Source organism: Schistocerca americana, chromosome 7 (assembly GCF_021461395.2).
Source record: "Schistocerca americana isolate TAMUIC-IGC-003095 chromosome 7, iqSchAmer2.1, whole genome shotgun sequence".
Classification (NCBI taxonomy): domain Eukaryota; kingdom Metazoa; phylum Arthropoda; class Insecta; order Orthoptera; family Acrididae; genus Schistocerca; species Schistocerca americana.
In genome coordinates, this window is record NC_060125.1 from 540,638,139 (window position 1) to 540,782,317 (window position 144,179).

At 39.7% G+C, this 144,179-nt stretch overlaps 3 protein-coding genes and 1 long non-coding RNA gene across 9 annotated transcripts; 2 read left to right on the top strand and 2 right to left on the bottom strand.

The window, feature by feature from the left end:
• Positions 1–3,962: 3,962 nt before the first annotated feature.
• On the top strand, positions 3,963–29,858 carry LOC124622356. 2 transcript variants are annotated; one of them, XR_006980624.1, is made up of 3 exons: positions 3,963–4,177; positions 27,826–28,038; positions 28,156–29,858. It is a non-coding gene; the product is annotated as an uncharacterized LOC124622356 (long non-coding RNA). The 2 variants fall into 2 exon arrangements; XR_006980623.1 differs by lacking the exon at positions 27,826–28,038.
• LOC124622353 (phosphomevalonate kinase) lies at positions 20,655–91,091 on the bottom strand. 4 transcript variants are annotated; one of them, XM_047148029.1, is made up of 4 exons: positions 90,652–91,046; positions 58,642–58,847; positions 34,061–34,216; positions 20,655–21,176 (listed from the first exon to the last, which is right to left on the bottom strand). In XM_047148029.1, the coding sequence occupies exons 1-4, from the start codon at positions 90,744–90,746 to the stop codon at positions 21,025–21,027; spliced, it is 609 nt and encodes a 202-aa protein (XP_047003985.1). In that variant the 5' UTR covers positions 90,747–91,046; the 3' UTR covers positions 20,655–21,024. The 4 variants fall into 4 exon arrangements, with proteins under 4 accessions (XP_047003985.1, XP_047003986.1, XP_047003987.1 ...); XM_047148030.1 differs by lacking the exon at positions 90,652–91,046 and adding an exon at positions 65,939–65,964; XM_047148031.1 differs by lacking the exon at positions 90,652–91,046 and adding an exon at positions 65,783–65,823.
• LOC124622352 (6-phosphogluconolactonase-like) lies at positions 56,247–57,069 on the bottom strand. Its single transcript, XM_047148028.1, is given in 2 exon segments — positions 56,247–56,671; positions 56,673–57,069. Coding segments are annotated over 2 exon segments (726 nt in total). The 5' UTR covers positions 57,000–57,069; the 3' UTR covers positions 56,247–56,272.
• Positions 90,686–106,305, top strand: LOC124622354 (vacuolar protein-sorting-associated protein 25). Of its 2 annotated transcripts, none has more exons than XM_047148033.1 (3): positions 90,686–90,919; positions 98,574–98,696; positions 105,575–106,305. In XM_047148033.1, the coding sequence occupies exons 2-3, from the start codon at positions 98,587–98,589 to the stop codon at positions 106,005–106,007; spliced, it is 543 nt and encodes a 180-aa protein (XP_047003989.1). In that variant the 5' UTR covers positions 90,686–90,919; positions 98,574–98,586; the 3' UTR covers positions 106,008–106,305. The 2 variants fall into 2 exon arrangements, with proteins under 2 accessions (XP_047003989.1, XP_047003990.1); XM_047148034.1 differs by lacking the exon at positions 90,686–90,919 and adding an exon at positions 91,021–91,412.
• Positions 106,306–144,179: the final 37,874 nt, after the last annotated feature.

The window sequence follows — 144,179 nt, forward strand, 5'->3', positions numbered from 1 at the left end:
ACAGATCCGGAGACCTTGCTGGCCAGGGTAGTTGACTTACACCTTCTAGAGCACGTTGGGTGGCACGGGATACATGCGGACGTGCATTGTCCTGTTGGAACAGCAAGTTCCCTTGCCGGTCTAGGAATGGTAGAACGATGGGTTCGATGACGGTTTGGATGTACCGTGCACTATTCAGTGTCCCCTCGACGATCACCAGTGGTGTACGGCCAGTGTAGGAGATCGCTCCCCACACCATGATGCCGGGTGTTGGCCCTGTGTGCCTCGGTCGTATGCAGTCCTGATTGTGGCGCTCACCTGCACGGCGCCAAACACGCATACGACCATCATTGGCACCAAGGCAGAAGCGACTCTCATCGCTGAAGACGACACGTCTCCATTCGTCCCTCCATTCACGCCTGTCGCGACACCACTGGAGGCGGGCTGCACGATGTTGGGGCGTGAGCGGAAGACGGCCTAACGGTGTGCGGGACCGTAGCCCAGCTTCATGGAGACGGTTGCGAATGGTCCTCGCCGATACCCCAGGAGCAACAGTGTCCCTAATTTGCTGGGAAGTGGCGGTGCGGTCCCCTACGGCACTGCGTAGGATCCTACGGTCTTGGCGTGCATCCGTGCGTCGCTGCGGTCCGGTCCCAGGTCGACGGGCACGTGCACCTTCCGCCGACCACTGGCGACAACATCGATGTACTGTGGAGACCTCACGCCCCACGTGTTGAGCAATTCGGCGGTACGTCCACCCGGCCTCCCGCATGCCCACTATACGCCCTCGCTCAAAGTCCGTCAACTGCACATACGGTTCACGTCCACGCTGTCGCGGCATGCTACCAGTGTTAAAGACTGCGATGGAGCTCCGTATACCACGGCAAACTGGCTGACACTGACGGCGGCGGTGCACAAATGCTGCGCAGCTAGCGCCATTCGACGGCCAACACCGCGGTTCCTGGTGTGTCCGCTGTGCCATGCGTGTGATCATTGCTTGTACAGCCCTCTCGCAGTGTCCGGAGCAAGTATGGTGGGTCTGACACACCGGTGTCAATGTGTTCTTTTTTCCATTTCCAGGAGTGTATTTTAGAAAAGTAGCGTTCTGCACCAAGTCTGTCCATGGGTTTCTCAGGGTGAGGTAACGGATAAGTGTCAACAACTAGACTTGAAGTTAACACAAATGGCCGGGCAGATTGGCCGCACGTTTAGAGGCGCCATGTCACGGATTGCACGGCCCCTCCCGCCAGAGGTTCGACTCCATCCCCGGGTATGGGTGTGTATGTAGTTTTTGGCATAAGTCAGTTTAAGTTAGTTTAAGTAGTGTGTATGTCTAGGGACCGATGATCTGAGCAGTTTCATCCCTAAAGAATTCACACACATTTGAACATTTTTGAACACAAATGTGAATGAGACCAGAAGGCTTAGGCAACAAAATGAGAGGACTTGCCCATTGATTAGCTTGAATGGGAGCAATTAGACCACTATCTTGCAAGTCTTTCCATTGAGTGGCCACTTTGTCTCTTGAAGCATTTGGGACAGGGTGGGTCCCGGAACAACTTATGCTTTCAATGTGACATGCACTACAAAATTATTAGCTTTTCCCATTCCTTATGAAAGTAGTTTAGGAAATTCTTTAAGCAAGCTAGCGACACTGTTCTTTTGGTGCAAACGCTGATATGGAAAGTACATTCTCATAGATGATAAGTCCAAACAAATCAAAGGCATCTAAACCGAGAATGTTCCCAGTGTCTCTCGATTTCAACACAGTGAAATTCGATGTCCTAGTGTGAGATTTGTAAGTGACATGCAAACTACACTGTCCACACACTGGAATTTCCTGTCCGTTGTAAGCAATGAGGCGCTTGCTAGATTTAGCCTAACTGTTCATACGTGGCATCATTAAGCAAAGTTACTGCGGTGCCTGGGTCTAACTGAAAGTTCACATGATGCCCAGCAATTGGTAGTGAGACAAATAGTTTGTTAGAACGTCATTGCGCAGCACTAGGGCGAGAAGGAGGCACAAGTTTATTCTTACTTTTATCAGAATTTGTTTTCGGTTTGGAAAACACAACGTTCACTGCGGGTGCATGAGCCTCTTTTTTTCTGAGAGTGGGCAAAATTGGCGTTTTCGTACCGTTGCAGTCAAACTGCAGGGACGTGGCCTTTTTTCCCTCACGTGCAACACGCTGCATTACGTGATGGGCAACCCTGTCTTTTGTGGCGAGCAAAACATTTAGAGCAAGATTTCACTAAGTTCACAGGTCTGCTTATCTGTCTATGTGGCTGTCAGCGGTATATGCTCTAGTTGTTGTGGCTGCTGGGGGCGGTCACAAACAAGGAGCGACTCGATCCGACAAGTCGGGTCCTGATCAAACTTATCGGCCGTTATGGCACGCAAATCATATTGCTCTAAGATTTGCAACTTTTCTGGAAGTGAGGGATCAGAGTACTTCAGAATCTGTTCCCGATTCTACTATCTGGGACACAGAATGTTATTGCATACCTAATCATTAAATAACTGTAGAAGTTGCCACAACTACAATTAAATTTACACTTCCTAGTCATGCCAGTTAATTCTGTACATCACTGATGGTACATCTGTTCCGGCTTTTCCTGCAAGCGAAAAAACTGATGTCTGGCTGCAGCTACTTGGATTACTTGGTCATAGCTGAGCCTTCAGGAGACGCAGCTGGGAATAATTTTGGTATAAACGTGAACACTGGGGACCCCGTGATCGAATGAAAGTTTTGTAGCTTTACAGTACCACGAACTCGATGAACTTCACAATATGCTTGGAATTGTGTCAGGCATTCACGCCATTCCTCTTCTATGTCATTAAATTGCCAGAATGTTGGTATGCTGATCGGCGGCACTTGTTGGGCTGGTCGGTTGGGCGATGCAGCTTGTTGGTTGGTTGGTTGGTTGGTTTGGGGAAGGAGACCAGACAGCGTGGTCATCGGTCTCATCGGATTAGGGAAGGATGGGGAAGGAAGTCGGCCATGCCCTTTCAGAGGAACCATCCCGGCATTTGCCTGGACTGATTTAGGGAAATCACGGAAAACCTAAATCAGGATGGCCGGACGCGGGATTGAACCGTCGTCCTTCCGAATGCGAGTCCAGTGTCTAACCACTGCGCCACCACGCTCGGTGATGCAGCTTGTGCAGTGAGCAGTTGTTGTACTGTTGTCAGCAAGGTAGCAATTTGTTAGTTCTGAAACTGAAAAGCTTGTGATAGATCTATCATATTGGCCATCTGCAGCTGTGGCGTGGGGGCAGAGGGTGGAGGGGGTGTGGTAGCCATGGTTTACACAAATATGTTATAGCAAAAAGCAAGCAAAGCCTCTGAAAAGAGAAATTTGATTAGGTCTGCGGACCCACTCCTGGAATACATACAAGACCACAAAATCACATTATCAAATAGAAGCAAGCTAAAACACAAGAGAAGCAAGCAAAATCTGAACTGAATTATACTCATCACCAGTTCTGTCATTTCGTTGTCACTGGAGGCTTGTCATGGGAAGCAAGGAAAGAATGTTTGGTGGATGGTATCCACATTCTATAAAATAACAGCACGCAGGTATCGACAGGGTTCTTTATTCATAATAATAAGAGATTACATATCTTTGAGCTAGTTGTTGTGGTACAAGCGCTTTTGTAATAGTCCACGTTAGCCTCACTGCTGGTGAAGTACAAGTCCTGCTGTACACACAACTCTGGTCGCTATGTGCTGCCTGAGACTGAGACTCTACTTACACCTGCGACTGCAAATGACTGGGCTGTGACTGATGACTCGACACGATGACTCACTGAATAACTGACTGGGCTCTCCGGTCTGCGGCGGCGATCTAAATACTGGCGGTCGGGACGGCGTTGGCGGCGGGTTGTTAACGAGTCTGTTGTTGCCCTCTCTCCTGACAGGCTCGCTTGCTATAGTGCCTACTGTGGATCTTGTCACAGCCTCTTTGTCAATCGGAGTGCTGGCGACAGCTTTCGCCAGCACACTAGGAATATTTTGTTTTAAATTATTACTAACTTATTGATCTAAACTTGCAACTACACTGAGTCTGTTAAATGATATTTATCAAAACCCGAATATACTTACATAAAGAAAGTGTATCTTGCAGTTTACAAATTTATACTTGGCAAATTGGCCAGCTATTTTTGATAAACACATTACTTGGAAGTCATACACATGGTAAGAATACTTTTTGTTCTTTATTTTGACTGTGATTAACTGATACGTAATATGTACTACTGTTTTATGGAAATTTGCAAACTACTTCGGAATTCTTAATGAAATTATGTCCATGACCACACAAAATTTTAAAGCATTATTTTCGTTATTTTTCTATGAATGTGAGTTAATTTTGTTACAGACTTTTAATTGCTGTTTCTTAAAATTTGTAAATTCTGATTGAAAATGATTTTGCAAATCATATAAATACTACCAGTTTTCATACAGCAGAGAGTCAGTTTGTTACCAATTATCAGCAGCACAGCATGTAGAACTTTGCTTGCAAATTTTTCTCTGCCAAATATCTAGCGTGTGACTAAAGTAATTTTGTGGTAAATCTGCACCAGGAATTTATTTTGTAAATTACATGATTAGTTTTGCATGCACAGCAACACAGCTCAAGAACTCAGGAGTATTTGCAGGGAAGCTACTTCTCAAGAATAAAGATCTACAAGTTATGTAAATGTCACAAACATTTTGGTGACAATATTTCATCTCTAAATTAATGAGCAGTTCTGCATTTTTCAGTTCAGTCAATTTGTTGAGACAGTTGCATCTCAGCTGGTGGAGGCCCATTCTTTAAATTCTTGTGGTTCACTTTGTCATTGTGGCTGTGAAACTTGGTATAACGTTTGACATAAACTTTCAACTTTTATAAGACTGAAAATATTTCATTTATTAGCAATCCGTATTACACACATCCAAAACCACACTGACTTCTTCATTGTCAGCAGTTCCATTTTAATATTTTAATGTGGTGGAGGAGATCAGATGTGTATAAGTGTGTACACGTGTTAATTCATGTTGAGTTTCGGGTACAATAATTGGTTGCAAAAAGTGCTGTACCTGACTTTGGATATGGACAGACCCAGCTGGCAAAAAGTGTACACAGAAAAGAGTGAACCATCGCCAGACCATGAATTTTTGTCATGTGAGTACATTTATTGATTGTCTTTTCTTTCTCTGGTTTCAGTGATTAAAGAATTTGATAGTAGGAAGTGATTTCACTGTCCATACCTTATAGTTAGTTAGAGAATACTGCGTGTGACATTTCTGAAGGAATTTATTAGTGAAAGAGTTTTTGCGTGATTTTTTTTGATAACGAGTTTCACCAATATGTGTGAAAGTAATTTAGACCAAATATGCGTGATGACCATATATGGATGTCAGCTACACACATCGCCTCCAACATTAAATTTTCCAGAGCAGAATCAGGGATATACAGCCAGCAGTTTATCATCACTATTTCAAAGTTATCAGCAGATAGGATAGCCAGTTAATTTAATTGAACAGCTGGTTCAAATGGCTCTGAGCACTATGGGACTTAACTTCTGAGGTCATCAGTCTCCTAGAACTTAGGACTGTAGCGCCTAGAACCGCTCGGCCACCCCAGCCACCAATTGAACAGCTCTCTCAGCTACTAGATATTAAATTATCAGAATAAAATAGAAAAATGTATAATAATTTTAAAAATGTTTGTAAAAATATGGACCAAAAATTTAAAACAGTAGATGTAATGTGCAAAAAAATAAAATAATAGCCTAAAGTGAATTAAGTAGGTTACTGTTGCAGCAAATAAAATATTAGATGCTACTAATGAACTACTACATGTTGTAGAGTTGGAGTTCGATTGTCTGAAGAAATTCATACATGTTGAATTAAAATCGGTTAATGATCGAAAATATTGTCATTGACGAGTTAAGTAGGAGAAAATCCGATTTCAAAACAATTCAAAACTATACTGTACTAATTATACTTAGGAAAAATTAAATTCCGTGCTTGTTACAGACAAACTGCTTCCATTAACAATAGAGTTTACACAGTTGCTCAAAATCTTCAAACAGTCAACTCCAGTGTAGGCGGTTTGGAAACAAATATGTTTAGTAGCACTTATGGTAGCGGCAGCATGTTTGTAAATAATTGTAATAGTGTTACACTGAGTGTTTTCTCACGAGATTTTAAATTGCATCCCATGGATTTTATATACCAGCGCAAGAACAGCTTCACATCTAGTATGCCAGAAACGCTTAAAATTAGAGTAGTGAAGTGTTTTCTGGATGGAGAAGCTTTCCATTGGCCTAAAAAGCATGTCATCTCAGAAATTACTTTTGCCAATTTTGAAAGATTATTTTTAACAAATTTTGGTCAGTAAATAAACAGGCCAGACTTTAGATACAATTTCTAAATGGTAGGAGATGTCATGAAAGAAATATGATGATGTGCAAATTTTGTGGAAGACCGCTTAGGACATTAGTGCACCTTGAAAGGCCATTACATTAGCTCATACATACTGACGCACTGAAATGGAGCTTGCCTTACTGTGTACAATGGGGTCTGGTCTGTGGGCCAGACGATTTGGTAGAAGAATTTCTTAAATATTTTGACAAACTGGATTGTTCCTAGAAAAATAATGACAGATGACAGGTCAAATAACAGCCACAGTCATAGAGTGCACCAATTTCAACGTGTGTGTGTGGGTGTGTGGGTGGGTGGATAGGGGGGGGGGGGGTCCTGTCAACACCATAAAAACAATAGGCACAATAATAATAATAATAATAATTGAGGATATAACAGTTATAATAACCATTACACTCAGAATGGGAATAATGATAATATTAGTAATAAACACAAAAATAATGAGAGTAATAATAGGGAGAGGAGAAATGACAACAGATCAAGCAAGAATAGTAGTAACAGTCAGGAAAACAGATAACCACCTCACTGGATGCCTGTCGGTTTGAGGTGAGAAGAACTGCTAGAAACTGGGCTAAGAGGAGAAGAGCTAGATGTAGTTCAGATTACAGATACTGCAGCAGACACAGTAGTGATTACTGGGTAAACACAGTCAATTCAGGGAATGAATTTTGGGACTGCACGCTACAAGAGATGAGCAAAGATGACAGAATAGTAGGAAATCAGTTTGAGCTGACTAGTCTTCTTGATGATCAGTGTGTCTTTAAAAATGATGTTGTATGTAATGATTTTGATAAATATGGTTTAGCCAGTTTGTTGTATGATGATGTAGTGTCAGTCTTATCTGAGGTAGATGTGGCAGAAGCTGATAATCTTGTACCAAAGAGAATGATAACTTGATAACTGATTCTGCCTGTATGTCTGCCGGCACAAATACAAGTGATATTGATGATGATTTAGCTGTAAAGAGTTTCGAAGTAGAATGAGATGTTCATATTGATGATAGTAATAATATTGATTATTTTGATGATGATTTTAGTAGATGTGATAATACTACGTATGTTGTTGCTGATCCATTCCTCTGTGATGAATTAGATGGTATGATTTTTGTAGAAATGTTGGATGATGAAGTAAGTTGAAAGATTATATAACTTGATGATGATACTTTGATGTTAGTTGAGAAGGTGCCTGAGAGTCAACTAATCCCCATTAATGTCAGTGAGACCTTACACAGCTGCAGTAATAAAAATGAGAAAATTAGGCAGACCAGTGACAACACGCTTGAAGTTTTGAACAGATCAAATTATGCTGAAGTTAATTGTAATACTGTTTGTGATACATATTTTAATTTCGCTACCAAATGTAAACACACACAAACATCTTCTAATACTTTAGATACAGGCAGTCAGATTCTTTCGCTTAGTCAACACACATACACATTTGAGAGTGATTTGTCAGTTTTAGAAGATACACACTTAAGTTGTAAGTTGTCACTGAGAGTGATACAACCTACAGCAGCTAGTGAACTACAGCTGAACACTGATTTAAATTTTAAGGAGATTGAAGCTGATTTACTAGCAGAAGATGAAAATATTGATAAGCATAAGATACCTGGTAGCCCATAGATTGGGACTTCTATTGTTACTTGGAAAAGGATTTGTTTAGTAGCTACTGGTAGTCCTGTTCGTGTTTTTTATTTCTGTTAAGTTCAGAGATAGATGGAACAACATTGAATGTTATACAGGATTTCCTATCGCCAATATTAGAATTAAAGGAGCCACAGGAAAATTTAGTAAACTGATTAGTAGACAAGCTTTAATTTCATTCAGTTGATAATTTTACTTTTGAACAAGGTCGTCTAGTGGTAGCTGGTCTGAATGAACACATTTTGTTAGTGAAGGACTGGATAGTTAAAGCCAGTTTCAGTTTTGACTGGGAAAATTATGAATCAATTAAGTGGTGTTGAAGTTTTTGATGATAGAAATTACATTGAGCAGGATGATGAGTTTTATAACAACCATTTGTTTTATGACAGCTTTTCACATTTAGTTCCAGATAAAATAAACACAGCAGATAATTTGAGTATCACAAAAAAGAGATGATTTAGACAAAGATTTGTGGAATTACTGTGAAATCTTTAGTGAGAAGTCAGGTAGAGTGACAGACTATATGTGTAGACTGAAACTGACACAACATGATCCTTTTTTCATCAAATCCTGTGATGTTGCCATTTGAAAAAGAAAAATAGTCAAAGAGAATTACAGAAATGGAGGATAGTAGAAAGGAGCTGTGGACAGTGTAACAATCCACTGGTTATAGCTGCAAAAGTCACTACAGAACTGAAAGTCGCACCCGTCAACTCTCAGCACCAAACTGTGCAGCAATTTAAGAAAGTCATTGGCTTGGACGAGTCTTGTTTCACACTGTTTCCAACTTCTGGCTCGGTTTACGTCCAAGTAGTGAAACATGGTAGGCGTTCAGTGATGATTTAGGCAGCAACATTGTGGAACTCCATGAGACTCATAGTTACTTTGCAAAGTCGCATAACTGCCAAGGAGTGTGTGACCATTTTGATTGATCAGGTCAGTCCCATGGTACATTTGTTTGTCCCCAAACAGTGATGCCATATACTGAGACGACAGAACCCCTGTTTGATATACAGGATTGGTTTTTTGATCATGAGCAGGAATTGTAGCATCTCCCCTGACTACCATAGTTACCAGGTGTAATTGATATTGAGTCGTCGTGGTCTGCTTTGGAGAGGAGGGTGCGTAATCGCTATCCACCTCCATCACTGTTACCCGAACGTGCAACTATTTTGCAGATTTGGTATAAGATTCCCTTGAAAACTATACAGCACCCGTGTCTATAGATTCCAAGGCATCTGGAATTTATTTTGAATGTCAGCTGCTTTCCTACCACCTGTCAGGCATGGTAATATGTTGTGTTTTTATTGTTTTCATATTTCTGTCCTCCCACTGTATATAAGGCCGAATATGGATCGACTGACAGGGTTAGATTCGCTTTAGATTCACAGAAATGTTAGTGTTAAGACCTACCCCATAATTGAGAGGTGCGCCATAGTGAGAAATTAATGCGCCGCATTGACATGTAAGACAATCTTTCGATCGTTGTTGTTCTTTAATTTAAGTATCATAAATTTCTAAAGTTTATGTCCAGCACTTTGTATTCAGATATTAAAGATAGACTGTTTATTTTCAAATTAAAAATGTTATTACTAAAAATGATGCACTTTTTTCGATTTACACAACGGGCGTAAATTTCATAATCTGGTTATTGGTAACGCAAAGCATCATTAGCAGTTTAGTTAAGTAGGAATATACAACAACTTCAGATCACTGGAAAATTTTTTCACCTCTCTCCACTGGAGTCCGTCCTGGATCAGCCCCTGAACTCACTCAAGGGGCTTCATCAAAATATCAGCTAACTGACTCTTTTCATTTCATGTTGCAACATAATTCCGCAACTCAGAAATCTTTCATGAACTCTACTGTTATTAAATTCTGTGCCTCTATCACATCTACATTTTTAACAGACTGTCCTTTGGTTTGAGTTTCATTTAAAAATGGTTTACGCACATTGCACACTCTGTTTTTGTGCTTCAGAAAGAAAATTCGAAGAAATTTACTGAAATCGTCTTTAAAACATACATAATATCGAACACCAATATTCTGTGCCCTTTGATCCACTGGCATCTGCGTGGATTAATACGCTAGTAACGGTGGAGTGGTTTGCTCGTTGTTTCAATGGCATTCTATGCACCTTTCCTAATGCACGACCATCACAGAATTCACCCTTACAAGCTCCTACATTGATCCCGAGTTTCTTCAAGATGTTCTTCACGTGTTGGTTCTTTTGAAGTCCATATCTTTCGTGGCACAATGTAATATTTCGTGAAGATGCCACACGATTACTCTTTTCTGGGCTAACAACACACATACTCAACACATACAGCTAATTTTGAACACAGCCTGTAATGACGATGTCGTCACTGGTTTTTTCCTAAATCCTAACACTTTTTCAGTCGAACTTCATACACTGAGGTGGTAAAAGTCACGGGTATCTCCGAGCAGCTCGATGGGGCGTGGACTCAATAAGTGGTTGAAAGTCCCCTGCAGAAATATTGAGCCAATGCTGACTCTATTGCTATCCCTAATTGTGAAAGTGTTGCTGGTGTAGGATTTTGTGCACGATCTGAGAATGTTCTTCAAACGAGTTGCGAACAGTTGTGTCCCTGTGACATTGCACATTGTAGCACCCAGTTCATTTCGCGTAAACATAGCCTGCATCGTTATAGAGCCACCACCAGCTTACACAGTGCCTTGTTGACAACAAGGGTCCATGGCTTCATGGCGTCTGTGCCACATTCGAACCCTACCATCAGCTATTACCAGCTGAAATCGAGACTCATCTTACCAGACCACGGTTTTCCAGACGTCAAGGGTCCAACCGATATGGTCACGAGACCAGGAGAGGCAAAAAAATGTTCAAATGTGCGTGAAATCTTATGGGACTTCACTGCTAAGGTCATCAGTCCCTAAGCTTACACACTACTTAACCTAAATTATCCTAAGCACACACACACACACACACACACACACACACACACACACACACACACACACACACACACACACACACACCCATGCCCGAGCGAGGACTCGAACCTCCGCCGGGACCAGCCACACAGTCCATGACTGCAATGTAACATTTATTTCTTATGTTGTGTGAATGTATCTCCCCCCTTACTGTGAAGTTACTCTGGTTTTCTTTGATGTCTATCAGACAGTGGTATATGAATATTTCAGAGAGAGTCATTATTTTCAGCTCCCTGAATACTGGTCTGCATGATTCATTGTCGGGTAAGTCCTTTATACCCCTAACTGCCCTCTTCTGCCACTTAAAAACTGAGCCCCTGAAGAGTTCCCCCAAAGTATTATGCCATAGACCAGGTGCGACTGGGAAAAAGCATAGTATGCCTGTAACATTTGGCTCTTACTGAGACAAGTCCTAAGTTTGCGCAGTAAAAAAATTACTCTGGACAGTTTCTTGCACAGTTGTTGCGTATGTTCGCCCCAGTTCAAATTTGGGTCTAAATACATTTCTAGCAGTTTGACAGATGTGGTTACCGTCCCTTCTGGTTTCAACTTACTCAAATGAAAATATATTGCCTCTGTTTTATTGTCATTTAAGACCAATTTATTGCTTTGCAACTATGTGGTGTTTTCTACCATGTCTGTATTTTTGTCCTGTAAAGTTTCCAGATTTCCATCTGATGTTATTAAGGTGATGTCGTCAGCATATAGAATTGCTTTGTCTGGCAACTTATGTAGGAGGTCATTGGTATACACTAGAAAGAGAAATGGACGAATTACTGACCCTTGAATAACTCCGGTTTCAATTTTGAGTATGTCTGATAGTTGGTTCTCAATTATGACCATTTGTTGTCTGTTATCAAGGTACGATTCTATTAGCGATAACTGTGAGCCCTTTATTCCGTATAGTTTTAACTTAGGAAATAAGATCTCATGGGAAATAATGTCGAAAGCCTTACTGAGGTCTAAGAGTGTAATACAAGTAATTAAATGTAGCTCGAAATTGGTAACAATCTCGCTGATGATATTGTCTACGGCTTTAATGGTTGATTTACCTGTCCTAAATCCAAATGGAGCATTGTTAAATAAATTGTTCGTTTCAAAGTACTTCAATAGTTGTGTTTTCATGCAATATTCAATGACTTTGATAAAATAGGGGCAATCGAAACTGGTCTGTAGTTATTTGGACAGTCTCTGTCTCCTTTCTTGTGGATTGGAACCGTGATAGTCATTTCTAAACAATCTGGAAAGATTCCCTCCTCAAGGATGCAATTTATGAGATAAGTTAACGTTGACAATATTGTCTGGGATTTGTTTCAATATAGCATAAGAGAAACCGTAATAATCCTCGGTTTTGGAGTTATTCAATTTTGCAATTATTTTAGACACATCCCTATGGGTGACTTGTTTCCAACTAAAATTTAATTCCCTAGTTCTATCTGCTATATAGTTGCTCACTCCATGTTTATGTGTTAACTCGAGATTGTCAGTGGGAGTAACGCCAAATCTCACCGCACTGTCCTAACGGACACGTTCATCGTACGTCCTACATTGATTTCTGCGGTTATTTCACGCACTGTTGCTTGTCTGTTCGCACTGACAACTCTACAGAAATACTGCTGCTCTATCATTAAGTGAAGGCAGTTGGCCACTGCGTTGTCCGTAATGATAGGTGAAGCCTGAATTTTGGTATTCTTGGCACACTCTTGACACTCTGCATCGCGGAATACTGAATTCCCAAACGATTTCTGAAACTGAATGTCCCATTTGTCTAGTTCCAAGTTGCGTTCTGCATTCAAAGTCTGTTAATTCCTGTCGTGCGGCTGTAATCACCTCGAAAACCTTTTCACATTCACCTGAGTACAAACAACAGCTCTGCCAAAGCACTACCTTGTACCTTGCGTACACGATACTACCGCCAGCTGTATAAGTCACCTCAGTGTATTGTAGCTGTTCTGGCTGAGGACAAATTGGCACTTGCATGGGGCCCATATAAAACATTTTGTCTATTTCGATGTTCAATGTTCTTTGACTAAATGCATTAACGGTACGTCAATATAATTATATTGACTACTCTATGACAAAATCTGTATGTTATATATGTAAAAAGGGACACTAAAAATTTCCGATCTATAATTTATCTTCATCAGAAAATTCAGAGGCTTCAGCTTTCAGGAATTCTGTTAATTTCATGTTATTGTCATGTCATATGTATATGACCACTGGAGTGGAGTGCAGTTACGAAGGCGGGTTGCGTCGTGCGTCTGCGCAGAGAGGGAGGGAAGATACGTTGCGACGCTGCCAGTTTCCTTCCGTCAGTTCACGGACTTCACGCACTGAGACAGCTGACGACGCGCTAGCATAAACAGTGTTCCACAGTGAACTTTAAGAACTGCATTCTTAGTAACGAGAATCCTTACGCACGCACACACACACACACACACACACACACACACACACACACACACACACACACACACACAAGTTTAATTAATGTTGAACTCAATGACAACATTCCTAATCGTATAAAATATCGAGATAAATAATTTCTCTACATTAAGTTCTATGTGGTTGAAGACGACAGACTCTGAAAGTAAAACAGCTGTAATGAAAACATAAAAAACAGGAAAATCACTGCATGTGGTAACAAGGTATACATGCAAAACTTTATGCTGTTTGTAAAAACTTTCTTAAAAACTCTAATTTAAGTAAGTAATAACGAATATTTTTCTTTCGTATAACAGAATGCCAATGAAAGCCCAGCAATGATGCTGAAACCTCAACGATACGTCTCTGGGTGATAGCACAAAAACAAACAATTGTGTTTTGCGCGATGAGGACCCCTTCCAAAAGACCAATTTATTTATAAATCAAACACAGACGGAAGAGCTTCAACCTCAATACACACACTATTTTGTCAATCGTGATGTAGCTTCATTCTTTCTTTAAATGCTGTCAATGTCTAATGTTCCTGTCTTATGAACTACAACGATTTGTTTCGTTAATGAAACAAATTATTGCATTGCTTACATTAGGCAACCACAGTGATCGAATAATCTAAAGCATTTTCAAGTTTTAGTAATTTGTGACCATAAGGATATCAGATGTGTTACTACAAGCTAATTTTCTTTCATTGTTCAACCTGCTACTGCGTTATAGTATGTGTTCTTAACTGAACGAAATACGTCTTATGAAGAAAATGGCATGGTTACGAGGTCAAAGATGAAACTTGAGCCACTAATAATTTTTTTATGTTGCTGCAGGCACAGTCACACATATAGTCATAAGTAGCAGTAACTGGTACTTACATACGTCACAGCAAGAAATCAACACCATCTTCTTTGCTGTCTCACGTAGATGAATCAGATTCAGCAATATTTATGACGAATGGTTCCGTAACGGTGTCCCAGTTGAGATGCTGTTTATTGCCTCATGTGTAAGTCTCTCAACATCTGCAATTTTGAATATATTATTCTTTTCTGCAATATAAGCTTTCACCTGAGCTCGATTGGGTTGTACTTTCGCAGCTCAACACAAGTTTAACTGATTTAGGGCACTTGTTACCAAACCTGTAGTGTCTGCATCATTTTTTTGCAATTCTGCATATGCTGCCTTCTATTCACTTGATTCCTAAGGCAAGAGCACAGATTACCAATAATAATGTTTCAAGTTCATATGAACAGCATCAGAGATACGCCATTCCCATTTCCCACAATTATCAGGCCCTTCAAATTTATCAATATTCACTTTATGATTTCCATTTCTAGCCATGTTTTTACTGTATAACTCGTTTGAGAAATTCTCTAGCATCTTTAGTGATTACCTTGAAATTGCATTCCCTCTTAAAACACAAGTAATAAAAGGCACAACTCGGAAAGCAAAGACATGGATAACAATAGGTATGAAAATATCAACAGCAAGGAAAAGAGAATTACTCTGATAAAGGAGAAAAAATAACATACCCCCACTTCTGAATAGCTACCTTCAGAAATACTTTCACACCTACAAAGAGTAATATGCCAGGCACAAAAGAAGCCAATGATAAGTTCGTAACAGCGTCAGCAAATAAAATAAAATCCAAGCAGTATGGAAGTTAATAAAAAGGAAGCAAATAAAGTGTTCCTTAAAATGGAAAATATCACTCTGAACCATGAGGACAAGGGTGTAATTGATCCCAAACACAACCCAAATCTTTTCAGGTGTTACTACACAGATATCACAAATAATTTAATGGTCAGTGGCAAAACAGATACTGGAAAGAGAAAGAAAGGCAAAGTGCACTCATGTTCCTCTTTCAACTATGTTTGTGGAACAACTCCAGGTGAAACCATATGTGCTGCACCAACTCTTAAGAAAATGGCATCAGGAAATGATAGCGTTCCTGATTGTGTCGTAAAGCAATGTATTACCAACACTTCACTGCCTCTTGCAGATATAGTCAATTCATCTTTTCTGATGGGCACATTTCCAGACTGTTTAAAAATTGCTAAAGTGGTCCCTATTCATAAAAAAAGGAGACAAATCAAATGTAGAAAACTATAGACCACTTTCCTTATTATCAGGTTTTAGTAAAATCATAGAATAAGTAATGTATAATAGGTTACTGAAATTTGTAGAGAAGAACAAAATTGTCACTGATAATTAGCATGGATTCAGGAAAAATATATCAACAAGTGGTGCTATCTACAATTTTGTGCACCATGCTCTACAAACAATGGGCAAAAAATAAAGTGCCACTTAGGTTAAGCCTTTTACATACTGGGCCACAACATACTGCTGGACAAATGCCAAGTATATGACATTAGAGGTACTGCACTAAAGTGGTTCACATTGTACTTGAAGAACAGGAAGCAGAAAATACAGACAAGACATGAACTAAAGAAAAATACTAGGATATGTTTCTCAGATGCAGAAATTTGAAGAAAAAGAGAGAGGCCCTCAGGGATCCAGTCTTGGACCAATCCTCTTTCTCCCGTATATAAAGAATTTGGACCTAAACACTGAGTCACAAACAAATACTTTTTTTTGCAGATGACACAAGCATCCTTATTACAGGGAACACCCCAAGTCAGTTACAAGTAGCTTTAAATAAACCTACAGCACAGCTAAACAGATGGTTTGAGGGGAATTAACTACTGATAAACACCCCTAAATTTCTGTTTAAAAGGTGATGCATGCAACACCAGTGTGTCAATAAACTCCAACCAACTTTCATCTTCTCTGGAAACAAAGCTTTCCAGCATATAACTTCAAATGGCATACACATACAAACAAAATAAATGAAACACCAAAAAAGTATGTTATAGCATATGATTAATCTCCATTAAAGCGATTTTTAGCACTGTCCAAATCGCCTACTTTGCTCAGTTCCATAGCATCCTACAGTGTGAAATTAAATTCTGGGGTAATACACCACCTAGTTCACTTATTTTCCTAATCCAGAAAAGAACTGTAAAAGCAATGCAACATGCTGAACAAACATTCTTGCAAACCCTCTTTCAAAAGTTGTCAATCCTCCCACTTCCAGCCTACATCACTTCCACAATAAACAGTGGTATACAAATTTACAATAGTCTTCCACATAAGATAAAACTCATATCATCATACACATACTTTTGTAAAACCCTAAGGGAATTCGTACTAGATCATTGCTATTGGTTCTATTCAGTAGCAGAATTTTTAGAATGTTTGAGATACAAGAGACTTGAAAGAAGAACTTTTGTGGATAAAGCTAAAAATTATGTATCTGCTGGAATAATATTGTATTTTTACTGTGCTGTGTTACTGTTTTGTTTTGTGTTTGTTCTGTGTTCCACAATCTGGAAAAATCCATTACTTTTTTAATTATTTTACATCCTGATATATTTGAGGTACATACATTACACCATAGAGTTTGGACAAAAGTTCATTAATTTAAACATTGTTATATTTAGTATTATTATTTGCTAGAATCATTTGTATGATATTCATGTAAGCATATTTTACAACAGAGAAAAATTCTTAAAATATGCATTTTACATAATTTTCTTTTGTTAAGTGTTATATGTTTAACATATAATACAATGCAGTTCAATATACCTCATGCAACTTAGCACTTTTGCACTGTCATTTTTCAGTACTTGTATGTACATATTTACCAGGAGACAGCTTCTTGGCATCAGCTGTGCAGTATATTTACAAATTCAGTTTCCAAGATACTGTGATACTGAGTAAAATTAGTTTTCCAGAGAATATAAAGTTACAGATTTTTAAAAGATATGGTTTGTTAATGGCCTTGAAGTAACTTGCCACCCTCTTACACAGCTGTGATCATGAGTGATATACATCTTTCTTGTACAGGGTGTTATACCAATGATTGCTATGTTCATCATTATTTTACTTTGTATGGTATTCATGTACAGTTTTATTTTGTATAAATACATTTTCCTTTTTTAGTATGCACCTTTTTTACATACATGAGAACCTCAAATATATAGAAACATGGTAGGACTAGGATCCCAAGTACTTTCAAGAACGGTTTACACGATGTTCAGCTGTTTGCATTTTTCATTATCCTCATAATGATTTTTATTTTGCGTCATACGGAAGTGTGTGGCGACTGTTTTTTGAAGGTTTACCACTAGCTTATTCCTCACAAACTACTCTGAAATCTTTTCCATTTGCGTCTTTGGCATACAGATTACGAGCCCTTTCGTTTTCACCTTCAACAAATATACTGGTATCGTCTGCAAATAGAACTGGTTCAGAGTGTTGAACATGTAGGGGCAAGTCATTTATGAAAACTAAGAAGAGAGAGGGACATAAAACTGAGACTTGGGGTACACCAAGGGTTAATGTGGAAGGTTTCCAGTGATAAGCTTGGAGTTTCAGGTGTTTTTTTTTTTTTTTTTTTTTTTTTCCCTTCTTCATATGTTTGACCTCTCTTATCTGAGAGCGATTTTCTAAGTAGGATTTCAGTCATGTACTTGGAAGATCTCTTACACTAGAACACTCTAACTTTCTCAGAATAATTTCATGATCTATTAGATCAAAGGCTTTGGTTAAATCAAGGAGAACCCCTGAAACATTTCTGCGATCATCCCCAGCATATAAAATACGATTTGCGAGGGTGAAAGTGGCTGTTTCAGTACTGTGCTGTGGCCTGAAGCCATGTTGACATCCTGTTGTTAAAAAAGTTGGTTGACTGTGACAGAACTAATTTTTCAATGCTTTTTAAAAAGCCTGACGACACAGATCTATAGTTGACCATCTTCTACTGAGGACCGTTTTGTAACTTTTCCAGTTTTTAAGTGCTGCAGGAAGATACCACTTGATAGTGGATAATTGCAGATGTCTAGCAGGGATGTGTGTGTACATTCTGCTGATATTTTTATGATATAGTCTGGCATATTATCAACTCGAGCTGAACATTTATTTTTTAATGACTTAATAGTGTGTAACAGTTCTTCCCTGCTTATTGGTCAAAGGAACACTGGCGTAACTCAATCTTCACAAAAAATTTAAAAAAAATTGTATTTTGTTCAGTTAGATGTGGGCTGTTATTAAGTCTAAAGAACACAGTTACATTTACAAACAGCAAATATTCTCACAATACAGCTTCATTTAGCAACTAAAACTAGCTTCGGAGGTACTATATGTGAAACAATCATATTTTTAAAAAAATATCAAGTAATAACACTTTAAAACAATGATTTGTAAGCATCCAAAATTCTCAAAAATACCCTACTTCTCACGTAATCACACAATGAAATTACAGAATGATTGTTTGCAACAATGATAGACCTACTGCGCTCAACAATTTTAAAAGAGCACAAATAAGTTAAAGCCTACAACTGACGATAACATTAAGAGTTTTTCACGACACTTGCGAATGTTAGAATTTTTGCAATACATCACAATTCAAATGTGTTTTGATACAATCAGTGGAAGATTATGCAGAACTGATGAGAACAGTAAAATATGTATTTCAAATCGGCACACAAATCTTGCACACGCTGTCTTACACAAAAGTAAATTCAGAAGTTGGCTTTTATATATAAACAAATGTGCAAATTGCACAGATTTTTCATTTATTAGTCTCTGTGCCAACGTCCACAATGGCATGCCAAAGTAGAACATTGCAGCTTGAATTTAACAAAATCCCTAAAATGTGCAGCACCAACAAAGCATGTTTCTGCCTTTTGCAGCCAACAATACACAAAAACTATGTATGTACGGGTGATCAAAAAGTCAGTATAAATCTGAAAACTGAATAAATCACAGAATAATGTAGATAGAGAGGTACAAATTGACACACATGCTTGGAATGACATGGGGTTTTATTAGAACCAAAAAAATACAAAAGTTCGAAAAATTTCCGACAGATGGCACTTCATCTGATCAGAATAGCAATAATTAGCATAACAAAATAAGACAAAGCAAAGATGATGTTCTTTACAGGAAATGCCCAATATGTCCACCATCATTCCTCAACAATAGCTGTAGTCGAGGAAAATGTTGTGAATAGCACTGTAAAGCATGTCCGGAGTTATGGTGAGGCATTGGCGTCGGATGTTGTCTTTCAGTATCCCTATAGATGTTGGTCGATCACGATACACTTGCGACTTCAGATAACCCCAAAGCCAATAATCGCACGGACTGAGGTCTGGGGACATGGGAGGCCAAGCATGACGAAAGTGGCGGCTGAGCACACGATCACCACCAAACGACACGTGCAAGAGATCTTTCATGTGTCTAGCAATATGGGGTGGAGCGCCATCCTGCATAAACATCGTACATTCCAGCAGGTGTTTATCAGCCAGGCTCCGGACGATGCGATTCTGTAACATATCGGCGTACCTCTCACCCGTCACAGTAGCAGTTACAAAACCAGAATCACGCATTTCCTCGAAGAAAAAAGGCCCTATAACAGTAGATGTGGTAAATCCAACTCATACCGTGACTTTCTCGTCGTGCAATGGACTTTCCATGACAGTTTTAGGATTTTTGGTAGCCCAAATTCTGCAGTTGTGGGCGCTGACAGACCCTTGGAGCGTGAAACGAGCTTCGTTGGTCCACAACACGTTACTCAACCAATCATCATCTTCCCCCATCTTTTGAAATGCCCGCACAGCAAATGCCCTCCACTTCACTAAATCGCCAGGTAACATTTCATGATGCCGATGGATTTTGTACGAATAGCATCGGAAGGTACACCTCAGTGGTGTATGGAATGCCGGTGTGATGTGCGACTGCACGAGCTCTGACTTCCCCGTGCATAGACGAACCCGCTACAGTCTCCATTTCTTCCTGAACTGTCTCAGCAGCATTACACCTTGTGCTCGGTCAGCCACTATGGGGTCTATCGTCTAAACAACCCGTGGCTTCAAACTTCGAAATCATTCTCGCCACAGCTGCATTTGTCAACGGACCTTGACCCGTTCGAATCCCCTTCCTATGGCGATAGGATTGTAACGCTGAACTAGCACATTCCCCATTCTGATAATACAGCTTGACTAAAAGCGTATTACTTTGTGTCATGGTGCTCAAAACTAGAACAACCAACTGTCCACCACATAAAATAACATTCAGAATTTTCTAATTATGATAGGACATACTATTTGACAACCGAAAACATCAAAATCACTAAAAAAAATTTTGAAACATTTTATTAAAATCTTTTTTGCACAGTTCAAACAGTACATTTTAACACTATACACTTTATTACAAAAAATGTTTTTCCAGTGCCTTGCATAAATACTACCAAGAATTTATGGAATGTCTGCCTAAAAAACCTAAAATTTCAAATGTACCGCAATCTTATACCTGCACAATGCTACCGCTGATGCATCAAATGATCAAACGAATTTACAACCAGTATCTTTAACAATGGTCACACTACATCATTTTATGCCCGACATGCTCTAATGAATCATCTGATACACTGGACTGATGGAGGTTTTAGGCAAAAGACAAGATGAATAGCTGAACACTTATTCTATAATTTGCGCCAGAAGGTTGTCATCGAGTCGCTGAAGTTGCAGAGTTTACCCACTGCACGATGTTCTGTAAAATAGCTTCTATTTCTTCTGTGCCTTTACCATTATTGGAAATTGTCCAGTTCCAATCAGTAATGGAATCAAGGCCACACTCAGATACAGCATCATCAATACCTGTCACATGAAATGAAGCACATCACTTATAGTTAATCTGTATGGATAATGGGATAAAATCTGTAATATCTAATGATTTTAATCTTTAATGTCATGGGAATTTTACAACAGAACTTTCACATTGTACATATAAAATGAGAACAAGCGACCACTCACCTGCACCGGTACTCTGAAAAACGGTAACTTCACTATTTAAATAGGACAAAAGCTTGAAAGATAGTGCAATTATTAGTTATTCGATTGAGTCCATGTGCCATTTATTATTCCACTGGAGGGAACTAGTTGCCTGCCGCTTTTGTATGCTAACAATCACTCATTTATATAAGCACAAACTAGATGTTTTTGTCTAATGGCTCGTAGAGTTATAAACAGAAGATAAGGAGTAAACACTAAAATAAATAAATAAAATAAATAACAATAACTTACAGTTTAAATTCAATGACAAAATAATATATATTACAGAAAATTAAAGCAAATTGTTGTATGTTATAAAACAAGAAAGTGGAAAAGGTAGCCAAGTACAACAACATACAAATCACAGGTGGAGGTAGAATAATAGCAAGTCCTCATGAATTAGCAAGTTTTGTACATGATTATTTCTCTGGTATTTCAGAGAAGCTCCAGCAACATCTTCTTAAAACACATGTAGCACCCACAATGATTTACACATCACAATGATTTGTTTCCCTCAAATGAGAAAGACAGTACAATGATCAAAAAAGTTAGGAGTCAGCAGGCATAGATAAGGCTCCCGTCTCTGTTCCGAAGGCATGCGTACTTGTACACACCATACAAGCACCATCAATTAACACAATGAATGAGTCCCTTAATTCAGGTGTTTTCCCAGAGTACCAAATGCATGCATGATTGGTGCCCTTACTGAAGTAAGGTAACATGGAAAGTACAGAAAACTACAGGCCAATTTCACTGCAGCCTTCATTCTCAAAAGTAACTTAAGCTATCATCAAAGAGAGATTACTAAGGTACATGAGTAAATACAGCCTCTTCAGTGAAGCAAAATTTGATTCCCGAAATGGGAGATGTACAATACTGGTCATTGCAGAGTTCACAAAAGTGTTACTTGAAGCTTCTGATAGGGATGATTGTGTTACAGGCATTTTCTTAGACTTGTTCATGACTTCTGACACTGTTGTCCATAAAATATTATCGAGCAAGCCATAGGCACTACGTCCATAAAATATTATTGAGCAAGCCATAGGCACTACGTATAAGAGGAATGCAAATGTCTGGTTTCAGTCTTACCTGGAAAACAGGGCGCAAATGGTGGACATAATTCACTTGTCTGATGATGATAAATTTTTAGTAAAACAATTGTTAGACAAATGAAACTATACGGTTCCAGAGGCCTTTTCAAGTCTCAAACATCTATGGTGTACACATGCAGACTGAAGCGAAGAATGAAAATTTCTACCTAGGTCAGGATTTGAACCTGCGTCTCCTGCTCCTTTCAGTTGTGCACAACCAGTGTGCCAGGGTGGCGGAGTGTTAGCACATCTGCATAGTGAGCAGGACACCTGGGTTCGATTCCTGGCCTTGGTACAAAATTTTATTTGTCGCTTCAGTCTGCATATATGAGATGCCTCTTGTAAGAGTTGTTATGTGCATTTTCTCTGGTGTTTCAGTAGATATTTTCAATTTTGTTTTTGCATTGTGTAGCTGGAGTCAGCACTGGACATTCCATTTCAGAAACTGTTAGGAAATTCCATATTCCTAGATCCACAGTGTCAAGAGTGTGCTGAGATTACCAAATTTCAAGCATTAGCTCTCACCACGGACAACACAGAGGATGACAACAATCATTTAACAACTGAGAGCAGCAGCATTTGTGTAGAGTTGTAAGTGCTAATGGACAAGCAACATTGAGTAAATAAATGCAGAAATCAATTTGAGACATACTATGAATGTATGTGCAGTTAAATTTGGCACTAATGGACTATGGCAGCAGACAACCGATGTGAGTGCCTTCGCTCTTGCAGTGCCTCTCCTGGGCTTGTGACCATACTGGCCGGACCTTAGACGACTGGAAGACTGTGGCCTGTTTAAATGTGTTGGTAAGAGCTGATGGTAGGGTTTGAGTGTAGTGCAGACTCCATGAGCCATGGATCCAAGTTGTCAACAAGGCACTGTGCAAGCTGGTGGTAGATCCATAATGGTGTGGGCTGTGTTTACATGGAATAGATGGATCCTCCAATGGATCCAACTGAACCAATCATTGACTGGAAATGGTTATATTAGACTACTTGGAGACCATTTGAAGCTATTCATGGACTTCATTTTCCCAAACAACAATGGAATTTTTATGGATAACAACGCACCATGTCACTGGGGCACAACTGTTCATGATTGGTTTGAAGAACATTTTAGACAATTAGAGTGAATGATTTCACCACCCAGATCACCCATCAAGAATCCCACTGTACATTTATGGACATTATTGAGAGGTCAGTTCGTGCACAAATTCCTACGCTGGCAACATTTTCACAATTATGGACAACTATAGACGCAGGATGGCTCAATATCTCTGCTGGGGATTTCCAACAACTTGTTGAGTTCATGCCATGTCACGTTGCTGCGCTACGCTGGGCAAAAGGTGGTCTGACACAATCTACATCTACATCTACATCTACATCTACATTGATACTCCGCAAGCCACCCAACGGTGTGTGGCGGAGGGCACTTTACGTGCCACTGTCATTACCTCCCTTTCCTGATCCAGTCGCGTATGGTTCGCGGGAATAACGACTGTCTGAAAGCCTCCGTGAGCGCTCTAACCTCTCTAATTTTACATTCGTGATCTCCTCGGGAGGTATAAGTAGGGGGAAGCAATATATTCGATACCTCATCCAGAAACGCACCCTCTCGAAACCTGGCGAGCAAGCTACACCGCGATGCAGAGCGCCTCTCTTGCAGAGTCTGCCACTTGAGTTTATTAAACATCTCCGTAATGCTATCACGGTTACCAAATAACCCTGTGACGAAACGCGCCGCTCTTCTTTGGATCTTCTCCATCTCCTCCGTCAGACCGATCTGGTACGGATCCCACACTGATGAGCAATACTCAAGTATAGGTCGAACGAGTGTTTTGTAAGCCACCTCCTTTGTTGATGGACTACATTTTCTAAGCACTCTCCCAATGAATCTCAACCTGGTACCCGCCTTACCAACAATTAATTTTATATGATCATTCCACTTCAAATCGTTCCGCACGCATACTCCCAGATATTTTACAGAAGTAACTGCTACCAGTGTTTGTTCCGCTATCATATAATCATACAATAAAGGATCCTTCTTTCTATGTATTCGCAATACATTACATTTGTCTATGTTAAGGGTCAGTTGCCACTCCCTGCACCAAGTGCCTATCCGCTGCAGATCTTCCTGCATTTCGCTACAATTTTCTAATGTTGCAACTTCTCTGTATACTACAGCATCATCCGCGAAAAGCCGCATGGAACTTCCGACACAATATGTGGAGGTATCCCAAGACTTTTGTCACCTCTGTGTATACAGGGTGTTACAAAAAGGTATGGCCAAACTTTCAGGAAACATTCCTCACACACAAATAAAGAAAAGATGTTATGTGGACATGTGTCCGGAAACGATTAATTTCCATGTTAGAGCTCATTTCAGTTTCGTCAGTATGTACTGAACTTCCTCGATTCACCGCCAGTTGGCCCAATTGAAGGAAGGTAATGTTGACTTCGGTGCTTGTGTTGACATGCGACTCATTGCTCTACAGGCCTAGCATCAAGCACATCAGTACGTAGCATCAACAGGTTAGTGTTCATCACGAACGTGGTTTTGCAGTTAGTGCAAATGTATACAAATGCGGAGTTGGCAGATGCCCATTTGATGTATGGATTAGCACGGGGCAATAGCCGTGGCACGGTGGGTTTGTACCGAGACAGATTTCCAGAACAAAGGTGTCCCGACAGGAAGACGTTCGAAGCAATTGATAGGTGTCTTAGGGAGCACGGAACATTCCAGCCTATGACTCGCGATTGGGGAATACCTAGAACGATGAGGACAACTGCAATGGACGAGGCAATTCTTCGTGCAGTTGACGATAACCCTAATGTCAGCATCAGAGAAGTTGCTGCTCTACAAGGTAACGTTGACCACATCACTGTATGGAGAGTGCTACGGGAGAACCAGTTGTTTCCGTACCATGTACAGCGTGTGCAGGCACTATCAGCAGCTGATTGGCCCCCACGGGTACACTTCTGCGAATGGTTCATCCAACAATGTGCCAATCCTCATTTCAGTGCAAATGTTCTCTTTACGGATGATGCTTCATTCCAACGTGATCAAATGGTAAATTTTCACAATCAACATGTGTGGGCTGACGAGAATCTCCATGCAATTGTGTAATCACGTCATCAACACAGATTTTCTACGAACGTTTGGGCAGGCTTGTTGGTCATGTCTTGATTGGGCCCCATGTTCTTCCACCTACGCTCAATGGAGCACGTTATCACGATTTCCTACGGGATACTCTACCTGTGCTGCTAGAACATGTGCCTTTACAAGTATGACACAACATGTGGTTCATGCACGATGGAGCTCCTGCACATTTCAGTCGAAGTGTTCGTACGCTTCTCAACGACACATTCGATGACCAATGGATTGGTAGAGGCGGACCAATTCCATGGCCTCCACGCTCTCCTGACCTCAACCCTCTTGACTTTCATTTATGGGGGCATTTGAAAGCTCTTGTCTACGCAACCCCGGTACCAAATGTAGAGACTCTTCGTGCTCATATTGTGGACGGCTGTGATACAATATGCCATTCTCCCGGGCTGCATCAGCGTATCAGGGATTCCATGCGACAGAGGGTGGATGCATGTATCCTCGCTAACGGAGAACATTTTGAACATTTCCTGTAACAAAGTGTTTGAAGTCATGCTGGTATGTTCTGTTGCTGTGTGTTTCCATTCCATGATTAATGTGATTTGAAGAGAAGTAATAAAATGAGCTCTAACATGGAAAGTAAGCGTTTCTGGACACATGTCCACATAACATATTTTCTTTCTTTGTGTGTGAGGAATGTTTCCTGAAAGTTTGGCCGTACCTTTTTGTAACACCCTGTATAAATGACTTTCCAGGTAAGGTAAGACATGGACCAAAAGTTCTCTTTGTCAATGACACCAGCATCATAGCCACTCATAAAACATCAGAACTTGTATTACAGAGAGCAAATGAAATCCTTAAGTATGTTTATTATTGGGCAGTATGTAATACATTAGTGTTGAACATATACAAAGCAAACAGTATGTACTTCACCACTTCACCATAAAGAAGGGAAGAAACTCTGTCACTTTAAGCAAAGATAATAAATCTAAATATCGTGTAGCAAACACAAAGTTTTTAGGAATGAACATTGATTGTCAGCTAACATGGAATGAACATACAAAGATATACAAACAATATACAAACATACAAAGGGGATGTCAGCAGATGTTATGGTCTTAGGGTGTTAGCATCAGTTTGTAACAACCACTGTATTGTGGTGACATACTATGCCTGCATACACTCAAGTCTTCTCTTTGGAATTCTTTTCTGGCGATCAAAGGCAGCTACATGGCCTCAGTTTTCAACTGCAGAAAGGGGCCATAAGAATAATAAGTGAAGTAGCAATCTGACTCACTCTAAAGAGCTATTTAAAAAGTTGGGCATCCTTACTGCATGGCCGAACTGTTCTAGGCGCTACAGTCTGGAACCGCGCAACTGCTACGGTCGCAGGTTCGAATCCTGCCTTTCCTCTTGCAGCGCCTCTCCTGGGCTTGTGACCATACTGGCCGGACCTTAGACGATGTGTGTGATGTCCTTAGGTTAGTTAGGTTTAAGTAGTTCTAAGTGCTAGTGGACTGATGACCTTAGAAACTAAGTCCCATGGTGCTCAGAGCCATTTGAACCATTTTGTGGTTCATATCAGGGAAAATATTACTCAATACTGCACTAACAGTTTTATACATAATCATGGAACAAGAGCCAGTTTGGAATTACATTTACTGAGAAAAAAAACCTCAAAACAGCATATTATATTGGGGATAAATTGTAAAATAAATTATCAATGGAAATGAAAAAGATTACTAAACTACATCTGTTTAAAAAGATAGCTAAAACATTCTTCATAAGTAATGCATATTAAACAATCGAAGATTACTTAGATGACAGAGTAGTGGATAGTAATGAAAGGGTAAACAACAGCACCTTGCTGCATTTCAATACATATCCTGTTGTAGAGCATGCTCTACAACATGACATTCGTGACCTCGGCATTTGTTTCACCACACGCACCATCTGGCTTTCCCCCCAGACACCAGTTTCACAGAACTCTGCAGGTGGGAACTAGCACTACATGTCCTTTGTTCTCACCACCCAACTGGCCTTGATCTACATTAACTCCTTCTGTCTCCGCATTTTTTTCACTATAACTACTGTTTGCTTCACTCCATTTTAGTTTTCTACATCTTTAATTGTCTTTCCCATCTATTTTTCATCCTCCCCCCCCCCCCCCCTCCCACCTCTGTTGCTTACAATGCACTTAGCTCTTCAATCTTATTAATTCATGCATGATGTACGCAGTAATCTCTGTCTGCATATTATCCTGTCTTCCACCTTTCAGCTCTCAGGTTTCCAAATCTCGACCAATGCAGCTGACAATCAGTCTTTCCTGCCTGGCCTGCGGTTCTGGGAGACTTTCCTGAAATCTACTCCTTTTCCTAGACCTCTCCAGTCCTTTTCCTTCACCCTTCTTCCTTACCCTTCAACCCTTCTGCCTAAAGAAGGAGCCATTGGCTCTGAAAGTTTGCCAATGTGCGTGTTCTGCCGCCACTTGGTGAGTAGATTTTTTTATCTATCCAATTAAATAATTTTATGATTATGGTTTACTGCTTTCACAAGGAAATCATGTGTCAAGATGGAAAATGCATGATAGTAATGTCTGTTGGTTTAGTTTTTCAGGTGGGAAGTGACACATAGTTGGTTATGGACGGAATGGTGTCTGGAATTGATGTAAGAAACACAGCAGGATCTTCACTGAGCTTGTCCGCTATTGATATTCAATGATACCGAGGCCGTGTCTAATGGCAACACCTTCCCTGGCATCCTGTTAAGAGGCAGTGGGGTCATGGTATGAGGCTTTAAAGTGCTGTACATGGACTGGCTCATTGTCTTGTCGTTTCCAGTGCATGCAAGAGGTAGCAAGTCTTGTGTGACAGCAGAGGAGCTGTTTCCCTGTGAAACTGATGCCGTGGGTTTGGCACAGTGTTACCATGGACAGAAGTTTGGAGGCAGCATTTATAGCAGATGTTCACAAGATCACCTGCAGGTGGAGTGTAGTTCAAATTATGTCTGGAATTTAATCTGCGCACTGACATGAAAGTGTTATGCTTGCTGCAGAAGCTAATTCTCCACCGAGATTATGAGTTGTGTCTGCACTGTTGAATTGATAATTTCTTGGATTTCACAGTATTGCTTATGGATTTTCATCATAGCAAAAGAAAGGAGAATACAAATGAATAAACAGTCACATTTACAGTTTGATATGCAAACGCTTGACGGTTGGTGTTAATGTATGCCACCAATTAATGTTGTTTACTAATCTGACGATGTTTGAAAGCACTGTGTTCAAGTCTATTTTGTGAGTTGTATATTGTGTGGTCAGGTATTACCCTGATTCCACTTAACTCTTATGTTTGTATTAAACATATCTTTGATGTTGTCAATATACCGACAGCTGATAATTTGTTATGCAAAGATACATAAATTCTATGTTTGAAGTATAAAAACAGAAGTTGATCTTTTTCACAACAGGAGCAGTTGCCTTTTTAAAGGTAGATGTTTTTCTCATAAAAATCATATATTAAGTGATCTAGAAGTAATTACCACAATTGTCAGTGTGAGTACATTAGTTCCAGTTATAATTTGTTGTTTTTATATGTTACAGAAGTAAACTTGTAGTGACTGCTTCTCTTTGTTTATGAGTACGTTGACTCAGTCCATACCACTGGATGTTCTCCTTCATGATGGGATTTACAGAACATGATGTGTGGGTGAGTGACTTTTAGAATGCTCTGAATTTCATTCTGAACTGTGAATTACTAAAACAGAATACATTCTTAGGAAAAAAATAAGAGCAGGTATGGAATCCTGATGAACATCTTTTGGCAAAACGAACTTCACATATAGTCACAACAAGCAGACTTCACCAGAATTGAAAGTAACATATTTGAAGCAGGGAAATGTGCTATGACCATTATTATTCACAAAATATATTAAGGAACCAATAGCTCTATGTTACAGATAATTCAATTCTGTATCATAAAACTACATCACTAGTATCCTGTTCTGAAACGGACAACCTGGATATGAACAAAACTAGAAGGTGACCCTCAAAACAAGGAAATGTAGTGTAATGTAAGAAAAGACTTTATACTGTCTGCTTAAAGAATGTGAAAAGACTTTATACAATCTGATTATAGAATAGTTAAAAATAAGTAATACTAGTCATATCCATCAAACAGTTAGGGGTAATCACCCAGAGCAATTTAAGATGAGTCAATCATATACAAATAGTTGTGAAGGCAGGCCCCAGTATAAGATTCACTGGAGAATCCTGTAACATGTCAATAAAAGAAATTGCTTAAAAAATATAAATCTTTGTGAGTCTTGATTATTACTCATTTGTCTAAGTCACTTATCGAGTTGAAGATCCAGAAGACTCAAAGAAGAGCTGTGTATTTTATCACAAGTTTCTTTATTAAGTGAGAGAGCACCGCAGAAATGTGCAAAGTATTGCATTAGGAGATGCTACAAGAATAATGTTACATTACATTACATTAATACTTGTACCACAGATCATGAATATGACAATTTGTAATGATGTGGAATGTGTCAGTTTAACATATGGTAAGTTTTCTTGACACTTTTTTATCAGTTACTACATCATATCTAAAAATGTATCTATTGAGTAGAAGGAGTTTTCATTCAACAATTCTTTTAATTTGTTTTTAAAAGCTGGTTGGATATCTGTCAGACTTTTAATGCTATTTGACAAATGACCAAAGATTTTTGTGGCAGCATAATTCATCCCTTTCTGTGCCAAAGGCAGGTTTCATCCAGAACAATGAAGAGCGTCCTTTTTTGTAATGTTGCTATGCACTTTGCTATTATTTTTGAACTGGGATAGAGTATTAATAATAAATTTCATAACTGGATATACGTACTGTGAAGATGTCATGAATATCAAAAGTTCCTTAAAGAAATATCTGCAAGGCGATCTTGGGTGGGCTCCAGCTATTATTCTGATTACATGCTTTTGTGCAATGAATACTTTTTCTCTTAATACGATTCCATATGAAAGCAATGAATGAAAATGGGCATAGGAGGCCAACTTACTAATATGTTTACCACCAAAATTTGCAATAACACTAATAGCATAAGTAGCTAAACCTAAACATTTCAGCAGACCATCAATGTGTTTCTTCCACTTAAATTTCCCATCAGTGCACACACCCAGAAATTTTGAATATCCTGCCTTAGCAACATACTTCTGTCCAAAGTCTATATTTATCAATGGTGGTGTGCCATTTACCATATACGAGGGCAGTTCAATAAGTAATGCAACACATTTTTTTTCTCGGCCAATTTTGGTTGAAAAAACCGGAAATTTCTTGAGGAATATTTTCAAACATTCCCGCTTCGTCTCGTATAGTTTCATTGACTTCCGACAGGTGGCAGCGCTGTACGGAGCTGTTAAAATGGCGTCTGTAACGGATGTGCGTTGCAAACAACGGGCAGTGATCGAGTTTCTTTTGGCAGAAAACCAGGGCATCTCAGATATTCATAGGCGCTTGCAGAATGTCTACGGTGATCTGGCAGTGGACAAAAACACGGTGAGTCGTTGGGCAAAGCGTGTGTCATCATCGCCGTAAGGTCAAGCAAGACTGTCTGATCTCCTGCGTGCGGGCCGGCCGTGCACAGCTGTGACTCCTGCAATGGCGGAGCGTGCGAACACACTCGTTCGAGATGATCGACGGATCACCATCAAACAACTCAGTGCTCAACTTGACATCTCTGTTGGTAGTGCTGTCACAATTGTTCACCAGTTGGGATATTCAAAGGTTTGTTCCCGCTGGGTCCCTCGTTGTCTAACCGAACACCATAAAGAGCAAAGGAGAACCATCTGTGCGGAATTGCTTGCTCGTCATGTGGCTGAGGGTGACAATTTCTTGTCAAAGATTGTTACAGGCGATGAAACATGGGTTCATCACTTCGAACCTGAAACAAAACGGCAATCAATGGAGTGGCGCCACACCCACTCCCCTACCAAGAAAAAGTTTAAAGCCATACCCTCAGCCGGTAAAGTCATGGTTACAGTCTTCTGGGACGCTGAAGGGGTTATTCTGTTCGATGTCCTTCCCCATGGTCAAACGATCAACTCTGAAGTGTATTGTGCTACTCTTCAGAAATTGAAGAAACGACTTCAGCGTGTTCGTAGGCACAAAAATCTGAACGAACTTCTCCTTCTTCATGACAACGCAAGACCTCACACAAGTCTTCGCACCCGAGAGGAGCTCACAAAACTTCAATGGACTGTTCTTCCTCATGCACCCTACAGCCCCGATCTCGCACCGTCGGATTTCCATATGTATGGCCCAATGAAGGACGCAATCCATGGGAGGCACTACGCGGATGATGAAGAAGTTATTGATGCAGTACGACGTTGGCGCCGACATCGACCAGTGGAATGGTACTGTGCAGGCATACAGGCCCTCATTTCAAGGTGGCGTAAGGCCGTAGCATTGAATGGAGATTACGTTGAAAAATAGTGTTGTGTAGCTAAAAGATTGGGGAATAACCTGGTGTATTTCAATGCTGCATAAAACAACCCTGTTTCAGAAAAAAATGTGTTGCATTACTTACTGAACTGCCCTCGTAGAACTGTATGTACCGTGTTTTCTCAAAATTTAGCGAGAGTCCATTTGCAGAGAACCACTTAATAATTTTCTGAAAGGGGTTATTTACAATTTCCTCAGCTAATTCTTGTTTGTTGGGTGTGATTACTATACTTGTATCATTGGCAAATAGAACTAGACTGCATCTTCATGAATACAAAATGACAAGTCATTAATATATATTTAGAACAATAAGGGACCCGAGACTGGACCATGTGGGATACCTCTCCAGTTAGAGGACTCTGCCGATTTTTGCAGACTATCTGTACTGCTAATTTCAACCTTCTTCCAGTTAAAGATGAACTGAACCATTTGTGCATTATCCATTTCATATCACAACACTTCAGCTTATCTAGAAGAATTTCATGATCCACACAGTCAAAAGCCTTGTGCATTAAGAGAAAGGCTTGTCCTGAAACTTAAGTACTACACTGAAACATAACCGCTAGGACTTTACTGCTTCTTTAAAGTTTGTTACCAGCAGTTTCTCACTCATACAACTGAAAAGCTGGTATCATGTCAACAACACTCCTAAGCAAAGCCAAATATCGGCAATACCAGTAATACTATACTTTGGGAACTGCGATCATGAAATAAATGTACACAATGTATTCGTTCTACCTCAAGTAGACACTGTAACTGGTAGGAATGTTTAAAAACATTCTATTCTCTTAATATTACTAAAATTCTAGTACCACCATTGTTGATAATACATTTAAATCAGAGGTAATTGGAAAGTATTAAAATCAGTAAAATATAGTTATAATTGTTATTGATGATACATAATTTAAAACTAAAGTAATTCAAAAAGACAAAGAACAAAATCCAATCAATATACGAGTGTAACTGTGTAATTACAAACCATTATCCTGTCTGGCACACTTACTTTTGAAAAGATTGTTTCACTGAAATGAAGTACATTTATATTAAACTTAGGAAACATGATAGGAAGAATTTATATTCTATTTATATGAAGAAATCCACTAAAATATAATATGTATTGTTGTATTTACATATCTATTTTCATTGTGAATGAGACTGTTCTGTAACAAAATTCAAACATTATGTAATATCATTTTATTGTTTGACTTATGCAATGGTATTTAATGTAATGTTATCTCCCAAAATTTTCTGTTTTTTGTAATCAAGTCACTGTAGCAAAATGTACATAAGACCAACGTGGAACTACTGTTGTTAGCCCAGTTTTGTTTGAAGTATCAACACAGCACCTGTGTCAATCAGTTTCGTAAACATTTAATCGATTCTTATAGGCCCACGCTGTGGCAACTTTTCACAGACATACCTTGAAATAAAGAAGATGGCAACTCAATACTATGTGTGGCATGAATTAATGTCAGCATTACTACCCACTTGGTGGGTGTTTGTAAGAACAGGACTTCTGTTTATTCTTGTTTTATACAGCAACAGCAGCAAGATCAACTCCTTGAAGCAGATAACACAGGTTAAGTATTTGATCCCAGCTGAAAAACTTTTTATGGGAAATTTCTCAACTCAAAAAACATATTACTTCTTCCAATAAACATCTTGCGCTAATGACCAAACAATCTGAATTTCTCTTGTTTTAATAATGGAAATTCAGATTTATGCCTGGATATGTTGCTGTATGTATTCTGGGTGTACACTGTCTGACGGCTTGTGAAGTGCAGATGTTCTGATACAAATGAAGCATTGGGAATTTCTAATTTATTTTAAAAGTACTGCATAACACATACATGTCCTTGAAGTGTTTTAATGCATAGAGATCTGGATCCTTGCTGATTTTCTAGTTTTACTGACTGATGAAACAGCAGCAATAACATAAAAAGATGGGCGCTGATGACCACGCTGTTTAGCGCCCGAAAACCTCAAACCACACACAACATAAAAAGAGCATTCTGATACCTGGCGTGTACATCCACCCACGCTGTTTCCGGACTGCATCATCAGCAACAACTCTTACAGTGTGAACCACAGAGGGCCCACCACAATTATCCAAGAACCATTTCAGATCAGACAGTCTCCTGGTATCACTCACAATCCACACACTGAATTGGGTGCCTGAAAAGTAAGAGCATTTACTGTTATGAAAGTAAAGATTCTTGTGAACAAACAGAAGTATACTTTTTACTTGAAAGATCTTTATGCCAGTTGAAGATAGAACCCCAAAGAAGATGTTGAATTTCATATGCTATTTACATAAACAAAAATTAGCAGATGTTTGTTTTATTATTTCCTCTGTACTACGTATATCAACATTGAAAGTTACATTTGGACATGTCTGAGAACCACTATTTTGGGGCATGGCAACAATATTACAATCCAGAATTATTTATAAATATTAATAAAAGATAAAAATCAAACAACGGAAAATCTGGGTTGGAATGTAACAATATTATGAAAAGGAAAGTTGCTACTCACCATATAGCGGAGATGCTGAGTTGCAGATAGCCACAACAAAAAGACTATAACAAATAAAGCTTTTGAACAGTAAGGCCTTTCTAAAAAATAGATGACACACACACACACACACACACACACACACGCACACACAAAACTGCCTGTTGTGTGTGTGAGTAGCATTTACGTGTGTGTGTGTGTGTGTGTGTGTGTGTGTGTGTGTGTGTGTGTGAGAGAGAGAGAGAGAGAGAGAGAGAGAGAGAGAGAGGGGGGGGGGTCTATTTTTGATGAAGGCCTTACTGGGTGAAAGCTTTATTTGTGACAGTCTTTTTGTTGTGCCTGTCTGCCACTCAGCATCTCCGCTATATGGTGAGTAGCAACTTTCCTTTTCATAGCATTGTTAGTAAAATGTAATACAGTTGAAAGCTCCAAACAAATATGTGAATAAGATTAAGGAGCTCCTGCTGGTAGCAGGTATACAAATCAGATTGGTACATTTCTATGAAATATTTAATTACAGTTGTATACATTTCACGTATCTGAAATGTACGATAAGCAATATCTTCTTGGCTGCTAAAAGTCTCCAGCCCTGATACAGTCTCCACTTTACCACCACGAACTAGAGCCACGGTAACACAACCATTACCATGTGCACTAGCATCAGCATTAGTAAGTGTAAAATTCAGCATGCATCCACAAAACGTTGAAAGACCATGAAGAATAACTTGCACACCTACTCCGCTCTTCGTAGTAACAGATATATTATCAATAGCTTAATAAACGGTAAGGTGCGAATGCCTTCTTCTCCTAAAATAAAGTGGCATAACTAGTCTGTGTAAATGCTGCTGCACGTGCGGTGCTCAACGACTGACGCCATCTTACCAGAAATGTCACTTATATAGCTGCCAGTTATCAAACCGCAACCTCCGGCCGCCAGTAGTGAGCCGAGTCCCTTATCTACTGTTCTATATGGTGAGTAGCAACTTTCCTTTTCATAACATTGTTAATGAAAGGTAATACAGCTAAAAGCTCCAAACACAGATGTGAATAAGAGTAAGGAGCTCCTGCTGATAGCAGGTATACAAATCAGATTGGGACATTTCTATGAAATATTTAACCACGGTTCTTTGCAGGTATGTTCAATGGTGCAAATATTTAGGAAGTCACACAGTATGAAGCAAAGTGTCATGTATCCTAATAAGTAAAAAAACCTGCAGATTACACTGCAGTGCTCTCCTTGGCTCATGATCATATTGGTTGGACCCCAGGTGACTGGAAAACTGTGGTCTGGCCAGGTGAGTTCAGATTTCGGTTAGTAAGAACTGATGGTAGGGTTTGAGTGTAGCGCAGACTGCACAAAGCCATGGACTCAAGTTGTCAGCAAGTCACTGTGCAGGCTGGTGGTAGCTCTGTAATGGTTTGCCCTGTGTTGACATGGAATGGAGGGGTCCTCTGGTCCATCTCAACTGATAACTGACTGGAAATGATTCTGTTCGGTCGCAGCCATTCATGGACTTCATGTTCCCAAACAATGATGGAATTTATATGGATGAAAATGTGCCATGTCATCATGCCACTATTGTTAACATTTGATCTGAAGAACATTCTAGACAATTCGAGTGATTGTATGTCCATCCTTCTGATTGGTGATTTGAGGGATTTCAGCCGTTCACTTATTAATAAAATGGAACATCTACAGCTGTCCTTGTGGTGTCATTTATTATATGGCTACTAGCTTCAGTGCTTCAGTGCACTATTTTCAGCCTGTAACTGACACCAAGGGGGTTAACTCCAATTGTATACATGATTCATTAGTGGCCAGCATCTATGAACAGGTTTCTGCAGATTACCTGTAACAATGATGTTGTGTCTCCAATATCAATTACCAACTACTGAGTTGGTAGCTGATGGTTGGAGACACAACATCATTGTTACAGTAGTCTGTGAAAACCAGTTCATAGTTAACCCCCTTGGTGTCAGTTATGGAATGAAGATAGTACAGTGAAGCACCAAAACTGGTAGTCATATAATAAATAACGTCATAAGGACAGCTGTAGGTGTTCCATTGTATTACATCTGAGAAAATGCTTTGGCCACTGTGAAGTAATGGGTGAGTTGTGGCACTCTGAAAATACTCTAAGTTTGGAATTGGTGTGGTCGCACAGGCCTCTCAGCAAGCCAGGGCTCGTCAGCAACCACGTGGTGCCGAACGGTAGCCGGACCAAAAGGGGTAGCCCCAGCGCTTAGTCCAGGCCTACCCCGTGGCTGGGAATTCCATGCTGACGCTGTGTCAAGGACTGCGCTTTGTGTCAATGAAGGAGATTTGTATGCCAGGAGTGCCAAAGATGGCAGACTTTGTGAAACCATGATGGCAGACATTTAACAGTTCATGTAGAAATTAATAATAGCCAGAGGAATCATGATACCTTAAAAAGAAACATGTACATTACCATTTTTTGCACTGCGATTCTGACAATATCTTTAGTACTTTAAAGTTGAGTATCTGATTGTAAATTATACAAGTAACACCCAGCAACGAGTTTACAAAATCTAAATCGTTAATCCGATTTTGTCGATCAACATGTCTTTAGAAAGCCATTAGTATAAACCTAAATTGCTATGAATTACAGGCATGTAACTTGAATAGTACAAGAGTTATTGGAGGTCAAAGTAGCCAATTACTATTGATCACGTTAGCCGTAAGTACTCCATGGTTACACGAAAAAACAGTAGCAGCATGCTTATAAATATATTTATTCGTCTATGTCTTTGTTTATATCTGATATATACTATTGAGGAAGAAATTGGTCAAATATTTACTGTGGTTTAGAAAGCACAGAGACATTAGGCTACTGGCCTACTTTTGTTGGTATTTCTGTGATATATGTTTACTTAATTTGTTTATGTATTTAATAATGTGTATTACAGTGTGGTCCAGCTGTAGGAATATTTATTTAATTTCAAGTTATTTAAATGTAAACCCAGTAATTTGTATGTGTTTCAATGTGTATGTGAGTGTGCGTTGGCTTGGAGACATGGCGGGAGCGCTTTAATATGGTAGGTGACTACCGAAGTCAATGGAAAGATTGTATGGAAGTGGGGGAGGAGTATCGGGTGAGAGGACATGGGAGAGTGCTGGATGGGAAGGCGTGACGGACTGTTGCAGGAAATACTTGGAGAGTGTTGAGCAGTTTGCGCACGGTCGCGGGAGAGAGAGAGAAACAGAGAAATATTTTGTAGTGACGACTTGTGCACGTGTACGATTTCCGTGGCTTCTGCAGTGAAGACATGTATGCATTTAGAAGTGAATATCTTGTGAGCTATGTTGTTGCTCATAACTAATCATGTGAAGTAGGAATCTATTGTTTCCCTTTATTCAACTTATATTTTATTTAATTGCTGGACCATCAACGCCAATAAGTGTTTTACAGTAATAAATGGCATTCTTAAAGGTACTTCTGCTATCGTACTCATCATTTAAAATTGCTAAAATAGTACCTGCAGATTTTATTTAATTGCAGTCTTTCATTTATAAATTTCTATGTTACATTCAAAATTTGCAATCCGAGGGATAGGAACCTTCAACCATTCGATCCATGTGTGTATTCATATTGTATGCTTTGGACTCGGCAGTATTTGGCTTGTAATGCGGCAACTATCTATCCCAGCCCCTAGACAATGAAACCAGCCAAAGCTTTTAATATTTCAACTCTGAGTCTGAGAGTACATAGTTGAGGGCCACCATTATTTTTTTTGAAAGCCCGCACCACCCAGATCACCTACATGAATCCCATCAAACTTTTGTGAGACATAATCGGATGGTCAGTTTGTGCACAAAATCATGCACCGGCAACACTTTCACAATTATAGGTGGCTACAGAGGCCACATGGTTCAATATTTTTGCAGGGTACTTCAATGACTTGTTGAGCCTATGCCACCTTGAGCTGCTGCACTACGCCAGGTCCTACATGATATTAGGGGGTACCCTATGATGTTTGTCACCTCAGTGCAGTAAATAATGAATGTGAGAAGAGGGAATATCTAGGATGCAGTAATACAGTACTAAAAGAAAATGGAATGTTCATCAGTGACTCAAAGACCGTATGTAATGCTCTCATAGAACAATTTAATAAGGCATACAGGGAAGAAATGGATCGTTCAAGACAAGGAGTAAACTCAACTAAAACAGGAGGAGTGTAACAGAATATGAGGTTCTGAAAATTATCTCACAGCTAAAGTCAGAATTAGTGCTTGTGACAAGGACCATACTGGAAGTTTTAAAAATCATCGAGATACTACTAGTGTATAAAAAGGGAGCAACCACTGACAAAGGACTACAAGCCAATTTCATTCATCTCATTGCTTCACAAGTTACTTGAAAGGAATAGTTCTTGACCAAATGAAATCTTTCATTTCGAAATATAATCTAGTAAACAATTCACAGCATGGACTACAAAAAGGGTGATCCACAATAACAACAGTCGAAACTTTTTTCTATGGAGCACCGAATACACGGTGTAAGGGAACCAAGGTGACTACAGCTTTTTTAAATTTGTCTAACGTCTTTGTTTACGTGAACCATTCAGAGATTTTATGCAAACTAGAAACTTATGGAATAAGAGTAGTAGCATTAGATTTCTTAAATTTATTATCTCTAGAATAGAAGACAATGTGCCAAAATGTGTTATAAAAATGAAAGCAAGACCCTAACAGTGAAATCATAGCACAAAATTCTCAGTTGTGGAGTCCCACAGGTATATAGTCTTGGATTATTTCTGTTTCATATATGATAATATACAGTCACAAAACTCTTAAGTGAACTATGCTGATGATATGCGCTTCATTAGGTAGTGCTGTAATGAGTCAAAAGCAATGCGAAACAATAAAGAGAACTTTGGTTCGATCACAGAATATATCATGAATAAATTTTCACTGAATAAAAATAAATTGAAGTTTTTGTTAAATTACAATAAATTTGAACTGGAATACATGATGAATAATTGTACTCAGATGAAACATTTGATAAGCATAAATTTCTTGACAATGTGATGGATGAGCATCTTACACAAAAGGAGCATATCAGCTACACCTGCAAAATGACTAGCTACTATGTTTACATATCGAAATATCTCACATTTTCAAGAACTACTCCTGTCTCATAACGAAGCTATGCACATGAATAGGGTAATCTGGCTTTAGAAGAGAGCAGGTGCAATGCCTGTTAATCCAAGTAAACATCAATCCTATGGTGACTCTTTGTATGTTCTTATGCAATTATATTCTTAAAAGAGAATGTAGAAAATAGCATAATGAATAAAAACATTCATGTAGAAGAATGGAAAGACTGGTAGAAGCTGACCTCAGGGAACATGAGTCTGGGTTCTCGAAAAATGTAGAAACATGTGGGGCAATACTGAGCTTACAACATATCTAACAAGACACATTTAAAAAAGAAAAAAACCTATGTTTATAGGATGTGTACATTTAGAGGAAGTTTTTGACTATGTTGACTGGAGTACAGTCTTTGAAATTCTGAAGGTAGCAAGGATAAAATACAAGGAGTTTAAGGTTACCTACAACATGTACAAATACAAGACTGCTACTGCAGGAGTCCAAGGAAGTGAAAGAGAGTGAGGCAGGGTTATCCCAAGTGTTATTCAAACTCCACATCGAGCAAGGTGCGAAGGAAACCAAGAAGAACTCCAGAGAGAAATTAAAAGTTCAGGGAGAAGAAACAGAAACTATGAGGCTTGCTGATAACACTGTACTTCTGTCTGAGATGGCTAAGGGCTCCGAAGAGAAGTTTTATAGAGTGGGCAGTGTCTTGAAAAGATAATGTGAACATCAACAAATGTAAAACACTGGTACTGGAATGTAGTCTAATTAAATCAGGTGATACTGGGCGAACTGCATTACGAAATGAGACACTAAAAGAAGTATATGTGTTTTGCTGCTATAACAGAAAAATAACTGATGATGGCTCTAGTGGATAGGATATACTATACAGACACGGTAGCAAGAAATGCATTTCTATAAAAGAGAAATATGTTAATATCAAATACGAATTTAAATTTTAGGGAGTCTTTTCCTGAAAGGTATTTATCTGGAGAATGGGTCTTTTATGAAAATGAAAATTAATGTGAATAAAACAGCTCAGACAAGAAGAGAACAGAAAAAGAATTCTTATGTTTAGATGAGCAGATCAGGTAACTAATTAAGAGCTACTGAATCGAACTGTGGAGAAGAGAGATTTATGGCAGAAATTGACTAAAAGAAGTGGTCAGTCAATAGGATATGCCACAAGAAACGAACAATTTGGCAATGTAGGGAACTGTGGAGGATAAAACTTACGTAGGGAGACTCATGCTGGCCTAAAATAAACAGGTTCATATGGACGAAAACCGCAGTAGTTATGCAAAGATGAAGAGGCTTGCACAGGATAGCATGGAGAGCTACATCAAACCAGTCTTCACAGTGAAGACCACAACAATAACAATTACATATACATTACATCTAATTACATTTAATACTTCAGCATCAGGAAACTATACTAACACAAAATAAATAAGGGAGCTCACATTATGCCATCACATTTCATTAAAACTGATCAATGTAGGAGTTGTTGTTGTTGTGGTCTTCAGTCCTGAGACTGGTTTGATGCAGCTCTCCATGCTATTCTATCCTGTGCAAGCTCCTTCATCTCCCAGTACCTACTGCAACCTACATCCCTCTGAATCTGCTTAGTGTATTGACCTCTTGGTCTCCCTCTACGATTTTTACCCTCCACACTGCCCTCCAATGCTAAATTTGTGATCCCTTGATGTCTCAGGACATGTCCTACCAACCGATCCCTTCTTCTAGTAAAGTTGTGCCACAAACTTCTCTTCTCCCCAATCCTATTCAATACCTCCTGATTAGTTACGTGATCTACCCACCTAATCTTCAACATTCTCCTGTAGCACCACATTTCGAAAGCTTCTGTTCTCTTCTTGTCCAAACTATTTATCGTCCATGTTTCACTTCCATACATAGCTACACTCCATACAAATACTTTCAGAAACGACTTCCTGACACTTAAATCTATACTCGTTATCAACAAATTTCTCTTCTTCAGAAACGCTTTCCTTGCCATTGCCAGTCTACATTTTATATCCTCTCTACTTCGACCATCATCAGTTATTTTGCTCCCCAAATAGCAAAACTCCTTTACTACTTTAAGCGTCTCATTTCCTAATCTAATTCTCTCAGCATCACCTGACTTAATTTGACTACATTCCATTATCCTTGTTTTGCTCTTGTCGATGTTCATCTTATATCCTCCTTTCAAGACACTGTCCATTCCGTTCAGCTGCTCTTCCAAGTCCTTTGCTGTCTCTGGCAGAATTACAATGTCATCGGCGAACCTCAAAGTTTTTATTTCTTCTCCCTGGATTTTAAAACCTACTCCAAATTTTTCTTTTGTTTCCTTTACTGCTTGCTCAATATACGGATTGAAAAACATCGGGGCTGCTTCCCTTTCATGCCCCTCGACTCTTATAACTGCCATCTGGTTTCTGTGCAAATTGTGAATAGCCTTTAGAATTTGAAAGAGAATATTCCAGTCAACATTGTCAAAAGCTTTCTCTAACAAGGGGAGGTCGCCAATTGTGAAATTCAGATTCGATTCATACTGCGCATAATAAAAGCTCATGGCCAGAGGTGTAATGTGGCCAAGCACCAAGATGCACTTCTCAGCCGTTGTCGAGAAAATCGACAGTTAAAAGAAACCGTTGCTGCGAAATACTCGCTAGGCTAAATAACTTTCTACAGCGTCGTGGCGCAGCGGTAAGCGCTCGGGTTCGTAATCCGAAGGTCGCCGGATTGAATCTCGCGCCATGCAATTTTCTTTTTTATTATTTGTTTTTTTGTAATTCAAATGTATATATACACACACACACATATACATATACACTCGCACATAATTAACAATTAGTGACCACCATTTGTCTTCTCCGATTTTTGCCCATATGATACGATATGCGTGGTATGCATCAAACCTGACGAACGATAGAACAATTTTTCAGAATGTCAATCAGGTGTGTTTCCCAACAGATAATTTAAAAAACAATTATTCTTGTAAAAACACATCGTTTATCAGGTGTGCTCGATGTCGTGCTGTTTTCTGCTTTCCATGTTTCTATGATAACTATCACTCTGGTTCGTGCGATACTCCAGCTACTTCTGATCACTAATTGTTAATTATGTGCGAGTGTATACCGAACTTATCAATAAATTGTATCCACTTGAATATTATTTGTGATATTGTATTTTATTTCAAGTTTTATTTTTTCACGTAGGAAAAATATATCTAAAAACAAAGATGATGTGACTTACCAAATGAAAGTGCTGGCAGGTCGACAGACACACAAAATTCTATGTTTGTGTGTCTGTCGACCTGCCAGCACTTTCTATGTTTGTGTGTCTGTCGACCTGCCAGCACTTTCATTTGGTAAGTCACATCATCTGTATGTGTGGATGGATATCTGCGTGTGTGCTAGTGTATACCTGTCCTTTTTTCCCCCTAAGGTAAGTCTTTCCGCTCCCGGGATTGGAATGACTCCTTACCCTCTCCCTTAGAACCCACTTCCTTTCGTCTTCCCCCTCTCCTTCCCTCTTTCCTGATGAGGCAACAGTTTGTTGCGAAAGCTTGAATTTTGTGTGTATGTTTGTGTTTGTTTGTGTATCTATCGACCTGCCAGCGCTTTTGTTCGGTAAGTCACCTCATCTTTGTTTTTATATATAATTTTTCCTACGTGGAATGTTTCCTTCCATTATATATATATATATATATATATATATATATATAGAGAGAGAGAGAGAGAGAGAGAGAGAGAGAGAGAGAGGGAAACATTCCACATGGGAAAAATCTGAAGGGAAGGAGAGGGAAAGACGAAAGGATGTCGGTTTTAAGGGAGAGGGTAAGGAGTCATTCCAATCCCGGGAGCGGAAAGACTTACCTTAGGGGGAAAAAAGGACAGGTATACACTCGCACACACACTCATATCCATCCGCACATACACAGACACAAGCAGACATTTGTAAAGGCAAAGAGTTTGGGCAGAGATGTCAGTCGAGGTGGAAGTGCAGAGGCAAAGATGTTGTTGAATGACAGGTGAGGTATGAGTGGCGGCAACTTGAAATTAGCGGAGATTGAGGCCTGGTGGATAACGGGAAGAGAGGATATATTGAAGAGCAAGTTCCCATCTCCGGAGTTCGGATAGGTTGGTGTTAGTGGGAAGTATCCGGATAACCCGGACGGTGTAACACTGTGCCAAGATGTGCTGGCCGTGCACCAAGGCATGTTTAGCCACAGGGTGATCCTCATTACCAAAAAACACTGTCTGCCTGTGCCCATTCATGCGAATGGACAGTTTGTTGCTGGTCATTCCCACATAGAATGCGTCACAGTGTAGGCAGGTCAGTTGGTAAATCATGTGGGTGCTTTCATACGTGGCTCTGCCTTTGATTGTGTACACCTTCCGGGTTACAGGACTGGAGTAGGTGGTGGTGGGAGGGTGCATGGGACAGGTTTTACACCGGGGGCGGTTACAAGGGTAGGAGCCAGAGGGTAGGGAAGGTGGTTTGGGGATTTCATAGGGATGAACTAAGAGGTTACGAAGGTTAGGTGGACGGCGGAAAGACACTCTTGGTGGAGTGGGGAGGATTTCATGAAGGATGGATCTCATTTCAGGGCAGGATTTGAGGAAGTCGTATCCCTGCTGGAGAGCCACATTCAGAGTCTGATCCAGTCCCGGAATGTATATATATAATTCCCGGCAATCAGTTGCAACATTATATATATATATGTGTGTGTGTGTGTGTGTGTGTGTGTGTGTGTGTGTGTGTGTGTGTGTGTGTGTGTGTGTGTGTATATATACATTTGAATTACAAAAAAAAACAAATAATAAAAAGAAGTTGCATGGCGCGAGATTCGATCCGGCGACCTTCAGATTACGAACCCGAGCGCTCACCGCTGCACCACGACGCTGTAGAAAACTATTAATCGTAGAGAGTATCTCACCACAACGGTTTCTTTTAACTGTCGATTTTCTCGACAATGGCTGAGAAGTGCATCTTGGTGCTTTGCCACATTACACTTCTGGCCATGAGCTTTTATTATGCACAGTATGAATCGAATCTGAATTTCACAATTGCCGGCCTCCCCTTGTAAGTCTACAAATGCTAGAAACGTAGGTTTGCCTTTCCTTAATCTTTCTTCTAAGATAAGTCGTAAGGTCAGTATTGCCTCACGTGTTCCAACATTTCTACGGAATCCAAACTGATCTTCCCCGAGGTCGGCTTCTACCAGTTTTTCCATTCGTCTGTAAATAATTCATGTTAGTATTTTGCAGCTGTGACTTATTAAACCGATAGTTCAGTAATTTTCACATCTGTCAACACCTGCTTTCTTTGGGATTGGAATTATTATATTCTTCTTGAAGTCTGAGGGTATTTCGCCTGTCTCGTACATCTTGCTCACCAGATGGTAGAGTTTTGTCAGGACTGGCTCTCCCAAGGCCGTCAGTAGTTCTAATGGAATGTTGTTTACTCCCGCGGCCTTGTTTCGACTCAGGTCTTTCAGTGCTCTGTCAAACTCTTCACGCAGTATTGTATCTCCCGTTTCATCTTCACCTACATCCTCTTCCATTTCCATAATATTGTCCTCAAGTACATCGCCCTTGTGTAGACCCTCTATATACTCCTTCCACCTTTCTGCTTTCCCCTCTTTGCTTAGAACTGGGTTTCCATCTGAGCTCTTGATATTCATACAAGTGGGTCTCTTTCCTCCAAAGGTCTCTCTAATTTTCCTGCAGGCTGTATCTATCTTACCCCTAGTGAGATGGGCCTCCACATCCTTACATTTGTCCTCTAGCCATGCCTGCTTAGCCATTTTGCACTTCCTGTCTATCTCATTTTTGAGATGTTTGTATTCCTTTTTGCCTGCTTCATTTACTCCATATTTATATTTTCTCCTTTCATCAATTAAATTCAATATTTCTTCTGTTACCCAAGGATTTCTACTAGCCCTCGTCTTTTTACCTGCTTGATCCTCTGCTGCCTTTACTACTTCATCCCTCAGAGCTACCCATTCGTCTTCTACTGTATTTCTTTCCTCCATTCACGTCAATTGTTTCCTTATGCTCTCCCTGAAACTCTCTACAACCTCTGGTTTAGTCACTTTATCCAGGTCCCATCTCCTTAAATTCCCACCTTTTTGCAATTTCTTAAGTTTTAATCTACAGTTCATAACCAATAGATTGTGGTCAGAGTCCACATCTGCCCCTGGAAATGTCCTACAATTTAAAACCTGGTTCCTAAATCTCTGTCTTACCATTACGTAAACTATCTGATACCTTCTAGTATCTCCAGGCTTCTTCCATGTATACAGCCTTCTTTCATGATTCTTGAACGAAGTGTTAGCTATGATTAAGTTATGCTCTGTGCAAAATTCTACCAGGCGGCTTCCTCTTTTATTTCTTCCCCCCAATCCATATCCACCTACTATGTTTCCTTCTCTCCCTTTTCCTACTATTGAGTTATAGTCACCCATAACTATTAAATTTTCGTCTCCCTTCACTACCTGAAGAATTTCTTTTATCTCATCATACATTTCATCAATTTCTTCGTCATCCGCACAGCTATTTGGCATATAAACTTGTACTACTGTAGTAGGTGTGGACTTCGTGTCAATCTTGGCCACAATAATGCGTTCACTATGCTGTTTGTAGTAGCTTACCCACACTTCTATTTTTTTATTCATTATTAAACCTACTCCTGCATTACCCATTTTTGATTTTGTATTTATAATCCTGTATTCACCTGACCAGAAGTCTTGTTCCTCCTGCCACCGAACTTCACTAATTCCCACTATATATAATTTTAACCTATCCATTTCCCTTTTTAAATTTTCTAACCTACCGGCCCGATTAAGGGATCTGACATTCCACGCTCCGATCCGTAGAATGCCAGTTTTCTTTCTCCTGATAACGACGCCCTCTTGAGTAGTCCCTGCCCGGAGATCCGAATGGGGGACTATTTTACCCAAGAGGACGCCATCATCATTTAACCATACAGTAAAGCTGCAGGCCCTCGGGAAAAATTACGGCCGTAGTTTCCCCTTGCATACAGCTGTTCGCAGTACCAGCACAGCAAGGCCATTTTGGTTAGTGTTGCAAGGCCAGATCAGTCAGTCATCCAGACTGTTGCCTCTGCAACTACTGAAAAGGCTGCTGCCCCTCTTCAGGAACCACACGTTTGTCTGGCCTCTCAACAGATACCCCTCCGTTGTGGTTGCACCTACGGTACGACTATCTGTATCGTTGAGGCACGCAAGCCTCCCCACCAACAGCAAGGTCCATGGCTATTGGGGGCAGGAATGTAATTCTGTAGGAGTAGTGGCGAAGAACAGTGGAAATAATTGAGGCAGATGTGTTGGCTCTTATCATTTCTGCCATGAAGGCATCTACCACTAAGTGAATATGCTTTGTACATGCACAAATCAGTCTTGTTTCTATTGTGTCCAACCTTGTACATGACATATTTTGGCAGAGTGCACATATGCAGGTGTAGTAAGGAGCTTATCTACAATAACTGAGTTCACTGATCTGATAAAACTTGTCTCAGCCTCAGAGCACATTCCAACATAAAAAACCAACTGTAAACAAATAAGCCACAATGAATAGTTCCTGAGTAACAGAATCCATCTTATTTATTTTATTCATGGTAGTATATCAACGAAGGAAGAACAACCTTTGCAATATCATATATTAGCTGAAATGTAATTACCATCAGCGTTTTACACTGACAAAATTAGCAGCTTTGGTGTAAAGAACAGCACACAATTAACAGGTAAACAATACATGATTTGTACACAAGATCGGCAAATACCTGGAGATATACATTTGATATTAATGGATGAACTATCTGCAGACTTGGAGATGAAATCCTCCACTTTACAGAGTTAAATACATACTAATTTTGATCTGTAGCTTCCCATTCATTGTTCATGATTACTGGATTCTCTTCAATTTGATTTGCTGTCAGATCCCCCTTCCCTCTAGTTACTTCTGTCTAGATTTCTACATACAGATTGTATAAGAAACTTCCAGGCAGATTAAAATTGTGTGTCGGACCGAGACTCGAACTCTGGACCTCTGTCTTTTGCGGGCAAGTGCTCTTGCCCATGAAAGGCAAAGGTTCTGAGTTCAAGTCTCAGTCCAGCACACAGTTTTAATCTGCGAGGAAGTTTCATATCACCGCACACTCCGCTGCAGAGTGAAAATTTCATTCTGGAAACATCCCCCAGGCTGTGGCTAAGCCATGTTTCTACAAAATCTTTTCTTCCTGGAGTGCTAGTCTAACAAGATTCACAGGAAAACTTCTGTGAAGTTAGGAGACAAGGTACTGGCGGAAGTAAAGCTGTGAGGACAGGTCATGAGTTGTGCTTGGGTAGCTCCAGCAATTGCCAGTGAAAGGCAAAAGTCTTGAGTTCGAGTCTTGGACCAGCACACAGTTTTAATCTGCCAGGAAGTTTCATATCGGCACATACTCCACTGCAGACTGAAAATTTCATTCTGCAGATCATGTAACATAATATGAGAATGTTTAACACGATGTGACAATTGCAAGCCTGTGCAATAGGCAAGCCTGAGCAATAGAAAACTTTTGCTGAGCCTCTGTTGTGAACAACTCTTCTGTATTCTGCTGGACAGGAATGTGATTTGTAGATCATGTTAAACTGTACGTCTCCCAATATTTGGTAGGGTAAGCAAGTTTAAAGGTCGGATAAAGGTAAGGACTTATCACCTCCAATGACACCCTGGCTAATAAAGCACAGAGATGTTCAAAAAAACTTTCAAGTTGAGGAAAAATTTACCTTGCTTGTAAAACAATGGAAAATCCAGGGTTCACTGCAACAATATTATGAAAATGATAGTTGCTACTCACTATATAGCGGAGGTGCTGAGTCGCAGATAGGCTCAACAAAAAGACTGTTGCAAAGTGAACTTTCAGCCAGCAAGGCCTTCATCGAAAATGGACAAAACACACACACACACACACACACACACACACACACACACACACACACAAATGCAGCGCACAAAAACATGACCGCAGCCTCTGACAGCTGAAGTCAGACTTTGTTTTTCTGTCGTGCCTATCTACAACTCAGCATCTCTACTATATGGAGTGTAACAACTATCTTTTCATAATATTGTTACTTTGAGACCTCCAAAACATTTACACACATAAGAAGAACAGACATAGCAGTTAGGATCAATAGGCTCAGCTCAACATTGCAGTCAAAGGAAACACTTCTCATAAATAACATACTATGCTTCTCCTATGACCTTAAAGCAAATGTTGTGGTTTAGCTACAATAAAAAACTATCCTTCCCAAACATCTGTGATATATAAAATGTGGGCACCTGCCTTTCTTGTGAAATGCCCTTCCAGTTGAGACATCTGAGGACGTTGAGAGAGTGACTGGGGGTCTCAACCTACAGGATCTTCTCTCCTCTCAATTCTGTCCCAGCTCCCAGCCAATTACTCTTTCTTTTTTTTTTAATACATATTCTTAATGTGTGTCTGAAAATGCAATTTCTTAGACTTATGAGGCATGGACATTTGTCATCATATTTACTCACTGCCAAAATACAAAGTAGTCTTCAGCAAACCACCAGAAAAAAGTGCACTGAAAATTCTCTTACAGTCTAATATATGTGGCAAATGTTTGCCTACTATAGGGTTTTCATTTATATCCTTGATACATTCCTTTTTGGTGAACTGCATTACTGAACCATATGTGAAAAGTGTAAAGAAGTACTGTAAGAAATGAATTGAGTTGTTAAATTTTCTTAAACAAACACTAAATGTTTCCATACTGGGGAAGGTTGTGACACCAATTGGAACTAACCTAGACTTCAGGTTGCACTACAGATAAGTCTGTCACCACAATCATGATTTCAAAGGAGATGGGGGAGGAAATACTACACTCTTGCCAAAAGTTTCATATTGTACCTCCCTTCCTCTTCACAATAAATTACTAAATAACTTACGATCTATACATAGCATATTCATCTGCCAACTTCACAATATGTGACACTTCATCACAACCAATCACACACACATTTTGAAGAGATACTAAATGTAGTGCATGTCAGTCTTGCTGTTTGCTTAGTGTTTTCTCAGTTTTAATTCTAAACCGGAGATATTACCATATTCTATTGCACTCTAGCAAGACATTTGCAAACTGAGCCCTACATTAGATAGTCTTGCCAATGTCAGGAACAAAATCTATTCAAAACACTTTCAAAAAATTACTACCAAACATTAATTTAGTAGAGCCTTCGGGAGATCCATAGAAGCTGTACTTTGTAGGAGCGCCCACAAACCCCTATTACAAAGAGCTAAGCAGCATTTCTAGGTGCAGCCTTAAGACTAGCTACTACCTATTTGAAAAACATCACTCAATATCAACAGTTCCAAAAAAAGCCTGTGTCCATTCATGCGAATGGACAGTTTGTTGCTGGTCATTCCCACATAGAAAGCTTCACAGTGTAGGCAGGTCAGTTGGTAAATCACGTGGGTGCTTTCACACGTGGCTCTGCCTTTGATCGTGTACACCTTCCGGGTTACAGGACTGGAGTATGTGGTGGTGGGAGGGTGCATGGGACAGGTTTTACATCGGGGGCGGTTACAAGGGTAGGAGCCAGAGGGTAGGGAAGGTGGTCTGGGGATTTCATAGGGATGAACTAAGAGGTTACGCAGGTTAGGTGGATGGCGGAAAGACACTCTTGGTGGACTGAGGAGGATTTCATGAAGGATGGATCTCATTTCAGGGCAGGATTTGAGGAAGTCGTATCCCTGCTGGAGAGCCACATTCAGAGTCTGATCCAGTCCCGGAAAGTATCCTGTCACACGTGGGGCACTCTTGGGGTTCTTCTGTGCGAGGTTCTGGGTTTGAGGAGATGAGGAAGTGGCTCTGGTTATTTGCTTCTGTACCAGGTCGGGAGGGTAGTTGCGGGATGCGAAAGCTGTTTTCAGGTTGTTTGTGTAATGGTTCAGGGATTCCGGACTGGAGCACATGCCTTTGCCACGAAGACCTAGGCTGTAGGGAAGGGACCGTTTGATGTGGAATGGGTGGCAGCTGTCATAATGGAGGTACTGTTGCTTGTTGGTGGGTTTGATGTGGACGGACGTGTGAAGCTGGCCATTGGACAGGCGGAGGTCAACGTCAAGGAAAGTGGCATGGGATTTTGAGTAGGACCAGGTGAATCTGATTGAACCAAAGGAGTTGAGGTTGGAGAGGAAATTCTGGAGTTCTTCTTCACTGTGAGTCCAGATCATGAAGATGTCATCAATAAATCTGTACCAAACTTTGGGTTGGCAGGCCTGGGTAACCAAGAAGGCTTCCTATAAGCAACCCATGAATAGGTTGGCGTACGAGGGGGCCATCCTGGTGCCCATGGCTGTTCCCTTTAATTGTTGGTATGTCTGGCCTTCGAAAGTGAAGAAGTTGTGGGCCAGGATGAAGCTGGCTAAGGTAATGAGGAAAGACGTTTTTGGTAGGGTGGCAGGTGATCGGCGTGAAAGGAAGTGCTCCATCGCAGCGAGGCCCTGGACGTGCGGAATATCTGTGTATAAGGAAGTGGCATCAATGGTTACAAGGATGGTTTTCGGGGGTAACAGACTGGGTAGGGATTCCAGGCGTTCAAGAAAGTGGTTGGTGTCTTTGATGAAATGTGGGAGACTGCATGTGATGGGTTGAAGGTGTTGATCTACGTAGGCAGAGATACGTTCTGTGGGGGCTTGGTAGCCAGCTACAATGGGACGGCCGGGATGACTGGGTTTGTGAGTTTTAGGAAGAAGGTAGAAGGTAGGGGTGCGGGGTGTAGGTGGGGTCAGGAGGTTGATGGAGTCAGGTGAAAGGTTTTGTAGGGTGTCTAAGGCTCTGGGGATTCCTTGAAGCTCCGCCTGGACATCAGGAATGGGATTACCTTGGCAAACTTTGTATGTAGTGTTATCCGAAAGCAGACGCAGTCCCTCAGCCACATACTCCCGACGATCAAGTACCACGGTTGTGGAACCCTTGTCCGCCGGAAGAATGACGATGGATCGGTCAGCCTTCAGATCACGGATAGCCTGGGCTTCAGCAGTGGTGATGTTGGGAGTAGGATTAAGGTTTTTTAAGAAGGACTGAGAGGCAAGGCTGGAAGTCAGAAATTCCTGGAAAGTTTGGAGAGGGTGGTTTTGAGGAAGAGGAGGTGGGTCTCGCTGTGACGGAGGACGGAACTGTTCCAGGCAGGGTTCAATTTGGATAGTGTCTTGGGGAGTTGGACCATTAGAAGTAGGATTAGGATCGTTTTTCTTCGTGGCAAAGTGATATTTCCAGCAGAGAGTACGGGTGTAGGAAAGTAAATCTTTGACAAGGGCTGTTTGGTTGAATCTGGGAGTGGGGCTGAAGGTGAGGCCTTTGGATAGGACAGAGGTTTCAGACTGGGAGAGAGGTTTGGAGGAAAGGTTAACTTCTGAATCAGGGTGTTGTGGTTCCAGGTTGTGTGGATTGGAATTTTGAGGTTTTGGGGGGAGTGGAGCTGGAAGTGGGAGATTGAGTAGATGGGAGAGACTGGGTCTGTGTGCAATGAGAGGAGATTGAGGTTTGCTGGAAAGGTTGTGAAGTGTGAGTTGCCTTTCCGGAGGTGGGAAACCAGGAGATTGGATAGTTTTTTGAGGTGGAGGGTGGCATGCTGTTCTAATTTGCGATTGGCCTGTAGGAGGATGCTCTGAACAGCCGGTGTGGATGTGGGAGAGGAAAGATTGAGGACTTTTATTAAGGATAGGAGTTGACGGGTGTGTTCATTGGCTGAGTTGATGTGTAGGTGAAGGATTAGGTGGGTGAGGGCAATGGATTGTTCCGTTTGGAACTGGTATAGGGACTGATGGAAAGAAGGATTACAGCCAGAGATGGGAACTTTAAGTGTGAGGCCTTTGGGGGTAATGCCAAATGTCAGACAAGCCTGGGAAAATAAAATATGGGAGTGTAATCTGGCTAGGGCGAAGGCATGTTTGCGGAGGGAATGTAAATAAAACTTAATGGGGTCGTTGTGGGGATGTTGTGAGGGTCACATGGCATTAGAAGGTGGAAAGTGTAACAAGAGGCTGAAATGAAAATGAAAATAAAAATATATGGCGAGAGATAAGGTGAACTAGAAGGCAACTGGAGATCTGGTGTGAAAAAAGGCGAAAGGGTGTTGGTTATAGCTGGGCTATGTTGATCCTGTGGTGAACTTGGGTTGGTAGACAACGATGTGCACAAAGGTTATATGGTTGTGTTGCCGCCAAAACACGTTAAAGGGTGGAGCAATTCGGGAAAATTTAGAAAAAACTGCGTGCAAATGTAATGGGTGACAGGATACTTTCCGGGACTGGATCAGACTCTGAATGTGGCTCTCCAGCAGGGATACGACTTCCTCAAATCCTGCCCTGAAATGAGATCCATCCTTCATGAAATCCTCCCCACTCCACCAAGAGGGTCTTTCCGCCGTCTACCTAACCTTCGTAACCTCTTAGTTCATCCCTATGAAATCCCCAAACCACCTTCCTTACCCTCTGGCTCCTACCCTTGTAACCGCCCCCAATGTAAAACCTGTCCCATGCACCCTCCCACCACCACCTACTCCAGTCCTGTAACCCGGAAGGTGTACATGATCAAAGGCAGAGCCACGTGTGAAAGCACCCACGTGATTTACCAACTGACCTGCCTACACTGTGAAGCTTTCTATGTGGGAATGACCAGCAACAAACTGTCCATTCGCATGAATGGACACAGGCAGACAGTGTTTGTTGGTAATGAGGATCACCCTGTGGCTACACATGCCTTGGTGCACGGCCAGCACATCTTGGCACAGTGTTACACCGTCCGGGTTATCTGGATACTTCCCACTAACACCAACCTGTCAGAACTCCGGAGATGGGAACTTGCCCTTCAGTATATCCTCTCTTCTCGTTATCCGCCAGGCCTCAATCTCCGCTAATTTCAATTTGCCGCCGCTCATACCTCACCTGTCTTTCAACAACATCTTTGCCTCTTTACTTCCGCCCGACTGACAACTCTGCCCAAACTCTTTGCCATTACAAATGTCTGCTTGTGTCTGTGTATGTGCGGATGGATATGTGTGTGTGTGTGTGTGTGTGTGTGTGTGTGTGTGTGTGTGTGTGTGCGCGCGCGAGTGTATACCTGTCCTTTTTTCCCCCTAAGGTAAGTCTTTCCGCTCCCGGGATTGGAATGACTCCTTACCCTCTCCCTTAAAACCCACATCCTTTCGTCTTTCCCTCTCCTTCCTTCTTTTCTGATGAGGCAACAGTTTGTTGCGAAAGCTTGAATATCGTGTGTATGTTTATGTTTGTTTGTGTGTCTATCGACCTGCCAGCACTTTCGTTCGGTAAGTCACATCATCTGTGTTTATATATAAAAACAAAGATGAGGCGACTTACCGAACAAAAACGCTGGCAGGTCGATAGACACACAAACAAACACAAACATACACACAAAATTCAAGCTTTCGCAACAAATTGTTGCCTCATCAGGAAAGAGGGAAGGAGAGGGGAAGACGAAAGGAAGTGGGTTTTAAAGGAGAGGGTAAGGAGTCATTCCAGTCCCGGGAGCGGAAAGACTTACCTTAGGGGGAAAAAAGGACAGGTATACACTCGCACACACGCACATATCCATCCACACATACAGACACAAGCAGACATATTTAGTCTGAGACATATTTGGTCTTTAAATATGTCTGCTTGTGTCTGTATGTGTGGATGGATATGTGCGTGTGTGCGAGTGTATACCTGTCCTTTTTTCCCCCTAAGGTAAGTCTTTCCGCTCCCGGGATTGGAATGACTCCTTACCCTCTCCTTTAAAACCCACTTCCTTTCGTCTTCCCCTCTCCTTCCCTCTTTCCTGATGAGGCAACAATTTGTTGCGAAAGCTTGAATTTTGTGTGTATGTTTGTGTTTGTTTGTGTGTCTATCGACCTGCCAGCGTTTTTGTTCGGTAAGTCGCCTCATCTTTGTTTTTATATATAATTTTTCCCACGTGGAATGTTTCCTTCCATTATATTGACATCTGTGTTTATATATATATACTCTCACAGAAAAACAACAGGTAAAATAACTCTTAATATCAAACCATTCACAATCTATATGAACAGCTACTTAATATCAAACTCCAAGTTTTGTCAACAGAGAGAGAGAGAGAGAACAAAGTGAAATGGCACAGAGATCACATAACAGATAATTATACAACACATTGTGGTAACAGAGACTGAAAAAAAAAAAAAGTATTCCAATACTCTCTGAAATGGATAGTACATGAGATTTTTCTACAACTCAGGCCAGTTCCTTCCAGCAACAGGAATGATATGCAAACTTCATTGTGGAAATTTTAAAATAAATGCTTGCCGTTTATGTGATGATAACCGAGCAAGTTGACTATGAAAGCAACTACACAACTACATCATATTGTTTACTTTACTTTACACACTGAAAAGTTCCCCTTCCCTCGACAAAGTAATCTCATGCTTACTGACCTTATTTGCTTCCTGCTTTGTGTTACCATACAGACAAATTTTACACACAGACACATACAAAAGCTGTACAAAAAGAAAAAGCACAGAAATGTTATACCTGATATTATCTAGATAATATTTCTAATTATTTATGTCACAGTCTTTCAATACATGTAGATCTTTGTTTGTTAGAGACAATCCATGAGTCGTGGATAATGTATTAATGCTGTTAAACAGAACAAAACAGCACCATTTCCTTCATTAGACGACAAAGAACAAAACTGAAAATCTACACTTGCATACGAAGATAACAAATTTATAAAAAGCTGAGGAAATGCATTATTACAAAAAGGAACATTAACTTGTAGGACATTTCTACCGTCAATCAGACTGAAAAATTGAAATACTTTTAATATAACAAGCTGATTTATATAAATTCTTAAATGTACGTCTGAACTTTCATGCTGCCTGCTGATATGGTATAAAGTGTTCTTAAAGCATTCCAGTAACCCTGGAAGCAGTTGTCTTATCATGGCCACAAAGCTGGTCTCTCAAAAAAACCACACACACACACACACACACACACACACACACACACACACACACAGAAAAGTACAATTAACACGTTGGTAAAAAGTAAGAATGGAGATATCGTATAAAACACAGTAATGTGTCAAAATGTTACTCCTTTACTAAAGTTATAAATGCTACTTCTTATGTAACTATCACAGGTATTGAGATAAGTGTGCCCTCATGTATTTCAAGGATTTCCCCAAATGACATTCAACAATATGCTAAATTTCTGACTGTTTTTGGATGTCAATGCAATTTCACATATTTCTCTGAAATGAAACAAAACTTAATAGAACAGACTTCTACAGTAAGCACTTACCACATACCTCCTCCTCCCGCAAGCTGTGAGTAATAGCTTATATGTCAATAGGCAAAAATTGCACCAGTCTCTCAACACTATTAAAAAAATTCTGCACGACATGTTTCAGTTGCATTTCTTTGTCATATCAGTTCATCCTTTGGTTTATCTCATTTTATAAAATAGGTGATGTGAGCAAATTGAGTACACCACGAGTACCAGGGTGTACCATCATTGTTAAGTCACATATCCGTTATATGTGCAGCAGCACTGTTATCAAGAATCCAGTAAAGCTTCCCATCTGTTGGCTTCACTCTAGCAGCTGGCAGAGGCTCTTCGTCTTTCAGGACACGCTTGACAATGTCTGCTTTGCCAGCACCAGTAAGAGCAAAAATGCAGCACTCTGCATTGTTCACCACAGGAAATGTTAAAGTAATTCTTGAGGCTGGTGGTTTAGGTGAATTAGTTATGGGTGCCACCCACACTGAGGTTTCCTCCAGAAGTCTGTGATCAGGAAAAAGTGAGCATGTGTGCCCATCTGGTCCCATTCCAAGCAACAACAAATGAAACCTAGGTAGTGAATCTGGAGGAAAATGCACTGCCATTTTTTGAATGTAGTCTTTTGCTGCTTCCTCAGCTGTGTTTTAAGTGTGGATCGATTTTGATGAACTGCTCCTCGGTAAGAGGTACGGTCCCAATTAGAGAACTCTTGTAAACCCCATAAGTTGAATCCGCGCTCTCAACAGGCACAACCCTCTCGTCACAAAAAAATAGTCTCCACTTCGCCCAATCTGTTTCAATTTTCGGGAGACCAACCGTAAGGAATTTTGTAAGAGATCCACCTGACAATCCAACTTTGAAAACATCGTCTCGCTGTATCGCCGTTCTGGCAATGTCTTGAATTAATTCACAGAGTGTTTTGATTACTTCTTCTTCACTTGGGACTATTTTTACTTCTTTCGGTGACATTTTAATAATCACGCAACTTTAAGTACACTTCATCAACTTTCACAGACAAATCTGCAACACTTCACTGACGTTAGAATTCAAATGTTGGTGTAGGCTCCACAATGGGACACTGTTTCTGCATATGATACTATCTTGAAAATATTGTCTACTCAGAAGAACTATTGCTATCATTTGTTAATACAATATCTGCATTCACTTCACATCACCCATGCTGTATGATGACCTAGTCTCACCACACCTACATTAACATGAAAATCAACGTAAAACGTTCCATGCGCATCCTGAACAGTGCGCCACAGGTAGATGTGGCAGAACAACATTGTTGTCTGATGTGTCACATGATACATTGCCTATTGCTACTGTGGGAAAAGAGGGGGGGGAGGGGGGCTTCAAATGGCTCTAAGTACTATGGGACTTAACATCTGAGGTCATCAGTCCCCTAGACTTAGAACAACTTAAACCTAACTAACCTAAGGACATCACACACACCCATGCCCGAGACAGGATTTGAACCTGTGACCTTTGCTGCAGCACGGTTCTGGACTGAAGCGCCTAGAACCGCTCGGCCACAGCGGCCGGAACTATTGTGCAGTGACCAATCAGCCGCCTCATGTGCATGTGAGTCTAACCCTACATTTGACACTGCTTAAAGCACATAAGGTAGTTCCTCAGGGAATTTAATAATCAAATATTTCTAGTGTTACCTGCCTGAATTTTTCACTCTGCAGTGGAATGTATGTTCCCATAAAACTTTTCCATACATTAAAACTGAGTGTTTTATTGAAACTTCAACTAAGATCCTTGCTGGGCACAGTTTTTAGTACTGATCCAGCACACAGTTTATATCTGATGTGAAGTTTCATTTCTGGTGGGTTGTCACCATATATTGTGACAAAATATGGAATTAAAAATGATGCAGTTTTTTTTTTAAATGATTTCTTCCATAATAAGTACAAATGATATTTTGTGAGAATTATGTACTTATTTTCATTACAGAGAAACTGAAATGTAAATTAAGTTAAACACTGATTTTATACTGATTCAGGCAGCACACTTAGAGATATCACTTGGTAAATTCTTTTTCATTAAATTATAATGATAGCTTTGGAAAATAATGCAAATAGTTTTGGACAATAATGCCCACATCTTTATACAAAATATCCAGTTTGAGCAACTCATGCAGTATTTAAAAACCAAGAACCAATGCCACACAGACATATCTGAACAACTGGAAGAAGTTTTGAGTGTTTATCCAGGGATAACACACAAGCCTGATTTAACATAGAATTCAGATGAACAGCTCGCACCTATGAGCTAATTTTATTTAGTTTATTTACAATTTCTGCCAACAACACATTTGTTAACCCCATACTATTAATTGCACTGGAAACAACTACTGAGAGTATGGAGGTCTTTTTCTAAAAATCGTCTGACAACCATTGTTATTTGACTGGTGTGTGTTGCTCACGCAACTTCTCACATGGCTACAGCCAAAGTAGTAATGCAGCCTTTATATGGGGAAAAGAAATAAAAAAAACATAGAAGATATTTCTCATACAGCCTTAACCAGGAAGACAGTGTGACAGAAGAGCCCATGACAATAGGTATTATATATACTTATTTTTACAACAGAATTTCTTACCGTTGGACATTTCTATTGCACGCTGACAGAAGTAGCCTGGGTCTTTGGCCCTGACTGACTCTCCCCAACGTATCATTTCTAGCCGATAATTTTCTTTGTATGCACCTGTACCAAGCAGCTGATCAAAATCGAGACCCTTACTTTCAGCCCAATATTTTTTTATTGGTGCTGACAACCGCAGTACCACAGCATCATTAGGCTTCAGCCTAAAAAGGAAAGTTGTTTAAATTTAATCCTTACTACTATCTATAGCATTCTGTAACTAAGAAGGTGGTAGTGTCGGGGAGGGGGGGGGGGGGGGAGGAGAAGAAGAAGAAGAAGAAGAAGAAGAAGAAGAAGAAGAAGAAGAAAAACTTAGTATTATATTTCAGTGTCATTTTTTCTTTCACCTTTTCATTTCAGTTTTAAAAAATCTTAATGTATCTGCATTCTCAATACTTTATTTTAAATATGGAGCAGCACATTCCTTTTACAGCTGCATTTCATTATTTCAGTGTGAATGCACTGCCTTTTTTTTGTCATCTCTTTAAGCACGTACAGAACTATTATAGAAGTACCGTCAGTTGACATACTGATGATTTCCTTTAGGCCACTGCTGGTAACCAGTGCAAGCACCGTTTATAACATACGCAGCAGCTGTAAAAGTTTGAAGCGAGTCACTTAGTGCTGGTAAAGTGTCAAAAGTTCTTTGGAATCATGCTATCTTCGTGCTTCCACAACAGCTGGAGGATGTTTGACAGATAAGACACACTGTGAACATAATGAACGAGGTGGTTGCAAATGTGCTCACTGGGTTAAACTCTGTGCAGTCTGTAGTTACTCATGTATCTTGACTATACAGATAAGAAGTTAAAAGCATTACTTCACTGAAGGAGCCCAACCAACAGAAAAGATACTAATCATTTACTGGCCCAGTCAACTTTGGCAATTATTTTTGTATTTGAGAAGTGTCAGGCGGCATAATCGTTGGAGCCCATGTTAAACTGTAGGTCCTCTTATAAATGGTTGAGTAAGTTGATTCAAACATCAGAGGGAGGCGAGGGCATACCAGCTCCAATAGCACTGCTGTGTTTACACCAACCTTCAGGTTAAGGTTGCACCTATTTGCTTTACTATGGAAGAACATAATATGCAGGTGGAATCAAATGGAAATAGACCAAAACTGCCTTTCATGTGGATTAATGGTATCTAGAGGATGTCACAATAACAATCCTTCAAGTGTAATGTAGCCCCTGCCACACTGATCTTCCAGTAGTAGTTTCACACTGAGATTAACATGTTTAATCAAGATTTTTTATAGGTTAAATAAGAGCAGTGCACACATAAATTCAAGTTTTATTCTAGCGAATAATTATAGCTAACATAGCATAATTTAAACACTCCAATCATGTTTCCTTACAAAGTAAATTATTGTTTTTTTCTGTATTTTTTTATATGAATATATGCTACTTATTATAATATGTACTAAATGTGCAAATCACTTTTGTTGAAATCTTTTGTTGCTAGGTCTAGATAATTACTGTTCCTGATGGAGAACTATTGGAGACAGGGAGAGGTACATTTCCCTTTATTCAGTTTTTAATTGGCTCTTCTTCTTGAATTCTTGACAGAGAGACAGAATAACTTCTCATTTCTACAATCACAGTACACTGTCTCACAAATTCCAAGGCATTACAGGTGTCTAGGAAAATCACAATGGCTTAAAATAATGTTCATTAAACTGGAATGCTTCTTTGGCTGCATTTGGTTTTGTGGAACCAAGGTTCCAGTGGCACCCTGTCTTGAGCTTCTGCATGTTAACTGCCTTTTAAATCCTTTACTGTGTAGATTTCTACTTGCCAAAAGAGATGAATGTGGGATTTAATGAAGTTATTAAATTCTGAGTAGGGTAATATTATCTTTAAAAACATTGTTCCCTACACAAGTGTATCAATTTCTTCATTGTATCTGATTCCATAATGTGCTTTCAGACAAGTTATTTCTATGATTTTCCCTTTTCGATTACAGTGAACGCACTGATCTATTATTTTGATGATGTAATAACGTACATATTCTGCAGTAATTTGTCATTATATGCTTTAATATAGACATACAATCAGTGATCAAAATTTTATTTGGATCCATGTCCATACTGCACTTCTGTGCTTCTAAAATTGTGATGCATTGTGTGATAAAAGTAAGATCCCTTTTGGTAACCTTCTAATCGTAAACAGAAAAAGGTAACCTAATACGAGGGCAGTTCAATAAGTAATGCAAGACATTTTTTTTCTCGGCCAATTTTGGTTGAAAAAACCGGAAATTTCTTGTGGAATATTTTCAAACATTCCCGCTTCGTCTCGTATAGTTTCATTGCCTTCCGACAGGTGGCAGCGCTGTACGGAGCTGTTAAAATGGCGTCTGTAACGGATGTGGGTTGCAAACAACGGGCAGTGATCGAGTTTCTTTTGGCGGAAAACCAGGGCATCTCAGATATTCATAGGCGCTTGCAGAATGTCTACGGTGATCTGGCAGTGGACAAAAACACGGTGAGTCGTTGGGCAAAGCGTGTGTCATCATCGCCGCAAGGTCAAGCAAGACTGTCTGATCTCCTGCGTGCGGGCCGGCCGTGCACAGCTGTGATTCCTGCAATGGCGGAGCGTGCGAACACACTCGTTCGAGATGATCGATGGATCACCATCAAACAACTCAGTGCTCAACTTGACATCTCTGTTGGTAGTGCTGTCACAATTGTTCACCAGTTGGGATATTCAAAGGTTTGTTCCCGCTGGGTCCCTCGTTGTCTAACCGAACACCATAAAGAGCAAGGGAGAACCATCTGTGCGGAATTGCTTGCTCGTCATGTGGCTGAGGGTGACAATTTCTTGTCAAAGATTGTTACAGGCGATGAAACATGGGTTCATCACTTCGAACCTGAAACAAAACGGCAATCAATGGAGTGGCGGCACACCCACTCCCCTACCAAGAAAAAGTTTAAAGCCATACCCTCAGCCGGTAAAGTCATGGTTACAGTCTTCTGGGACGCTGAAGGGGTTATTCTGTTCGATGTCCTTCCCCATGGTCAAACGATCAACTCTGAAGTGTATTGTGCTACTCTTCAGAAATTGAAGAAACGACTTCAGCGTGTTCGTAGGCACAAAAATCTGAACGAACTTCTCCTTCTTCATGACAACGCAAGACCTCACACAAGTCTTCGCACCTCACACAAGTCTTCGCACCCGAGAGGAGCTCACAAAACTTCAGTGGACTGTTCTTCCTCATGCACCCTACAGCTCCAATCTCGCACCGTCGGATTTCCATATGTTTGGCCCAATGAAGGACGCAATCCGTGGGAGGCACTACGCGGATGATGAAGAAGTTATTGATGCAGTATGACGTTGGCTCCGACATCGACCCGTGGAATGGTACCGTGCAGGCATACAGGCCCTCATTTCAAGGTGGCGTAAGGCCGTAGCATTGAATGGAGATTACGTTGAAAAATAGTGTTGTGTAGCTAAAAGATTGGGGAATAACCTCGTGTATTTCAATGGTGAATAAAACAACCCCTGTTTCAGAAAAAAATGTGTTGCATTACTTATTGAACTGCCCTCGTACAATTGCTTAGAGTTCACTTAGACTATTGGTGCAGACAAAATTATAAACCAGCTCTGTATTGTGCATCTGTCCATACTTTCTTGAATGAATACTGACAAGTCCCCTGTTTGCAGCAACAATTAAATCTGCGGATAGAGTGTATGTAATGATGGAACATGCATTCACATATATGAGCCAATTTTATGATAAAATTTTCATTTTGACAGTCCATGACTTGTGACTATCGTCACTAATTTTTTTTCCTGTTATGGGGTGGGATAGAGACATGTATTTCCAACCCCCTGGAAGGTAAGCTGCAATGGTGGCTTCAGTACTGACAAAAATGTAAAAGGCAACTGCCAAGTGAAACAGCAGCTGCATATGTGAAGGAAAGTTTCGTTTTTCGCCACAGTGGCACAAGTAATATTCAGACTTGTTTAGTGCGGCACTTATGACATGATAATTAAGCAGCATTCATAATCTATATTACTAAACAGTAGACCCAGTTCACAGCACCCAGACACAGTTGCAGGTTGCCTATGTACAACTTAAAGGGGCAACAAAATTTTGATTTTCGATATTTACATAATTATTGACTGAATTAAACATTTAAAATGCTGTCAGGAACTACTCATTACAAGGCATAATCTTATGTTAAAGGCTTAATGCAATAACAAAAGTATTACAGTTGGATCTGCTTATGTCTTATGGCAGAATGGCTTACTGAATGCAAATACGCAGACTATACTCACTCAGTATTTGAGAATGAGAGCACTTCATGACTTGCAAAATAGTTTACACATAATTTAAACCTCTACAAAACCTTTTCATGCCAACAACCTTAAAAAAATTATGAAAGGTGGAATATTTATTGCTTACTATGAGAGGGAGTCAACTGAAAACCTTAAATATTTTTCTATGAACGAAACTGGAACACAAAATCAAACAATGAAAAGTTCATGTTGGAATATCAATAATATTACGAAAAGGATAAATTGCTACTCACTTCAAAGTGACACATTAAATTACATATGTGCACAATGAAAAGTCAGTTACACATTTAGGTTTCGGCCCAGTCTTCTTCCGAAAAGAAAAAAACACATTCACACAAGCAAGTACACCTCATGCACACAAGACCACTATCTCCAGCCACAATACAATTGTGCTGTGTCGCAAAGCTGCAATATGGAATGGAAAGGGGGAGGATAGCAGGGTACAGATGGTGGGAAAGAAGTCAGCACAGCCTGACGGAGTGTCGAGGGGGCTAGATGGTAGTGGAACAAGGCCAGGTGCAGTGTCGTGAGGTTGTGGGGAGGGAGGGAGGGAGGAAGAGGGGAATGGGAACCAGAACGAAAGAGGAGCAGAGAAGATGAAAAGGCAGGTGGTGCATTGGCAGAGGGAGGTGCACAATAAGGGTGAGGGACTATGAACTGGTAGGAGGTGATATGACAGAGAGAATGTAAACTTTTGGGTGGAGGGTGTGGGAACATTAGCTTGCCATAGGCTGAAGCCAGAACGACTTTTGGAGCAGAGAAAGTGTTGCTAGTATAATTCCCATCTGCATAGTTCAGAAAAGCAGATTGTGGAGGGGAGGATCTGGATGAGCGGGTTGTGAAGCACCCATTAAAATCAAGTGTGTTATGTTCCACTGCATGTTGTGTGCCACCGGGGGACCACTTTGCTGTTGGCCATTCGTCCTGGTGAACAGCTGGTTGCCAGTCATACCAACACAAAAAAGCTGTGCAATGATTGCAGCAGAGCTGGTATATGACATGGCTGCTTTCACAGGTGGCCTGATCTCTGATGTCGCAGGATAAGCCTATGACAAGACTGGAACTGGAAGTGTTGGGTGGGTGAATTGTGTAGGGCTTGCACATGATTCTTCCATGGGGATATGCTCCATGTGGCAAAGGGTTGGGAATGGGAGTGGCATAGGGATGGACTAGGATGTTTTGGAGGTTGGGTGGGCAATGGAACACCATTTTAGTGGGGTGGGAAGGCTCTTGGTTAGGATGTCCCTCATTTCAGGGAATGATGATAGACAATCAAAGCTGCTGGTGGGAGGATTGGAGGTGTGTAGGGATATTGCACAGGAAATCTGTTTGTGGACTAGGTCTGAGGAATAGCGCCTGCCTGTGAAGGATTTTGAGGCTTTCAGTATACTGGTCAAGAGAGTTCTTGTCACTGCAGAGATGCTGTCCCCAGGTGTCCAGGCTGTGTGGGAGGGATATTTTGGTGTGGAATGGGTGGCAGCTGTCAAAATGCTAGTACTGTTGCTGGTTGATGCGTTTAATATGGAAAAAGATGGGAGGTGGTCCATGTTCACGAAGGGTTGAAGAGGACCAGGTGAAGCAGTTGGGTGAGAAGGTGTTAAGGTTGTGAAAGAATAAGGATAGGGTGTCTTGGTCCTGAGTCAATGCCTCATCCAACCCAGAAGCATCAGCAAAATCTTCCCTGCAGATAGCTGTGTCCAGAATTTCTTGTGTTTTGGTGATAAGGTGGTGGTGGTGGTTGTTGGGATGTTTAAGGGGGACTATTGGTGATAAGGGATTGCGTCAATCCTTGCCAGCTATCTTTGTTTTAGGTTGGTGGTAATGTGCTCAGCTTTTGTCTCCTGTTATGATTTTCACAAAAAACAAACATCTTCTGTTACAAAGCACTGCAAAACTTCTTTACAGACATCAACGTTTCACTCTTTCAGTTCTGGAGTGAGCTGCCATTGCAAAGAATTTGCAGAAACTTTGCAAAACTTAAGTGCTGAGCCTTTACTAACATTCAGATCTGCAGTTATTTCATCCATCGACGTATGGTGATTTTCCATCACAATGGCTTCAACTGCTGCAGTAGACTCTGGTGTCACAATGTGGTATGCCTGACACGAACAATGAGCACCTGTTATAGAAGTCACGCAATTTTCAAGATTTCTACTCTACCCATACACTTGCTGCAGTGATAGACATACATCACCATACTGGACCTTCACTAACCAATGAATTTCAATAGGTTTCGTACCTTCAAAAGTCAGAAAAGAGATATGACGCAACTCTGTTCTTTCTTGGTGCTCCTCAGAAGCGAGGCAGGCATTTTGAACTGGTATTATAGCAGTGTTCTGCTTGTCTGTAGTAAGCTGCCCGTTGTAGGGTTTTTCTTACATCCTTGGGTACACTACTGCCGACTTACAGAACAATGGCACAAAATGTCAATTTTTAATTACACTTTTAAGGTTTTCATTTGACTCCCCCTCATAAATTTTTGCTGTTTACACAGTAAAACTGCCACATCAGGCATGATGTTTTAATTTATTACTTATTTACTTCTAATTCTATTTGCAACACAATTCGCAGACAGTATCCACATATACCACTGAATGTACCTGCAAAATTATATTAGTGTATGACACATAGTTCAGGGGACATGGCATCATTAACACATATGCATGAAAAACTAGCTTTTGCTTAAAACAAAGCACAAATTACTCACACAATACTCAGTCACTGAATGATAGCACATAGAGATTTTCAATAAACTTTAAACACTGTTTCAAGCCCTTTCGAAACATTTTCTCACTTACATGCTTAATGCAAATGTTTGACACATTAACTTATTTGTGAAGTAATGAGAAGTCTGAAGCTGTTTTATACATGGGAGTTTTATTTTTTAAAGAACTGGGGGTTTGCTGGTGAACACTAGAGAAGCAATGAGTGACATCCACACCCCAGGCTCTCACCAGCTGAACATGATGTACCAAGTATGGTGCTGGCATATGCAGCTCATTACGTTTTTCTGAGTGGTTAGTCATGATGATGCCATTAATAAAATTACAATACATTTTCACTGCAAACGCATGCAAACTGTTTCCAACTTCACTGTAGAATGCAACTCCCGTTGACCCAAAAGTAGCACTTCAAATCACAGTGATGCACAAAAATGCCCCACTAATGCTCTGGATCATCATGGTTCCCTGAAAGCACAGTCAACAGTGAAGTATGATAAATTTGCACTGAGAGCACATTTATAATGAATACCAACATACAGACAGAGGCTAAACTGAGTTCCTAAGCAGAGAGTGCTGAGTATTCCAGAATATGCAAACATCACAAATGTAAGAAATTTCAAGTTCCTTTCAGAAATGATAAATACTAAATAACATATAATTATATCAAAGCTTCACAATCATCATGCAAGTCTTCAGTTTCCTTGTATGAGAAGCCCCTATGTTGAGCTGTACCTAACGACTGCAACAGGGTTTCATACAGAAAACATGGATGATATCCCTACATTTTTAGCTTCTTGATGAAGGGTCATAATCCTCGACTTCGTATGTGATTGTCCAGCAAGTATCGAAGGCTATGAGGAGGCCCAAAGTAGTGATTTAGTAACTTTTCTGGCAGTCTCAATTTCTGCAAGAGTAAAAATCCTTAGCAACTCTCCTGGGCTTTATCTCACTGGGTGGTGCTCAGTATTACAGCACTCTTGGTCCTTCCACTGGGCATCCAGGGTCTGTATGCGAGCCAGCTGTCTTGCTTCTTTGATCCTGGTGTTTCACATAGTCATCCTGAGCATCATCCCAGTGAAATGGGAACAGCATATCTACTGTCGTTTCAGTATCACAACTATGGAACAGAATGAACAGTGTGAATCCTGTAGTGTCTCACTTCACTGTGTTATATGCATGTCACAATGGACAGCACTGTACTACACTCTCTCAATTCAAAATTAATGTACATTGAAAGCATATCTGCCAACATCTTATCAAAGTGTTCTGTGAGGCTATTCATTTGTGGATGGTAGGCAGTTGCCATCCTGTGGGTGATGTTACAACCTGAGATTACCTCTGATACCAGTCCCAACTGCAAAACTTTTCCACAATCAGAGACCACCACACAGAATGCTTCATGCTTCCAAATGATGTCTTCCACAAGGAGCCTTTACAGTTCATAGAACTTCGACAGTCGGCACAGCTTAGTGACAGTAGAAAGCACGAAGTAGTCAGTGCAGACTATGATCCATCAATTCCAACTTCTGGAACCTCTGCAAGAGAATTATGCCAATTCAGTAGAATGGTGCTGCTGCAAAGCAAATTGGTACCAGATGCTTCTTCTAGGGTTCTACAGTTCATTGTAAACCTTGGCCTCTTCAACAATTGTCCATCAGCTTATCACAATTCACCACTTGAGCTTTCCTTCCCCTACAGCCGTTTTTCTACATGTCCTACATTGCTCCATCCAGCCATCTGGTTCAAGGTCAACCTCATCCTCTTTAACCCTCCTGGATTTCTATCACATGTTCTTTTAAACAATGGAAAGTCCAGGATGGAATAATGGAAATTTTTATATCCTTTTAGTTACTTCCACAGCACTCATCCTTGCCACTTGCCCCACCCATCTCAATCTGGATGATTTCACCATTCTTCTAATTGGTGGAGCTTCATATATAGTGTATAGCTCATGATTGCATTTCCTCCTGCTTCTCTTCCTTCACAGTTTGGGCCAATGATTCTTCAAAGTACCTTTCTCTCAAAGGCTTCTAGCATTCCAATATCTCTTGTCGTTAACAACTAAGTTTCCCCGGCATATGTAAACAATGGTCTTTCAAGTGTTTCATATATTGTTAATTTAGTGATACAAGTGAAGGGTCTTCAGAAAATAATTTTAATCTCTGTTTAACTTCATAAGAGGTGCCATTTGAGTGAGTGACTCTTGATCCCATCCATTTAAACTGCTCTACTCTCTCAAATGTATAATTACCCAATGGTACTGAGGGAGCATGATTTCGCTACATGATTTCCCCACACCCACATATTAAGTTTTCTGTTTGTTGATATTCAGTTCCATATTCCCATTGGCATGCTCAAGTGTGATGAATGTCTTTCCACTGTCTTCCAAGTTCTTGCAACTGCAATTGTTACCTATGTCACTGGTATAAACTAGTATCTGCACTGGTTTATAAAAGACCATTGCACTGCATACAAGGTTTGTATCACACATGACATTCTCCAAGGTATCATGCCAAAAATTTTTTTTTGCCTTATACCATTGAGTATGAGTAATGGATTAGACCCCATTCTTTCCATTCTTATACTAGTCTGTACCTCATTCATTGACAATCTCATAAACCTTATCAATTTTCCACAGTTCCTAGTTCAGCTGGCATGGTACAGTACACTGATTCGTAGTTGATGAAAGGATGATGCAGGCCAATCTTGAATTTAATTTTCTTTTCTAGAATTTCCCATACAGTGAAGATCTGCTGCACTGTTTATTTCTCTGGGAGAAATCCTCATTGGTATGAGCCACTCTCTCTAAACAATTGGGAGGAGATGGTCAGACAGTATGTTGGAGAATATTTTGTAATCCAAGTTTAGCAGTGTAATTCGTCGATAGTTGTCACACAGTCCAATATATCTCCTTTCTTGTAAATAGGGCATATAATCCTTCTCTCCCTTGCTGGGATATTTTCTCCTCAATCTATACTGAAATGACCACTTTCAGGACAATCTGGTTCAAATTCATTGTCACCTTGTTTGAACAGTTCTGCTGGAATATTATCTGCACCTGGTAACCTATTGATCTTCAGTTTCTTGAAAGCAATTCTTATCTCCTCCAGAGACTGTGGGCCAGTATTTTTGTTCGAGTCATTTATTCCTTGTACCTCTATTGGCTTCTATCCTGTTGTTCAACAACCAGTCTGGTATGACAATAGAAGATAGCAAAACAAAAGCTGAAGTCTTAAATTTCGCATTTACGTCACGGTTCATTCAAAAAGATCATACAGACATACCACTGTTTGACCACTGGTCAGACTTTAGTATGGAGGACATAGAAATAGGCATTCCTGGCACTAAGAAGCAATTGAAAGAGATGGAAGCAAATAAGTCTCCAAGTCTAGATGGTACTCCAATTTGGTTTTAACAGAGTACTCTGCAGCACTGGCCCCTTACCTAGCTTGTATTTATTGTGAGTCTCTCACCCAGCACAAAGTCCCAAGCAACTGGGGGAAAAAAAAACATGGTGACTCCTGTACATAAGAAACGTAAAAGAACAGATCCCCAAAATTAGAGACCCATATCCTTAACATTAGTAGGCTGCAGAACTCTTGAACATATTCTAAGTTTGAATACAATAAATTTCTTTAAGACAGAAAAACTCCTGTCAACAAATCAGCACAGATTTAGAAAGCATCATTTTTGTAAACTCAGTTTGCCCTTTTCTTCCACAAAATCCTGTGAACCATGGATGAAGGGGAATAGGCAAATTCCATGTTCATAAATTTCCAGAAAGTGCTTGACACGGTGCCCCACTGCAGACTGTTAATTAAAGTCCAAGCAGACAGAATAGGTCCCATATAGGAGTGGTTTGAAGACTTCTTCAATAATAGAATCAGCATTGCTATTCTTCTCTATACAGGGTGTTACAAAAAGGTACGGCCAAACTTTTAGGAAACATTCCTCACACACAAAGAAAGAAAATATGTTATGTGGACATGTGTCCGGAAACGCTTACTTTCCATGTTAGAGCTCATTTTTTTACTTCTCTTCAAATCACATTAATCATGGAATGGAAACACACAGCAACAGAACGTACCAGCGTGACTTCAAACACTTTGTTACAGGAAATGTTCAAAATGTCCTCCGTCAGCGAGGATACATGCATCCACCTTCCGTCGCATGGAAACCCTGATGCGCTGATGCAGCCCTGGAGAATGGCGTATTGTATCACAGCCGTTCACAATATGAGCACGAAGAGTCTCTACATTTGGTACCGGGGTTGCGTAGACAAGAGCTTTCAAATGCCCCTATAAATGAAAGTCAAGAGGGTTGAGGTCAGGAGAGCGTGGAGGTCACCGAATCTGTTGTTGAGAAGAATACGAATACTTCGTCTGAAATGTGCAGGAGCTTCATCGTACATGAACCACATGTTGTGTCATACTTGTAAAGACACATGTTCTAGCAGCACAGGTAGAGTACCCTGTAGGAAATCATGATAACGTGCTCCATTGAGCGTAGGTGGAAGAAACTAAAATGAGCTCTAACATGGAAATTAAGTGTTTCCGGACACATGTCCACATAACATCTTTTCTTTATTTGTGTGTGAGGAATGTTTCCTGAAAGTTTGGCCGTACCTTTTTGTAACACCCTGTATACATAAATGGATCTAACAGGCAGATTGAACAGCAAACTGCAAATGTTTGCTGATGATGATCATGTAGTATACAGCAAAATGCTGCTGTTTAGTAATTACAGAAGAATATAGGATGACTTAGATAGAATTTCTATTTGGTGTGATGAACAGCAGCTTGCTCTAAATGTAGAAAAATGTAAGTTAATGCAGAGGAGTAAAGAAAACAATATTGTAATGTTCAAATACAGTGTGAGTTGTGTGCTTGATGAGGTCACATTGATTAAATATCTAGACGTAGTGTTGCAAAGCAATATGCATGAAGCCTTCAGTGACTACCATAGCAGAATATTGTCAAATGATCTTTCACAAAACCCAAAGAAATTCTGGTCATATGCAAACACTATTAGTGGCATCAAAGTTACTGTCCAGTCTTCCAGTGAATGAGACAAGGACTGAAATTGACAGCAGCAATGCAAAAGCTGAAATGCTTCACTCTGTTTTTGAATGTTCTTTTACAAAGGAAAATCTAGGAAATTTGCCCCTATTTAATCGTTGTAGCACTGAAAAGATGAGTGAATTTGGTATTAGTGTCGATGGTGTTGAGAAACAGCTGAAATTGTTAAAATAGAACAAAGCTGCAGACACCAATGGAGTCCCTATCAGATCCTATATTGAATTTGCAGCTGAGTTAGACCCTCTTCTAACTATAATCTATTGTAGATCCTTTGAACAAAAACTGTGCCCAGCAGTCGGAAGAAAGCACAGGTAACACCTGCCTACAAGAAGGGTAGTAGAAGTGATCCACAAAACTACTATCCAATATCCTTGACATCGATTTGTTGTAGAATCTTAAAACATATTCTGAGCTCAAACATAATGAGGGATCTCGAATAGGATGGCCTCCTCCATGCCAACCAGCATGGATTCCAAAAACATCGATCACGTGAAACCCAATTTGCACTTTTCTCACATGACAAACTGGAATCTTCATATCCAGGTAGTCGGGTAGATAGAGTATTACTTGATTTCTGAAAAGCATTTGACTCACTAGCAAATTTACACTTATAATCAAAAATTTGATCGTATGGGGTATCAAGTGAAATTTGTGACTGGCTTTTAATAGACACTGTCAGACATAAAAGTATCTTCGGGTGAGCCCCAGGGAAATGTAGTGAGACACTTGCTGTTGAAGCTGTATGTTAATGACCTTTTGGACAATATTAATAGTAACCTCAGACCTTCTGCTGATGATACAGTTATCTATAATGAAGTACTGCCTGAAAGAAGCTGCATAAATATTCACTCGGATCTTGATAGGATTTCAAAGTGTTGCAAATACTGGCTACTGGCTTTAAATGTTCAGAAATGTAAAATTCTGCACTTCACAAAACGAAAAAAAAACAACATAGCATTCTATGACTACAATATCAATGAGTCACTGTTGGAATTGGCCAACTCCTACAAATACCTGGGCATAAAAATTTGTATGGATATGAAATGGAATGATCACACGGGCAAATACCTGGGTGTAACATTTTGTATGGATACGAAATGGAATGATCACATGGGCTCTATTCTGGGTAATGCAGATGATAGAGTTCAGCTTTTTGGTAGCATACTGGGGAAGTGCGATCAGTCTATAAATGAGATTGCTTACAAATAACTTGTGCGACCCATTCTAGAACACTGCTGAAGTGTGTGGGACCCTTACCACATGGAACTAATATGGGATATTAAACACTGACAGAGAAGGGCAGCACAAAAATTAATGGATTTGTTTGCCCTGTGGGAGAGTGTTTCAGTGATGCTGAAGAAACTGAAATGGTAGACTCTTGAAGATAGACATAAACTATCCCAAGAAAGTCTACTAACAAAGTTTCAAGAAACAGTTTTAAATGATGATTCTAGAAATATATTACAACCACTTACATATGACTTGCATAGGGTTTGTGAAGACAAGATTAGAATAACTAAAGTGTGCACAGAGAAGTTCAATCATGCTTCCTACTCTCTATATGTGAATGGAACAGGAAGAAACCCTAATAACTGATACAATCGGATGTACCCTGTGCAATGCATGTCAAAGTGGTTTACAGAGCATGGACGTAAATGAAGTGGAACAAGCACATATGGATGGTATGGAAAGCGAATGGTCAACTTCCGTTCACTGGGAGACTTTAAGGAAAAGTGTAGCTCATCTAAACAGCAGACCATGTACAGAACAGTTGTGTGACCCATTCTTGAGTACTGAAAGTGCTTGGGATTCACAACAGGTTGGATTAAACAAAGATGTCAAAGTAATTAATAAGCATGCTGCTAGATCTGATCAACACGCAAGTGTTATGGAAATGCTTTGTCAATTCAAATGGGAAACCCTGGAGCAAAGAAGACATTCTTTTTGTGAAACGTTATTGAGAAAATTTAGAGAACAGGCAATTGCAGATCTCTTGGTATTATTCTGGAGTTGAGGAGTTTATCAAACGTTGGTGCCACCTCACACAGATCTCTTCCCCTAACTTATGGTTTGTCCTCTTTCACCCTTTACAAAGCTTGTTTTTCCACTGAACTGTTTCCAAGCAGCTTTTACCTTCCTACACAATTCCCTTGCCTCATTCAATTACTCAGAAACTATAATACTCTAATGTTTGCTTTTATCTACTCTCTCTTTTTTCATTGATGGATCCTTTTAGTCCTCCTTTTTCTTTACAAACTCTCATTCACGCTCTTCTGCAATTTGACTGTAACATTTTTCTGTATACCACATTCTTTTCTTCTGTTGCAATCTCATAATCAGTATCACACTATGGACATCTTATGTGCCTTGGTTCGTTGCTGACATCTCCGCTGTATTCTTTATCTTTTTTGTGAGATCTTCTCCTCATACTGCTTTGTAACTACAGATGATTTTAGAGCTCTCACATTATATTTCTGTTTTTTGGTTTGAGGTCCTTTAGATGCACTGGAGAGTCTAACTCTCACTTGTGCCCATACCAAAAAATGGTCAATGTCTCCATTTGGGCCTCTGAGGCTCCTTAAGTCCAGGAGTTCTAACTTGTGCTTTGCATTAATCAACACATGATCAATCAGGTTAGCAATGTTCCCATTTGGTGACTTGTGTTGGTTCAAATATCTGTGGTCTTCACACTTGAGGATTTAGATCATCAGTGACTATTTTTACATTGTAGACTGGGCAGTAATCATGTGTTCCTTCCTTGAGTTCATAAAACAAGTCCTTTTCTTTTTTCCTCAGTTGGAGCATGGGCATTGATTATTAAATAATTGAAAATTTTCACTTTCATCCAGTGTTGAGAGCCTAGCACTGGTACAAGTGAACCCAATCACAAGGCGCTTAAGCCCATACCGAGCTCATACTTATCCACACTAAAACTGAAGGAGGAGGAGGAGGAGATTAGTGTTTACTGTCCCGTCGACAATGATGTCATTAGAGATGAAGCACAAGCTCAGATTAGGGAAGGCTGGAGAAGGAAAGCGGCCATGCCCTTTTGAAGCAACCATCTTGGCATTTGAATCAAACGATTTAGGGAAAGCACAGAAAATCTAAATCAGGATAATTGGATGTGGATTTGAACCATCGTCCTCCAAAATGTGAGTCCAGTGTGCTAACTACTGTGCTACCCCACTTGGTTGCACTAAAACTATAGAACATACTAGCTCCTCGCTTTCCTAGGATTCCACTTTTGTTTCACCTTACTTCCTGTAGAGCTATGATACTCCATTTCAGTTTCATTATTTCACCTAGTTGCTCTGTCAGGCTCCCTGGGCGATACAGAGGATTCACATTCCAGATTACATTAGATAAATCTGATTTGCACTTTATATTTCTACTCTTTCTCCCATGACTGTTTGTCCATTATCACTAACCTTTCCCTGTAATTTTTTGTCACAACTGATTGGTTCACCTTCAATTTGTTGAAGTTCCGTGACATGAGTTCTTTCTATGGAGCAGGTTGTCAGGCATATGTCCAACTCCTTCCAGAGGACGGGTAGTTTTTAATCAGGGTTTTCTTTCCTTTGTCTTTGGGAAGCCAACCAGACATACTACAAGCCACCACATCTTCACCAGAGTCCCGATAGTCCTCACTTTTCAGGGTTCCTGCTGGGTCTTCACAGCTACCAGAATGGTCCTGGGGTACACATAGTCTCCACCGTACATCACCCCATCAGTCACATCCCTACTTTGGGCTGCTGCCCATTTACCATGATGTGGGCGAGGGTTTGGACTTATGGGAGACCCCAGATGTAATTTCAGTAAGTGCTTCTGTCACTGCCATCGCTTACAGTGGTTAACATAATGCCTAATGGATCAGTACAGACCTGGACAGTAATGCCTTTGTCTGATTCTATCTAGTGTCTTCACAAATTCCATGTGACAAGATGTCAGAGTATCATGGGAATATTTCAGAATATCTGGCTGTAGATGAGGTGGGATGACGAACAACCATTTATGAACCATTGGATTATAGTTCCTCATATACAATGTTCACTTTATTAATTGGAATTCTTCTTTTGTTGGTTCCTCATCCTTAAAGGCTTCTATGGTCTTCAGCAATGCTGGATCTGTTCAGTAGCAATGTGATTTAATGAAGTAATGACTGAGATTTTGTCCACACTGCTGTCTTCTGCCACAGGATGCCTTGAAAGGCAGTCTGCAACCTGTTTTTGTGTATCACTGTGACCTTGCATTCCTGAAGCCTAAGTGCCATTGTCGGCAGTCAACCTGATGGATCCTTCAGACTAGTCAGTAAGCATAGAGAATGTTGGTCTGTCAGAATGGTGAGAGGGTTAACCAAGTTTCATCCCACTGGATAACAATAAATGAAGCCGGAACATGTTGATGGCCCAAACAACTGCAAGCCACTCATTTTAGGTAGTACTGTAGTTCATCTCGGACTTGGACAGTACTCTACAAATATAAGTTAGCACCTTTTCAGCACCTTCCTGAATTTGTAATAGAACTACACCCATCCCATAACCACTAGTGTTGGTACGAAGTTCTGTCTTGGCATCCTTGTCTCGCAACACTAAAGACTGGAGATGGTGTTAGGACCTTCTTAAGAGCAAAAAAAAGTCTCTCTTTGCACCTGGTTCCAGGAAAATTTGGCATCTCCCTGTAGTAGTTCTTGCAAGGGACCATGCCTTGGTACAGAAGTCCTTTATGAATCACTGATAATATTAGCACATTCCAAGAAAACTTCTCACATCACAAATGTGCTGAGAGTCAGAAAATCTCCGACTGCTCTTATTTTCACTGGATTGTGATGGACACCACTGCCAGTCACTAGGTGCTCAAACATTTTTATTTCTCTGGCAACAAAGAGGTTCTTTTTCGAATTGAAGTTGAGATAGCCAGGCAGAACACACGTCAACATGGTTATAAGGTGGCTTAGATGTTCTCCAAATGTTTTTGAAAAATGACAATGTCATCAAGACCTCCATTTAAGGTGCCAAAACAAGTTGTTCATTGTACATTCAATGGCGGCTTGAGCATTACATAGTCCAAATTGAATAACTCTGAACTCATGCGTAGCTTTCCTGAAGGAGCTCTATAAGCAGTTATCACATAAATAGGCAGTGTATTAAAAAGGATTTCAGTGCAATGTTCTCACGACACTGTTCTGCTGTAAATTGCAGTCAGAGTTTGTAGGGAGTGTACTAGCAGTTCTTTGAGTTAGGTTAGTCCTGGAAATAAGGCTGGGTACCAAAAATCAAGCAGAGTTGTGTGTTTCCCGTTTCTTGTGCTGCTTCTGCTTGCCTCTGATACTGCTGATGATGTACACACACCAGGTAGTGAAAGGTCTTAAACTGCTAAAAGACTGTGGAGGGACCAATATTGACGAAGGGTCTTGGGTGACAGTACTGATGAAAGGTCAGCAACAGATGAAGTTTCTGAAATTGCTGTTGATGAAGGCACGAAGATAGTTGTATGTTTAATGGTTGCTTTTTGAGACGGAAAAATCACTGTTGCTGCACCTAAAGTTTGTGACAATGTTTCTATCAGTTCTTCCACTGTTTGCACAGGTATAGTTGGGCCCTCTACATTTGCCATTGCAGGCAGGAGAATTGGAATTCTGGTGACTTTAAATGCTGATAAAATGGCTTTTATTATTTTGGCACATACGATTTCTTTACCTCTGTTACTCCTATGCACACCATGCTTTGTAAAGTGTTCACTTACACAGCTGTCAACAGGTATGAACATTGCATTAGGAAATGATTTACAAAATTTTTGTAAGCATCTGCATTTATTAGTCACCTGGACATTAACTTTCAGGAATAATTTCCATTGCCAAAAAACTGGATATACAGTGCAAGATTATATTCAGTTCGTAAAAATGAACCAAAACCAAGAATTCCAACTGGTACTGGGCAGAAGTGTGTTATAAAGAGTATGATGTACAAAACTTTTAGGAAAGTATGTTGATCAAGACAAACTGAAAGATCATGTAAGAAATCTCTCACAGAGACTCAGTTTGAGAGCTTTTCTCTGAAATACACTCCTCAGAAGGTGCTAGAATGGCTCACTTTGGTTACTTCTAATCCCTTATAGCTTATAAAATAGTTTTCTGAGGTGAAACTAAGAGTCTTTTAAATGAAATTTTTACATTACAGAAAAAAGGTATTTGAATCTTATCACATAGGGCTATTTAAAAAGTTGTGTATGACTACAGTACACTCCCCATACACATACAAATGTGAGTTGATGACAAGGGCTTATCTTGCAGGCCTGCAAACTAAAAGCGATTACCATAGTTATAACACTCGCAACTGTGGGTCCCTCCATCTACAGCAAGCAACAACAACTCATCTTCAGAGACAAGTGAGCCACTTTTGTGCTATTGTTTATCATGCATGCCCAACACACATAACGAGGATGGAGAAGGAAATGACTTTTAGAGCAGAGCTAAAAACATTTGTCATTGAGTGTTTCTAGAGTGTAAGTGAATATGTTACCTTACAGAAATACCAGGTCCTCATTTATTGTTGAGGACTTCTTAATTTGTTAATAGATGTAGCACCTATGCCGTGTGTGTCTTTGCAAAAGAATGTTGCTGCTGTTGGTATCCTGTTTTCTCTATTTCAGACTCCTCAGAAATAGGAATCTGTTATAAGAACAGTTGTAATGGGTATAGTATTGGCAGGTGTGTGTGTGTGTGTGTGTGTGTGTGTGTGTGTGTGTGTGTGTGTAATTTTATGAAGTGGTTCATGTTTTAGTTACATCACTGATTATACTTCTTGTGCATGACATACACTTCTTGTAAGCTAGATACATATCTTTTCTTTGCAAGTCATGTACTGAGCAAGGTGGCTAAGTTAGTTTTAATGTATTGGATTCACATATGGGAGGAGTGGGGTTAGTGCCCCATCTGGCCATCCTGACTTGGGTTTTCATGGTTTTCCCAGGTTGCTATACTCTTACTGAAATGACCTTGTGACTGATGTTTCAGTGAGCCGAGTGGTAGAGAGCAGCTGCCACCCAGTGGTAGTTCTTTCTTGAGTGCCACATGCTTGCTGTGTTCTTTGTTATGTAGGTACATGCAGCACCTTGTGAAGTGTGGCTGTCTACAAGTTGGCAACACTGCTGCCCCGCCTCCCCACACCATTGCTCTGTCAGTTACCACAGGGTAATTTTAATTCATCACAAGGTGAATGCTACACAATTTTCAGAATTTTAGTTCTTTTCTAGTTTTCTATATAATTAAATAGTTAATTAAAAAAGAAAAACAAAACAAAAAACAGAAGATATACTTAATATGTACGTTTATGCACATTTTTATAAAGTTCATATTTTACAGTTTGCCTCTTATACATTTCACAAATTACACATTTACATGTTTGAAAATAATGACCTAAAGAACCAAATAATTATTTGTTTTACTTGTACAAACAGGAAAATTCATTGTTTTATTTCTATTACCTACTTATTTCTAAATTCCATGTTTGTGTTACTTGTAGTATTGTTGTTATTCTGTCATCTGCTACTACGACTGTTGATATTTTTAAAAATATTGACATACTACCCTATAAAAGTAACTATACTGCTGGTTTTAGAGCTGCATATTTAAGTATTGACTTATTATTAGATATTCTGTTCATCAACAAGTTAACAGTCTGCTTATCCCCCTTAGAGCAAGAATTGAAAGGAAAATGATGCACCCTCACACTTGGCAATAACCACTTTGCTAACAATGGTAACTCCTTGTAAGTGGCACAATTAAAGGTGTCCCATGGGTCCGTCTTTTGCTTTTGTCACATATCGGATTTGTCCAGAACACTTCATGTCGACTTCCCTGTTTTTACATTTCTGCCAACGCCAGTGGCCTAGCAGTTGTAGTATCCAAACTACATGGTGAAGCTAAACGTTGCAGTTTCTGTTGGTATCACCGATCACGTCAGCATTCCCTCTCACACGTCTCTGTGCACTGCAAAGACCAATCTTCAGTCTATGGCAATATCCCAGAAAATTGGTGCACAGACTGAGCCTTATGGGCATCCTTTTGTGTTCCTGCTACCCACTGCATCAACCTATCTTTGCAGTAGTTGAGTAAGCTATTGTTAAGACTGTTGGTGTCTGCATATATAGATTCGTGAACAAGGCAGGCCACCAGAGATTATTGAAAGCATGTGCTATACCTATTGCTACTGCTTATTTTTCATGTATGTCCTGTATTATTTCCAGTACCTGGTTAACTACATTGTTTATTGAGATTTTTGGCCTAAAACCATAATCATGCGGACTAAGGTCAGATAGCGTCATGTGTGACCATAGACGGTTGCACAGGAGACCCTCCTGCACCTTAGCCAAAGTGTTCGAGAGCCAGATGGGCCTGTAATTCTTTGGGTCTGCTGGGCCCCGATCCTCTGATTTTTTTATGATTACTGCATTCACTGTTTTCCACATGGCAGTGCTTCATTCAGTGCTCTGTTACAAAGGGGCTGACATGTGCAACAGTATTTTTAATGTTTTCTGGATGTATGCCATCTGGACTGCGAGTCTTCTTATTCTTTGTTTTATTGGTAACACTACCTCTTCCTGGGCAAGTGGGACAGTAATGGAGCCATTTGTGTAGGTGTCCTCCATTTGTCATCATAAGTCTGTGTGATGTTGCTGGTCATTCGCTTTTTCATCATCAGGAATTGTATTCAGCAAGTTCTCTGCTGAACACCTCCAGCCCCTTGAAGTAGTGCCATCCATGTGCCTAAAAGCTGACTGTACTGTCAGCATCTTTACCTTACCTATTAGAAGTGTAAACGGTTTTGTAGCTGAAATTTGAAAAAATTGTTCCAGTGATCTTGTCTGGTCTTGCATAATTTGTTTTTTCTTTTTGCTTCGCATCACGGTATAGTTCCAATCTTACACCCCCCTCTCTTGTGCCTGTTTTTGCTTTTTGGAAATGTTTCCTTTTGTCTCTAGCATCTGCCCTTCGTTTTGTTAACTTAGTGAACCAGGGGAGTTTCTGTTTCAGTGCATGGTCGGTCTTTGGGATAGTTAATTGTTGTGCTTTTTGAAGCAGATCTGTCAGAATATCAGCTTTATAGTCTATGCTACCACTGACAGTATGGAGGGAAAATTCTTCAACCACATCCCTAATTATTGCCAGTCAGCCTTGCTTAGAAGAAAATGTTGTTTTTGTGGATGTGAAGTTTGTGTGTTCGTGTTTGTGTATGTTTGGTTTGGTTTTCTTTTGCTTTAAGGCGCAAAAACAACTGGGGTCACTTGCGCCCAAGTCAAAACTATAGAACATGAAGACAGAGAGGACAGACAGACAGACAGGAGCAAACGGCTATACATCAGTTTTAATTAACATAAGAGAAGACAGCTAAAAACAGGGACATGGAGAAAGGGCTAAAAAAGACACCATACAGAAACAGAGGTCCAAAACTAAAAATTAAATGGCCTTCGCCATATTGCTTTGCTGGATAAAAAGTAAAACGTGGTCGACAGCCTGCACATCATTTGTGAAAATGGCCAATAACTCAGACAGCAAACCGAAGCGAGAATGTAAACAGTTAAAAAATGGGCATTCCATCAGCAAGTGGCGGACAGTTAAAACTTGGGTGCAATGTGTATGAAGTGGTGGAATAGCGCCACTTATCAAATGACGATGGCTGCAAAAGGCTCTATGTCATATGAATACTGTGCACACATGGATATGATAATCCAAAATTCTTATCCATGCATAGCTTCAGCTGTGGTTACATGTCCAGAACAAACCTGTGTTACTTTTCTGACTGTGTAATTTATGCTCACTATTACAATTTCAGCCTTCGCATTTTAGGACCTGGTAACTGTTATGAGATGTTTGGGAAGGCCTGGAAGTCCCGTGCAATGCATATATGGCTCTTGGAGACATATTGTATCTGCCTGTACTTCATTCACAAGTCTGCGCAGTTCCACTCCAACCAAAGTGCTCCTATTGCAGTTTAGTTGTAAGATCGTCACAGTGGGGGGTTTCTAGTACAGGCATAGCACTTACGTGTTGTCTCTTTAGCATCATAATAAATGTGCCCATTTGCCCTGATAAAGACCTTATAAACTTTGTCTATGTTCAAACCTTCACCTCTTTATGCACACGCTTGTCCTAAGAGTCTGCAGAGCTGGCAGATTCTCCATCCTAAGTATCATTTTGTTGGTATGCTCTGTTGTAGGGAAACAGCTGGCAGGTTCTCGGTCCTAAGTACAATTCCATGGTACATTTCCCTTATCCTCCAAATAATCTGTTTTGCTCCTCCTTTGTTCTCCAGAGCTTTCCACACTTTACTTCTACGTACACTATCATACACTTTTTCATTGTCCAGGAAGATCTATTCCATATTCATAGTGTTGTTCCTGCAGCTGTCTTACAGCAAAAATTAGATCCACCATGGACCTTCCTGTTCCGAAGCCATGTTGCTCTTCTCTCTTTCTTCCTTCTAATTTTGTCCAAATTCGTGCTTCCAAAATTTTCTCAAAAGTCTTTGCACAATGACTCATCAATGTAATCCCCCAATAGTTCTTGCATTCTTTTTTATTTCCCTTCTTAAAGACTGGGACAATTATTCCATTCTTCCAGTCTTCTGGGATCATCTTCTGTCTTCACACAATTTTCATTACTTGATATAGCCATTGTATCCCTACCTCTCCTGCTGCTCTCACCATCTCTACACTTAGCTCATCCAGAACTGGTGACTTCCCTCCCTTCATCTTCCTCAATGTCTCTTCCACTGTAACTGTTAATTAGTGGGAAAAAAAATTAAGGAGGCAGATGGCAAAACAAGAGGGGAATTGTGCGAGCTTCGTTCATCACATCACCCCCTCATTGGATTGACCAGATAAGATATTGCTAATAACTAAATGGGCAATTCAGTGACCACAATCGGGTTTAACAATGTACACACAAAAAAATTGTTACATAAGAAATCTTATAAAAACTACAGTACATATGTTTTTTTCAAATTTATACTTATGTGAACTGGCCATATAAAAATCCCCATACAAAATAATTACATACAGATCACAACAACTGAAGTTACGAAACAATTACCGATTTTGCCCTGTAATGAAAGGTACTAACTAATAACAGTCAAAATAAATTAGAAAATCAATTACATACATAAAACTAAGAACAAAATTAGATCTGATGTTATATTCTTCAAAACTGAGGGCCAACCTTTCTCTTTTTTGAAAATTTGGATTATATTCACGTATGTTAATGGTAAATAGTTAAAAGTGAAAAAATGAATTTAAGGAGGCAGATGGCAAAACAAGAGGGGCATTCAAATTATCCCAGTTTGCTTCATCAAAAGCAGTCTGGAAAATTTCCCTATTTTCTAACCTACTTATGCATAATCTACCCACCAATCGGCAGCACAAAACAAACACACACACACACACACACAAACACACACACACACACAAAAGACTGTTGTGGTTGGCAAGCTTTCGGAGCCAGTGGCTCCTCCTTCAGGCAGAAGGGTTGAAGTGTTCTGCCACCACTTGGGGAGTAGATTTTTTATCCATCTAATTAAATAATTTTATCAATAATTGATTGTTTTCGCTGTTATCTACTTATGCATAAGTTACTCTCAAAATTGCTGTAATCAATTCATTATGATTGTGTTGTTTGGGGTTTCTGGGTGTGTCCTGTGAAACATCCTGAGATTTGTCTTCCTCTATTGTTTGTGTACACTGGGAATTGCATATGGATGAAGTATTTTTAACTGTATTATTAGGTAGATTGTTTGAGTTTAACATTCTACTTCCAATATCTCTGTTTTTTGAATACTGTTTGCCTATTTCAAAGTTATTTGGCAATTGAGTCTTTTCTTTGTGGCTATTTTCACTGTGCGTCCATGCCGTGTGTGCTGCTACCATATGTAAAACGTATGGGCTTTATGTAAGGCCTGCATTTACTAGAATCATGTTCTGAATGTAATTTTAATGCTGTGTTTTGACCTAGTGAACTGTCAACAGGTGTCGTACCTTTTCATGTTTCTTGTACTGGTGTGTCAATATGTATAACTGTTCCTTATTTTTCAGTGCTGTGAAATGAATATGTATTGGTCTCAGTGAGGTGCCCTATGTATCCTTTTGTGTTTGTTTTCTGACTGTTTTGTTACATTGCCCACTACATTGGTAGAAAATGTCCTCTTCCAGCTCTTCCTCTTGTAGCAGAAGTTTGGTCTGGAAGATCGTCCACTGGATCATTTTGTGTTTTATCTGCCTTCCTATGAGGTACTCAACGGCTCCCTGCACACACCTCATCTATGTAATCAGTGATGTTAAAATATCTTTGCCATAATTATGTCAGTTTGCAGTAATGTAAGTGTGTTTGTTTCTAGCTTTGTTAATTGTGCAATACCCACATGTTGTTGCTAAGGGCACACCACCAATCTCTCATTTTAGTTGATGGTTTCTTATGTTTTCACTTGCATGTATTGTTTCTTTGCACATCTACATCCACCTGTAAGGAGGGCTTCAGTGTCTGACCATTGTACTTGTGCTCCTTGTTAGTGAATGTTGTCAATAACGTCATATTCGATGTGCTCTAATTGCCTGTCCTACAATTTCTTGTAGATAGGGCAGTCAGGTCCCCCTGCCATATCACAGGTCCTGTTCCTGTAATTTCATGGTATACATCCAACTGTGGCTTCCTCTCAGCATTCTAACTTCTTGTGGCTGGCTTTGCACATTTTTCACATACAGGTTCTTTATTGCAACATTTTGGTGAGTGACCTAGTGCCCAGCAGCTGAAACATTTCTGAACTGCCACACAATCTTTGATGTGTAAAGAGTAGAACTCAACATTAACTTTTTCCCTTTGCAGCAGAAAAAACAAACCCTTGAAGTGACTTCCAGGATGTTATTAACTGCTCATTTACATTGTGAGCCCGTTTTGAACTTCATTTTGACTTCCTGGTAGAACTCCTCCTTAGAGATGTGCTCACTTAAACTGATGTCATATAGTTACTCCAGGAAGTCCTGATCAGTTCCTGAGTAGTTCCAACTTGATACACTGCGAGGTGAGGTCAGAATTTCCTCGGTTCTTCATATCTAGTATCTTTTAGTTGTGCTGTCTTTTCTACAATTTTCCTTTTATCTGCTTGTGTTTCTGTTTCTAAGATGACTGTGTTTGTTGTGGATCTGACTGCTTTTATTTTTACTTTGTCTTGTGTGGGATTGATTGGCATCGTGATTGTTTTCCAATTTGAAGAAAAGAACACTCAACTGTTTTGATTCAGATTGCCGTATGCGTTCTCCTACTCTGCTCTTCAGCTTTGAAGCTGAGCCAGCGGCCGCAACTGTGGCAAAGGACAGTGGAGTTGACTTACTTTCTGTTCTTAATCTTTGACTTTCTGATTTGAGATCAGTTATTTCTGATTCCAGATGGTGCATTCGTTCTAGCGCATCTGGTGCATTGCCATTAGTTAATTCTTTATGTAACTGATATTTATTTATTTATTTCCCTCATTCTGCTCTTCTAATTTTGCTCGAGTGATGACAAGTGTCCAAATTTTGTTTCTCCCTGTTGCTGGTATAACTGTTAAGGTTCTTTTATGCCTCAGTTCATTTTGAAGCTCCATAAGAATATCGTCAAGTATGGTGATCTTTTCTACAGTCGATGCAGCCGAAGATGTTACCAACGATGCCGTTTCACAAAGGTACTTCATTTTATAGCCCGTTTTTCTACCGCTTAGTGTGCTGTCATTTTGTTTTCCTTCTGAAATAATGTTGATTACTAGTTTTGGTGATCACTGTCGCTACATGGACTAGTGGTGGCTGCCACCAGCAGAGAGCGAGTAGTTTTCTCCAGTACCCATGATTTCACATGGATATGGAGACAGTGCAATCAGATAGGCACAAAGAGCGCATCCCAAATTCTTCACAGCATGAGGTATTCGGAGCAAAAATCACTTCTATTTTTCTAAAATATAGTCAGTTTCTGGTCTCTTTGGCTGTAGGCTAAAAACAGAAAAAACAGGGCAAATTGTCACATGCCAGTTGAATGATGTTCCTCAGTCCTGATTCTACTTTGCTTGGTGCCACCCACATACAGACACCATTGTTGCTGACACGTCTGCTGTTTCTGCTATCGCTGATGTCACATGCCACCTCCACTGCTGAAGCTGATGTCTCAGGTGGCCGGTGGTGTGTCAGCTGATACCATTGCTGCTGATGTAAGCCACGCTGACATTTTGCAAACCGACACTGTGCATCACAACCCAGGCAACTGAGTAACAACTGTTACACACATATAAAATCACGAAGAGTATTTACACACCTTTAACAATCACAGTATCAACTGCACAGACTGCACTCACTGACAGTGGCATCAATGGCACTATGTGCACTCGCAAACAAAGCACAGAGCGGACGTCAATGCACCACTGACACGGTGGCCATTGTGTATGTGTGTGTGTGTGTGTGTGTGTGTGTGTGTGTGTGTGTGTGTGTGTAAGTTTCTGGTACGTCCTATACGCTTATGTTGTGCCGAATGGTCAAAGGGTGAATAAATAAATAAATAAACATTTGAAACTATCTAAATGCTATCTCTGGTGGTATACTTTTCAGTTATGAATTAATGGCTTAAAACAGCACCAATACTCGTTAATATTGAAATCAATATTTCACTGAATAAGTGAGTCTACATGAAAATTCAAGGAAAATTTGTCACGCACAGCAAAATCAGTGTAAAGAATGTCAGAGTTGTACCATGCAGAAAACTATACAACATCTTATTTAAAAAAGTTATACATTTTATGCTTGGAGGTATGGTGATTGCTATTACCACTACACAGTTATGGAAAGTGGTTAATAATTTTGAAATTTCAAACTTGTCCAGTGACTGGTTGAATAAAACTATATTGAATGAAACCTATAGCCTGCAGCAGCAACTTGCAATTTCAGAATGACTGAAAGGTCTTATTGAGACCAAAATGAACTTAAAAATACGCAGGTGGGCTTGACCACATCACTAGATTAAAATCAAACTTTCAGTATAAGCCAAACATCCAAAATAGCACAGCACTCCATACACAACAAACCAGACTGCCCGTTTACATCAGAAGTTAGGAGATGAAAAAAATTTAAATTAGAAAATATAAAACTTGAACAATGTTTTTTATTCTATAAGTGACTACAATGACCATTCACTTTTTGATGTTATGTATATATTAAGCCAAAACTGAAAATACCCTCTTTCACTCATTATCATTTTCATTATGTTTATATATTTAACAGCTGTTGTCTGATGATCATCTAATAGTTTATTCACCTTGGAACATTTTACATTTCATTCGTGTAAATATTTACATATAATGCTATCAAAACATGAGGTGCATAAAACGTTATGATATTTACATCAATGACACATCATTACATATAGCATGAAAATTATATATGCAGGAACCTTTTACCCAACAATTTGTTTCAACTTAGTATGACAGTAATTTGTCAGAACTTTTACGTCACTAAGTCTGATTCCTCATACTCTTTTATGGAGTAGTATGCTTTCGCCCTAAACCACTCCTCTAAACCAATTTCAAATATACTGTAGTAAACAGAATGGGCATATTTTGGAAGTCTATTGAAAAATCTGGTACCTAGATATTTGTAGCTGTTGTAGCTTAGCTGACCTACTGTTGGGCGTAGCAATTAATTATCTGGTTCTTGGGTTGTGTTCATGTACAGACATCTTAAGGTTAAAATTATTTAAATTCTCTCTGATACTTAGAAGGCTGCTTTACATATAGAGTCCACGGACTGTCATAATACTGAACTCTTTCTAGTTATCTTCAGAAGATTCTCTCTTACTTCCTTCCTTTTTTTCTGAGCACAATTTTTCTGTGTAGCTCGCCCAACTGAGTTTCTGATTTATGTAGAAACCTAACAGTTTAATTATTTTGTAATCTTCATTGGAGACACTTAAAGTGAAAACAATGTCTTTAGTATTACTATTAATTTGCAAACAATTTGCCTGTTATCAATTATTGCATCAACCTGTATGATTAGTGTTATCTCATCTGCATACAACATGGGAAGAATGATGGTAAATCATTGTGTGTACATTGAACAAGAATGGAGCCAGTACCCAGCCCTGTGGAATGCCTTTCGTAACAGGTAATGAGCCTGATCTTTGGTTGTTTATAGCTGCCATCTGCCCTCTGTTGCTTAGGTATGACTCAATAAGGTGAAGAGCATACTCTCAAACTCTGTAGTACCGGAGCTTTTTGATAAGTATACTATGAGTAGGTATTAAAATCCATGGAGAAGAAATAAAAACTTCGAGGTTCGCTGATGACATTGTAATTCTGTCAGAGACAGCAAAGGACTTGGAAGAACAGTTGAACGGAATGGACAGTGTCTTGAAAGGAGGATATAAGATGAACTTCAACAAAAGGAAAACGAGGATAATGGAATGTAGTCGAATTAAGTTGGGTGATGCTGAGGGAATTAGATTAGGAAATGAGACACTTAAAGTAGTAGAGGAGTTTTGCTATTTGGGGAAGTAGAGAGGATATAAAATGTAGACTGGCAACGGCAAGGAAAGCATTTCTGATGAAGAGAAATTTATTAACATCAAGTATAGATTTAAGTGTTAGGAAGTTGTTTCTGAAAGTATTTGTATGGAGTGTAGCCATGTATGGAAGTGAAACATGGACAATAAACAGTTTGGACAAGAAGAGAATAGAAGCCTTCAAAATGTGGTTCTACAGAAGAATGCTGAAGATTAGATGGGTAGATCACATAACTAATGAGGTGGTATTGAATAGAATTGGGGAGAAGAGGAGTTTGTGGCACAACTTGACAAGAAGAAGGGACCGGTTGGTAGGAAATATTCTGAGGCATCAAGGGATCACAAATTTAGCATTGGAGGGCAGCGAGGAGGGTAAAAATCGTAGAGGGAGACCAAGAGATGAATACAATAAGCAGATTCAGAAGTATGTAGGTTGCTGTAAGTACTGGGAGACGAAGAAGCTTGCACAGGATAGAGTAGCATGAGAGCTGCATCAAACCAGTCTCAGGACTGAAGACCACAACAACAACAACAACAACAACTATGAGTGACAGTATCAAAAGCTTCTGGCAAATCCAGAAGTGTTGCACCAGTTGTTTTCTTACTCTCAAAGGAATCATACACTTTTGTGATGATGGTCTCAACAGCTTTGACAGTGCAGAAAAGATCTGAAACCATCCTGTGCGGAGCTAAGCACATTATTTTGCTCGAAGTGCAGGTTCAACTGTTGGTGCATACAATATTCTATAATTTTTTACATGAGTCGTATGAATGAGATCGGACAATAATTATCAGGGGATGTTGATGTAAAACTATTACTGAATTAAAGTGCGTGGAAAACAATTTGCTGATTAGAGAATACAAGAGTACAGGCATATGAGGAACAGACTATGAATATGTAATAATACAGGCATGTGCACAACACATATAAATTTCTATATTTAGTTTATTTAGTTTCAAGTTCCATGGATCATTTGCATTATTTATTGTAATAATGTGTAACGAGTCATTTTACATTCACATTATACATTAATAGCAAAACTTAAACCACTGCCAAAAAAGGAAATCTGGAAGGCATTTCAAATTATGGGCCAAAAGCCCTACTGTCTGTATTTTCAAAAATTTTAGAAAATGTTTTTATACGAGATTGTCTGATTTCCTAAATAAACATAAAACTCTCTCTCGCTCACAGCGTGGTTTCAGGAAAGGCTATACAACTAAGAGTGCAATACTTGAATTTCTTAAAGAAATCTATGCTAAACCGGATAAGAGCAATTTTCTGACAGGCAAATGCCTTGATTTATCCAAAGCTTTCGACATCATTGACCATAATAATCTACTGCAAAAGCTTGACCACTTAGGAATTAGAGGTATATCCAATGAGTGACTCAGGACATACCTATGTGGACGCAAGTAGGTGGTTGAAGTGCAATATACTGACCGTAACAAAATCAGCTACTACTACTTAGGTTATGAAAACGTGAAATATGGCGTCCCTCAAGGATCAGTATTAGAATCCATTCTGCTTCTCCTCTATATCAATGACCTTATACTGCCAAACTACCCTCCAACCCTTATTAGTGGGAAAACAAGAAAAACTAAGAGACTCTGCTATCCAAACAATGAACAGCATAGAACAGAAGTTCAGCTATAACAAGCTTATTATAAACAAAGAAAAGACAGTAAGCCTAACACTGAACTTCTACAATCCAAAAAGAAGGCACCAGCCAAATATACAAACAGAACTAAGGGGCAGAGTTCTTGAAAGTACTGACAGCACAAAATTTCTGTGTCTCTGGCTCCACAACAACACAAAATGGGAGATACGCACTGAATATTTGCAAAGAAAACTAAGAAAAACCTGATACATAATGGGGATCTTAAAAAGTTGTTGCAGCAAAGACAGCCTGTTAAATGTACACTACTTCTATGTACTGTCTGTAATTAAGTATGGCATAATCTTCTGGGTAATGTAACAACAAAGGAAATCATGCAGAGCCATATTTAAAAAAAAAAAGTTAATTCTTCCTCTTCCTTGCATTTTTATCTACGAAATGACAGTTTTTGTAAAACGATATATTGATAGACACCCACATATCTTATTAAAAATGAAGATAAACATGCATACAATAAAGACAAAAATCTGATCTTCATACGAAGCAGATGAGAACATCACTAGTACTAGTACAAAAATTTACAACGATCCACCAGACCAATAAGTAAACTCAGTAGTTTTAAGGCTGAACTAAAGGCATATTTAATTGATCATTGCTTTTAAGTCTGACAGAGTACCGTGCTTAGAAACCAAACAACCAAAATAAATATGCATTATGAATATTCTACTTTGTGTGTTGTCTCTAATGTTTATTGGATGTATGATTCTTTGCTAAATTACTTAAATATCTAGACCCTAGGACTGCATACAAACAGTATTTTATGTTGTAAAGTCTTAACCATGACAAATATCCTTGTACATGTTCTATACATGTAGGATTCGAATGACTCAATAAATAAATATATCTGGATCACTTTCTTTTTTATCTTACATGTGCTATTTTATGTGTGTACTTGTATCTTCTATTTTCATTATACAGTATTCACATAGAATTTACTTGTACATTTGCACAACAACAAAGCAAATATGCTATTGAAAAGACAAGGCACATTTTCTATATAGTTGTCCAGGTTAACAACCTTTGAACCACACAATCTTACCGAGGTCTGACTGAACGGTTGTGCAGCTTTTTTCAACATTCGTTCATTACTGAAAAGTGCAACATATGCAAAACGTTAAGATTGTTGACTCCATTTTACCCTTTTATCCCTTTAGACTCCTAGTATTTTACACAAGGTATTTCGTGTAGTTTGTGACCATTAAATTCCACTTCTGTTGTTACCGTCGTAAGATCGCAACAAATCGTGGTCTATTGTGATTTCATTTCTAAAATGCGCAAATGAATTTTCCATTCCAGAGCGCGGCTTGCCGTTCTATAAGTATACCTGAATTATTCATAACCCAAGGCATAGAGTCTAAAACAGTGATCATCATAGCTGTTAAAGGCGTTTTCCAGCCATTGACAGGCGATTTCAGAATTATACAAAAGCAGCAGCAAGTTTGCATTGTCGAAGTGTGTTTATTTTGTTCGTTACGCTGACGGCGATTCTTGCAGTTACACATAAACATTATACACGATACGGATCAAGTCGTAAGCAAATGTCACCACAAATACCAGACAGCTTTCTTTTATTGCCACCCGGCGACTTACGTCAGTATAAAAACTTCTCAATTACAGTATTTATCTTACCTTTGTAGTAGATTTTCGACTATGTAATCTTTACCAGACTTCCGTTTTCCGCTAAACAGCAATACACATCGGGGATTTGACATACTATCAGCCATGGTACACACTGTGTTGTCTTGTGGGTGTTGTCATTCACAAATCACAAGTGTTGAACGCGTCGACCGGGACCCGTCGGTGAATCATTCTCGAAGTGTAGAAGTGAAAGATACATGGGCGACGTTTGGCGGTGAAATTCATACGGGTGCTATAGACAACTGAACATAATATTTTTGTAAGTCCTATAATATGGATTTGTCAGCTAAATGAAGTTAACAAAATATAATCTCCGTGTACTGTATTTTAAGATGGAGACGTAACGTACAAATGAGGTTAAAACTTATTAGAATAGAGTGCTGTCACATATTTGAGTAATTATTAGTGTAGTCGCGTACATTGTTTTGGCGTAGAGAAGTAACTCCAACGGTAGGCCTACTGACGGATTACCTCATTCCATGTAGCTTTATTTTTTAATAAAAAGTCTTTCGGACAGGTTGCCCTCTGATTTCGCCCGTTATTGTACTGCGTATACAATGTCACAAAAATAATTGCTCGAGGTTTTCTGTGGCTGCAGTCGGTATGGAACAGCTCTTATTTTCGACTGTTTATTATTATTGACACTGATCGTACAAATTCCGTAACAGGGAAATGGCGATATGATTGGTGTCGCGAGGAATTTTGAGCAAGAACCTAGCCTTCATCGAGAAATAATTGGGAACGACATAAGGGTATGCTCATTATTGGAATCATTGTATAGCAGTTTACTATTAGTTCTTACTGTAAACTGTTAGAAAACGCTGCTGCTGGTAATCTTCAGAATCATCCAAGGCCAACCGAGGTAGTTTCTCAGCTACTGTGAAGTATGCAATAAGTAACCATTATTCAGAGGAGCAAAAGAACATATGGGAAACTATCGCAAAATCTCTCGTCTTCCATCACTTTCAAAAATTTTTGAAAAGGTTGTGATAATGCAAATTCAAAATTCCATACAAAAATAAAAAAAAAAATCAGTATGGGTTTTAAAAAGGCAAAAGCATAGTATCTGCTGTGAGCCAGTTTGTAGACAAAATTAGCTCCACTCCAGCCAACTCCCTGCATGACACAAAATCTTTTGCATGACCAATTGAAGGTCTGTGATATTGTGAATACTGCTTGCTATATACAACTTCTGAGGGAGGAAAGTAACCTTCAGAATGGAAAACCATTACACAAGGAGTAGGCTAAAGTTAGGGTAACTGAACCAGTTTTTACATTTTGACTTTTTGTATTTTAATATTTAACAAGAATTACATGTTTAGCACATAACTGCTTTGGTTTCTATTCAAGGAATGTTTGGAAAAAAATATTAAGAGTATAATCTAAATATCATCAAAAGCAGAGGCCAAAATGTAACATACTTGCAAGTGGCCCACTTAACCCTCTGCTGGAAGTTAACTGACACACGTAGCAGTCTTAACGGAATCACAGATGACACAAGTATAGTTACAGCCAGCAAAACTTCCACTGACGTAGAATTAAATGCCAACGAAGCACTTGCAAATGTTCTGAACTGGTTCACAGCAAATTCTCTAGCAATAAACCTCAGTAAAACAAATCACATGCACTTCCAATTCAGATACATAAGCCCAGAAGGAATTGACATTGCACGCGAGAGCCAACAGTTACAGAGCGTTCAGTGCACTAAGTTCCTAGGCGTTCACATAGATAACCGGCTCAACTGGGAATTCCATACAGCAAACACCAATAAAGGTTAGCTCAGGAGAAATTTGCCATCTGAATAATCTCCAAAATTGGAGACATCAGCATATCAAAGTCTGCATATTTTGACTACTTTCATTCAGTGATGTGCTATGGAATAATCTTTTGGGGCAACTCACCACTTTCAAAAAAAATTTTTGTAAGCCAGAAAAAAGTAGTCCGAATTAGGCCTGTATGTAGTGTTCCTCCAAGAACCTGATGTCGCAATCTTTTTAAACATACCTCACATCATCTCCTCTCACTCATGGCTTTCACACTTCTCAATTCCTCTGAATAGGAAACAAATGATGCATATCATCATTATAACACAAGACGGAAAGGTGATATGCACTGTGAATAGAGAAATCTCTCTCTGGTACAAAAAGGGGTAAAGTACACAAGTACAAAAACCTTTAACACACTCCCGTGTAATATAAAGTGTCTAAAATAAATAAAACGCTATTTAAATAAAAAAAAGAAAAAGAAAAAAGAAAAGCTTAAGGAATTCCTACTGGAAAAATGTTTCTACTCTTTAGATGAATTCTTCAGCAGAGATACATAATTTGAGTAGTAATTCATATTCCTTTATTTGTCATTGTCTCTGTATTGTTTTTTTATCACTATTGTATTTTTGTATTGCATTGTTTATTATCTCTGTTATATTATTGTATTGTACCAGTTTTGAATCATTCATCTACTTTGTGTAATATACCAGTATGTATTGTATTGTATGGTATCCATATTGTATCTTCTTTGACTCGTTCCACATCCATGTGTAATCACGCCATACTGGATATATGGAATATGTATCTCAAATAAATAAAATAAACTGTCATTAAAATGTATACATTTAGAAATGAAATACACGTCCAAATAGCCAATGACTACAACCTATGTAATAAATTGTAATGACACAAACAATAAATTGTAGAATCACAACACACTGGCACGTAAGTAGTGTGTGCAGTGTGGTTTGTAAGGCTACAAGAGAAACACAGGAAAGAAGAGAAAGGACAGACAGACATTGGGTATAGTGATGCATTAGAAAATAGTAACAAAGGAAAACAGCACTGGGTTAGGATCGAAGAAAAGCTGTCCAGCAAACATCAAACAATGGAAAATCCAGGATGGAATGTAACAATATTATGAAAAGGAAAGATGCTACTCACCATATAGGGGAGATGCAGAGTTGCGGACAGGCACAACAAAAAGACTTTCACAAATACAGCTTTCAGCCAGTAATGCCTTCATCAAAATTAGAACACACACAACTGCAGTCTCAGGCAGCTGAGGCCTCAGTTGCCTGTGACTGCAGAGTTGTGTGTGTCAGTTGCATTTGTGTGAGTGTGTATGTTTGTGTCTGTCTTCTAATTTTGATGAAGGCCTTACTGGCTGAAAGCTGTATTTGTGACAGTCTTTTTGTTGTGCCTATCTGCAACTCAGCATCTCCAGTATATGGTGAGTAGCAACTTACCTTTTCATAATATTGTTACATTCCACCCTGGATTTTCCAATGTTTGATTTTTGGATGCAGAAGTAATATAGCCAGAAACTGTTCTCTTCCACTTTTGTGAAAATTTTTAAACATTCATTTGAGGGCCTAAAATTGATGTTGTCAGTTTCTATTATTAAGTATTTTCTATGTCTCATTTCATCTTTCATGGTATTTGGAGTATGGAAAACAACCCTCATTCGCCAGGTTATTCATACATCAACTATGTAACTTCTGATTGATTTCTATTAGTGTCATTAAACTTAATGTATTTTTTTCTACAAAGTATTTCTTACATTTGCTTTTTTAGTGGTTCTAGACACATGTACTAATTAACTGCTGATGTTTACCAGACATCACAAGCAGAAATGAATAGCCGTAAAGGTCAGCATATTATTTAGTTGAATGACTGAAAAAATGTAACTGAGATAAGAACTGCTACAGATAAATAATGAGGCAAAAGATCTGATGTATGTCAAATAATGAGCTGTGAGTAGAGTTGATGGTTTGGTATTTTTCAGAAGTACATAGAACCTCCAAAGTAAAAACACTTTCACCAGGTTTTTGGTTTTTTGAATTGCTCAGTTTATTTTTAGAAGTTATAATAATCATAGAAGTGACATGTGCAGACTGCCTCAGCCACAGAGGGACTAGTGTAGTGTGTGTGCGCCATGTTGTAATATTGTAAATATGGATTCAGGGGGTTGTAAAAATGATTAATCATACTGAGTTAAGGGGGTTTGAAAAGGTGAAAGGTTGGTTGCTGAGAAAAGAGACAATTTAAGGTGTAGCAAACTTTCATTCTTTTGCCTCTCTATCTTTTCTTCATAACTTTCTACTACTATTCTTGTCTTTCAACCTACATCATGGGTGCCTAGTAAAAAGTGATCACTTGTTTCTCACTCACACATTTCAACAGAAAATATTTCATATTGTCTCTGGAAAAAATCATTGTTTGGCAGGGGCAGGAAAAAATGTTATACAAGCAGCACAATGTGCAGTAAATCTTATTACTGTAATTTCATTTAAGTTGTGAAATTCATGGAAATGAGAAATGTTCGTTTGTATCTGCTGTGGAAATTGTCACATGCAGTGAAATCATTTTCACTGAAATTTTATTTTCATTTAAAGGATCTGTTTTTTTAAATCTCACTCCAGTGATAGTCCAACTTTTTTTAAAGTTTGGTGGCCAAAAACTTTCAAGCACAGCAGGTCAGGAGTGCCAGCCACTGTTCTAAGGCATGAAAACACGACCACTAATCCTCTTATTGTGTGATAAATGGTACTTAAGGAATACTCGGAAGCAGTAAACAAAACTTTTAGTAGCTTCTCACATGGAAAAAAGGTTCACATATCCAAGTACTGTGTAGTAGTTATTAAAAATAGTATTTTTTCATCAATATATATTGACATGGTGATACAGCTTGCAATATAAATTCTTAATATTGACTTACTTGACTTATTTTCTGTTGTTCCTGTCAGATCACAGGGTAGCATCTTCCATCTGGTTCTTTTGGCAGCCAAACATTTCACTTCATTCCATGTTTTACCAGCTTTCAGAGCTTCTTCTTCCAACGTTCTTTTCCATGTCTTTTTCGGGCGGCCACGCCTACATGTTCCTAGTGGATTTCAATCCAGTGCTGCCTTTTCAACAGCTCCTTGTTGTTTGTGTATTGTGTAACCAATCCACCTCCATTTTCTTTCCTTTATTTGTTTACGGATTGGTCGCTGGTTTGTCATCTCCGATAATTCGTCATTTGATATAACATTTGGCCACCTCTCATTTATAATTTGCCGAAGACACCGGTTTATGAAGACTTTCAGGTGGTTTACATTCATGTTTGTTACCTTCCATGTTTTGCAACTATACAGGAGGACTGATTTTACGTTGCTACTGAACAAGTGCAGATTGGTTCGTCTCGAGATGTTCTTATTACGCCAGACAGGGTACAGCTGTACAAAGGCTCCATTTGCCTTTCATATCCGACTCTTTACATCCTCCTCGGCTCCTCCATCTTTACAGATAGTACTTCCTAGATATACAAAGGAGTCTACTTGTTCCAATTCCTTTCCATACACTGTTAGCTTTGCTTGTTTTTCAGATCGCATTCTCATTTCCTTAGTTTTCTGAACATTTATTGTAAGTCCTGCAATTTCTGCTTCCTCTTTCAGTCTTTCCAACTTTTCTTCCATGTCACGCAATCTTTGTGAGATCAGAGAGATATTGTCAGCAAAGTCAAGGTCTTCAAGCCAGTCTTGCATTCCCCACTGAATACCTCTTCTCCTACCATCTACAACACTTTTTATTATGCTGACCAGTACCAACAAGAACAAGGTAGGTAATGGAATGCATCCCTGCCTCACCCCAGCATTTGCTTGGATAGATTCAGTAAGTTTCATATCCATCATACATGGCTTTAATAATATTTATTATCTTTGATGGTATTCCATATTCTTCCAAGGTATGCCACATAACTCTCCTATTAAGAGAGTCAAATGCCTTTTCAAAATCAATAAATGTAAGGTAGAGTGTGTTCTGCCATTCTGCACTCTGCTCAAGTATTATCCGCAGTGTGCTGATGAGATTGACACAACTTCTGTGCTCTCTAAACCCAGCTTGCTCTTTTCTCAATCGTGCCTCGACTGAGTCCTGGGTGCGATTTAGCATCAATCTACAGAGTACTTTACTTGGTTCAGATAGGAGGGTGATGCCTCGCCAGTTATTACAGTTGGTAGTAACCCCTTTCTTTGGCAACTTAATAATCACCCCTTCTTTCCAATCCTTTGGTGTTTTCTCTTCTGACCATATCTTCTCAAACAATGGATGCAGTACGGTGGTGTCAGTGTCTGATTTTAGCACCTCAGGTGCAATATTATCCATTCCTGGAGCCTTCCCGTCCTTTATCTGTTTGAGAGCTATTTTAATTTCAGTCTTAGATGGTGTGTTTATATTGATTCTATCACTGGCATCTGGAAATTTTCATTGCCTCTCCCTGTCTTCAGGTTACTCTCTCTGTTTAAGACTTCAGAAAAATGTTCTCTCCATCTTCTAAGTTGGTCTTCTCTGTTGTCAACAGACGGCCCTCCTTGATTTTCACAGGTCTGTTCTTGTTGAAACCTTTTTTGGACAACATTCTAGTGATGCAGTACAGTTCTTTTGCATCATCCCTTGCTGCTGCTGTCTCTGCTCTCAGAGCTTGCTCATCCATCCACTTTCTCTTATCATTCCTCACACTCCTCTTTGGGAGTCAGTAGCGGCATACTCAGCTTGCATTCGAGTTTTCTGCTGTCTTGTTTTACTCATATTTAATTTTGCCTTAATCTCCTTGCTACAGCCGATCAAATTCCATGTACGCTCGGACATCCAATCTTCTTTCAAATGGTTTTTAAAGCCCAGGGCCTGTTTGCTCACATTGCAGTAGACGTCCTTAATCTGCATCCATGTATCAACAACACTATTTTCATCATTTTCCTGTGTTTCTTGGAGTGCCTCTTCGCAGTTCCTTAGCTCAATACAGAAAGCTTCTTGTTTTGCTGTTATTCTAAGTTTTCCCGCATCATATTTTTTGTTCCGTTGTTCAAACTTTCTATTTGTAGCCATGATTTTTAGTCTAAAATTTGCAACAATAAAGTGGTGATCAGTACCAATATCAGCCCCACATTTATTTCTCACGTTCATCAGTGACCTTCTAAATTTTTTGCTTAGCGCTGTATGATCAATTTGGTTTTCTGTTCTGTGATCAGGGAATATCCATGTAACCTTATAGCAATTCTTGTGTGGGAATAATGTACCTCCAATCACCAAATCGTGACTGGCACATAAATTTGAAGTTTCAGACAAACATTCGAAATGTCACAGTCATCCAGTGTTACGCTCCTACAGAAACCTCAGATACTGAACAGAAAAAGTGTTTTACCTCTCCTTAAGTGACATCTTGATTGTCATGGGAAACCTAAATGCAAAAGTTAGAAAGAACAATGAGGGCCTAGAGCATGTAAAGAGTCCATGGTATCAGAGAAATCAATGAAAATAAGGATATGTTTTCAAATTCTTAATATAGTAAGAAATTAAGCTGCTGATAGGTATCTGGTTGTGCAATGGTTGCTGTATTTCCAGAACAACACAGGGATAAAAAAAAAATTTTTCCTTCCAAAAATGTGGTTGATAATTCAGTAATTTACAGATTTATTTTTGGGAAATCTGTTGGCCCTTATGTCTGTTAAGCATTGACAAGAAATTGCTGAGTAAGTAGAATAAAGATATGAGATACTGAGAAATCCATTTCATTGTAACTAAATAACATAAAAATATGCTCTCCAAATGGGAATCACATAATGGCATTGGCTGTCAATTTTCTCCTGGACTGAGGCAATGTGTTCTTCCCCATCTTAATTTTTGATTTGAATTAATTAACTTTCAAGGTGCAGAACTTCAATATTTTCTGTGCGTCTCATTATTTTGTTTCCCTCTGCAAAGAGGTAGATTCTGAAGCAGAAAATTTTATTCAGAGTGCTTGAAAATGCTTAAGATCCTTTGTAGTCCAGTCCTACAGAATTTTGCAGTGCATAAGTTCATTTCTACCTGGATTTAGTAATTTCCAGCTTCTGCTTCTGCCTATTATAATTACTATTTTAACTGATTTTATTTCTGTACTTTTAGGAGGGTTGCTGAGATGTCAATTGAAAATCCCAATATTGAGTTTCCATGGCAGTTTCACTTCCCACCATTCTTCACATTGCAACCACATGCAGAGACAAGAGCAAAGCAGATAGCAGCATGGAGGTTTGAAGATACTGATACGTATTCCTGCATTGTAAAAATGTTGACTTAGAGAATAAATTATCTATTTTTAATATATTCGTCATGTGCAAGATGGGGAATAGCTGACGCTGTCATTGCCTAAAGGCAATGTGTGAAATTTGAAATATGTCTCATCCAATTTTATACATTGTTGAGTATTTTAAGGCGTACCTGTAAGTTATTCTTTGTTCACTTCTCTCTTCCTTTGAATACCAATAGAATAAAGAAATCATCTTAGAAGAATAGGTAATGGAAAAGAAATCCAGTTCCATCACATGAAGCTGGAAATTTGAATTTAATGTCAGAGGAGTCCTGTGAATAATGAATTGACAGGTGTAAAGAATTAAGATGTGAAAGGAAAGCTCTGTGTCTTGAAGCCTTTTGTGGCGACATACTCATATAAAAACATCACAGTAGTCAAGCTGTATTAAATTCAGTATAATTCTTAAGCTTCCACCACCACCACCACCACAAAAACAACATCAATAACACCTTCATCATTAGGAATAAAACTACCCTAGCATCTGGGTCCAGAAATTTACAGAGGTGGACTGAATTTTGACACGAAATATCACCATGAATCACCTTGACCCAGTGGGGTGTGCACAGCAACAACACAAAAATTGTTGAGGGAGACTGAAGTTTGACCACAGTAAGAAACTTGAAAAGGATGTAGGTTGCAGTAGAAATGCAGACAACCTGGGGAGGATGAGTGGGGGTGGGGGGTGCAGGTTCCTGCAAAATGCAAGAAAATCTTGTTTCATCCTGTAGTACTGGATTTAGTTGCTTAGTTGTGACTTTTGCTTTCCATATTTTATTTTGTATATCTTGAACGCCCTTACATCTGGTGGTAGAGTAAGGTCCAACTACTTGTAAGAGATTGTATTTAAGGGAAAAAAAAGCCTTTTCAGTTCGTAAGTTGCCTACAGCTTCTATGGATATAAACTGCAGTTTTCAAATGTACTCCACTCTTTATATTCCTCTACTAATTTTCTAAACAAGTTAGTTATGTTTTTTTCATGTTTGATGTGAATTGCTTGAAAACAATAGGCTTCAAATACTCCTATTCCATTTTTGTGGAAACACACTTTGATATTTTCTCCTCTTGTGTCTTAGAGTCTTTTCAGTATGTATTTTGATCAATGTAGCAGTGATGGAATAACACTGTCTCAGTCTCTTGTTAATTGTAAACTTTTCAGTTAGGTAGTTACATGTTTTGATTGTACTTTTATTATCCTTGCACAGCTCTGTCACGGACTTGGTACAAACTGCGGAAAGATTTTTTTTTCCTCTTCCCATATGTTTTTAATTGACACACTGTCATAAACCTTTTTAAATGAATTAATATTATGTGCAGCTCCTTTTTGCATGCTATTACTTTTCTGCTCGTTGTTCTGTAAGAATATATTGCCTGTGCATTGTTTATTAGTCCTAAACCCACTTGTTCTTCCACATCTTCTACCTGTGGTCTAGTCTTTCTTTTATGGTTTGTTTGAGCATCATACCAGATGAGGGAATATCACTTATTCTCCTATAATTATTACAGTCTTCTTAGTTATTGGAATCCCATTGAAATCTTAGTTGCAGTGAGACTGATATGTAGTGCAACCGGAGGTCTTCTTGGATGTCTTCTTGGTTAGGTATAGGCACTGCACTGCACAGAATACTTAACGATTTGGCTGCTGTGTTATAGGGGCTTAATTTGATGTTCAACAACAGGTGGTTGAAGGTGTAAATTTTTCTAGAGGCATGGTATGCCCTCTGTAGTTTGATTTTCCTTTGTTCAAGAGCTACTGTTTCAGTGAAATCATTTGAGATCCATTTCAAAGGTACTTTACAGTTTTGGCTGTCTTGATATCCTTGGTATAATTGAGTCTCACCATTCTAGGAGCATCTTTACAATTTGTAATGAATTCAGTCTATGTGATGTTGATCAATAAAGCTGTTTCACTGTTGTTAAATGTCATACTTGGATTTGCATAGAAACCTGTTGCAGGTCCTTTGCCAGGTAAGGTCAGGTCATCAGCAAACACCTGTGACACAGAATCTTTAGATTTTCTGCTTTGTTTCCCATCATTAGTACATGGTTTGTTGGTAAAGGTATGGTCTATTCTGTGCTGGTTTTTCTTTTTTTTTCCCATGGCACTGTTACATAATATACATGAAATATCCTCTCCTTGCCTGACCTTTGTATTAATTGGGAAACTCTTGGAGAGTTGTCCAATGTACTTTACTTTGGATTTGGTGTTGGACAGGGTACAGTGCACCAATCTACTGAGGTTTTCATTGAGTCCTAGTTCTCTTAGTATTCCAAAAGGAGTGGTTCTATCTGTGCAGTCATATGGCTTTTGGAATTCTAAGATAGCTACCCCACTGTCTGGTTTGTTTCTTGCTGTATTGGAGGATGATCTTGAGATTTTCTATTTGTTCAATAAATGATATTGATGCTCTGAAACCTGCTTGATATTTCCCTAACTCACTGTCCAGCTGTTGCGCTACTGTCTTTTGAGGATCATGGAAAAGAATTGTATGTGATTGCAAGGAGTGAATTCCTCTGTAAGCTTACTTTTTATTTCCGTAGTGACCAACTTGGACCATGTAATGACTTCACTTCCTCTTCTTTCCCTGTTGTCATTTTTTATTTTTCCAGTATGCCCTCATGTTCTGTAAGATCATTATTTATTTATTTACCATGGGTTCCAAATAATTTGCCCATCAGGTGTCACATCCTTTTTTTGTTTTGGTTATATAGTTTTTTATGAAGGATGATGATGATGATGATGATGATGATGATGATGATTATGATTGGCTTGTGGGGCACTCAAGTGCACGGTCATCAGCGCCCACACGACGTCCCAATCTGTACACAGTCCAATTTTAGCCACATTCACAAATGATGATGATACTTATGAAGGAGAATAATTTAATAATTGTTCCACTTTTTGGGTTTTTTTTCTGTTGCAAATAATTTTTAAATAATTTTGTTGTTTTTCAATAAAGTGATTAAAGAAGTGGAAAAGTTATGCAAAAGGTGCACACTTTAAATTGTTGTGGATGTGCATATATGGAGGAGGGAGAGGAAGGGGTTGTATTTACTGTGTATTACATGTTGGTGCCTCTGTGATTACCTGTGTCATCAGTATATAGATGTTCAGATAAATGAACTGGAAAGGTAGTGTTAGTTACATTCAACACTTGGAACTGATAACAGTTGTTCTACAGAACAATGATAATATGCTTGCACATACGCATCATTGCTGGAGTTTGTTTGTCACTGTGCTGACACATCTGTGTGTGTATTGTGTTATCAGTATATCTGCTGTGTTTTGGTATTTTCTGATCTACAGTCATGTCAGACCTTACAGACCTCCACTGGAGATAAAACCAATGCCAGTTTAGTTGGTGTAACTGTGTTAAATCATAAGTTTATTATGTGTATGTGCAATTGCTGTCTCTAGTACCACGATGGCATACAGAAGCTATGGGGATACTTAACTGCTAATGCTCTTGCTCTTGTCGAGAGTGGCAGTAGGGAATAAATGAAAGTGTTACATTTAAGGACACTGCCATGGCAGTTATTGCTAAACTTAATACACGGATGGGAAATGTAGTGTCAGTATATACTTTTACAACTGTATCAGAGGAAAATTAAACCAAATAAACTAACAAACTGACAAATTGTAAGACAGAATTGCTGACTAGTCAAAAAGTGTATCACTCTTGAGAGATACGTATAAAAGTGATAAACTTCCTACCTTGCGCTACTAACATTTCTTTCCTTTGGGAGGGGAGAGGAATAAGTTGGAGAAGGCGAAAAGAAAGGGCCATTCAGTAAGCCACAGGATGAGAGGGACTGACCTGTAGTGTGGATGAGAGTGGACAAAGATGAGTGGGGAGGCATCAGTGAGAGGTGGTCAGGGAGGGTACATTGGCAGGTAATGTGGCAGCTACAGTCCAGAAAATGTGATGACAGTGTGGGGAGTAAAGGTAGATTAGGGAGAAGAGTGATGAATAGTATAAATAGAAATGAGAACAAATAAAAATAAAATTTCAGCAGACCCTTGTCTCATTACTTGTAGATCCCTTTCATTCTGAGGTCTGAGTGGCCCCTTCCTTTTTAACCTTCCCCGAACTATCATTCTCCCCTCCCTGAGGAAGTAATTATTAGTTCTGGAAGTTAGAAAGTGTCTTATCAGCAGTACCACACATTTGACCTCTTTAAAGGTGGCTGCAATTCTATCTCATAATGTACTCCTTTTACACTATTACAGAGCTGGTGGAAGGGGAAAGTGAAGTGCTAATAACACAACTGGAGGAGAAAAGGAAAGGATGAAAAGAGTACTTTGACAAACTGCTAAACATGAAAAATAGTGATAGTAGGGAATAGGAGTGCAATGGGGGGGACCTGGACTTGAAAAGAGAAAGATATTAATGTTAGAAGTGGAACTAGCAGTTTAAGAATGAAAATATGAGACGCAGTTGGATAGATCAAATACACGTAAAAGTGATAAAAGCATGTGGATCTACTGGGCTACAGTGGTTACATAGATTGATAAGGTGCATATGGACTCAGAGATGTGTGCCTGAAGAAAGGGAAAAGGGAATTATAGTTCCAGTGTTCAAGAAGGGAGACAGATAATGAAGACATGCAATAGTGACCACAGAGAAAGTTTGGGGACCTTGGGAAGAGAGAGAGAGGGGGGGGGGGGGAGGGTTGGAAAACAAACAATTGGAATTCTTCAAGCAATGTATGACGAAATCTTCAAATGTGTTCAGATCCAAGTTGAATCAGGATTGAGTCAAGGAAGTATATTGTCGCCATTATTATTTGTAATGGTGATAGATGAACTCATGACAGAGAGCAACAAAGCTCGTAGAGGAAGGGAGATGAAATTATAATTATCTGCCAATGGCACATTTGTGGGAGAACCAATAGCGGAATTGTACCAGAGCAACTAGACATCTTAAATGAAAAAATTTGAGAAATATGGGATGAAATGCAGTGTGGAGAAAAATAACATTATGGTGGTAACCAGAGCAGCTAGAGAAAGTAAAGGGCAAATTAGCATGAAAGGATAGGGTATTGAAATTGTGGACAGCATTAAATATTTAAGTAGTGTGATAATGAAGAATGCAAAGATGGGACACAGAAATCAACAAAAGAGGACAACCAAGCAATACATTTTGTTAGTGTGTGAGGGGCTTAATATGGGGAAGGGAGATGCCAATGAAGTGTAAGGAAATGCTGTGCAATAAGCACCTTATATCCCATTGACATATGAGTTAAAGACATGGACAGTGCAACAAGACAGAAGAGTAGCATCCAAGACAGTGAAATGAAATTCTTAAGAAATATGTTATGGAAAATGAGGAGAGACAGTGTGAGAAGTGTAGATGTTAGGAAGGAAAGGGAGAAGAAGAAGAATTGAATGATAGAGAGAAAGAAAGATGGAAGAATACCAAAATGAATGATATAATGTCCAAGTTTGAGGGCAAGAGGGATAAGTGGAGCAATAGGTATTGACTCAATCAAGACCATGTTAAGAAGAAGGAATCTGGACTGGAAGAAAACAGTTGTAGAAGAAGAATGATGGAAAGGTGGAGGAAGTGGAGAAGCACCATAAGTGCCCCAATGTGGCTTGATGATGAAGAAATGAAGCAAAGAATTTTTCTAATTTACAGTCGGTACATATGGGCAGAAAAAGAAGTTAAGTGTACTATCCAGTTTTCCTCCCACTTGTAATGCATGGTAAAGTTTTTATATGGTTTTGGTTGCTGTTTTGTTGTTTTCGGTGGGTTATATAATCACACTGAAAGGAAATGTAACTAATTAATGTGATATGTGAAACAGGAGGTGGTCATATTTGTTCAACAACATTGCTAATTCACCACTAGGGATTGTATCTTCAAAGATGATAATGGTGTCACTGTAAGTTTCCATGATTGGTTTGATAAATGTAGGATGTGGAATAATGTATTTCCCAAAACTCTATAAGCACTATTCCTACTTTTTGGAACTGTCAATTCCTTTTCTTAAGAAAAAAGGTATAGATTGGAAATGGTTGAGATGGAGTAAGTTGCTTCAATGTCAAGTTGAGTGGAACTCACCTGTTGCAAGGATGGGGGAGAGATGGAGATGCTAGCCTCAGGATATATTAGATTAGGTGCTCTTTCAGTCAATAAGATATGTATTTTATGGCCAAAATCCTGGTTTAGCTTTCAGATTTCTGAATGTTAGTATTTCTAATTAAACATACTAAATTTTGTTAACCGGTGAGTTGTGCCTTATTTTGCACAATGAGACAAACTTCTAAGAAAAATGAGCTAAATTGAGTGTCTTAATAAGTTTTTTGTGTTCGACTCCATTTTAATTCATTGTGTTGGATCCTGAGGAATTTTAGGCTCAGTGTTTAAGTTAAGAGTATTTCCCATAATATGAGTCCTTGTGAGCGTAAAATTAAAACTGCTAGCCTGTTCAGAATACATCTGAATAGTGTTTAATACTATGGCCTTTGATTAATATGCTACTACTGTCAGCGAGCATTATAGTTTTTATATCTCCTTGTAAGACATTGTCAGCACATTTGTGTAGGTTAAGAATAAGAGTGGACACAATACTGATCTTCACAGGTCTCACATACCATGTTCCTGCAGTCTGAGGTTAGTTTCATTCCTGTGACATCGTCTAACAAAATTATTCACTGTTTTCTTTTATGCAGTCAAGCTACTTTTCATAATTTACATGACTTCTCCTAAAATTAACATAAAAATAGTAATGGGATTGAAGTTGGTATAAAGTGTGTTGTTTTTTCGTTTAATACTTTGTCAGAGAACTGAAAAGAAATATTTCTTTACATCAGGTCACTTGTACTTGAATGGTACGGAGCGACGCGGCAAAGTAAAGTAGACGTGCGTGAAGCAGGGCGGGGTCCACCATTTGCGAATGCCACCATCAACCGACGGTTTCCCGAAGAGGGCATAACAGCTGTAATGGAAGAACTGGCTCGCACTGGTCATGCGGAACGTCTCGACAAGCAGGGCTATACCTGGGCTGTGCATTGTGGCCGCACTATAGATGAGTGGGCAGATTGCCTTCTGTCTTGGGCACGTGATAACGGCATGAGTGGTACAGTATGTACGTTATACGAACTAACGCATGGAGATGATACTGTCAGTTGTGATTTCCATGGTTTGGATGAAGACACACTGGTTCGCTCAGTTCTTCGCCTGCAGCAACGTGGTAATGCTGAATTTATGGATTTTGATGATAACAGAGGAGTGAAATTTTTCTGATTGAAATTTTTAGGGTGATATTTTGTGATTGAGCAATGTTTTATTATTTTTGCAGATTTTAATTTCTAATTTTGAAAGAAAGTTTGTTTCACAAATAATGTTAATAGATTTCTGTAACAGATGAGCTTTAATGTGGTGATGATTGCTTTATGCGGAACAAGGCAATGTATTGTTCTCTGTTTTCCCATATTTGCAGGACTATTGAAGGTTTTGTGCTTTATGAAAAAGTTACCAGTATGTTGTGCCTTTTTGCCGAGCCTCTGTAAATAAAGTGAAATATATGAATGTACAAGCATCATCTGTGTAACTTTTCTGGTTGCTGTGCTTGAAACTGGTATTTATGTTTCTAGCCATTGCGAGCATTACATATCTTAACAATAACATTGGTATGGGTAGCATTTTAGTATTCATTAAAGCTAGTACCAGTTGTCTTGTTGAGCTTCTTTGTTTGAGAATGAGTAATTAATTGTTTACTCGACACTGGAGCCATATGTGACTTGGATAATGTCTGTTAGAATAAACTATGTCACTGAATGCTGCTTCTGAGCACTGATACAGTATTCGTACTAATAAATACAACTGAAAACAAACTTGTCAACAAGGCACTTATGTATATTATGTAAGGAATTCTTGACTGTTTCGGATCTGCTTTGACTTGGTATCAAACATATAGCACACACATAGTAGGCCCCCTTCCCTTCCTGTTGTTCAACTTGTCCTCGTCCTTCAGTTTTTGTTGGCCAGAACTAATACCTCCACTTGTTGCATTCCCCTCTGGAGCTATCAGTAGTAGCTTGACAAATAATAGTGTGCACTGTAATGGTTATGAGATTGTATTTTTATAAATTCGTTTCTCTCTCGACCCCCCCCCCCCCCCCCACCTCTCTCTCTCTCTCTCTCTCTCTCTCTCTCTCTCTCTCTCTCTCTCTCTCTCTCTCTCTCTCTGTGTGTGTGTGTGTGTGTGTGTGTGTGTGTGTGTGTGTGTGTGTTTTCCATTCATGCATCAATTTTATATAACTATGTTTCCATGTTTTCCTCTTGGTCCATCTTTTATATATCAGATGCAAAGATACAGGTGTCCATTTTTAGCACAGGCTCCCTAACCAAAAGCTCCAATTAAGTAATCAGGCCCATCTAAAAACAGTACTTACTAAACATATCTAAAAACACAGATGATGTGACTTACCGAACGAAAGTGCTGGCAGGTCAATAGACACACAAACAAACATACACATGAAATTCAAGCTTTCGCAACAAACTGTTGCCTCATCAGGAAAGAGGGAAGGAGAGGGAAAGACGAAAGGATGTGGGTTTTAAGGGAGGGGGTAAGGAGTCATTCCAATCCCGGGAGCGGAAAGACTTACCTTAGGGGGAAACAAGGGGTATACACTCACGCACACACACACATATCCATCAAGCTACTTGTGTGTGCGAGTTTATACCCCTTTTTTCCCCCCTAAGGTAAGTCTTTCCGCTCCCGGGATTGGAATGACTCCTTACCCTCTCCCTTAAAACCCACATCCTTTCGTCTTTCCCTCTCCTTCCCTCTTTCCTGATGAGGCAACAGTTTGTTGCGAAAGCTTGAATTTCATGTGTATGTTTGTGTTTGTTTGTGTGTCTATCGACCTGCCAGCACTTTCGTTCGGTAAGTCACATCATCTGTGTTTTTAGATATATTTTTCCCACGTGGAATGTTTCCCTCTATTATATTCGTACTTACTAAACATACATATATCTCACAACAAACAGATTAAATCAGAATCATTGAACAAATAAGATTGTGTACTTTGCAGTAGTCTTGATTTTTCCCTGAGATATCTATGAACAATTATGAATTTTGATTGTCAGTTGTGGTGGAATCATATCCTGTTCACTAAACTAATTACAATATTTATATGAATATATATATTTATCCTATGTTGACATGAAAGTGACATTATTCCAATTCTTGCATATATTTTCCTTATGTTCCATGGAGTAATTTACTACATATTGATATTATGGAATTTATCTTCAGAGCACACTGGACTCGCAGTCGGGAGGACGACGGTTCAATCCTGTCTCCAGCCATCCTGATTTAGGTTTTCCGTGATTTCCCTAAATCCTTTAGGCAAATGCCGGGATGGTTCCTTTGAAAGGGCACTGCCGATTTCCTTCCCCATCCTTCCCTAACCCGAGCTTGCACTCCGTCTCTAATGACCTCGTTGTCGACGGGACGTTAAACAACACTAACCTAACCTAACCTAACCTATCTTCAGAGTTGGGGACTGCAAGTCTTGTGGGCAGATCATTTCACAGGCAAATGATCTGCGAACTGCACTATCAAAGCACAACTCATGACCAACTGTAAAAGCCTTACTTCTGTCAGCATCCCTGTTCTACTTTGCAAGCTTCACAGAAGTTCCCCTGTGTAAACCATTAAATTTCAGGCATGCAGCTACATAAATTCTATTTCTTCTGATATTTCAGTTGTGTATCTTTGTCATCTTCAGGGTGAGCCGACATTGTAGAGAAGAAATAGAATTTACGTGCCTATATACCGAATATTTAATGGATCAGTCATTGCCCTGCAAACATGAAGATGCTCCTGCACACCTCACAGTGCTTACTCTCCCAGAACAAAGAATATTGTGATGAAATGGTTAGTCACAGCAAAAGACAGGCTGTTCCAATTCGGCTCTGTGGAGTGCCCATCAGCTCACTTGTGGGCAGACACATGTAGTATAGGGTACCTGCCTGGCAGACTTAGTGCAGTGTCCACACTTTGTACTGCACATGCATGAAGCATTTGGTCCCCCTGTCAGAGGGCACTCGACCAAGCTACTTGCTCACATAGGCAACACGCTGGCAGCCTAACTGCCCTGGTCTCAGCTATTTGCTCACCCCTGCCTCCAGGCCAATGTTCTGCTTGCAAATCCCAGTCCATACAGAGTTTTAAACTGCCAGGAAGTTACGCGCTAGTTAGTTTGTTAACAAATGGTGAATGACCTGAGGGTGCATATTTGTTGAATTTTGAGGTGTGCAAATTTGTACAGTACTGGGAAGAACGTCACCCCAAACATAGCTGTGGAAGTGCTGACAGTACTTGAAGATTAGTTGTTTGATTGCATGAATATAAACGTGATGTGTACCCGTAGATAATCCTGTTGGGATTTCAGAAGCAACGTTCTGTGCCACACAGTTACATGCAAGAAAAGCTGAAAAAAAAGTTAAGCCAGTGGACACGTCATGGGATGAAACTGATGTAAATTATCACCACCATGGCTTGGAATTATCTGTGCGGAAGTTTCATCAGAAATGAACATTTGGAAAAAGTGTCCATTGCAATAACATTACTAAGTTTAAATATTAACAGGACTGGTTTGAAAGTGAGTTTTATAACAAAGCAGTGTATTATTGGTTCATTATCGAACCTAGTACTGCCAAAGCTATTTGCAGCTGGTTGTCTTAGGCAGATACCAATTTAAACATCTTCTGTAGGTGTGCCATCCACGGACTCATTGTATAACACTGATAAGCTGTAGTTGATGGTTGTCCTTTTAGAATGCTGAATTTTTTATGTTAATTTCATTCAGTGTTCTCACTGGTTCCAATTTAGTCCATAATTATAAATGTAGAAGGAAGACAACTTTTGAGTGAGTGTTTCTAACACCAAATGGGCTGTGATCTCGAATCCATAATTATTATACCCAGGTGTTCTGCCTGAATACACTCCCCATGTGCTCAGCCTGGTTACGCTCGGTCATTTTTATACAGCCTAAGCATTTCTCTCAGTCCTCAATTTGTTGTTCTGAGAACAAAAAATTGCTTTCCGAGGAACAACACGTCTTGGTATGAATTTCCTGTGATTTTATAGAAATGCACTACATGAGCAGTTGTCAACTAAATTTAAATTGTACTGCTATTCTATATCGAATGAGGAGTTGAATTTGTTCTAATCAGTGGTTTCACATGACTAATGTAACTGGAGGGCCACACATGAATTCAAAATATCTACGCATAATAAAATTACTTCAAAATTTGTATGGAACCCAAACAATTTTAATACAGAATATAACTACAAATGTAATAAAATAGTTTAAAATAACATTAGTACACCTATATATGACAGACAACATTATTGATGCAGTCAACCTTGTGTGTTACTCATTGTGCTGCTTAAAAGCATCAAAAATCTTTTACAGAGTTAAGAAGCATCTGCCAGCCTCAGCACTAATCATAGTCATTGTTGAGACAATTATATGTGATTGTAGGCTTTCCTGCATATTCCATGATAAAATCTTCTTAGGTGATCAGCCGAGTGGTGACATTGTATTGTTGCAATGTTTCAATGAGTTTCGTACCCATCATCTTCAGGTGAATTGTCAGGATGCCTTGTTCTGCAAATCTATACAACTACTGATGTCTTCTGTGGGCAGGCCGATCATGTGCCTCTGGAAGAGGATGGTGCACCAATGGTGAGGGAAATCAGCTTGGCCCTGGTACAGGCATTGAGTCCCAATGTTTGTCCATTCTGTCTGTGGATGCTGCTGCCTTCAGAGTGGGGCATTCCTGTCATATTTTTGCAATTGCGGAATCCCACATTGTGCTGAGTTGTAATCTATCCTGCTTTATTATATTGTTGTGTAGACCTATTTCTTACACCTCTGTGATGTTTGAGTCCCAAAACCTGTTGGCACTGTTCAGCTTTTTCGTTTGTTCAGAATCATAGGTGTATTCCTCATTCATTCTGTGCTTTGCCACCATGAAGTTCCTTACGTGTTCTGCATGGTACTGTGATATGCATTGTTGTGTCTGTCGGATGTACAGCATCTCACATTCACACTCAATATTTTAAGTGCCCAGTGCCTAAAGTCCTAACTGGTCTTTGCTCAAACTCAGCACGTCCTTAATTTCCTGTGTTGTGTGGAAAGGTCTTTATTTGATGCTTTTCAATTATTCTCATGAACTTGGCTGTCGGCGAGCCCCGATGCGGAAGAATGCATCACATTTGGCTTCTTCTTCTTCTTCTTCTTGGTTGTCCACCCTGCTCTTATCAGTTTATAAGGCACATCTAATTTGTTTCTCATAACCATTTTTATAGAAAGTTTCCCTCAGATGCTACGACTGATCCAGCAGGTTCTGCCTGTCGCAGATGGACCTGACACTATGTACCAAGTTGCATTGCACTGGATGGTGGCAATGCTGAGCATTAAGGTAAAGGTCCATGTGCATCTCCTTCATAAAGACTGAGTGCAGACCAGACTGCTCTTGATCAAAATGTCCAAGAAAGATAGGCGTCCATTCTCTTCTTTCTCCATGATGAATCTGATGCGGTCATGTATACCACTGAGATGATGTAGGAACTCGTGTAGGTTTTCTCTGCCATGTGGCCACATCAAGAAGGTGTCATCTACATGTCTACAGAATGCATTTGATTTTAGGTGGGCAGTATTCAGTGCTGCATCCTCGAAGTGCACCATGAATAAATTGGCCATACCCAGAGCTAATGGAGAAACCTTGGCAACTGCATTTATTTTCTCATAGGATTCTCTACCACATTTGAAATAGTTGATGGTTAGTACGTGTTGAAAGAGTTTTCTGTGTCCTTGTCAAAGAGTCCCTCGAGTAGAAGGAAGGATCATCAAGTGATACCCGGATGAAAAGCGATGTGACTTCAAAGCTGACTAGTAGGCTCTTCTTGTCCAAGATTAATCCTTGGAGTGTTTCCACAAATTCAATGGAGTTGATGTAGTGTTAGCAGTGACTGACGAGAGGTTTTAGCAACTGTGATAAATGTTTGGCTACCCTGTTTGCTGGCGAGTTTATGGTGTTCAATACAGGCTGCAAGAGTACTCCCTCCTTTTGTATTTTCAGGAGACCATATAGTCGTGGTGGTGCCAGTGCCCTGAGGTAAAGCCTTCTGATGATGTCTGTGCCCATTCCTGAGCTGCAGAGTAGGTTGATGGTCTTAACATGTCATAGATGTTGTTGCATCATTAAGGACATGCTTGGCTCAACCAAAGACCAGCTTGGACAACAGACGTTGAGTGTTTACAGTATTGAGTGTGAATATGGGATGAAGTATACTGACAGATGCAGTGATGCATCTCAAGCACTGTACAAAACATATCAGAAATGTTCGAGTAGGGCAGAAAGACAAGTGCACATTGGTAGAGCTTAGCATGAATGAAGAACACATCTTCGATTTTGAACAAATGAAGAAGCTATGCAGTGTCAATGAATTCTGGGACTCAGTTGTCAGAGGCAGTAGAAATAAGTCTGCACAATAGCCTAATAAACTGGGATAGGAGATTTCAACTCAGCAGAGCGTGGCAAACTCAGCAGAGCGTGACATGTTGCAATAGTGAAAATGCGACAGGATGCTCCATTCTGAAGTAGCGGTATCCGCAGCCAGAACAGACAAACATCAGGACTCAATGTCTCTCCAGGGCTAAACCATGCTCCCCCACCACCAGCACAGCACCTTCTTCCAGAGGCACCTACGGAAGAGCTCAGCTGTCCAGCGGTTATATAAATATACAGAACACGGCATCGCAACACTTTTTCTGAAGAAGATGGGTACAAGACTCACTGAAATGTTCTGACAAGTCAATGCAACCACCCAGATGATCATTTGAGAAGATTTTATCAGTGGTGACTATTGTCAAAATTTTGTGTTCTCTCAAAATGTTGATTCCAGGTCATTTCACTTGTGAACTAAAAATGTTAGTGTTACTCATGAAACAAAAGTCCTACTTCAGTTTTTAGACTTTGCTTCTCTGAAAATTAATATAATGCTATTGGCTGTGCGATCATTTCAACAGGGAATCATTTTTCATATTTCTCAAAGCCCTCAGCATGAAAAAATGATAGTATAGTTGAAAATTACAAATGGAAAAAAAATCTTTCCTATATTCGATATGCTATTGCATAACATGCATCTGTTACTTTGACAGTTCTGTTTATATAATCCTTTTGACTTCTTCATTTCAAAGTCTGCTCTGGCAATGTTTATCCAATATCCTGTACTTCGCATACATTTTTTATCTTTCTGTTTGAATGCATGTGTGATAATTATTGGTACATATTTTAGTTTTTGCAGCATCATTGCTCTTTATCTGCGGCTGTAGTATAGTGCATCCATAGTTCTATGAAATACTGTGTGCCAAAATACAAATACAGGATCACCAAACCTTAGCTAAATGGCTTGGTTAATTGTTGACTGTTCGTGTGACAATTCAGTTCTTTGAAACAATGGAAAATACAGGATGAAATGTTGTTGTCGTCATCGTCTTCAGTCCAGAGACTGATTTGGTGCAGCTCTCCGTGCTACTCTATCCTGTGCAAGCCTCTATCTCCAAATAATGCTGCAACCTGCATCCTTCTGAATCTGCTTAGTGTATTCATCTCTTGGTCTACTTCTACAATTTTTATCCCTCCACACTTCCCTCCTGTACTAAATTGGTGTTCCTTTGATGTATGAGAACATGTCCTCCTTCTAGTCAAGTTGTGCCACAAATTCTTCTTCTATACCCAATTCTATTAAGTATCTCCTCATTAGTTACATGATGTACCCATCTTATCTTCAGCATTCTTCTGTAGCACCACATTTTGAAAGCTTCTATTCTCTTCTTGTCTAAACTATTTATTGTCCCTGTGTCGCTTCCATACACAGCTACACTCCATACAAATACCTTCAGAAAAGATTTCCTGACACTGAAATCTTTACTCGATGTTAACAGATTTCTCTTTTTCAGAAACACTTTCCTCGCCACAGCCAGTCTACATTTTACATCCTGTCTTCTTTGACCATCATCAGTTATTTTGCTCCCCAAATAGCAAAACTTGTTTACTACTTTAAATTTCTCATTTCTTAATCTAATTCCCTCAGCGTCACCTGGTTTAATTCTACTACATTACATTATCCTCATTTTGCTTTTGTCGATGTTCATCTTACATCCTCCCTACAAGACACTGGCTATTCCATTCAGCAGCTCTTCCAGGTCCTTTGCTGTCTCTGACAGAATTACAATTTTGTCAGCAAACCTCAAAGTTTTTATTTCTTCTCCATAAATTTTAATTCCTACTCCAAATTTTTCTTTTGTTTTCTTTACTACAATGAATAATATTGGGGATGGGCTACAACCCTGTCTCACTCCCTTCCCAACCACTGCTTCCCTTTCATGCCCCTCGACTCTTATAACTGCCATCTGGTTTCTGTACAAATTGTAAATAGCCTTTCGCTCCCTGTATTTTACACCTGCCACCTTCAGAATTTGAAAGAGAGTATTTCAGTCAACATTGTCAAAAGCTTTCTCTAAGTCTACAAATGATGGAAATGTAGGTTTGTCTTTCCTTAACCTATCTTTTAAGGTAAGCCATAGGGTCAGTACTGACTCACGTGTTCTGACATTTCTACAGAATTCAAACTGATCTTCCCAGATTTTGGCTTCTACCAGTTATTCCATTCGTCTGTAAAGAATTCATGGTAGTATTTTGCAACTGTGACTTACTAAACTGATAATTCGGTAATTTTCACACCTGTCAGCACCTGATTTCTTTGGAATTGGAATTATTGTATTCTTCTTGAAGTCTGCTGGTATTTCACTTGTCTCGTACATCTTGCGCACCAGCTGGAAGAGTTTTGTCATGGGTGGCTCTTCCAAGGCTATCAGTAGCTCTGACAAATTGTTGTCTACTCCCGGGACCTTGTTTTGACTTACGTTTTTCACTGCTTTGTCAAATTCTTGATTTGGTATCATATCTCCCAGTTCATCTTCACCTATGTCCTCTTCCATTTCCATAATATTGCCGTCAAGTATGTCTCCCTTGTATAGACCTTCTACATATACTCCTTCCACCTTTCTGCTTTCCCTTCTTTGCTGAGGACTGGTTTTCCATATGAGCTCTTTATATTCATACAGGTGGTTCTCTTTTCTCCCAAGGTCTGTTTAAATTTCCTGTAGGCAGTATCTACGTTACCCCTAGTGATATATGCTTCTACATCCTTATGTTTGTCCTCTTGCCATCCCTGCTTAGCCGTTCTGAACTTCCTGTCGATCTCATTTTTGAGATGTTTGTATTCTGTTTTGCCTGCTTCATTTACTGCATTTTTTATATTTTCTCCTTTCATCAATTAAATTCAATATCTCTTCTGTTACCCAAGGATTTCTACCAGTCCTTGTCTTTTTACCTACTTGATCCTCTGCTGCCTTCCTTATTTCATCTCTCAAGGCTATCCATTTTTCTTCTAATATATTTCTTTCCCCTGTTCTTGTCAGTTGTTCCCTAATGCTATCTCTGAATGTCTCTACAACCTCTGGTTCTTTCGGTTTACTCAGGTCCCATCTCTTTAAATTCCTACGTTTTTGCAGTTTCTGCAGTTTTGATCTACAGTTCATAACCAATAAATTGTGGTCAGAGTCCACATCTGCCCCTGGTAATGTCTTACAGTTTAAAACTTGGTTCCTAAATCTCTGTCATACCATTATACAATCTATCTAAAACCTTCCAGTGTCTCTAAGCCTCTTCCATGTATACAACCTTCTTTTGTGGTTCTTAAACCAAGTGTTCGCTATGATTAAGTTATGCTCTGTGCAAAATTCTACCAGGCGGCCTCCTCTTTCATTCCCCAGTCCATATTCACCTACTACTTTTCCTTCTCTTCCTTTTCCTACTATCGAATTCCAGTCCCCCATAAATATTAAATTTTCAACCCCTTAATATCTGAATAATTTCCTTTATTGCACCATATGTTTCTTCAATCTCTCTATCATCTGCCGAGCTAGTTGGCATATAAACTTGTACTACTGCGGTCGGCGTGGGCTTCATGCCTATCTTGGCTACAATAATGTGTTCACTATGCTGTTCATAGTAGCTTATCCACATTCTTATTTTTTTATTCATTATTAAATGTACTCCTGCATTACCGATATTTAATTTTGTATTTATAACCCTCTATTCATGTAACCAGAAGTGTTGTACCTCTTGCCACCAGACTTCACTAATTCCACAGGATGAAATAATGACAATATTGTTAAAAGGATGGAGTGTTATTCACCATACAGCAGATATCCTGGTTTGCAGATAGACACAACAAAAAGACTGTCCAACAAGTAAACCTTCATCAGAATTACACACACACACACACACACACACACACACACACACACACACAATTCTCACACTCATGACTACAGTGTCTGACTGTTGTGCCAGGCTGCAAGCAGCAGCGCATGATGAGGAAAGCAGTCTGGGTGGTGGGGGTAAGGAGGAGGCTGAGGCATCGTGGGAGAGGGATAGTGGGGTAGGGGTGGTGGACAGAAAAGTGCTGCTTGTGGAAGCATACATGGATGAGGTGGAGAGAGAGGGTAGGGAAGCTAGGTGCAGTCTGGAGGTTGGACAGAGAACAGGAGGGGGGGGGGGGGGGGCAGCGGAAAAGGAGAGAAGTAGAAAGACTGTGGGTGCATTGGTGGAATAGTGGGTTGTACAGTGCTGGAGTAGGAACAGGATAATGGATATGTGTCTAAAGGACAATGAGTAACAAATGTTGTGGGTTGGAGCGTTATGGGAACATAGGATACATTGCAGGGAGAGTTCCCACCTGCACATTTCAGAAAAGCTGATGTTGGTAGGTAGGATCCAGATGGGACAGGCTGTGAAGCAGTCATTGATACGAAGAATGTCATATTGGGCAGCGTGTTAAGCAACTGGGTGGTCCAGCTGTTTCTTGGCCACAGTTTGTCAGTGGCCGTTCATGTGGACAGAAAGCTTGTTGGTTGTCGTGCCCACATAGAATGCAGCACAGTATTTGCAGCTTAGCTTGTAGATTAAATAACTGGTTTCACAAGTAGCCCTGCCTTTGATGAGATAGACAATGCTTGTGACTGGACTCTTTGACAAAGCAAGCTGGGATATTTTTACTTTCCCTCTTGTTTCACCATCTGCCTGCTTAAAATTCATTTTTTTCATTTTTGAACTGAATACCATTAACATATGTGAGTATAATCTGCATTTTCGTATACAAGAAAGGTTGGCCCTCAGTTTTAAAGAATATAACACCAGATCTAACTTTATACTCAGTTTTATGTATGTAATTGATTTTATAATTTATTTTGACTATTCCTAGTCAGTGTCTTTTATTATAGGGTGAATCAGTGATTGTTTCATAACTTAAATTCTATTGTTGGGCGTATAAACAAATATGAATTCGGTACTAATTATAAACATTTGGGGGAACAACTAACAGTATTTGTAAAGTATCTATTTGGCTCTATTCAAAAACATGTTAGGAAAGCCAGCCCTTAATTAATTGCAAAGTAATTCCCAGTTTTGTCAATAGTATTGTTTGTATAAATATATCTGTTAATTTCATCATTTAAACAAATAATTTGGCTTAACCCTTTTAGTAGGAGAAATTGTTAAAAAGAAGGAAGTTTTAGATGTATTCAGTTAATTTAATGAGTTAAGTTTTAACTGTGATTTCTGTAAATTAAACATCAAACAATGTGTAGTTTCAGTGTCTATTATTGTGAGGATATATAAGGGCTTGATTTTTGGTCCTGAGGCAGTCAGTCCGTGGCTGAGTTTCAGACACACAACCTGTATCGGTTAGATCAACAGCAATGCATCAACTTAACTGTGAAATAAGTGTTACACCAATAGGTCATATGTTAAAGCAATGACAGTGTCTATTCAATTTATTTGAAAGACTGTGAAATGTGTGGTTAGGCTTTTACTGCTCGTAAATGTTCTACAGTAAACTATTGCAGCAATATGTGGATGTTTGCCCGCAACCTATTAATAAGGCTTATCGAAAGTTAATCAGTAGTGCAGTGGCCATGTAACTGTAAAATAAGGGGGAGGGGGGGTAGGGTTGTGAACAGTAAAAGTAAAGAACTGTGAAATGTAACTGTGCACCTGTCGACTACATCATTTATGGTAATCAGTACTGCACTTCCACCCCACCCCCCCACCCCCCCTATTTTTTCAGCCAGTGTCACAATGCAGTATGTCGACACCGAGGACCATCAACGAAGAAATAAAGCAGGCTAACATCACAACTGGAGTGGGTGGTGGTGGTAGGAGTATGTATGGGACAGGTCTTGCATCTAGATATATTACAGGGGTATGAGCCATGAGACAAGGGTTTGGGAGCAGCAGTTCCAGGCAGGTCATAGAGATTGTCTGTGGCAAAGGGCTTCAGACAGCTGATGACAAATCTGAGAATGATATCAGCTTGCAGAGTTGCACCAGATAAGGAGGTATATTCATTAGTGGAATATCACACTGCCAGTGCTATTGTTTTTTACTAAAGGTGGTTTAGCACCCCAGTGTTAGTCTACAGTGTTCTAGATGGTATTGTTTTTGCTACTTTCATTTCGGACTTTGCACAATGTTACTTATGTGAGGGTGCTCTCCAAGATGACTAAAAATGCTTTGAGGTAAGACAGTGCTCCAATGAAGTTCCTGTACGTTTTTAACTAGAACCCTCATGATTCATACCTGTTACATAGATGAAAGGTGCAAACCCTATTTTTTGTGGTGTTATGTGCAAGTTGATTCTGCTGAAAATAATCTTTTTTTCTGTTTTAAGATTACTTGCAGTTGTTTCAAATTGAAAAACAGTCTGTGTTGCAGTTTTACTTAATTTCAATAATGCATTTCACCCATTTGGGGCATCATCAGATTCTCTATAAAACAAGAAAACAATCTATTAAGAACAAATTGGGGGGAGGGGGGGGGGGTTGTGTCTTGTACAACTATGTGAATAAAATACGAAAACATATAGTGAACCAAAAGTAACTAGACGTGAAACGCATCTGTACCAGTCACAAAGAATGAAAGTTGAACCTAATTAAAAGAAGGAAATTACGACGATAAGCCATCCTGTGTATGAAGGAGATGGAAAAGTTTCAGAAGTTTCAAATACCCATTTGTTACCTTAACCACATTAGCAGGCACCATCATAGCAGCACAGCATAGGCCCACACTTACAAAATAATAGAAACAGTATCAACCATACACTGTGCAATAGATCTGTTAAACCCTTACACAGATACAACTATGACAAACTAGAAAGCACACACACCACTAGTGTGGCAAAAGATAACCAGATGGCACACAAAACTAGCCACAAGGCATTTACATGGATATAAAACTGTGTAAAACAAATACTGATAAGCCAAAACATTATGACCACTGCCCACTGCGACGTTGGATACCACCTGGTGGTGTTATAGGTAAGTGATGCCATAACAAAAGTATGTAAGTGGAGCACACACGGGCGGGGATCACCCTAGTGAAGGTGTGGGCTGCAAAATTGGGAACTCCTTTGAGATAAGCACTTTGACAAGGGGAAATTATTATTACGTTGAGCCAGTGAAAAAAGCATGTCGAATGTGCATGGGCTACTGTCATGAGCATCTATGGAAAGAGGCAGGACAGTGAAACTACAGCTAGACGCAAAATGGATGAATGTCCATGACTCTTCACATTGGATGATTGTCTAATCTGTGAAGTGGGATAGGTGGTTACCTGTGGCATCTCTGTGGAAACAGCACAATGCTGTTACATGAAACAAGTGTTTCAGAGCACACCATTCGTTGCACATTGTTGAACATGGAGGTCCACAGTAGACCACACCTACATGTTCACATGTTGACCCACCGACATCGTTAATTTCGATTGCAGTGGGCACGGGATCATCAGAATCTGACCGTCGATCAATGGAAAAGTGTCGGCTCTTCAGGTGAATCACATTTTTGCTACACTAGGTCGATGGTCGTTTCCACAAATGCCATGATCAAGGTGAATGGCATCTTGAAACGTGCAGTGCATCACGGACTCAGGCTAGCAGGATCAGTATTATGCTATAGGACACAGTCTCCTGCGCTTGCATTTGACGTGCGGTGGTAATCAAAGGCATGCTGACAGCTGCAAACCACCTGCATCCCTTCATGCTTTATGTCTTCCCCAACGATGATATTATCTTTCAGCTGTATAATTGTCAGTGTCTCAGAGCCAGAATCATGCTACAGTGGTCTGAGGAACATTATAGTGAACTCTCGTTGATGCCTCTGTGACTAAATTCACATGATGTTAATCCTAGGGAATCCATTTAGGTCGCTATCTGACGCAATCACCGCATATGCATATCAGCAGCCTGCTATTTCCACAAATTACATGAACTGTGCATAGACATTTAGTGCCACATACCTCCCCCCATGAACCGTGGACCTTGCTGTTGGTGGGGAGGCTTGCATGCCTCAGCGATACGGATAACCGTACCATAGGTGCAACCACAACGGAGGGGTATCTGTTGAGAGGCCAGACAAACGTGTGGTTCTTGAAGAGGGGCAGCAGCCTTCTCAGTAGTTGCAGGGGCAACAGTCTGGATGATCGACTGATCTGGCCTTGTAACACTAACCAAAACGGCCTTGCTGTGCTGGTACTGCGAACGGCTGAAAGCAAGGGGAAACTACGGCCGTAATTTTTCCCGAGGGCATGCAGCTTTACTGTATGGTTAAATGATGATGGCGTCCTCTTGGGTAAAATATTCCGGAGGTAAAATAGTCCCCCATTCGGATCTCCGGGTGGGGACTACTCAGGAGGACGTCGTTATCAGGAGAAAGAAAACTGGTGTTCTACGGATCGGAGTGTGGAATGTCAGATCCCTTAATCGGGCCGGTAGGTTAGAAAATTTAAAAATGGAAATGGATAGGTTAAAGTTTGATATAGTGGGAATTAGTGAAGTTTGGTGGCAGGAGGAACAAGACTTTTGGTCAGGTGAATACAGGGTTATAAATACAAAATCAAATAGGGGCTATGCAGGAGTAGGTTTAATAATGAATAAAATAATAGGAGTGCGGGTTAGCTACTACAAACAGCATAGTGAACGCATTATTGTGGCCAAGATAGACACGAAGCCCATGCCTACTACAGTAGTAAAAGTTTATATGCCAACTAGCTCTGCAGATGATGAAGAAATTGAAGAAATGTATGATGAAATAAAGGAAATTATTCAGATAGTGAAGGGAGACGAAAATTTAATAGTCATGGGTGACTGGAATTCGGCAGTAGGAAAAGGGAGAGAAGGAAACGTAGTAAGTGAATATGGAATGGGGGTAAGGAATGAAAGAGGAAGCCGCCTGGTAGAATTTTGCACAGAGCACAACTTAATCATAGCTAACACTTGGTTCAAGAATCATAAAAGAAGGTTGTATACATGGAAGAAACCTGGAGATACTGACAGGTTTCAGATAGATTATATAATGGTAAGACAGAGATTTAGGAACCAGGTTTTAAATTGTAAGACATTTCCTGGGGCAGATGTGGACTCTGACCACAATCTATTGGTTATGAACTGTAGATTAAAACTGAAGAAACTGCAAAAAGGTGGGAATTTAAGGAGATGGGACCTGGATAAACTGAAAGAACCAGAGGCTGTACAGAGTTTCAGGGAGAGCATAAGGGAACAATAGACAGGAATGGGGGAAAGAAATACAGTAGAAGAAAAATGGGTAGCTTTGAGGGACGAAATAGTGAAGGCAGCCGAGGATCAAGTAGGTAAAAAGATGAGGGCTAATAGAAATCCTGGGGTAACAGAAGAAATATTGAATTTAATTGATGAAAGGAGCAAATATAAAAATGCAGTAAGTGAAGCAGGCAAAAAGGAATACAAACATCTCAAAAATGAGATCAACAGGAAGTGCAAAATGGCTAAGCAGGGATGGCTACAGGACAAATGTAAGGATGTAGAGGTGCATATCACTAGGGGTAAGATAGATACTGCCTACAGGAAAATTAAAGAGACCTTTGGAGAAAAGAGAACCACTTGTATGAATATCAAGAGCTCAGATGGAAACCCAGTTCTAAGCAAAGAAGGGAAAGCAGAAAGGTGGAAGGAGTATATAGAGGGTCTATACAAGGGCGATGTACTTGAGGACAATATTATGGAAATAGAAGAGGATGTAGAGGAAGATGAAATGAGAGATATGATACTGCATGAAGAGGTTTGCCGATGACATTGTCAGAGACAGCAAAGGACTTGGAAGAGCAGTTGATCGGAATGGATAGTGTCTTGAAAGGAGGATATAAGATGAACATCAACGAAAGCAAAACGAGGATAATGGAATGTAGTCGAATTAAATCGGGTGATGCTGAGGGAATTAGATTAGGAAATGAGACACTGAAAGTAGTAAAGGAGTTTTGCTATTTGGGGAGCAAAATAACTGATGATGGTCGAAGTAGAGAGGATATAAAATGTAGACTGGCAATGGCAAGGGAAGTGTTTCTGAAGAAGAGAAATTTGTTAACATCGAGTATAGATTTAAGTGTCAGGATGTTGTTTCTGAAAGTATTTGTATGGATTGTATCCATGTATGGAAGTGAAACATGGATGATAAATAGTTTGGACAAGAAGAGAATAGAAGCTTTTGAAATGTGGTGCTACAGAAGAATGCTGAAGATTAGATGGATAGATCACATAACTAATGAGGAGGTATTGAATAGGATTGGGGAGAAGAGAAATTTGTGGCACAACTTGACTAGAAGAAGGGATCGGTTGGTAGGACATGTTCTGAGGCATCGAGGGATCACCAATTTACTATTGGAGGGCAGAGTGGAGGTTAAAAATCGTAGAGGGAGTCCAAGAGATGAACACACTAAGCATATCCAGAAGGATGTAGGTTGCAGTAGTTACTGGGAGATGAAGAAACTTGCACAGGATAGAGTAGCATGGATAGCTGCATCAAATCAGTCTCAGGACTGAAGACCACAACAACAACAAACTCCACAAACTGTCAGATCCCTGATATGCAGACTCAGTGGTGTATTTCATACAGAAGATGGACAAATAAGCTATTAAGCAAATGGTCACAATGTTTTGGCTCTTCAGCGTAGATTAAAATGCATATATGAAAACAGAACTAGTCATATGAAGTATGTAAAACCAAATATATATTAATGTGCCCATATATGAGCAAAAGAAGAAGGTAAAATGATGGTAGAATGACAAATAGCAAAACAAGATGTAATAAAGGCACAGTAATGTTCAGTAAATGGGCTAATACTGTGTGTGATTTTTAATCTGTCGTAGTCATATTTTTGTGAGTACTAAATGGACCTATTGTGCCCTGCATAGCTGATACTGTGTTTATACTTTTGTATTATGGTCCTGTGCTGTGCTGCTATTGCACTGTCTGCTGTTACACTTAAGGTAACATACAGTTTTTGAAATTTTCCTGTGTCCTTCACACAGCAGGTGGCTTATTGTCATTTTCTTTCTTTTTATTGTGTCCATGCCTCATTCTTTATGACTCTGTGACTCTTACTTTTGTGCAAGTTTCTATGTATGTTTCAGTGTTTTTTGTTTTTTAGACATTCTGATGATGCTCTAAAAGGGTGAAACTTAACATTGAGATTAAATAACTTCATAACACAGGCTATTTTTCAATTTGAAACTATTCAAAATTTTACTTCTCAGTTCTATTCCTGTAACTTGTACTTTATTTATTTTTCCTTTTAATTTGTAACTTGATGCTTTGGACAGAAAGTAAACTTAAAAATAAAGTATGTCAGACATTTTATATCACTGGGTAAGTGATCAAAACGTTCGGTTGCAGTATAGTTCACGCCTTTTTATAGTAAAGACTACCTTAATGTGGAGTAGTGAATGTCATCATTTCTTGCACCACATATTATTCTTACTACACAATTTTGAACAATGAAGACTTAATTTAAGATGGGTTACTCCTGAACATTAGTCCATATGATATTATTGATTGAAAATATGCAAAATATCTTGACTTACTGATTTGTCTGTCGCAAGCTTTTGCAATGATTTAACTGCAATTGTGGCTGAACTGAGCTGTTTTAGGAGTTGTAACGTAGCATGTTGGAACTATTCCATCTGTTGTGACTTCAACTTCTGTGAGCAACTAATTTTTTCCTCTAACTAGTGTTAATGTGGAAAGTGTCCGAATATTTCAAAGTGTCAACTAAACTGGTTCCTTGGTTGGATCCATTATTCTGCCATGTTGCATACCAAGAAAAATTATTGTGATCTAGTAGGTATTTCTGGGCATGGTGAATCCGCTGGATATGAAGATTAGTAGGTAGGTTGAACTTTAAAATAACATAATCCAAGTTCTGCAGATAGACACAACAAAAAGGCTGTTACATAATGAGCTTTTGACCAAAGCCTTCTTCAGAAAGGAAAGGACACGCAAGCGCGCTCACACGCACGCACGCACGCACGCACACACACACACACACACACACACACACACACACACAATGTCTGGAGGTAGTGGTTTTTTGTTGTGTGTGTGTGTGTGTGTGTGTGTGTGTGTGTGTGTGTGTGTGTGGTGTGTTTTCCTTTCTTTTCTGAAGAAGACTTTGGCCGAAAGCTCAGTGTGTAATAGTCTTATTGTTGTGTGTATCTGTAACGTAGTGCGTCATATTTGTGTGTGTGTGTGTGTGTGTGTGTGTGTGTGTGTGTGTGTGTGTTTGTTTTCCTTTCTTTTCTGAAGAAGACTTTGGCCGAAAGCTCAGTGTGTAATAGTCTTATTGTTGTGTGTATCTGTAAGATAGTGTGTCATCTTTACTGTGAGTTGCAATCTGTCTTTTTCGTAGTTGTTCATATGCCAACCTGGACTTCCCATTCTTTAACATTAAAGTTCATAGGTAGCTAAATTTCATATTACCCAATTTGTCATAGTATTGTTAAGTTTTGACCTATTCCATTGTACTTTGTTTAGCCCAAGTTTTATACACCAAGTGACATAATTAATTAATTGATTGAATCATTAATGAAGAATTTTGTATAATTTACAGTAATTTTCAATATGATGCTCACTCTCGTAAGTAAAGTACTCCCAATGCACATGCATAAAGTGATTCCATAAACTTTTCAAAATTCCTAGAATACCACATTTTTCTTAAACCAAAATTTTATCAGTCGGCCTACTTATAGTCCATTCTGAATAGAAAAATTTAACATAGCCGTTTATCAAATGACATGTAGTTTCTCATATAACAGTTTCTTCATATACCAATCTATAATAGTCAGACGCCACTCAGCGGTCTGTGCCCAATCCCTGTCGAACGAAGAAGCACACAACACATACATTCCCAATGTTTGCTCATGCTCTGGTTATGTGCTGTTTGTTTGCAGAAATACACCTGTATTACAAAAACTAAGTAATATTGATACCCACGAGTTGCAACATACTTAGTTGCAGTAAGGTTCTCCAGCAATTCAGAATTATGTTTTTTTTTTTTTGGTAAATTGAGTCATGAACCACAAATGTTTATTAATCGGGTAGTTGATTTCAGTTAATGATTACTGTCTTCAGACTTGAGTAGATGGAATAATCTACACAGTTCATGTCATTGTTTATTTTTATGGTGCAGACACATTAATTAGTCATAAAATTGATGAGTGACAGGTACCAAATGTGTTTAATACTAATTTCTTAAATACAACAGAAAGCATAGGGACAAACAGGCGAAGAGAAAAATTACAGCAGTATATTGAAAAATCAAATCTCATAAAATTCAATCATATGACTGTGTCACCAACTTCTCCTAAAGAGAATTGTACATTCTCTCAAAAATAAAAACTCATCTGGCTTTGATGGTATTTGCAATAGCATACCAAAGATTTGATATATGATGAGCCCAGTTTCATTGGAAACATGTAATGCCTCACTGACTCAAAGCGTTTTTCCAGAGAGACTGAAATATGCTGTTGTTAAATCCCTCTTTAAGAAACATGGTAAGAGAGATGTCAATAAATACTGACCTGTTTCACTGCTGACATCACTTTCAAAAAATTTGATAAGGTGATGTAGTTTGGAACAATAATACCGTCAGAAAATGACAGTTTGCATTTCAGGAGAGTTGCTCTACTAAGAATGCATTTTCATGTTCACTCACCAGATTTTACAAGCATTAGATAATATAAGGGGCATTCAAAAAGAAACAAGCTGGAGGCATAATTACAGAAACCAGTACCTGCGTGTTAGAAGACCCCGACTGTTGAGACACTTGTCCAAGTGTGACACAAGGCAGTGAATGGCTGTCTCATAAAATTCCCGGGGCTACGATGTTAACCAGTTCCACATGTACAGCTGGACATTGTCGTCCGAGGTGAATCGTTTGGCCCTCAGAGCCTTTTTAAAAGGACCACAAATGGCATAATCACAGGGGGAGAGGTCTGGACTGTATCGAGGGGGGCCTAGAACCTCCCATTTGAACTTCTGCAGGAGTGCCGCGATGGTATTTGCCGTATGAGGCTCTGCATTGTCGTGGAGGAGAATGACCCCATGGGTGAGATTGCCTGGTCATTTTGATTTGATCGCTTGGCGAAGGGTCATCAAGGTCTGCGAGTAACACTGGGCATTCACTGTTGTCCCATGCTGCAGGAAGTGAATCAGAAGGGGGCCATCGTGGTCAAAGAAGAACGTCAGCATAACCTCCCCTGCACTCATGTGGATGGCCTTGGCTTTTTTTGGTGCTGGTGACCCTGGATGCTTCCACTGGAGTCTTTGTCATTTTGATTCTGGTTTGAAGTGATGACACCATGACTCATCTCCGGGCAACACTCGTGCCAGGAACGCATTCCCTTTCTGAGCATAGCGCTGCAGATGAGCAAGACAGTGGGCCATTTCACATGCTTCCTGATGTGGTTAAAGACTCTGGGGCACCCATTGGGCACACACTTTGTGCATGTGCAGTCATTCATTCATGATGGGTTGAACACTTCTGACACTCAATCTGACCATGGCAGCTGCGGCTTTCACTGTCACTCGGTGGTCCTGGGCAATGAGTGCATCCACTACCTGGACGAAGTCATTGGTAATGCAGTGTGGTGCTCCAGACTGTGCATCATCAGCTAACGACACCTGTCCTTCCCTGAAGCGCTTGTGCCACGCCTTGCCCCTGCAAGGGACATGCAGTGTTCGCCGTACACTTGTGATAGTCGTCGATGAATCTCCGTTCCTCCTACTCCTTCCACTGTCAGAAAATGAACAACACTTCTTTCTCTTCTGTTGAAGCTTCCATGTCACTGTTTGCAATGCGACTGGCAGCGTTGGACAATTGATGCATGCTGCAGCTAGCTCTGTATAGTCACATGATGTGCACGCGTGCCCTCTAGCAACTGCCTGTGAACTTCCACGCTCTGGCCGGAACCACACCTCCTTACACACGCCACGAATTACCCTCCTGTCATTGGTTCGCACCTTCCAAACTCTGGCTCGTTTCTTTTTGAATGCCCCTTATAAAATTGCACTGATTGGTATTTTCTGTGACCTATTTAAGGCATCTGACTGTGAGTCACAGTATTCTCCTGGATAAATTGAAGATTTATGGGATTGGTTGTAAAGCCACTCAATGAATAATGTAATACCTAACCAAAAGAATGCAGAAAACTGGACTTTGTAATTCAACAAATATAGGCCAGGGGCATAATTCTGACTGGGGTGAAATTCTTTATGGGATCCTCCCAAGGTTCAGTCTTAAGTCCACTATTGTTCCTCATATATGTAAACGATCTTCCATCCAATATGCAAGAATCTCAGAATTACTTATTTTTGCTGATGACACTAGCATTGTAATCAATCCAAGCATACATACAGAAACAGAAGAAATTGTAAACAAAGTTCTTAAAGGTATCATTAACTGATTTTCTGTGAACGGTCTCAACCTCAATTTTAAAAAGATACAATGTATTCAGTGCTGTACATCCAGGAGTACTACGCCAACGATAAATTTAACACATGGTGAGGTAATAATAAAACTTCAAAATTCTTAGGGGTCCATGTTGATGGGAATTGAAATTGGAAAAGAAACATTTTGGAACTCCTAAAAACAGCCTCGTTCAGACACACTTGTGCTCAGAATCATAACAAATCTTTGGGAGAGACAAATCAGTAAGTTGATGTATTTTGCATATTTTCATTCTGTAATGTCATATAGAATAATGTTCTACATGTACAGTCTTAGACATAAAAACTGATCGCCGGCCGGCCGTCACAGAGTTGTTCACTTAAGGTGGCCAATAAAACTGACCGCACAATCTGGCAATACTGTAAGATGCGGAAGTGTTAGGAAGAAGTGTTGGCTACTTCATGGATTTTTTTTTTTAACCGCATTTCGACCCCCGTCTGAAGTTATGAATCTTATTCAACATCGAAGATAATTCGCTTCACATTCTACCCACCAGAAATAACAAGTATTCCAGAAACAATTCCGCAGGACAGCTCGTGGCTGTGTCGCGATCATTAACAGCTTACACTTGAGCTGCAGCGGCTACCGGCCACCGGCCAGACGTCACTCGCCGCCTGAAATCCGGCACCACCCATGTGAACGCAGCGCGACGCTATCAGTGTATGTATCAACTGTCATTTTCGAATTTGAAGTTCTAGTTACCATCTTGCAGTTAAGCATTGGATTTTGCATACTTGAAAATCATGAACTACAGTTAAGCATTGTAAAATTTAGTCGCGAGTGGAAAAAGGTGTAACATCTGCAACACAATATTTACTTTTGGTATAACAGAAGGGTGAATGCAGAGGAGGCAGCTATAAAGAATTGAACTGTGTGGAGCGAGTGCTTTTGGGAAAAATACGCCAGAAAAAGATATTCTTGTTTCAACAAAGATTGTTCTGGCATGAATGATTTTCCACTTTAAGGAAGTCTCGACTACTGATACATGTGATGGATTCTACCATTTAACCATCATGCGACGTTTGCATTCAACAGGCAAAGTTCAGAAGTCTGGTGTAGGAGTACTGCATGCTCTAATTCGAAACAACAATAATCATCGGAGTGACTATTATTGAACGTCATCAGGTCGCTCATTGAGCATTCCTATGCAGTACTGTTACTGGTGACGTGTTTTGATACCTTTATCGTTAACTTCCTAGGAAGAAACGAAAGGCTGAGCCCCACCAAAAGACGTAAACTCGAGAAAATAGTGTGAACATAATATTATACATCTGATAGCTCCAAAAGTGTGTTTTGGGCTACGAATTCTGTCCCAAGGGGTGTGTGCATCACAACTGGAATTTGTTGCCAACAGCTGAGACACCTTTCGGTCGCAGTGCAAGAAAATCGAGCCACAAAACTACATCACCTGTGCTACTGCATGATAGCGCACTCTGTTGATTTGAGAAACAAAACTGTCCAGGAGATTGATAGGAAAGTCGTCTCTCAGGCACTTGTTTTGATAGGGAAGTCCTCTCTCAAGCACTTGTCCCTCTCGTCATATACCCGTAAAATTTTACCTTTCCCCCTCTTGATCGATCAACCGTCAAGGCAATTCATTTCTAGATGAAAATACTCTTCAAACTATACTGATTTTATGACATCGTTAGAACCAGTAGGTTTCTACGGGCGTAGAATTTATAAACTACTTTAGCATTGTCAGATTGTTTTAGATATCGTGAAGAATTACTTTCTCTTTGATGATTACTGTTGCGTTTAGTAAACTAATGGAAAACGCAATTACAATATTCACTGTACTAATACAAATTAAATTCAGCTTACTACAGAAACATCACGACGGCAGTCTATCTTAATAAAGCATTAAGTGTCTGTAAGACGATTGAGCCTATTTTAACACGAATTAGTAGGATATTTCCGACTTCTGACTTCGAAAAGATCTGTGTTTACTTCATTTCCTGTATCATTCGCAAGTATTATGAAAATGTGGCAGTTGCTAGATAAAATTATGTATTCAGAACAACAAAAAATATGTCGGCAGAAAACAAAAGTGGCAATATGAATTAGGCAGTAGCGTAAGGTTTTCGCTTTGACACTAAGGGTTACTAAAAGTAGCAAGACGAATTTTGCTCGAGCGTTGTCTTACGATTACCTCATTGAATTTGTATCTGCCTGCTTGTAGCTGTGCTACAAAAGATTTAAAAATCTGGCTTTCAGCGAGTCTCGAGAGGCAAACAAAGGCAGCGTGCATTTGGCAGCCAAGCACGTTACCTAGGAGCTAGCGAAGAGTTCCGGTGTCTTCGATGTTCCTTTTGGCTCAGTAGGGGCTGTGGCAGAAAAATCGCAACATATGAGACGAGAGTAGTTGTATTTCCCATGTGGAACGACTTCCGTTACTCAAAAGCATTAAATGATATCCTTATGTCACATCTCAAGGTCATCAACAGCAACATCAAAAGATGTAAGGGGCAGTCAGTTTTATTGGCCACCTTAAGTGAACGACTCGGACTTGGTCTCTGTGGCGGCCGACCGGCGGTCAGTTTTTATGTCTAATACTGTACATCTACATCTGTTCTCTCCAGACCTCCCTGAGGAGTATGGCAGGGCTCACTTCCCGCTGTACCTGTTATTAGGGTTAGGTTGGTTGGTTCACTGATTTGGGGGGAGAGGACTAAACAGCAAGGTCATTGGTCCCATCGGATTATTGAAGGATGGGGAAGGTAGTCAGCTGTGCCCTTTCAAAGGAACCATCCTGGCATTTGCCTGAAGAAATTTAGGGAAATCACAGAAAACTTAAGTCAGCATTTGAACCATTGTTCTCCCGAATATGACTCCAGTGTGCTAACCACTGTGCCACCTTGCTCGGTATATTAGGGTTCTGCTTATGAGCTATGTGTAGGGGATTGTACTATATTCCTAGAGTCATCCTTTAAAGCCAGTTCTTGAAATTATGTTCATAGATTTTCTCAGGATAGTTTACATCTATCATCAATAGTTTGCCAGCTGTGACACTCTCCCATGGATGAAACATACCTGTGACCATCTGTGCTGCCCTTCTCTTTACACATTCAGTATCCCTTGTTAATCCTATTTTGTATGAGTCCCATACACTTGACAATATTTTAGAACCAGTCTCATGAGTGATTTGCAAGCAATCTCCTGTGTAGACTGATCGCACCTCCTCAGTATTCTACCAATAAACCAAAGTCTGCCACCTGCCTTACCCATAACGGAGCCTATGTAATCATTACATTTCATATAATTACGAAGTGTTACACCCAGATATTTGTATGAGTTGGCCGATTCAAATAGTCACTTATTGATATTATAGTCATAGGATACTATGTTTTTTTCATTTTTTGAGATGCAATTTTACATTTCTGAACATTTAAAGCAAGTAGCCATCTCTGCAACACTTTGGAATCTTATCAAGGTCTGACTGAATATTTATGCAGCTTCTTTCAGATAGTACTTCATTATAGACAACTGCATAATCTGCAAAGAGTCTGAGGCTACTATTAATATTGTCTGCAAGGTCATTAATACACAACATGAACAGCAATTATCTCAACACACTTCCCTAGGGCATACCCGAAGTTACTTCAACATCTGACGATAACAACCCATCCAAGAAAACATGCTGCGTCCTCCCTACAAAAAAGTCCTCAATCCGGTCACAAATTTCACTTCATACCCCATATGACTCTACTTTTGACAATAAGCATAGGTGTGGTACTGAGGCAAATGCTTTTCAGAAATCAGGAAATGCTGTATCTATCTGACTACCTTGATCCAAAGGTTTCAGTATGTCATGTGAGAAAAGTGGAAGTTGGGTTTCATATGATTGATGTTTTCAGAATACTTGCTGTCCGGTATTGAAGAGGTCATTCTGTTTGAGATACCTTATTACGTTTGAGCTCAGAAAATGTTCTAAGATTCTACAACTAATCAGTGTCAAGGATATTGGATGGTAGTTTTGTGGATCACTTCTACTTCCCTTCTTGTAGATGGGTGTGACCTGTACCTTTTTCCAAGACCTTGGCACAGTTTTTTCTTTGAGGGATCTACAAGAGATTACAGTTAGAAGAGGAGCTAAATCAGCCACAAATTCAATATGGGCTCTGATAGGGATTCCACTGACACTAATAGTTACTTCATTCATCTTTTCAGTGGGTCAGAGATTAAATAGGGGCAGTTCTCTTGGGTTTTCCTTTGTAAAGGAATATTTGAAAAGGAGTTAAGCATTTCAGTCTTTGCTTTGCTACATTCAAGTTCAGTTCCTGTCTCATTAACTAGAGACTGGACACTAACTTTGGTGCCACTAACAGCCATTACATATGACCAGAATTTCTTTATGTTTTGTGAGATATCATTTGACAATATTCTGCTATGGTAATCATTGAAGGCATTATGCATTGCACTCTTGACAGCCAAACACGTTTTATTCAGCATCTCTCTGTCTATAGCTCTACAAGTTTCATTCAGCATTTTTCTACCTGTAACCCTACACTTTGTTTCACACGTATTATGCAGTAATCTCTGTTCATCTAGAAGTTTCTTTACAGCAACGGTGTGCAACAGAGGTTCCTCCCCATTGTGAAATGTTGTACTGGGCACACAGCTATTCAGTTTGTGGTGAAATGTTCTTTTAAACTTGAGCCAGAGTTCCTCCACATGCTCCTGCCCTGTGCTGAAAGTTTCAAGTTCCTTATTGAGATATGACACTACTGATATTTTATCTAGTTTGCTGAACTTATCTATATTTCTGCGTAATTTTTTTTTTTTTGTGTGTAGTCATTGATGCCACAACTGCAGCATGGATACATTTTCATATGGACATCCTCAAAGAGGTCAGGTCTAATTGTTGCCATTGGATCCAATATATTACCATCATGATTGGGATTCCTAACTATCTGGTCTGATAGTTTTCAGAGAGGGCATTTAGTAACGTCTCACAAGTTGTCTTACCATTCCCACTGCTAACAAAACTGTAGTTTTCCTCATTAACTGTTAGATGATTAAAATCTCCACTGATGATTGCATTATAACTGGAGAGCTTTGGTACAAGTGAAATGATGTTTTCTATAAAGCTTTCAATTACATCACGAGACGAGTCTGGTGGGCAATAGAAGGATCTGTGGGATGTAGAACCACTGGCTCAACCCCTCCTCTCCTCCTCCAATAATATCACTGTCCTACCCCAGCAAGAATAATTGTATCTTTGCCAAGTGAGTCCTCTGTAGTACATGCTCTATGCTACAAGATTTTGTGTATACACTGCTAGAATAAAATTATTCATAGTAAGTGATGGGAGAGTAAGTGATTGTTTATTGTCATAATTACCACGCCCACTCCCCACTACCTACAGATCCAATTATCAATTTTATTCCCACCTCGGCTACTGATTGGTCTTCTTGTACAGACTGTATACCAATTAGGTTCCTTTCGGAGTATGCTGATGCATTAGCTCCATACTTAACAATCATATACAACCGTTCGCTCGATGAAAGATCTGTACCCAAAGACTGGAAAGTTGCACAGATTACATCAATATTCAAGAAAGGTAGTACATCTACTACATTGATACTCTGCAAGCCACCCAACGGTGTGTGGCGGAGGGCACTTTACGTGCCACTCATTACCTCCCTTTCCTGTTCCAGTCGCGTATGGTTCGCGGGAAGAACGACTGTCTGAAAGCCTCCGTGCGCGCTCTAATCTCTCTAATTTTACATTCGTGATCTCCTCGGGAGGTATAAGTAGGGGGAATCAATATATTCGATACCTCATCCAGAAACGCACCCTCTCGAAACCTGGCGAGCAAGCTACACCGCTATGCAGAGCGCCTCTCTTGCAGAGTCTGCCACTTGAGTTTATTAAACATCTCCGTAACGCTATCACGGTTACCAAATAACCCTGTGACGAAACGCGCCGCTTTTCTTTGGATCTTCTCTATCTCCTCCGTCAGACCGATCTGGTACGGATCCCACACTGATGAGCAATACTCAAGTATAGGTCGAACGAGTGTTTTGTAAGCCACCTCCTTTGTTGATGGACTACATTTTCTAAGCACTCTCCCAATGAATCTCAACCTGGTACCCGCCTAACCAACAATTAATTTTATATGATCATTCCACTTCAAATCGTTCCGCACGCATACTCCCAGATATTTTACAGAAGTAACTGCTACCAGTGTTTGTTCCGCTATCATATAATCATACAATAAAGGATCCTTCTTTCTATGTATTCGCAATACATTACATTTGTCTATGTTAAGGGTCAGTTGCCACTCCCTGCACCAAGTGCCTATCCGCTGCAGATCTTCCTGCATTTCGCTACAATTTTCTAATGCTGCAACTTCTCTGTATACTACAGCATCATCTGCGAAAAGCCGCATGGAACTTCCGACACTATCTGCTAAGTCATTTATATATATTGTGAAAAGCAATGGTCCCATAACACTCCCCTGTAGCACGCCAGAGGTTACTTTAACGTCTGTAGACGTCTCTCCATTGATAACAACATGCTGTGTTCTGTTTGCTAAAAACTCTTCAATCCAGCCACACAGCTGGTCTGATATTCCGTAGGCTCTTACTTTGTTTATCAGGCGACAGTGCGGAACTGTATCGAACGCCTTCTGGAAGTCAAGAAAAATAGCATCTACCTGGGAGCCTGTATCTAATATTTTCTGGGTACTGTGGTTGCACCTACGGTACGGCCATCTGTATCGCTGAGGCACGCAAGCCTCCCCACCAACGGCAAGGTCCATGGTTCATGGGGGGACCCAGTCACATAACTGAAACGATATTCCATAAGCACACAACTTCAATACGAGCTGCTTGTGTGGTACAGTGTCAAAAGCCTTCCGGAAATCCAGAAACACGGAATCGATTTGAAATCCCTTGTCAATAGCACTCAACACTTAATGTGAATAAAGAGCTAGTTGTGTTTCATGGGAACAATGTTTTCTAAACCAATGTTGACTGTGTGTCAATAGACAGTTTTCTTCGAGGTAATTCATAATGTTCGAACACAATATATGTTCTAAAATCCTGCTACATATCGACGTTAATGATATGGGCCTGTAATTTAGTGGATTACTCTGGGTGGTACGGCTGAAAGCAAGGGGAAACTACAGCCGTAATTTTTCCCGAGGACATGCAGCTTTACTGTATGATTAAATGATGATGGCATCCTCTTGGGTAAAATATTCCGAAGGTAAAATAGTCCCCCATTCGGATCTCTGGGCGGCGACTACTCAAGAGGACGTCGTTATCAGGAGAAAGAAAACTGGCGTTCTACGGATCGGAGCGTGGAATGTCAGATCCCTTAATCGGGCAGGTAGGTTAGAAAATTTAAAAAGGGAAATGGATAGGTTAAAGTTAGATATAGTGGGAATTAGTGAAGTTCGGTGGCAGGAGGGACAAGACTTCTGGTCAGGTGATTACAGGGTTATAAATACAAAATCAAATAGGGGTAATGCAGGGGTAGGTTTAATAATGAATAAAAAAATAGGAGTGCGGGGTAGCTACTACAAACAGCACAGTGAACGCATTATTGTGGCTAAGATAGACACAAAGCCCATGCCTACTACAGTAGTACAAGTTTATATGCCAACTAGCTCTGCAGATGATGAAGAAATTGATGAAATGTATGACGAGATAAAAGAAATTATTCAGGTAGTGAAGGGAGACGAAAATTTAATAGTCATGGGTGAATGGAATTCGTCAGTAGGAAAAGGGAGAGAAGGAAACATAGTAGGTGAATATGGATTGGGGGGAAGAAATGAAAGAGGAAGCCGCCTTGAGAATTTTGCACAGAGCATAACTTAATCATAGCTAACACTTGGTTCAAGAATCGTAAAAGAAGGTTGTATACCTGGAAGAATCCTGGAGATACTAAAAGGTATCAGATAGATTATATAATGGTAAGACATAGATTTAGGAACCAGGTTTTAAATTGTAAGACATTTCCAGGGGCAGATGTGGATTCTGACCACAATCTATTGGTTATGAACTGCAGATTGAAACTGAAGAAACTGAAAAAAGGTGGGAATTTAAGGAGATGGGACCTGGATAAACTGAAAGAACCAGAGGTTGTACAGAGTTTCAGGGAGAGCACAAGGGAACAATTGACAGGAATGGGGGAAAGAAATACAGTAGAAGAAGAATGGGTAGCTCTGAGGGATGAAGTAGTGAAGGCAGCAGACGATCAAGTAGGTAAAAAGACGAGGGCTGGTAGAAGTCCTTGGGTAACAGAAGAAATATTGAATTTAATTGATGAAAGGAGAAAATATAAAAATGCAGTGAATGAAGCAGGCAAAAAGGAATACAAATGTCTCAAAAATGAGATCGACAGGAAGTGCAAAATGGCTAAGCAGGGATGGCTAGAGGACAAATGTAAGGATGTAGAGGCTTGTCTCACTAGGGGTAAGATAGATACTGCCTACAGGAAAATTAAAGTGACCTTTGGAGAAAAGAGAACCACTTGTATGAATATCAAGAGCTCAGATGGAAACCCAGTTCTAAGCAAAGAAGGGAAGGCAGAAAGGTGGAAGGAGTATATAGAGGGTTTATACAAGGGCGATGTACTTGAGAACAATATTATGGAAATGGAAGAGGATGTAGATGAAGATGAAATGGGAGATAAGATACTGCGTGAAGAGTTTGACAGAGCACTGAAAGACCTGAGTCGAAACAAGACCCCGGGAGTAGACAACATTCCATTAGAACTACTGGTGTTCTTGGGAGAGCCAGTCATGACAAAACTCTACCATCTGGTGAGCAAGATGTATGAGACAGGCGAAATACCCTCAGACTTCAAGAAGAATATAATAATTCCAATTCCAAAGAAAGCAGGTGTTGACAGATGTGAAAATTACCGAACTATCAGTTTAATAAGTCACAGCTGCAAAATACTAACGCGAATACTTTACAGACGAATGGAAAAACTGGTAGAAGTGGACCTCGGGGAAGATCAGTTTGGATTCCGTAGAAATGTTGGAACACGTGAGGCAATACTAACCTTACGACTTATCTTAGAAGAAAGACTAAGAAAAGGCAAACCTACGTTTCTAGCATTTGTAGACTTAGAAAAAGCTTTTGACAATGTTAACTGGAATACTCTCTTTCAAATTCTGAAGGTGGCAGGGGTAAAATACATGGAGCGAAAGGCTATTTACAATTTGTACAGAAACCAGATGGCAGTTATAAGAGTCGAGGGGCATGAAAGGGAAGTAGTGGTTGGGAAAGGAGTGAGACAGGGTTGTAGCCTTTCCCCGATGTTATTCAATCTGTATATTGAGCAAGCAGTAAAGGAAACAAAAGAAAAATTCCGAGTAGGTATTAAAATTCATGGAGAAGAAGTAAAAACTTTGAGGTTCACCGATGACATTGTAATTCTGTCAGAGACAGCAAAGGACTTGGAAGAGCAGTTGAACGGAATGGACAGTGTCTTGAAAGGAGGATATAAGATGAACATCAACAAAAGCAAAACGAGGATTATGGAATGTAGTCAAATTAAATCGGGTGATGCTGAGGGAATTAGATTAGGAAATGAGACACTTAAAGTAGTAAAGGAGTTTTGCTATTTAGGGAGTAAAATAACTGACAATGGTCGAAGTAGAGAGGGTATGAAATGTAGACTGGCAATGGCAAGGAAATCGTTTCTGAAGAAGAGAAATTTGTTAACATCGAGAATAGATTTAAGTGTCAGGAAGTCGTTTCTGAAAGTATTTGTATGGAGTGTAGCCATGTATGGAAGTGAAACATGGACGATAACTAGTTTGGACAAGAAGAGAATAGAAGCTTTCGAAATGTGGTGCTACAGAAGAATGCTGAAGATAAGGTGGGTAGATCATGTAACTAATGAGGAGGTATTGAATAGGATTGGGGAGAAGAGAAGTTTGTGGCACAACTTGACTAGAAGAAGGGATCGGTTGGAAGGACATGTTTTGAGGCATCAAGGGATCACAAATTTAGCATTGGAGGGCAGCGTGGAGGGTAAAAATCGTAGAGGGAGACCAAGAGATGAATACACTAAGCAGATTCAGAAGGATGTAGGTTGCAGTATGTACTGGGAGATGAAGAAGCTTGCACAGGATAGAGTAGCATGGAGAGCTGCATCAAACCAGTCTCAGGACTGAAGACCACAACAACAACAACAACAACAACAACAACATGTGACTGGGTTTGTGATTTCCCGTCAGGGAGGTCACAGTTCGTGGTAATTGATGGAAAGTCATTGAGTAAAACAGAAGTGATTGCTGGCGTTTCCCAAGGTAGTGTTATTGGCCCTTTGCTGTTCCTTATCTATATAAATGATTTGGGAGACAGTCTGAGCAGCTGTCTTCCGTTATTTGCAGATGACGCTGTCGTTTATCGACTAATAAAGTCATCAGAAGCTCAAAACAAACTGCAAAATGATTTAGAAAAAATCTCTGAATGGTGCGAAAAGTGGCAGTTGACCTTGCATAATGAAAAATGTGACGACATCCACATGAGTGCTAGAAGGAACTCGTTAAACTCGTGTTACATGATAAATCGGTCTAATCTAAAAGCCGTAAATTCAACTAAATACCTGTGTATTACAATTGCGAACAATTTAAATTGGAAGGAACACACAGAAAATGTGGGGAAGGCTAACCAAAGACGGCGTGTTATTGGCAGGACACTTAGACAATGTAACAGACCTAGTAAGGAGGTTGCCAACACTATGCTTGTCCGCCCTCTTTTAGAATACTGCCGTGCGGTATGGGATCCTTACCAGATAGGACTGACAGAGTACATCAAAAAAGTTCAAAGAAAGGCAGCACATTTTGTATTATCGCGAAATATGGGAGAGAACGTCGCAGATATGATACATGATTTAGGCTGGAAGTCATTAAAAGAAAGGCGTCTTTCGTTGCGACGGAATCTTCTCACGAAATTCCAATCACCAACGTTCTCCTCCGAATGCAAAAATATTTTGTTGACACCGACCTCCATAGGGAGGAACGACCACCACGATAAAATAAGGGAAATCAGAGTTCGTATGGAAAGATATAGGTGTTCATTCTTTCCAAGCGCTATACGAGATTGGAATAATGGAGAATTGTGAAGGTGGTTCGATGAACCCTCTGCCACGCACTTAAATGTGATTTGCAGAGTATCCATGTAGATGTAGATGTAGATTCTTGCTCAAACAGTCTCATATGCAGTTCAATTTCTATCTCAGTAGATTTGAGTTTCTTGCCTACTGTGACAAATACATCACTTCCATTTCCCAACTGTCTGTCCTTTTGATATACACTTAAATTTTTCCCAAAAATCTCACTCCTGCCAGTTTCAGATTTTAACCTGGTATTATGGGAGCACTGCTTTTTATGAGCACTTCAAACTCTGGCACTTTGTTGTGAATGCTTTGGCAGTTTGCCATTAGGATTTTAATACTCTCACTGGTGAGAGGCATTTCTTTTCACCTTACACTGATTCTTCTGGGTTTCCTACAGTTATATGGACTGGATGGAGAGTCGCCTAATCTAAAAAAAAAAAACCTTGTGTGCAACCAACACATAGCTACTGAGTAACAGCCTCTGACGTGTAGTGCACACCTGACCCATTTAGGGGCCCTACAATTCTCAACCTTATGGTGCAAGTCCAAGAAGTTGCAGCCTAACCTGTCACAGAACCTTCAAAGTCTCTGGCTCCGTCCTTCCACTTGACTCAGAACAAGAGGGCCACGATCATTTCTGGGAACAGGCTGCAAATTGTGAGCTCCGTTGACACTCTATGTGCAAGGCTGGTCTTCTAACCTTCTATGCCAATTGCTGCAATGACCCTAATACGGCCTCGGAGCCCAGACAACAGGCATCATTTGTTCCAGCTGGCACCACAATCTGCAGTTGGTTGCATCCTGTTCCCTTAGTGGGTGCTGGAATAGCCTCTTCAACATGTTGAATGAGGCCCCCAGGTATACACACTCAGTGCACCTGATGTCCTTTCCTGTCCCTTGCTGCCATTTGCCTAAGGGAATGTTCTGGGGTTACTCCTCTTTAAGAAGGAAATTCTTCAGTGCTCAAAAGTGTGCTGAAGTTTGTTACAAATAACCCACTACAGTTCAAAAGGAACAGTGACATGGGCGTACCCAGCGATGGGCAAGGAGGAGAGGGGGCAGCTGCCCCCCCGCCCCCCCCCCCCCCCCCCTGGAAGATATTCGCGGTTTTTCACTAGTTTACTGTTTTATTTAATAAGAAATGCTGCATGTTTTCTCGGATTGTAGAAGTGCATTCTTGTATTTGAAATGTGTATTAAAAGCAGTTTTTCACTGGTTTACTGTTTTATTTAAAAAGAAGTGCTGTATGTTGTCTCGAATCTTTGTTTCCTGATACTAGTATGACCTGCCGCCCCCCCCCCCCCCCCTCCCCACAGTTCAGATCCTGGGTACGCCCTTGAACAGTGATGTACACAGACAACAAAGTAAAATTTGAAAGCAAAATTAGAAAGTTTCTCCTTGACAACACCTTCTATTCTGTAGAATTTCTTTTATTGTAACATGTAAAAGGTAGTCTGTATGAACTACTCACTCACATATGTAAATCTTTCTTCTTTTTCTGGTCCCGTCCTAAGTCCGTTGCTTTTTCTCGTGTATATTAATGACCTCTCATCTGTTACAGTGCCAGATGTTAAGTTTGTTTTGTTTGCAGATGACACAAATATTGCAATAAATAACAAGTCAAGATCAATTTAGAAATGCCTGATATAATTGGACATTAATAAATGGTTTAAAGCTAATTCACTGTCATTAAACTTTGAAAAACACAATATACGCAGTTCAGAACATGTAAGAGATTTTCTTCCAGCATGTGTATAATGTGTGAAGACGTGCAGATACGAGAGGTTGACAATGTTAAATTTCTGGGATTACATCTCCACAACATATTCAGTTGGGAAGGGCATACTGCAGAATTGCTGAAGAGCCTGAACTAGTCTATATTCGCAATGCGAATGATGTCAGATGTAGGAGCCATACATATTAAAAACTTATGTACTTTGATTACTTTCATTCTTTTATGTCGTATGGGATCACATTCTGGGGTAAGTCGTCAAAACAGCAAATAAATTCAGGAACATTATGTAGAAAGTTGTTCATGGAACAGGGTATTCTAACCACTGCCTCTCAATATATATAGTCCTTAACAAAGTTTGTTAGGGACTGATAACCCTGTAGTTTGGTCCCTTTCTTTCCAAACAAACCAACATAGTATCAAACTACGAATAAGAACAACCTACATAAAGGCCTAAAATCAATCACTTTGGTCCAAAAAGAGGTCAAATATTCAATAACACGTATTTTCAATAAATTGCCAGCAACCATTAAAAACTTGCTTTCAGATGAAGCATAGTTGAAACAGAATATGAGAGACTTTTTGGTAGGTGACTCCTTCTACTCTATAGATGAATATCTTAACAAGGAATGTTAGACCAGCTTAAGTAAAGAAGTCTGTTAATTTAAGTATTTGCACCACTTTGTCACAACAGTCAAGATTATGTATTTTGTGTATGCTAAATTTATTAATGGTGCATAACTGAATTTCATTCTGACTGTATTAATTCTGTACATATTGTCGGCTGTAATGTATCCACATATTTTTGACAATCGCCTAAAAAAGGAGCAGGGAAGTGAGTATTGTATTCAAATGTTCTATGTTTTTTATGTTATACTTTCTGACACATTCCACACTGCTGAGAATCATCTCATTTTTGGGTCTGTGGGACGAGAACTTAAAATAATCTAAAATTGTCCATGGAACCAGAAACTAATAACAAGCTTTGCGAATGTAGACACATTTACAAAATGGCGTTGTTGGCGCGAAGCGCCTGCGCCCAACGTAAAGAAACTGTCCATGTTCATAGAGACTGTACTTACCACATTTGTATATTATGAAAATTTCCTTGTATGACTGACTCTTTTCAAAAAAAAAAAAAAAAAGACGCAATTTTAATTTGAAATTTGTGAGTCAATACAGTATTTTTTTATTGCAATTTCCATTTGACAAAAATATAGAATTTCAATAAAAGTAAAAAAAACAAACCAAATAATGCTGTAACGGAGATTTGAATCGGACTCCTCCGTCACCTTAATTCAACGCTACGCGTTCAGATGTAGGCATCTGCATAAAATGCAAATTGTTTTGCCCTTAATCGTTTGAGTACCAGTGCTTGCAACCACCAGTTTATTAACATCAGTTGTGAAGTACCTGTGACTTTCACATGAAATCACCGATGCCGTTGCGAGACAGATATTTAGGGTGAGCCTTATTCATGGAGGTAAAAAAGTAAGGGAGGTGTCATTACGTCACAAACTTGAAGCCAATGCCGACCAAAAAAAAATAAATAAATAAAATTGTCATATAATATCTTGTATAAACACCTTTTCTTAAGCTGACACGTTCCACATCATTACGAAGTGTCCTATTCATGATCTATGGAACAAGAACTAATCTAATCTCATCTAATCTAATCACTTAACTAGCCCAAAACATAAGGTTTGCTGTAATGATACTCCCTTGTGACGTCACTCTGACACACCCCGAGGCCTACGTCATCGGCCACGGACGTGCCTGTACCTAGCGATGGGTCAATTCGTGTTTACGCCAAACCGAGCCAACTAAGTCGGAAGTACGCGTAAACACCGAGTTAAACCGAGCTGGGACTAAAAATCTGATACAACTTGCAACGCCGTTCTGTCTCTCGCATCAGTGGAGATTACCATTCAGTTCACCAACCTGAGCTTCGTGGTTCCTCAATCGGTGCTTACATAACTACGAACGTGGCGGATACTACATAGGGCGCAAGTTCTCGTCTTTCGGCTTGAAATTTTGACGATAGAATTGTGGAGAACCTGAAACATGCTGTATAGATTTTGAGGGCTAAGGTAGCCGTATCGCTGTTCACGACTATGCATATCGTACTACAGGCCACAATATTGGGTCTTTTGGTTTGAAACTTTGAAAACAGATTTGTGAAACATCCGATAAATGCAGTATAAAATTTGACATCCATTGGTCAATCGTAAAGTTGAAAGATGGCTGTTCACGAGCATAACCACGTACCGTGCTACAGACTGCAAAGTTGGATATATTGTTTTGAAATTTTGAAAATAGACTTGTGAACCCCCTGAAACTTGCTATATAGATTTTAAGTCATCGGACGATCTTCAGATAGCTAAATGGAGCGTCACGAGCATAAATTGATATCGTGCTATGTGCTGTAAATTTTTTTTATTTTGAAGAGAGACTTATGCGACACTCAAGAGTTTACTGTATCCTCGTTACCGTGATGAGCGCCTAAGTAGCGCAAAGCAAAGCATAACTCAAACCGAGTTGGCAGGAGAAGCTAAATTAACATTTGCCACGTCAGTGTCTACTTGGGTCGTGACTTAAGATATGGTAACCAAACCGAGTTGCTAGGAACATTCTGATAGCATTAGTTTCTCTCGTTAGCATCTGCGCGATTTGGGAACTGGTCCGATTGCAATTTTGTTTCTTATATCAGTTCGGCGATCAAACTGAAAACATTTTGTTACCGTCTGATACCAAAGCAATATGTTCCACTTTTTCTTTTTCTTGCAAGCTACATATTCAATATTATATAAACCTTCTAACGTGCCAGTCACTCTTTTTCTTGCGGGCAGTTCATAATCGGCGATCTAGTAGCCAAGTGCCACGACAAACAGCATGAATGGCTACAGCACTGCAGGTAGCAATATCGAATCTTTTGACATGAAATTTTTAAGGTAGTGATATACTTGGAATTAGCTGTAATGGTTTGTCGGCGATATGACGATCTTAAACTAGCCAAATGCCTCATCATGAGCATTAATATGTGCCGCACTACAGGCTGAAACCTGAAAGTGCGCTCGTGAGGCTCTCCGAATTTGCTAGAAGATTTGGACGTTGACTGGACATGTAGATGCCTCATTGTGTCCATGAGCGGTTGCCGTGCTATAGGTCACATTTCGAAAATATCTTCAGGAGAAACCAGGAATTTATTTTAAGGATTTTGACGACTAGTGGACGATCTTAAGTTAGCCAAACATTACGGCTCGAACATGAATGGTGTAAGCTTACCGCTTCTTCATCATTTCCCTCAGATACTTTACATTCAACATTTAATTGTATATACAGGGCGCATCAAATAGAATCATCCGATTTAAAAACATCGTAACTATAATATTAGTGGAGATATGCGTGTGAATAACGTACTGTTGAAAAGAGCAAACTCTCGAGTTTTACGTGGTTCCTGATAGGTAGCAGCAGTGTGCGCCCACTTCAGTTCTAGTAAAAATTGTGTCGGGACAACAGAAAGCGTTTTGTGTTCTAAATTTTGCGCAGTGCGGGTCAGTAATAACTGTTCAGCGTGCCTTTCGTGCTACCTATGGTGTGGATCCTCGTACGGCGCAGAGCATTTGACGATGGCATGA

What these genes read in the sequence shown, in the direction of transcription:
- LOC124622354 (XM_047148033.1), top strand. Translation starts at nt 98,587, where the DNA reads ATGTCAATTGAAAATCCCAATATTGAGTTTCCATGGCAGTTTCACTTC. An exon ending in AAGCAGATAGCAGCATGGAG is followed by an intron (nt 98,697 to 105,574) that starts GTTTGAAGATAC and finishes TCTTTACATCAG; the next exon opens with GTCACTTGTACTTGAATGGT.
- LOC124622353 (XM_047148029.1), bottom strand. Translation starts at nt 90,746, where the DNA reads ATGGCTGATAGTATGTCAAATCCCCGATGTGTATTGCTGTTTAGCGGA. An exon ending in GTCGAAAATCTACTACAAAG is followed by an intron (nt 58,848 to 90,651) that starts GTAAGATAAATA and finishes TTTCCTTTTTAG; the next exon opens with GCTGAAGCCTAATGATGCTG. An exon ending in TGCAATAGAAATGTCCAACG is followed by an intron (nt 34,217 to 58,641) that starts GTAAGAAATTCT and finishes CTTACTTTTCAG; the next exon opens with GCACCCAATTCAGTGTGTGG.